We start from the raw sequence: 144,179 nt of genomic DNA on the forward strand, positions 1-144,179 counted from the left end.
GTAAAATCAGTCAAGGTGATTTTACTTACTTATTTACATAACTGCTTGGAGGTTGGCATTGTTGGGATCACGACTGTCATTCGATACTGTATTTTTGGGGGAGAGGAAAGCAAAGCAGGGTATTTGAACTTTTTGTCATTCCCAAATCCGAATCCTTTTTCAGTAATTCACAAAGAGGTTGGTGTGTGTGTGGGCCCGGTTCACTCATGAAGGCTAGGATTCTTGTGTTTTGCCATAAACTTTATAATAATTTCTCCTGCGCAGTCATTATCATGCAGTACCCGATTCATCTTTGCCGTGCCCTTACGCTGATCTGTCACTGTTTCTTTATTTTGCTTCTTGTCTTTTTTTTTCTTTTTTCTTTTCAAGAATTCAAAATTTTAAAAAATAAACTGTCTAAAGGTTCATAGGATGAATGGGAAAGTATTTTTGAGATAATTATATTTTGCTGGAAAACAATATTTAAGTACTTTGTCTAAAAACGATATCCTTTTTGTAAAATGAAATGTTATTGCATGCTTTTTGATGAGATGTTTACATTGTATTTAAAAAGAAAAAAAGGGAAACTTGTGCCTTTTTATCTCACCTGATTTACAGTTTTACAGTATATATTGTAAATAATACAGCAAGTCCTTATGTTGAGTGTAGTATAAAACATTTCTACTTTAACCATCTTGTTGGAATATTCGAGAAAAAAAATGACAAAAACAAACAAACAAAAAAAAATTAATGTGTGTTTCCCACTCGCCATGTCCTGTGTGTCGGATCACAGAGGAGAATTTCAAGAAAGGGGTTGGCACCAGGCAAAGGGCCAAACAGAGAAATGAATGTATCATACATCGTGAGAGACTTATGGAACTTACTACCTGAATGTTAGAGAGAGAACATTTATTATCTTCTTATTAAGTAAAATTATTTGATTCTGCATCTTTTTTCTGTTTTTTACTTTTTGCATTGTTGTTCCCCGACTCATAGAGAAAAAACAAACAAACCACGATTTAAAAAAAGGATTTATTTTGTAACGAGATGTATGAAGTGATGGATCCTTGTTGCTGTTGAAATGATTTCCTAATCCGTGGCGGTAATTGTTGATGAGCACCACAATAAAAATCAAGAAGTCACAAACTATTGAAACTGCGGCTATGTGACAGAACATTATTTTTGGCTTTGTGCACACACTGAGAGAAGCTGCGGTTTACCCGACCATCCAGCCAATTTCAATTATGACCCCCCCCCCCCTTTTTTTTTTCTTCTGGACCTTCAAATTAAAAGTATCAAAAAATGCAAAGATGATGTTGTTATCAAGCTCCATCTCCTTTATCGTCCTCCAGATATATGAGCTGGCTATTTTTTAGATAAATACTTTTGGATATAGTTTAGTGGGACACGCACTTGTTCGCTTGCTTGCAGAGAGTTAGATAAGAAGATGAGCGTCACTCCAGTGTTGAAATCAGAAATCTGCTTAGGCTGAACATAAAGACTGGAAACAAGAGGAAATAGCAGGGAATGGTGTCGTTTGAGGCGCCGTCAGGCGGGGCTCAAGACCACAGTGTTTGAATATGAGCCACTGCTGGCATAATAGGAGAGGAGACAGACCTGGCACTCGCACAACGGCAAAGGTCACGGTAGAAGCATCATTTTTAGAGGTAAAACCTTTTTAAAATGTTATTTAGGGGCAGATTCTGCAATTCGTTTTAAATACTTATGGAGGTTTAATGTCCCAGTGAGCATTCAAATTCAAAATAACTGCCCGGATCAACGTGTGGAGGCATTTGTTGAAGGGCTTTGGCGCCATCAGTGGTGGAGTTGCATTGTGGCTGATGTGAGAGTGTCTACAGTCAGTCTGGTAAATTTTGGGGAAATTGAATTCTAAAACAGCCGACTGAGAGCGGTATCAAAACATCTCATCTCCTAACTCTCCGCTAAAAGGGACTGTAAGTGTGTTTCCCCCAAGTGTCGAGGCAATGCTTCGGAGGAGCAAGATTAATGTATTGTTTACTTAATGGTCATCAATCACCGCCCACTGCAAACAATAAAATCAACCCTTACCCCCGTACTTGGGGGAGCGGCTCTATCTTCAAAGCTGTCCTAAATGAACTCCCTCCCTGTCGGCTCGGGATAACTCGGGATATTTGTCTGGTTTTTTTTTTCTTTCTAACTGCAGTGTCACAGTACACTTTGGTGGAGTCACTGTACGTGGAGTCCCATCATCACCATTCTCTGTTCACAATAATGATTCGGGTGTAGAGAGACTAAGCCATATCTCCACAGCCATGGCAGTGCATTTTCTTATAAATATATACAACATTTTTTTTCCTGTTTTTTTAGTTTCTTTCTTTTTCCAATTTGAAAATTGACTTTTTTACTCAGATGCTTTGTATAATAATTCTCAGCAAACATACAGTAGACAACCCTCACTATAAACCAATAAAACATCTTCGAAAGCAGTTACTACTGTATATCTTGATGCAGATATTGCCATACTTGTGTTTGCAAACTATTGCAAGATTCTAATAAAAAAAACATTAAATTGAAGCATTTGTTGTAATTTATGGGTTGTGTGCAACTGTGTGCGTGTGTGTGTTTTAAAGGCGTGTGCGATGAAATCTGTACCAATGAGAAGAAGCTAGAAAACTCGTTTACATCATGGGATGCATATAGCCCACTTTGATCTTAAGTGGGCCGGACCATTGAAATTCACTCTTTCTGTTAATATATAGTTGAACTGAAATTGTAAGTAAATAAATGTGCAACATAACATAAAAAGCTCTGGCTTGTAGTTGCCTGTCCTGTGATTAAACTACATTTTTACTCTGGACCAACAAGAAGAAAAAATGAAAAATGACCAAGGGGAAGATCTTTATTAGGAGGAAAAGGTCTGTGCCGGACCGATTCTGCCCCCCTGGGTCTTGTATTTGATACCCCTGCCCCAAACTATAAGAGTTGATGGATGTATTTGAAACAGCTGCATTTGGTGGGCGGTGATATTAATAAGGTAAAGAAAACAAAACAGAGAGAAGCATCAGCAGGTACGCCATTCACTAGGAGAGGAGATGAAGAGAAACAGAAAGAGGGAAGAGTGAATAATGACAAAAAGGCAGCGGGCAAGCGTGAGCCTTTTACAGTAAAACGACGCCCGTGGAGAAAAATCACCATTAACCTTGTTAAAGGCTGATCTGAAAACACGCCTGCTTTGCCAGACTGTAGAGCAGACAGTATTACTTTTTTTTTTTTTTTTGCTCATTTTCCTCCTTCTCCCTCTCTCTCTCTGTGAATCCACAGCCCTCTCCAAATCTCCCCCAGATTTCCAATTGCTTTCACTTGTAGTCGTGCCAGATAAACAGAATCTATTGGATCAGGCTGATTTCACGGCTGCACCCGCACACATGGCGGCTTCTGTGGCCCACTTTCTCAGCTGAGGAGTCCCCCCCCCCACCCCCTTTCCGCACACACACGAAAACACACTCTTTCCTTTATGTTTGAAATTCACTTTCCTCCAAATTCCCACTCAGTTTTCAGCCCCGGTAATACACCGAGTCTACGAGTGTGAAGCGTGATGGAGACAGGAAAGTATTAAGGCAGTTGTGCCATTTTCTCACGGTTGTAGGTAAACTGCTGCGCTGCTTTGATCTGGGCTGAGTCACGGCACGGTGTGTGTGTGTGTGTGTTTTTTGGGGGCTGAAGGACACTGCGTCATGGGAGGTAGAGGACAGCTGGCACACAGCCGGTGGGGGGCTGGGATGTGAGAAATGAACACATCTATCTGGATTTTTTTACTCACACACATCAAGTAAGTCGACATGGTGACACTGATGTATACATCACCCCAGTCTGATGCACACTAATGAATAATGCATGCACAGGTAGGCTGACCTCAATCTTAAGTGGCAGTGGAGGGCAGCTCAACAAGCCTCAAATATGAAAAGCCCAACGCTGTTCCTATTCAACAATTTCACACAATGACGAGAACTAATAAATGAATGGAGCTTAATTGATTTTGAAACTACTAGAGCCTCAGTGAATCACTGGCTGAGGCAGCAGGGAGCAGAGATGAGCCTAAATACTACTGAGAGAGAGATAGGTAGGCAGATCGTTGCAGCATGGCATGCTTTCTGACTGACAGTCCAAAGAGTGTGAGAGGCAGGCAGGGCGCACGTCTATGATTCAGCAGTATTCTGCTGGAGGGAAGATGATGAAGAGCCATAGGAGTGGGTGGCAGTGGTGGTGGCGGTAGTGGTAGTTGAGGGATTATTGTGCCCATCTCATTAGCTATGCCTCATTTCATAATGTTAATGTTACAGTTGCTTCAGGGGGGCTGGTGGACATGTGTCACCCACTAAAACCACTAAAAACCTTTCTTTAAATGGACAAAGCCTGCATGTGTTTACGCTGCTAAACAGCGCATCAGCCCGTTCACTGGAGGCCTGAGTGTAGCAGGGGGTGCACTGATGGTGATTATGTAACAGAGGCCGAAGCTCTGGGTCTGGAGGCCATTTGGTGTGTTAATTACACAGATGTAGTCTAAGAATTAACATGCGTGAGGCTGAGATGTTAATGGATCAGGGAATGGTGAGGAGGGTGGATTAGTGTGTTTTTCCTCCATAAAAGATTAACATCTATTTTTAATCCCTTTATGGAAAGTTTTTTTGGAAGTAGCTTTTAGTCGGAGGGGCCCAGCACAGGTCAATATAAAGAGGAAGGATTACATTACACCACAGGGTTCAGTGTATGTGAAGTGGCTGCAGGATGAATCCGCATTTCATCATTTTATTCTTAGACTCTGTGGGAAACTGGGAGCCTTTTCAGTGACACAATGGATGAATCAGCAAAAAAAACCACACACGTTCCACATTAATAAAGCTGCACATTTCCCAGACAAAGATCTAAACGGCAAACTTTCGTTATAACTCTCAGTCGGCACAATACGGCCATGAAATGTGTGTCGTTTAATAGGCTGTTGTGAGATTAGTCCAATAATTAAAGAAACTGTTAAAGACCTTAATTTGTAAAAAAAAAAATAAAAATTAAATAAATCATTTATCGTATTTTTTCATGACAAGAATATGCAATGCAGTGAAAGAACAAAAATAGATATCTTTATTTGTTTAACATTGATCAAGAAGTTACCCAAAGGTAAATTTTAAAAAAGAGAGAGAGAAAAGCCAAGAACCTTTACAAACGTCATAAATCATTGTCTTAAATTATTGTAACCTCAGCTGCAAACACAAACAATCAGCTGAACCAAAGCTCTCAGACAAATGAAAGTGTTTCGCTGAACAGCTGAAGGATAAAATATATTATGGTGTGCGCACATGCTAAAACCAAATCTAAATGACAACCTAAAAAAACCCATCCATTACTTAGCGCAGTAAATATACTTGGTTGTAACTCTTTAGGGCTTTGTACACTCGATGGATGCGAAACGGTACAAATATTTCAAAGTACTGCATTTCGTGGTCTCGCTCACAATAAAACACACATTTCCGATAAGTTAATAAAGAACTAATAAAAGTCAAAATTCAGACTTTCTGGGAGTGTCTCATTCCTTTGCTCTGAAGAACCTGAGTAACGTTGAACTCGAAAAACAACAAACCAGACGGAGGATTTGAGAAGAAAAACACTTGGTTTCGATCACCTGCTGAAATCGACTGCGGCTGATTGTCAGGTGTTAGTGTTTAACCCAACAGGTTCCATCGGGTGGCTAAGAGGCGTTTCTGAAAAAGTTCGGCAGCAACGATACGGCACTGTAAATTAAAATGAGAAAAAAAAAGAAGAACAAAACAAAACGTGCAATCAATGCGCCAATTACACAAAATACAATTACATCAGCAGTGTGCCTCCTTTTGCATGTCTAGCTATTCTCAAAAGAACAGAACATCGCAAAAGCGTATAAATGAAAAGTTCGCCCGATCGTTTTCATACATACCCGTACGCATGTTTACACCGGGTGCTTTGACTGTGAAGGCACAAAGGGTATCTCAAACAAATTTGCGTGGATCAATGTCAAGGGCTGTGGCGGGTTGTGAGGGGGTCAATGTTACAGTGGTTTTGAGTGCTGTCATTCTACTTTGTGGTTTCTGAAGATCACCCTTTGACTTTGAGCTCATGGATACCATGTATAACAGGGCAGAGGGCGCTTAGAGAGACGCTTCTCCTCTGGTTCTGCTAAGTTCCTTGGATAGAGGCTACAGCATCTTCATATACAGCAGAGCACTGGAAGTGCAATCCCATTTTGCAATTACAATTGTCAAAAATCAGGTGAACACTTGGCTAAAATGAACAAACACATAAACATGCTTGCAAATGCATTGTAAAGTCTACTTGCCAGCAACAAACAAACAAACAAAAATGCACCAATAACATCATATGGTGTTGTCATTACTGATTGAGAAAATTCAGGGCTTCGATTGAACGAGGCTATCGAGGCACGTGCATCTTCCCATACTTCCCTCGGCGAACGTGATGAAATGTCCATAAATATTTCCTTTTGGTTCTACAGCATCTCCACATAGTTTTCAGGGATGAGGCCCCTCTTCCCCTCCAGCTCCCCCTCCAGCCAGCCCGGCTCCCTCGACTGGGTCACTGCAAGAGAGGACACAGTGTCACTGACGGGGGGGAACAACAGCATGGGAGGGGATGAGGGTGGGAGAGAGACAGAGGACACTGGGCCTCCAGTGAGTACACTGTTAAGAGAGTGTGGAGGGCAGAGGTTTAAAGGAGGATACAGCGATTATTCAGTTACAATAAACTACACTGTGACCCTGTTAGCAGGACAGATATGTCAGAAAGCAAATCCCAGGCTGCAAAAAAGACCATACAAATTTACTTTAAATCCAGTGGTCATTTTGTTTTCTTTCGGCCCTTTCAGTTTAGTCATTTTACTCAAAACTGAAAGAAATAAGAACTTAAAAAACAAAAAAACCTTTCATATGGGTATAGACAAGTTAAGTCATTTCAAAACCTCAAAGCAAAACAGCCCGCTTTTAGAAGGCTTGCTAAATTGAAATAGAAACTAATATCTCACTTTTTCCTGAACAGAATGGGAATTTCAAAGACAATTGTTGCGATCTCTGTGACATCTAGTATCTGACGTCACCTCACCATATACGTTTTATCTGTTGAGTTGTGGTGGCATTAAATGAAGTGCATAATGAGTGGTGTAACAGTTAGTTGTGAAAAGGGAAGCAAATGCAGAGGAGCTTTAAATCTATGTTTGTTAAACCAGCGGTCCCCAATCCCCGGGCCACGGACCGTGAGTCGTTTGGTACTGGGCAGCGAGAGTTGAGGCTCAGGTATGAAATTCATGGTTTTCGGGGTTTTTAGTGTTATTTTTTAATCATTTTTATCGTTAATTTGGTTTCCCTGTGTCTTTTCTCATGTGTTATGAATAAATCTTCTGTTTTTTGGTAACAGTACTGGTTCTATTTTGTTGTATTTATCCGTGACACCTTAAAGGCTGGGCTGTGAAAATATTGTCAGACATGAACCGGTCCGTGGCGCAAAAAAGGTTGGGGACCGATGAGTTGAACGACCAGCAGGGGGCGACAGCTGCGGCTAGAAAAAAAAAAAGCCCAGCTAAATAAAAGTCCATGAAAACATGCCTCTCAGGTCTCTTACTCTGTGACTTGAGTGAGCATTTTCCTGATGAGGTTATGGACCCAATCCCTCATGTCAGCTCTTGTAAAAAACAACATGACATTCATTTTTAAATCATAGCACCACTTCAAACTGAGCGCATTGGAAAAAAGTGACAAGAAATTCAAAATTTTCCAGATGCAGACTTGCTGTGTAACATATACACTTTAAACACCTTGCATTTTTTCCAGAAAATTAGTTTTTAAAAAATGCACCGTGAAAAAAATTAAGCTGACATTAAGTGATGATGAGCTGGTCCTGATGTTTCTGCACAAGAAGAGGAAGAAACTAAGATTCTGGGCTTATTTCTTCATTTTTCAGGAGAAGACACCAGGGAGAGTTGAAGCTGTATGACGGAAGACGAAGCTTGAATGTGTATTATATATATATAAAAGACACACTGAACCTCTAACCAGTTCACAAGTGGTTTCTGGCAGCTGTTTACCAACACTTGATGGAATCAATTGCAAGGAAGGTGTTGCACCAAAAACCTGCTTGTGATCGTGTTAGTCTCTAGCAGATTGTTGCCCTTAGTGTGCTTGGTAGGCTAAGGTAGGTAACTACTAGCAAAGTCGCAGTAAAACTTGGAAAAAGTGCAATACAAACTGGAAACAGAAAATGTTGCCTCCAAAATAGAAGCAGAAAGTAGTTGCAGATAAGCTGGGCATGTTCCATGCAAGCCACCAGCCACCACAGCAATCTGTTAGCAACTAACACAATCGCAAGGAAGTGGAGGCAACACACATTTTCCACTCACAATCGTCGGTTGCCAGATGGTCATGGACTGATCTCTAGATCTGTGTGACTGGGGCCTTGTTTACTTGACCGTACATTGTGACACGTCCAAAATGTCAGATAAGTTAATGTCACGTGTTTAGCAGTCGCGTGACTGAAAAACTACAATAAAACTCATAGGATGAGAACAATTTCAATCGTACTCATGCTTTTAAAATAATGCTAAAATGTGTTCAAAATATGGAAACGTGGAACACAGAGAAAAGTTCTGCAAAAACTTTCTGCTGGAAAGATAAAACAAACTGGACATAACTCCAGTTCTTTTTAGTGTGAATGTAGCCCCCCCCCTTCACCACCACTGACTGCGTGGGTTGGCTAGAGGGGGGTCAAGACTTCAGGCTTTCATTGCCAAAGCCACCCCATGTCTCCGCCCCTGGGACCTGTCTTCCAGTGCAAGGACTGTTGTTAAAGGGCTGTTTGCATCCACTATGTTTTGAACTGTTATATATTGTATAGTATAATGGAACAACAACAAAAAACTTTAGGTCTCTAAGGTGGCTAAGAATCGAAGAGAATAAATTATAAGCAAATAAGAAATGCAGATATGTTCTGCTAATTTTAAGGGTTAGGAAACATCAATATATGTCAACTTTGTCTTCACACATATACACAGACTTGGTAAAGAGTCAGACCTCTTGACCTTCTGCACATCTGCTATGCTCCAGCTGACTTAAGACCACAAATACATTTAGAAATAGAAGTGCAGCAAAATGTCAAGGGTTTTGAAGACACAGCAAGTAGATGTTTAGTTGATTAAAACCTCGGCACGTAACATTTATGTAACAATGTCAGTCGCCTCCTTTGAAGCCAGATTAAGTGCTGAAGGACACACAGATAGTAAACAAAGCTGTACAGAATGTGCCCAAACTTTCTTAACAGGATCACTGGAGATTTATGTTAAAATCCAAAAGAAACAACTTCAACAAGATAGTTATTTAAAACGTGAGAAAAATAAAACAGAGGATGGTTTAATCTGACTTTTAAAATATTATTTTCTTAATACTTATAAATCCACTTTCTAATAAATTAAGTGTTGTTACTGTAATCATGTTTTGAATGGCATGTACTCCTCACACCAACACTAAAATACAGTTGCACCCATTTCAAACAGTGCAAAAATGTAAAGCTACGTGATCACAACAACCAATAAATTCTTAGGTCATATCAAAAGCATCTCCACAAGCAGGTTTGCTTGTACATAATTCAGTATATACACTTTATACTATCTGTGTCTCATAAAGGAGGGTTCTCACAAAAATATAAAAAATAGGGACTCGAAAAATCCTCATTTCCTCTATGAGTGATTAAAGCTCAGTTGAGCTTCGACTCAGAGACACCACAGACCAAATCTGTGTCTCATGCGCAGCCCTCCCTGTTCTCCCCCCTCCTTGTCTCATCTCTCCGTTCAATTGAAGATCAGATTGGCTGTTCGGTTTTCCTCCAAATCCAATATGCCAGGGCTGGTTCTGAGTGAGCGACTGGTGTAGGCGATAACACTTACCACCGTTGAATATGTCGCCGACGTGGAAGGAGAGCTCAGAGTCGTGCTCAGCCTCACATGGGTACACTGCCCTGGCTTTCCTGCTGGTGACACTGAAAAATGAAGGCAATCAGTGAGCTGGCGGAGCTTTGGGAAGGATTACCGCACAGTTCAATCTGGGCCCGGGGCCTGCTTGTTCATTCACTCACTAGCCTGAAACAGCAGAAATGGGCCAGGTTGGAAAATAAGAAAAAAAGTACTGAGAGAGGAGCTGGGCCACTACACAGCCTTGTCTTGCCCTATCTCTAGTCTAGACAGTCCAAGGAGCGAGTCAAAACACAGCTACAAGCACATGTGCGTGTGTGTGTGCTCAGACACAATGGGATGCAGCACTGTTTGCAGCAGATTTTGTACAGCCAAAAAGGAAAGCACACATCAGGTCTGCGCAGCAGACAACCATCTATGGTGAGATAATTAAAAAGTAGCAGGGGGATTCTAAAGTAGGTTTGCACACAAACACAGGTAGAAAAGAAATCTCCCTCCGCAGCGCTTCGGCTTTTAAATTCCCATTTGTGAGCTCAGAAGCTGCATTTTAAATCAGCCCGATGTAAAAGAGCGCCGTCAAAGAAACCATATTCATCGCACCGCAAAGGTTAGTAAAAAGACGTATTTATGCCATTCGGTTGGCAAAAACATAAAAACCGTCTCCACAGAAAGCTTGTTTTGCCCACCATTGCAAAGTGTTATCTCGAACGCCAGCAACATTACCATGTAGAAATTGTGCCTTCAACGCACGATGCCCTGATAAATATTTCATATTCTTTCTGCAGAGAGGCAACAATGTAGGATGAGAAAGGAGAAAGAAGATATACAAACTGAAAAAAGTTTGTGGTCACAGAGTTGTCAATACAACAATGCTCAGCCAAGTTCCTGAATTCAGAAGAATTTTGGAAGAATGCACTCATGTGGAACCGCATTTGGAAAAACGAAGACTTTTATTTCGATGAAAACAACATTGATGGATTGCCCATAGAATTACCACGCTGTTTGCATACTCCTCAGCAACATCTGAAGGCACCGAGAATGAACTGAGCATTTATTTGGAGGCAGGCAGGGCAATTGATCAGTGCAATGGGCTGACTGCGTGCACAGTCCCATCCACTTCTCTCAAGGTACCATTTGAGGCTTGACAAAGGAGAAGGTTGCTGCTATGGCCAATGCTTGTGTGGCATTCAATTCATCAAAGGTAACCAAATCACACAAAGAGTGAACAACATTAAAAAGAAAAAGAAGGAAAATATTGATGTGAAAAGCTGCGCTGATGCTAGACGATTGAGACACGCAAGATAAGAGCAGCGAGTTAGTAACGGAGGAAGTGATTTAAAACAGGAAAAGAGAGCGAAAGAATTTTTCCGCATGACATTCAAACATGATGCGAGCGTGATAGTGAACAATTCAGACAAAACAGCACGGAAGAGAGGCCAACTGCAATTACGAAATTAGAGAAGAAACTAGCAAAGAGCCCTGTCTTACCTTTCCTCTTGCCTTTCTTTGTCAGAAGTAGCTTTGGTAGCAGCAGTTTGACGCTCTCCTGACGATCCAGGAGCAGAGCAGGAGGCTGCTGCTGTGGCAGATCTGCAAATAAAACAGAGCAGCTTAGTCACCACAGATTCCATAGTGTCGTCTGCTGACTGAAATTATGGTCAGCATTATGTAATCCATCGGTTTCCCGCTTTGGATTTTTGGATTTTTAGCCGCTGACGACTTGTTTTTTGAACACTATGAGAAAGGGGCGTCTCTGACTGGAATATTGCACAATTTATAGTTTATTTAATTCTTAATTCAACCATAAAGAACAAAACGAAACATTTAGACTTAGAATTTGCGTTTAGTGAGGTCATAAATCAAAAGAGAAGTAGGCTCATGTAACCACAGGCTTCTGTACAATCACTTGGTTTTGCAACTAGAAGAGTCACCCCCTGCTGGCCATCAAAAAGAATGCAGATTAAGGCTAAGGACATCTTATACATACAGTAATGTTGGCATACTACACTATAGCACGGAGTCACATTTCCATGAAAACAACACGATACCAGCATTAATGTTCTTGTTCACGCAGCATTATAATATAAATGCAATTGAAATATATGAACTCAAAGGTTTATTTACTCAAATGTGATTTTTTTGTGAGGAAAATGTGCTTGGTGTAAACTAAACATATACCGATCAATTTTATTTTATTTCACCAGATTCCATTAAATATAACATTTAGATATACAATATAGCAAAATCAGAAGGAAAACTTTAATTAGTTAACGTCACCATCTTGAGCTGATTTTTGTGTGTGTACCCCGTGAAGAGGTTCTCAAGCCATTATGCGTTTCTTTTCTTGGTAAAACCTGTACCTACAGTAGTGAGCGCAGGTTCTGCACAGTCACACGTTGACTGTAGTTTTATCTGTTGCAGTAGTAGCTGTGCTTTACACTCGTTGTCAGGGCCAACAAGTCTATGGCCGACCTGAAGGACTGAGGTAGGGGTCCTGATAAAGGGAGAGTGCAGCAGAGGAGAGCAGGAGTCTCAGCCAGGCATCCCTCTGTGCTCCATGCCTGCCCCAGGGCCAGTGCTAATACAGCACATAATGAGCAAATTGCTCCTAGCTGCCGCTCCCATAGAGACGTTAATAAAGGCAATTAGAGGGAGCAGCTGGGGAGGGGCTGGAGGTTGAGAGGATGTTGTGAATAGTGGTTACGTTGGCACTAGTAGACGTGGGGGGAGAGATAGCCTTAAGGGAGAACATGGCTGGGGATGTTATGTGGACATAGGTGGAGGTGAACACAGCGCTGTGCTCACGTTTTCGTCCCACGCCACCCCCTCGCCTCCCGTAGTTGCTTTCTTCCCTCATTTCTTCCGCTGCTTCTCTCAGTGCTCTTGTCCATCCCCAGCGGTGGCTGTTCTGTTTGGGCCTGGCCTGACTGTGGGTGATTTATAGCTCTGCAGCAGTGTGGGGCCACTGTGGTGCTCAGCTGCTCCACATCAGCATGGGGGACAGTGCGCTGCAGTGCAGCAAATCCACTCATTAACCTGGTCCCAGGCACAACCACTGTCCGCCTGGGTCGAAGCCAAAAGAGAGGAGAGCCGAGGAGCGCCAACACTTGACCCACCAGCAGGTGAACTCACTCACATACACGCCATATCCAAAATTAGATGATATTGAAAGGAGAAAATGTCAACATCCACATATTTCAGAAAAGTTAAATGATCTGTCTGACTGTTTCTCACAGCTGGGAAGAGGATTATGCAGCTCTGTGAAGATCTTTAAAATAAACAGATATCTAAATAATAATAACAGAATAAACAGTTAGGGAAATCAGGGAACGCCACATGGTTGCCCTAGAAACTTGTTAAATACATCAGAGGTAAATGGATTTATCCAAAAATTGCTTTCACAATTACAGCTAAGCCAAAGCGAGGGAAATCGTTTACCGTTTCTCTTCAGCAAAAATAGCATCGAGCATGAATTGCTCTTCGTTGTTTTTTACCCGTCACAGGCCTAGCTAAGCCTTTTCTGTAAAGATGATTAAATACAGTAAATAGGGACTTGAAAATGCAGTGCATGAAAGGCCTGGATGAAAATCCCCTTTCAGATGCCGGTAATATTTATCACAAGAGTTTTCTTTAAGAGTATTAAGTTGTGAGGATGTGTATGTATATTATATTGAGCAGAGGGCATATTGTAAAAACTAAAGGGCATCATTATATCAAACTCAAACAATATTGCAAACACGGAATTTCAAAGTGAACAGCACCTGGAGGTCTTCTGGTTTATCGTTATAAACATTGGGGTTATCACACGTTATCACGCATTGCACAGCAGAGGGCTGCTGCTTCTCATTACTGCAGGAATTTCAGCCTGGAGGATCCAAGCCTTGTTGATCCTGGCGTGGAGCTAACATGGGGATGAGCGGGGCTATCGACCGTCTTTCTACCAAAGGACGAAAGGCAGCGGTGGGATTTAGTACTGTTTCTAGTAGAAAGTGGGATCAGACCTATAGCCGAGCTGCTCGCCCAGCAATCTCCAGTTTGGGTGGGCAGGAAATAAGCTCTGATCCACCATTTTATGATCCACAGCTGTCTGCCAGTGGGAGGCTTGGAGGGCTGGAGGTGGGGCAGCAGCACAGAGATAGAAGGAGGCCAAAAAAACAAAACAAAAAAAAAGGCCAGAAAATGTAACCTCATTGGGCAGCACTTCGGGCAACTGAGCCGCTGGGAGAAGCTGTGAGTGAATTCAGGGAGAAGAGGAGAAATGAGGCAAGACATGGAAGTAGACAGAGAAGATAAATCGTGCAAATACCCACAAAGAGTTACTGTATGATACAGTGAGTCAGGATGCATTTTTTTTGTATGACCATGCAGATTTTTGCCATTCTGCAGGACAGAGACTAAAATATGTTGCTTTCCAGGTGCGCCTTTGAGCACGCCAGAGAGCAGATAACACATTTCTGAGAGTGGCTGGAAGTAATGCAGCAATTGCCATCCCTACTGCTCTTTTTGGCTACGACTCACGCCGAATCCCTGGGTTCCACGCCAGAGAGCTGCTGTGCTAACAGGTCTCTACCATCTCACATGCTAAGATTTATGAGCGAACAAAGCCAGGGCGACACCCTGTGACATATGGCGCAAGTCTTCATAAAGGGACAGGGGCTGCGGCTATAAGGGTAAACAAGATGAATATCTCCCCAATGTCAATACGATTTACACGGCCAACGCACGGCCACCTGTCTCCCAAACAAATAAGAGCCGAGATTTACGACCTCCTCCTGGTTGCTCCTTCCGTCCTCCAATATGATGCCACATATGTGGGAAAGCACAAAAAAATAAATAAATAAAATACCCACAGGGGAAAAAAATAGAGTTGGTTACATAAGGGCTATAGAGCCTTGTCCGTCTAATCCTGCAACTTAGAAAAAAAACTAAACATGCCTACACTCACAGGCGGGCAGGCACCCACAGAGGTCACAGAGAGAAGAATCACATTGTCCTCTGTCAAGGTGTGAGGAGGATTTGTTTTTATTTTACAACTCTTTTCAGCTGATGGAAAAGGAGAGAGGGACAGTGAATGAGGGAAAAAAAGACAAGTCTATTCCAAGGTGACTGTGTAGACATGACACAGCAGAGAGTCTAACATCTGCAGCATAACCCAATAATTCATCTCTCACATCAGCATTCAAGACAAGTCATAGGCTGAAAACAACAAAAAGGACCAAGGACTTAGCAGTGAGGACAGAAAGGAGAAGCCAGCGAGGGAGAGAGAGGGAGAGAGGCATGGCAATGCATTCCAGCTATTAATGCATTTCCCATCTAGTACAAAAGAGTAATAGCAAGAACAATGGGGCTGACACTCCAATAATTAATTCCACTTTACCTTGAATAATCTGTTATTTAATTAAACTCAAAAATGGCAACTGCGTAATGTGCATTACAGGTTAGCAAACGCGTGATTCACACGAGAACTGAGATGCTCGTTTTCCACGATTCACAATGTTCAAAAATAGGTAAGTGTGCATTATTAATAATGATTGTTTTATCTTGCCAAGTATGCTTTTTGCCCAGAGTTGTAAAGAGGGAGCTGAGATGCAGCTGCTAAGTGCAGAAAAGTGCAACTGCTTCCCATGATGAATGAAACCCAAAGTGTTTACATGAATTTCCTTTTTAATAATGTCCACAGGAAGAAGTTGCTGGACGAGGGGAGCATCGAATCCCCGATGGTCTGATTAAACTACACCGGTTTGAACTGGAAGACAAAAAACCTAAAATCCAATTGATTTAATGGAAGATTTCTGCTCCAAAAACACTAACAAGAGACTAAAAAGAATATGAATATACATAAGAACAGGTTCTCACAGAATCACAGTAACCACGTCAATACAAAATGCAAGTGAATAAAAAGCCTACAATTAAAATAATGTCCTTCTCTCTTATTTGGAGTTTGCCTTTTCCTCTGAATCATCCCCTACACTTCTGAGAAGTTCAACGATTCATATGTTAAATGAATCAATACATTAAGTGAGAGGAAATTGGCCCAAAGACTGATTACCAGACTAACAGCTGTGCTTTGGAAGCAAAGACCAGTTAATTAGAAAACACTCTAATCAAACATTAGTTATTAAAAACAGAGTTTACCTTTGAGAATGGGATAACTTGATGTGAAGCACTACTAATTTGAAATCATTTTCATTTGTGGCCTGATAGCTGAAGATCTCACCTCACAAACATGCATTCTGAGCGCCCGCATGCGACATATCGATTTGAGACTTAGTGAAGAACTCACCCGGAGTTGCTGCCTGAGGAGAGGCTGGCATTAAGAGGGGCGTGGTCACTCTTCTCCATATTCACCTCTGAGGCCGAGGCTGATGATGACTGCGATGACACAGATTCATTGCTGCCCATTGATGTCTCATCTGGAGCTGGGCTGGAACTGTCTCCCACTGTTGACACTGGGATAAACAATTAACATGTGTTTGTTTGAGTTAATTACATCTTTTTAAATAATTTTAGTCAATGGTAAAAGGTTCAGTCTGCTCAAGCTCGCCGACGATAAAACAGATGAATAATTTATCAACACATGAAAACAATCCTGCATCAACAAGGGACTTTGTAAATCAAACTGCTGTCAAAGCAGGCGAGACTTACAACCAAGTTTGTGTTGTTCGTTACACTTGTGAAGTCATAGACAGGAACCTAAGAAACAGCTGGGAGAGCCGAGCTCTTGTTTTTCACTTTTACTGTGACGTAAAGATTGTGCTTTTAGGAGATGAGGGAGGCACAAAAGGATAAATGTAAAAAAACAAAAAAAACAAAACCACAAAATACAACATTTATCTCTCCCCCGATAAATACATCAATTATGAAAATGTCTAAGAACTGGCTTTGTGTACAGTACAGTGATAAACTCTTGAGCCACCCTCATTTCTTTATATTTTGCTAATAAAATAGGAAATGTGTGCAGTGATTTATTGAAACATGTGCAAACATACATGGAAGTACAATATATAGGCCAAAAACAGAGTTTGTACATTTCTAATGAACTTGAAAGTCAATATTTGTTATGAACACAGCCTGATCTTTCTTAGGCAGCTGCTTCAGGAATAGTTCTCCAGGCTTCTTGAAGGACATTCAAAGCTCTTCTTTGGATGTTGGCTGCTGGCACTATTCTCTCAAGATGATCCCACACTGCGTCAATAATATTGAGGCCCGAGCTCTGGGGAGGCCAATCGATGACCAACAGTGTTACACTGTGAGTTTTTCTATCCAAGTATGCTTTTACTGCGCCGGCAGTCTGTTTGGGATCATTGTCATGGTGAAAAATGAAGCAGTTGTTGTTACAACTTGCTTCTTATACGCAGCACTAGATGTGAGCAGAATATTGTTGCTAGCCTACTGTTCAAGTCTTTTGTTTAGAGGTGGAAACCCACCAAAAGAAAGTTTGCATTTTTTTGTAAAGTGCTCTAAGAAAAAGATCACATCTGATGAAATAAATATTAAAAAAGCAAAACACACCCAACAGTAATAAACTGGCAGCTAAATCTTTAGCACCTTTTACATTTTAATTAAATCAGTAACAAACATGCAAGTGATCTGTAATCATCTTGAGAATAAGAGCCTTGTAAACCACAGTTGTTGGAAAGCTTCCTGACACAAATACTCTGATTAAAGCACCTCTCTACGCATAGCGTGCCGTCACATCTGCGAGGATATCAGACACCCAGCACGGCACGTAGAATCATAAGAAGAGTCACACGCATACATAAACACTGCTCTCTCTTACCCACTTCAGCATTCTTAAATTGCTTTTACTCTTATTATGTGGGACCCATATAAAAGACACAAAGGTTAAAAAAGGATTATGCCTTTCATCCCTGATATTAAAATACCCCACAGTAAAAGCTAGCACAAGGGAGACAAAGAGAGGCAATCTGGTAAGCAGATTTAGACTCCTTTGGTATTGTGTGTGTGTGTGTGTGTGTGTGTGGGGGGGGGTGGATTTAACTGGCTGTGGATCAGAAACTGCTAGAGTTAGAGTGTTTGGGTCAGTGGGTCAGGTGACCAGCTCTCCTGATGTACCAGAGTGGGACTCTCTTATGCTGCAGTCTCCCAGTCAATCTTTAGAGAAAGTAAATTTTTAAGTAAACAAAAACACAGAAAAGACCCAGATGCAAATCCCTTCAAACAGTATTAGAGAAAGAAGGTGATTAAGTTTAGTGTGTCATCTGTAGACACTGTTATTCTGCATAGCACTCATAAGGGAACAGACAGAGTGAGTGATTTAGAGCTCAGCAGGGATCAGCGGTAAATACACTTAGTTGCCAGTTTATTTGTTACACCCACCTCAAACTAATGGATACTAATATTGTTGCCTGAATGCATCCGACAGTGATAATGTTTAGTTTTTGTTTAAACCGCCCATTAGAAAGATGCTGATTCGACTTCATGATAATTCTGGATATTTTGACTTTGTGTTTCTGTTCAACAACACTGTATTACATAAAGCCTAACCTCCTTGGTGCACCTCACAACCTGGCAACACTCTATTATGATAATTAATGCACAAAATATGTTAGAGTATGAGTGTACAAATTAGCACTAAAATAAATTAGCACTAAAGTTTTCCCTTTTCAGGTTCTTTAAGACAATACATGTTGGATTTTAAATTGCCCCTCAACAGAATCTCAACTGGCAGCTTCCTTGTGTAGACCTAGAACCAGCGTAGACCCCCCTTTTCCTTCAGAACTGTCTTAATTTTTTGCTGCATAGATTCAACAAAGTGCTGAAAACATTCCTCAGGGGTTTTGGTCCATATTGACATGATAGCGTCACAAATTTGCAGAAAATTCTTTTGGCTGCAAATTGGCGGCTCTATTGAACTGAGATCTAGTGACTGTAGAGTAGAGCAGGGCAATATGACCAAAAATATTTATCACGATATACATTTGAAAATTTGCAATAACGATATAACTGACAATATAATTAACACTAGACAAAATACTTTACAACTCCACACCTTTGTTAGTGCAAAAAAACCCCCCCAAACATCAATATATTTTCACTTAAACAAGCAGCTGTTTTTTTATGTGCATTAAAGTTATCTAAAAATGTAACAGTGCAAATTCCTTGCTGACAGTTTAACCAAAAGGCATTTCCAGTGGAAATTGGCCGACATATCCTCAGCATAACCATGCATAATATCCACAAAACTTAAAAAGAGGTTATACACACACAATACGGTAATATTATGTTGAAGTACGTATCACTCCGCGAGGCGTCTGCCTACGATAGCCGTAATGCTCCAACAATCCATCAAGCGGTGCGGCTTTGTAGCTTAGCAAAGTCGTACTCAAACATTTGATAGATTTTCGAGCGCCGTGTACGACATAAAATCGTTTCGAGGTCAGTAAACACAACCGGAATTCATACATAAGGCACACGGGATTATAAGGGGCACTGTCTATTTTCAGAAAAATCAAAGGATTGATTTTAAGTGTGCCGTGTTTTCCAAAAAAACACGGTAATAACGACGGCCCGCTAGCATGCTCTACCAAAAATAGTGCTTTGTTGTGTATCTGACGGACGAAAGCTAAACCAGTTCCACGCCACTGAAGTTGCCTCATTTTTACAAACCAATTCTGGTTCATCCGTTTCATTCAACGATCCGCTTTCGACCTTCTCATTTTCCGTCATGTGCGTATGAAAACAAAGGCACTGCGCATGCGCGTTTTACCCATAATCTATCGCGATATTTCATTTTCTTATCGTTGCCCAACATTATACCGGTATTACCGTGAACGGTATGATATGGCCCAGCCCTACTGTAGAGGCCATTTGGGTACAGTGAACTCATCGTCATGTAAAAGAAATCAGTTTGAGACGATTTGAGCTTTGTGGCGTGGTGCGTTATCCTCCTGGAAGCAGCCATCAGAAGATGGGCATGCTGTGGTCATAAAGGCATAGACACAGTCAGCAGCCATACTAAGCTAAACAGTGGCTTTTTGAATGATGGTCAGTTGGTACTAGTTGGCCCAAAATGTGTCAAGAAAATATTTTCTGCACCACTGCACTACTACCAGTTCGAACCACTGATACAAGCCAGGCCAGCTCTATGCTTTCATGTTGTTTGCACTAAATTCTGGCCCTGTTATCTGAATACTGCAACAGAAATCGAGACTCATCAGACCAGGCAAAGTCTATATAGTTTTCCATTTTGGTCCAGCAGCAGCCTTGGTTTCCTGTTCGTAGCTTAGGACCGACATCCAGCGTGGTCTTTTGCTGCTGCAGGCCATCTGCTTCATGACTTACTGAGTTGTGCATTCCGAGATGCTCTTCTGCGTACCTTGGTTGTAACCAGTAGTTACTGTTGCCTTCCTCTCAGCTTGAAACAGTATGGCTATTCTCCATTGACATCAACAATACATTTTTACCCTCACTGTATAGTTTCTTTCTTGTTTCATCTCTGTAATCTCTAGAGATGACTGTGTGGGGAAAATCCCAGTAGATCAGCAGTTTCTGAAATACTTTGCTATATTCTATAGACCAGCCTGTCTGGCACCGACAACCGTGCGACGATCAAAGTTATCGGTTTGAGCTTCAGCAGGTCATCTTCACCATATCTACATGCCTAAATGTATTGAGTTGCTGTGTGGTGTATCCACATATCCGCACATGGAAATGGAAGTAAAATAATATTTTCCAACATAACAGATTTATGTTCAGTTCATTTGCACTTACTAAAAGTCTCAGGGCAGGTATTACTCACTTGTTGCCACTTAAGACCTCTTGGGCCCTACAAATGAATAAATGCTAAGTGAGATGCTTGCTGAATCACTATAGTGCTTTACAGCTAAAGTGAGGAGCATTTGAACTTCTAGAGCAAAAAAATAAATAAATTCCTAAACACATTCACAACACCTTTTATTTAACACACCGAGAAATGTGAAAATATACAGGTACAAACTTGTACATCTCTTACCATTCTGAATGTCAAGGGCTTGCGGATTGTAGACAGCCAAAGGCCGATTCTGTCGACTCATTTTCTTGGACTGCCTCGTGGGAGCACAGAGCACTGGGGCAGCAGGTGAGAGAGGGCATGACTCGGGAGCATCTGTAAAGATCTGAATACACATGTGAATAAGTCTGTAGCAAAACACAGCATACACAATGCAGATACTCCTAGACTGTTGAGCTGCAGCATGTCCTCAACTGAACCAATGTGTTTTGAAAAACTCACACTCTTTATGTAGTTGTGGATGGAAAAAGATATTTGCAGCAGCAGCAAGTTCTCCTAGGAAAAGTTGAGCTGCTCATTGATTGGACCCTAAAAACTGCATGTGAACAGATTCGTGTGTGTGTGTGTGCGCATGTGTGTGTGTGTGTGTGTGTGTGTGTGTGTGGCCAAAAAATTAAAAAATAACTAAATAAATAAATAATCACTTCCCCATCTAGAAATCCAGGGCTAAGTTAAGGTGACGTTTTTCCTCCGAAAAAAATTGACCCAAAGTCAAATAAACAAGGTTTGGACTTGAGGAGGACTGGCCAACTGGCAAAGCCTGTTTACACCGGGCCCGTGTTTACATATAAACTTCAGATGTGGAGTTAAAAGAGAATAGGGCTGCAGAGAAGAGGAAGTCTCAGCAGAGCCTCAGAAAGGATCACAGATGAGGAGAGGAGGGAGGTAGGGAAGGGAGAGGAGAGAGAGAGAAAGTGAGCGAGAGTGTGAACGGAGAGGCAGATAGAGGAGGGGGAGGGGGGGTGGGGGCATGAGAGATAAAGTTTGTAGGAGAGAGGCAGATAGAAAAAGTGAGAAATCTGATATGGCTGAGAGTTTGTGCTGCCTCTCTCTTCCCCTCTCGCCTCTCTCTGCAGATGGAGGTGAATGTAAAGCAGAGTCTACTGTTGGTATCTGGGGGTATCAACAGTCTGGAGTGGGACTCAGCTGTGAGGGAAGTTAATGCCCGTCTGTCTGTCTGCTCAACTTTTCCCCTGCTCAAACATGCTGTACTTTCTAAAATGCTCTTGCTGCATTCTAACACTACATCTTTTATCACCCGGCCAGTGCTGGATACCTCTAGGTAGTCTAAGGACACTAGCGGTGCGCGCGGGGCTGGCTGGTGTTGTTTTTGCTGGTGTTGTTTTTTCTGTATTTTCTCACACCCCGTTTTAGATTTGTGAGTTTGGGTGGAGACATTATTCGCAACACGCCTCTTCTTCATTTTAATGAAGCTTGGAAGGAAAATAAACACGACGAGCTCCCGGTTTCATCTGATTCTATGCAGCGAGTGCAGCTCTGCTCCAAACAGATTAGAAAACTAATCTCAAACCTTTTTCTCTTCTGACACGGAGAATTATCCCCGTTTGAGGATTGACACCGATTAATGACATTCTGGGGGAGATTATATGATCCTGTGAACTACAGGTTATGAAACAACTCACAACCAAAATAAATGCATTCAGACAGGCCTTTCTGAATGTAATAAAATGTGTGCAACAATCTACGGAGTAATCAAAAGGCTGAAATTGAAGAGAAAACCATGTGTTTGATTCTGGTAGAAGCACTTAGGGCTCCCCCTATTGGAGAGCCACACAAAAATATGTAAATTAAACTAACATCGAGCTTCTCTGCGCCTCAATAACTGGGTGAAGGGTATTCTGTCCGAGCATGTTTCATTATCTGAGCTCTATGTCAACTCGGAAAAGCTTCCAATAGCCACAAATTACCCCATCATCTAGTATGATGCATGTTTTTGCCAGAACACTTACTCAAGAAAGCAAAAAAAGGTTTTCAATGCACACGTATAAACCACCCTCACCAAAAACAAGAATACCTGCAGAAGAAAAGAGCATCACATCTCCCCTAATTGAGACTCTTATTCGATCCAGATGAAACTCTTCTGTCAGACATAGTACAGTACGTGCACTTCTGTTCCAGCAGAGAAGTACCAAATAATAATTTAGGAAGCGAAACACAAAACCTCTAACAGTAATAAAGCGCCCCGTTCCAAAAAAGACTCGCAAACACATTTTTTGCTGCACTAGCACATTTCGAGTAATTATGCACCACATAGGTAGGTAAACAACAAGGTGCTGTGAGCAGCTTACTGATGTCATGTCACCTCAGATTTCATTTCGTGCTGTCACTTGTTACCTGGCGCTGCCTACAGTGCTTAGGTTTTAGTGAATATAGTTGTGGACTGCGAATTGCAAAACAGTTGTATAGAAAATGTTGCACTCGCAGGATGAATCCAATGTGAAGAGTCAACGCAGTTAACGTGTGTACAATCAAAAAAAGTCAATAGAATACAATAGAAGGATATTCCCATAAACACTTATACAGTCTATAGAGTGCACTCCACTAGGCATATGATAGATTATAAAGTCTGTGTGTTACCTTTTCATGGTGTTCAATGAGGATTTCCACCACAATGTTTTGGAACTTAAGGTCCATGATGGCGGCGACAGTCTCCTCCTGTGGCCTCATTAATGTGGGTCCAAACACCACGCCCAGGTTGGCCACGGTCATCAGATTCTGCTTGCTGTGTGCCGCCACGCTGGGGAAAATAACCACTCACATTATAGCCGCAAAATTTCAACTAAACAACTTAACTTCACAAAGACAGGGTAGTCCAAGAATAAAAAAGGGCAGAGCTCCAGTAGCGTAACTGTAATGGGTCATTATTTCCCCCTCCCCCAAAAAAAGTTACATAAGCAGATGAGAAAGGGAATCCAAAAATAATGTTAAATAAAGGCTTAGTCGCTGGCTGAAAAACAGCCCTTGAACACAAGACAAGTTTTTTCTACCCTTCAAAACTGGAGGTGGTAAACCACCCAGATCTGGATGCACTCATCTTCCAGCTCATTAAATTAGTAGATGGTGGCCTATGCAACAGCTAGTTCAAAGACATTTTTAAACCCAATGTAAAATAATGAATTTGATGCCAGCAACAAATCCCAAAAAGTTAGGACAGGGCCAATGCTTATTGCTGCACTCCAGCATCTCTCCTGTGACTGGTAACTGAGGAGACCAACTGCTGTAGTTTTAAAAGCCAAACGTTTCTCGCTTGAGATAGGGTTTCAGCTGCGGGGCCTCCTTTGTTATTTGTATTTGTATTTGTAATTTCATTATGACGCCAATCGGCCCTTTCAGACATGCACTCCTTCCCATTAATCTGATGGTGTTTGAACTTGTCAGCTTCGTGTTTGTATGAGCGCCCTGGCCACAGTTGCGATTGCAATCTTACCAACTTGGCGTGTGTGACTTTTACTTATTTTCTCTACAACACAAGTCTAAACTGCATGCAGTCACATTAGCAGATAGAAACACACGATTAAGACTGCAAATCTTGTTCAGCTCACTGAAAGGTTTGAATGTTTGCTGTTGTCATCTAGAATCGCCATTCCTTATTCAGTAAAGGGGCAGCTGAAGCACACACAGGCCCGAAAACACAGGGACACTGCTTCTAGTGACAGTGACAGATGGAACTAAAGAGTGAAGTTACACTACTCTAGTGTCACTGTTGACAATGCTTGTGGGCACAAGGGCAACAAGTCTTGAAGCACATTATGCACAGTATGCATGCGTATGCTGTCTCTTTTTGTCATTCTTACATTTCTCAATTAACCCAGGGGGAATACTAATGCAAACATGACCCAGTATCCATGTACTGTACAATGTTTTCCATGTCAGGAAAGGACTCATGGATGACTCGTCAATGTAGGATTGTAGGTAGAACCAGTTTAGCATCCTTTCATTTTGGACTATGCCACAGAGTGTGGTTTAGCAAAATCTGTGCACATCTTTTTAATAATTATGGTGCCTTCACAGATGAAAATCACCCTTGCTATATGCATTAATGTAACCCCATGCCATTACAGATTCTGGTTGTGACTCCTAAAAGTAATTACTAATTTCAGATGCCCAAATTCTCTGCAATTTTAGTTTGAGAATTTTTAAAACTGCTGCCGAAATATTTGCTCCTGTAGTCTTTCAGAGCATAGCAGCGGTTAACACATTCACCTTACATCCAAAAGACCCCTGGTTTGAGATGGGCAAGAGACACGAAGCTAGTCTAAAAGAAGGGTGGCTTGTTCATGAACTCCTAGTGCTGGTAAATGTGAGGATAAGGGTATTTCATGTAAAATGTGTGCCAAATCAAATATGCAGATACATTTGCTGTGCTGATCCTTTGGGAGCAGAAATAAGGGAGCAGCTGAAAGTACCGCGGAGTCTTTTCCTCTGACTCAGTGGCATTCACAATCACATTACTGATCAGTTCTGTTTGTTTGTTTTTTAACTTTAAACAACATCCCTTTTATTGTTTTGTCACTTGTTGATGGCATTAGAGTCAAGCATATATTTTTTTAAAAATCACACTTTCGAGTTTTACTTTTACTTTAGTAATTGTGAAAGACATTAGCCAAACTGACACCTTGCAGCACTGTATGATGCTTTGTGTCATATGAAATGTATATAAAACGCTTAAAAAACACTACAATTAAGTTTAATTACTATGAACTTTCTATTAATATTTTTGTTCACATATAATTATTCTGGGGGATTTTTTTCAGATTTTCTTTTCAAAAGCACACAACATGGCCATTGATTAAGCTTTCTCTTTGTGTTCTGAATGTATTAATCTCTTCATCATATTGCCAACGCTGACATGTAAAGAGGCCAGGGGATGGATCCACCTTACCAAAGGATATTTACATTGAGGAAAGACTGGAGTTTTATTTAATGTCACCTACATCCATTCCAAAACTGGGAGTTCAATAGGTACAACTATATTAAGTGGTCAAGAAAAAGAAAAGTTGAAAAAACCTTTATTTGAAGAAAAAGTTATACGGACAGGTGAAGAGATTTCATACTCCAAATATGATGATATGCAGTGCAGCTGCAGAGAGACAGTTTAAATAGCTTCAAAGGATGCCTTTGAAGACAAAAACATTGGTGACAACTCACATTTATAACATCTCTGAAACCATTTCAGATAGGAGTGTGAAATTCTGGCTTTGCTTCCTTCCCCTGCAGGACATGCACACACGCCAACTTCAGAAAAATATTCGAGTCTCTCCAGTCTGGAGAATTTCACGCTGGATAATCCAAATTCAATTTCAATAGCGCTGCCTTTTTACCACAGCCTGATTCTGCAGCGGGTTTCTATGAAATAAGATCCACCAGACTTTCACTGCCTCAGGGAAGAGGGATTATTTACTTATCTTCAATTTGCTCATATTTAGTTTATAAAAAGCTTGCTGAGGTAAAACCTTGTAATGTTAGCTAACATTATTTCTTAAAATCTTTCTTCCTATCTAATCTCGCAAATGGAATGATGCACAATAGTGGTCCGTCCAGGGGTGTATACAGTAATCTCAAGAGAGGGCTTAATTTGAGTGGTCTATTTCATTTCGTTTCGCCCGTGGGCTGCAAAACAGCATGATGAACAGGTACGGCAGGCTACTCAATCCTCCCTCGACAACTTTAAATATACAACAAAATGACCTTAGAAAAAGAAAAAGAAAAGAAAAAAGAATCGAGACGCTAGTGGCATCAATTTTCTTACCCAGCAGTCACTGAGTAGACAGAGAAGAGATGGAGTGACAGCAGGGAAGGGGGAGTGAAAAGAGTGGGAGTGAGGGAGAGAGAGAGAGAAAAAGCATGTGGAGTGAGAATAAGGAGACAGACAGGAAGAGCAGAAAGAGAGAACTGAGAGAGAGAGAGAGAGAGAGAGAGAGAGAGAGGGGGTGGAGATTGGCTGAACTATGACCAAGGAACTATGAACACTCACTTGGCCAGATGCTTCATAAGCAGCCCGAGGACTTGTCGATTCCTCTCCGGTAGTTTGTGGACCAGGCAGTGGACGGCTTGGATGCGAGACTCGGGACTACCGCCCTCTGTTCAAATGCAGAAACAGCCGTGTACTCATATTAAACTACAAGGAATTCTCTGTGCTCCTCGCATGGCAAGGAGCCAGCACAGCTCAGATGGTACACTGTACAGTAGGAAATTTAAATAGATGATGAAAAATTCGAGCTCTATGTTACTTCAAAAAGGCCTAAAAGTATTTATCGGAAGTCTGGGAATGTTTTAAAATGAGCAAAAGTTGGTGGACCTTTAAGCGTGCAACAATCAGAGGCTATCCCTCTCAAGTGTATGGGATTAAGCATTAGAGGAAAATACATCCCAGTTCAAATAAATGAAGAAGAGGTGTGATGGTGATATACGGTCTGAAGCCTCCCAGAATTTGGCAGCAGGGACCACTATGCTGGCGGAGAAGATAGCTTTACGTTACTGTCGCTACCGTATAAAGGGTTGTGTTAAAACCCCCAAGATCATCTCTTAAACACTTCCTCACACATGGGCATCTGACCGCCCACACGCTAACACACACAGGCACACAAAATATCATTACTATGGGAACGACAAGGATTTAAACATGGCAAAAGCTTCTTATGGATGCTGTCATCCATCAAAAAAAATATTCATTGCTAATCCATTTTCCCCCCTCGTTATGAGGGCATTGCGAGCGCCTGATAAAAATGTCAACCTGATCCAATTATAGCACTTGTTGTAATAAGATTCAAGTTTGGCTTGATTTAAAACATTTCATACAGAAATTATGTTATGTGGGCAGAAAAAAAACCCTATTTTTTCCCTTCTTTTTTTTTCCTCTTCAAGGTCACTGGATGATTTTGATCCAGGATCTTTAATGGCTTTTTTGGCCACAAATTTAGTCCCATGTTAAACAGGTAGCGATTATATGGAGATTGGAATAAGCTCATCTGCAATGAAAAGACAAATGCAACTAAGCCAAAGGGAGCTGAAAGCCTCTTTGGTAGGGTTAGAATCAAGAACAAATGCACTGAGTGCTGCGAGTAACACACTGATACCACGCAGGAAGACATAAAAAGGCGATAATTAGCAATCAAGACACGCACACACCACACAATAGCTTTCAGACATAAGAAAGGTGACCACTGTTGCCCAACTTCCCTTAAAAGCACAAAGTTTAAACAAAGTTAGTAAAATTTAATTTAAAAGTGTTTTTACTGTGTCTCACTTCACTGCTCCTTTTCAATAACCCCCCGAAGAAGAACTAAGTAATGAACTCAGCTGCTTCAATTGATAAAATGCCCATTTCGCACTGATACGGCACATACATACACTTCTGTTTGCGTATGGTCTGCGCTCAGATGAAGAGCTGGTACATGAGGCGGTAGAACTTACTTGCGGGGCTAATGAACTCTTTGTAAAGTTCATAGGTCATCAGCGGCTCAGGAAGGCTCCTTCGCAGAGATAGTGAGAGAAAGAGAGACGGGTTGGGGGGCGGTGGGAGGGAGAAGGAGAGTTAAAGTGAGCAAGAGGGACAGAAATAGCTGGCACACTGTTTTATAGGGTCTGCACACAGCAATGATTAATGTGGCCAGGCCAGGAGATGGAATTAGACGGTGCACGCGTTGAGATAACCAAGTTCATCTGAAGGTACTTTCACACTGCAGCTGGACAGTGGCCAAAGCTACTTAGCCTCAGAGGAAACTGAGGAGATTGAGGCCGTTTTACTTCAGCAGGTCATGGAAGTAAAAGACAAATTAGAAAAACACTGTGTTGATTTAATATAGCACGTCAATAATGATAAGGGTACGGTAACTAAAATGCTGAGGTAAAACTTCTCAACTAAGTAATGTCCCAGAGTCCACAGTCCTCTCCATCAGTCTGCTTTTTGGAAGTGGTCAGTCCACACAAGTTTAACCCCCCTGACTAGGTTCATCATTTACATCCTAATTACATAGCAGTGACTGTTTGAAGACCTCCATAGTGACAAAATAAAACAAGTAATCGAAACCCCCCACCCCAAAAAACGGTATTAGTTTCTTTTTAGTATTTTTAATATGCATAAAAGAAAGCAGGCAAATTCCCAACTTTAAATGCAAATTTTCCTCCAATCAAGCAACAAGCAAAGCCAACTCAATTTGTTGCAACAGCATGTCGACAAAATCAGATTGGCATTTAAAATTATACCGCTTCATCTTCTTGCAGCCAAACTACATTTTTAATCTCTGAACTTCACCCACACTCGCTGCCAACCTGGAAGGAGTTATTGACTGTGGAACATGCATATCATGAGCATTATGAGTTCGCAAGGAGTTAATTATACAAAGGCACTCTGCATAATTAAATCTGTAGCCATTTTATAAAATAAAGCATCGACGCTGGATGCAGTGTTTCGCATTCAAGCAAGCGGAAAGGACCGCATTCATCAAAGGAGTTGTCGTGGGGGTCAGAAATAGACTTGCTTGGATGCACAACAGCACAGTTTGACGGTTTATAAGATGAAAAAATATAATTACCTACTAAGGTGTGTGCGTGTCTTTCACATTAAAACATCACACTAATCCTTACCTCAGATAAAGCTTCAGTGCACTTGTTATTGTCTTAACATCCCAGTCTTCGCTGGCTGACAAATCCACTTCGTCGCTCTTCTCATCTATAAGAATCACAAACTTAGCATCACTGCAATTACTCACTGACTGAGGTATTCGCACCGAGGCGCCAATTAACTACCCTGTTCATATTATGCACAACAAATATGTGATTTAAATATGTAACTTGTAATTAGCCATATGAGGATAAAAAGCATTCCTGCTAGCCTTCGGGGGTCGCGTTTCGCCCCAGAGGATATGGAAGGAAGTTGCAGCATCTGTAGAGGGCTGCTGGCTTTATACTCATTACAAGTTTAATTAATCCCTTACTACTTCACTGACTCCACAGGGACTCCAAGGGTGTGTTGTGCTGAAAATTTGCGGGGGTGGGGTAGGGGGGGCTTTAGTCACACCGTAAGTAGCCTCTGATGAACTACAGAGGAAGTGCAATGTGTCAGTGAAGTGTTTGGAGTCTGACACATGTACAGCTTAGGGTCTTAGCCACCACACAGACTTTAGCTTCACGGGTGTTAGGTGGTCTGTTAATAGGAAATCTATTTATTTTTTATTTGATCTATCCACTGCAGGCAAGAGGACCGCGTGTCTCTCCGTCTGCATAATCCACAAAATTGCCTGTCCAGTGTCAACTTCTGAAAGCAAACGTTTTTAGGAAGCATGTGTAGCCAGGTGTGTCTCCACATGTGAGACTGATGGAGTTTGCAGAGGTGCTGTAGTCTTGCAAAAACAGGCCTGATTTGGCCAGGTCGGTGTATGCACAAACACAGCTGGAGCAGTTGGAGGAGCACTGATTGCAAAACTGTTAACGACACAGCATCCACCGAGGTTCAGTTCTATATTATTTTCTTTTGTGTTAGCAACAATAAAGACTAGGCAACCAACACCGTGCTGTGTGGGGACTTAATAAGCACAGCGGCAGAGTGACATAACACCAGCAGAAAAACTTTTCATCATACAGAAAATATTAAGAAGGGAAAAGTTTGTTAAATAAAAATAGGGAATTTACTCTCCTTCCCAGACTTTCAAATTTGAGGATAAGCTGATTGAAAGCCTGGACCAGTATGAAAGTAAGCCTATTCATGAGATAAGTAAATACCACATCCTGACCCAAACCCGAACAAACAAGTGATGTGCAGAAATTGGAAATGAAGCGATGGTTGTGTGACGTATGTGCTGTAAGGATGTTCAGTGGCACTAAAATGTAAAGACTAAGATGTGCAACTGATGCCAACTGGAAAAAGAAGAAGGGAGGAAGCAAATGCTGTTCAGGATTAAGATGAAGCAACAACCACATGCAGCACCTGTCAGTGTTTGCTTCCTGCGTGACTGATTTGTTCTTTTATTCTCAAACAACCAGCTCACAGGTAATTCTTCCAAAGTGCCTGACCCACGGTTAACCACTTACCCGTAACTCTATCTCGGTCGATTTAGGAAACGCCTATATCCCCACCTTTCCTGAAAGGTCTCAAACCAAAAATAGCCGACATTCAAACTAGAAAGGAGTCGTAGGTTATAATTTTTCTCTCAAGATTTTTCATTTATTAATTTTCTATAAATTATACAGTCAAAAAAGCACCTCATTAGCCTCACATTTTAATAACAGTTCCTTCTTACTTCAGGTGTGGCTATTCAGAGCAGCTATTGCATGAGTTTATTTTTGCGCTGTGCACACTCACACTGCAAAATGTCCTAACCGCCTGCTTGGTTCATCTAGTGACAGATGACTCTTCTTTATCATCTGGGTTTTTTGGGCACAAAGAGGCCACAGTGTGCCTGGCGGGTCAGTATTCAAGCGATACCATTTAACCAATGAAGGTGCACCATAAACCTTTTCAGCATCTGTTCAGGTCTAATTCAGTGTTTAACAACTTTTGCTTTGAACTGTAAAATATTAAATGCCTGACTTTGCTCCTTGGAAATGTGCATTCATTAAATTTACCTATGCAATTACATCTGGAGGACCAAAACCTCCAATTCAGCAGCTATTATGACCATATCGCCACCGACACCACACGCTGCCCTGCCCGTTCTGTCTGAACCACAGACAGGTCAGAGAGGGAACGGAGCTCACTTTTACAGGTTTCTTCCTGTTATATTGTTGTCTGTCATTCAATAGGTGCCGCTCTCTTTGTTTGTACTGTAATATGATGGGAGAATTTTGTATCACTTTGTCCTCTCAGATTGGACCGTGGCCATGTTGGTGGGTGAGAGATGAAAAGGAGGAGGTGTGGGAGGATCCAAAGTCTTTCTTCAGGGTTTAAAGCTTGTTTCACCCACTCACTGTGAACTGTTGTATGCAAGAAATGTTTGTGAATGTGTCTGTGGAGAAGTAACACACAACTGCTGTCATACATATTAGTCATTTCAGGGATAAAATACGAGTTGCGTTTAGATAGAAATATTTAGGCACAGATTAAATCGTTATTTTTCTTTAAATGAGTAACATGCAGATTCTCAAGACTAGTGATGGAAGTTTTCTATACTTTAAGGCTTTAAAGAAACTTCCGTAGCAGAGCATTAATGGAGTCTACCGCATGAGTCGGCGGGCTGGAAGGCTGCAAGGTTTTGGAGAGGAAGCTGAGACAGGCTGGCGGCTGCCTGAGTTTGTTGTCATTCTGAACACAGAGCTGAAAGTGAGCTGGTGTCTGCTGGAGACAGCAGGAAACCAGAGAGCAGACAGGGAGCAATGGAAAGGACAGAGGACAAGTTCTATAGAAAGGGAGTTGAGTGAAAGGGATTCGAGACGAGTAAGAGGCATAAAGGTAATTGAGAAAGGCAACTGACAGACTAAGCCATCTGCGAGCACACAAGAGGCCATCCTACTGGCGTGTTAATGAAGGAAAAGCCAAAAAGCAGAAGAATGTGAATAGGATGGACCTCGTTGGGTTGTCTCGGGGGGCTTAAAACTGAATGAAAGCGAAGCCAAGCTACACACTGGCACTTGTTGCACTTCAGAGAGCCACGGGTACCAGTGGGCTGAGTCACGGGATGATTTCCAATCGCTATCTTTTTAATATCACCCCTAACAGACACATCCAGACACATCCATTACATCAGCATATTCAACTAACTAGGGGCGACCTAATTTCACAGAGATAGTGCGGTGGCATTAAATTAAAATTTGTAACTTTATTCAGTCCTTACTTAAAAAACTAAAAATCTATGTGAGAAAAAGAAGAGAATGAAGAACTTACCAATCATTAATGAGAGGAGCTTCTGGACCTTGGAGCTTACCCCCACAACCCTATACAGGCCTTGGTCATTAATGCCTAGAATATAACAATAATAAAAATAATACACCTCTACTTGCATATTACTTACAATACAATAATGACAATTATTGAAATAATATATTTGCAGCATGATTTCAATTTTAACCAAGTTCATTATGAGGTAACAACATGCATAAAAATATCAGTTTTTAGAGGATCTTTTTATGAAGAGGTGGCCAGATAAGAGCAAATAAGTAAGAATAATGCCGTGAAAAGGCAGTTGCATGTCTTCAGTACAAGGTGCCTGCAGGTGATGCTGGGAAGTCTTTTGCCTTTTCAATACTGGAGAAAGTCTGCCCCCTTGTGTACAGATAAAGGCTTGCATGCATGTTACCTACTATTATTACTATCCACCAACACTGAAATTTATCCTGCAATTTTCCATATGCTAGCATCAGATATTTACATTATTAAATATATTTATAGCTCACCTCTTTTCTCTATTGCACTGATGGAATTCTTCACAAAACTGAAACCAACGTCATCCAACTGAGCGTCGACTACAGGTAGGGAAAAAATGAAGACGAAAAAAAACACCGATGCTTATAAAATTGTGATATCACATAATTTTACAGATTCAGTGTCTGGCACAGCTGGATCCTTACTTCCACGTTCTTTAGAATAAGTCCTCATAAGATAATGTCCGACCTGTTAAAGTAACAACCACAAAACACAGACGTAGAGTTTTAAAGTTTACGCAATATATTTTTGGGGAGTTCTAAGTATATGTTGGTGTAAAGCTACATGTATTTGCTCTCTACAAGATGGCAGTTAAAGAGAATGTATTAAAACTCCATGAGTGAGTGGTAGATGATGACATTGTGAAAGCTGACTCACAGGCTCCTTCCCACCCATGGCTTGCATCCAAAACTTGTGGTCATCCTCAGACAGAGCCTGCACTGTAAGCACCGTTCCTGGCCTGGGAGAGAGCCATACCACACTTGTATTAGGAAAAGCATCAGAGGTATAGTTTTGTAAAATATTAAGGAGTGCATGAAATGTATTTGCAAAAAAGCAAAAAAAAAAACCACCCTCTGCCACATACATCTTAGATTGGTTGTACTACAAAGAAGAGGCCAGCTGGTTTTATGACACTTCCAATCATGTAGGAACAAATGGGTATCAAGTTACTCATTACAGGGCGAACAGATGTGTGCACTGACATTTCCATTCTAAATTTAAGGTATTGCTCTTCTATTAATACTACAGAAAAGGGGCGGCGCAGGGTTAAGTTCTGTGACAAAACGGGATATATATTACAGCATGATGCGTGAGGGCGGTCCTCCAAAACAACCCCTGCAGTGCTGCCCTCGGCTATCCAAAACATAGCAACAAACACCAAGTGTGTGTGTGGAGCTAAGCCCTTTAGCAAAACAGATCTATGTGCTCTGTGAACAGTCTGTGGACAACATTTACATTGTGTTCAAGCAAAAGTCATCCAGCAGGCAATAACAAATAATGTGTCACCAGTAATCCAAATTAAACGACAAGTTTAATACAAGCAAGATTTTATCACAGTGTGTTTGAGAACATAGTAAGTGACAATATACCGATCTGTTATATCGAGGTCTAAACAGAACCTCCGGTCCAACACATCTGTCGTTTTCCGGACACAGGATTTGAGTGTGATGGACTCTGTTTCCCCCTGGAACAAAAAAACATCAAAATATGGTTGGTTATTTAAAAAAGAAAATGCATGACAAAATGAACGTTGTAATGGAAAGTAAAAGACTGAACAGAGTCTGATTTTTTTTTAGTGTGCGGCACTTCCACTCACAATCTTTCCTCCTGATCGGTGGTCAAAAGTCACCATGTGCAGGATCTTTTGCTCTTTAACAAATGTGCAGTAACGCTTGACCCAACTTGAACCAAAAGGAGGTGGCCCTAGATGAAACACAAATATTAACAACATACTGTAAACATTTCATGTGGTTTAAGTCATAACAAGCCCTTTTGGGCTCTGCTGCAACACGCTAACACACAATTGACAGTTCCAGTGTGGTTCTCCCCGGATAACGCTCGCAGTTTTCGCAATGTCCTTTTTAGCGAGCGAGTGACAAAAAAATACGCAGCAGTAAGCAAATTCAGTTAAAACATCTACAGTGTCAGCAACAAGTGCAACTTCAGGAACTTATCCTGTGTTTCAACTTTCTGTGTCACGCTACAGCAACGTTGCTGCTGATTTACATAAAAATATCTGATATATCACCTCCATTTACACATTTGATTAGCAGCAACAACAAAAAATCCCCTTCTAATAAGGAAGAGTTATATTTGTGCTTTTTTTTGTCGCTCAGAGTTTGGCTGCCTGCTGCGCTTTATTAACTAAAATGTTATACACATACTATTACATGATCACAAACAAGTCTTACGTTTTTCTTGTACATAGAGGTAGCCTTCAAAACTGATGGGACTCGTCTGTCTGTACTCTTGCGGTGCCTCTCTGATCCTCTTCATCAGCTCGTTTACTTCCGACCGAGTGCCCTCAAATCGATTCCTTGTCTAAGAGGGAGAGGAAGCAAGCGCACACTCCAGGAAGTCACTTTCGGCCGCTTGGTAGGGATGGCCTCCAGAGGCCTCATTAAGTCACAGCTTGTATTTTTATGGCTTCCATAAAACACCTTCAACTTTTTGAAATTAGCTGCTAATTTACAGTATATAAATGTAAAGGTAAGAATGAAACTGTGTCCTGCAGGATAGGAGAAATCGAAACAACAGAGGTGTGACCTGAAGCGGTAAAGAAAACAAAACATATTTTTCTCAGGAGTTGATGGCCAAATGAAGATAAACAGACAAGTAAATACTAGATCGGAACATGAAGAGGCCTTTTTCCCTATTTAGTGACCAAAAAGTTAAAATTTAATCTTCTGTTTTCTACACTTAAGACCTTTCTTCTGTTCCTCTCAAAGTGCAAGGGAAATGACATATATAAACATTTGCTATCATGGTAACAATTAGGCAAAAAAAAGTATTATTTACATTTTGAATATTAATCTGCAGCTCTCGTTTATAATGGTCAAAGTCCTTGGCGAGCTCAAAGCCCTGGTGATAAAAGGTGAAGACTGTCTGAAAGAAGGCCAGCATCTACAAGGAAAACACATGAGACGAAGAAAAAGACCAGAGATAAAAGGTCAGCAAGTAAAAGAGAAACTTGCAAACTATATCCACATAATGACAGGATACGATGGAATTGTTTAGTAACTTTTAGTCAGGCAAAAACTTGTGACGGTGTAGGACTTCACATATTGCCTTTTTGTTTTAATACGGAAGGGGTTTGGGATTTCTGTCATAAAGCAATACTGTTATGACCATCTGTATCTGACATTAAGTGTCGGGATCTGTAATTTTCCATAGTGGTTTTAGCTGTAACAAATCTACTAATCTGAGTCAGTATTAAAGTTACAGATTTCGTTTCCCAAGAAAGTAGATCCTTACTTACAAATATTTTCACATCTATTAGAAGGTAGGCACAGTTTGTACAAGGGGAAATTTCAAAGACACCAACTCGATTTAGTGTGGGGTTGTTGAAAATGCACCCCTAGAAATAGAGCTCTACCTTTTAATCCATCATTTCTTACTGTAAATCAGGCTAATCCCATGTACTGTATACACTAGCACATCGGTTTTGTTTTAAGACATTCATTGTGGTATGAATGAAACACCGCGCCAGTGCTTTTATGCCATTTTAGGTCAGTTACTCACCGGTTCCACACACTCAAACTTCTTTCTCTCTTGGATCTCCTGCAGTTTACACACGTAGTCCAGCGACTCCTCCTGAAAGTGCCTCCTCATGATTTCCACCTGCGTGTCTGCCTGGAGAGGTGGAGAACACACCCCATCATAATTATAGTTACAGGCAGAAGCGCGGAAGCAAAGAAGAAACATCACAATTTTAGTTTTTTTGGTGCAATTTGGGACATTGAGGTCTACCTTGGTATGGCTTTAAATTGGTATAGAAGACATACTGAAGTTAGTAAATCAAAATCTGACACCAATGTTTAGCTAATTTCTACCACCCCCACCAAAAAAAACAGGTTTGCTGTGTGATCAACCTCCATTTCTTGTCTCTTTGGACAAAGAAAAGCCACACACGCTAAAACTTTGACAGGAAAGAGACGAAAACTGAAAGAAGTGCAGGGATCCGTCTTCAAGGACGGCAAAAGCAGTACAAGTCAAAGCGAACTTAAATGTCATTCAGACCATACAAAGACTGCACAGGACACCACGGCTTCCTTCCTTGTAGCTTAATGTGCAAACTGTTGATAAAGTGAGAAACACAATCTTTCTGATATCTATCTATCTGGCCATTATCACTGCTTCTTGTGCTTTGCAAGCCAGAGCTAACCCCACTGACTGATGGTGAGAAAAGACACACCAGTATTCACATCTACGGAACAAGGGGCGACACTGAACTCTAACCTACCAGTAGGGAATTTGAACAAAGAAAAGATCTACTTATTTCATTTCTGTGATTATTAGTATTTGAAAAATGCCCAGAAGTATCATAACCATCCAGGAACTACAAAGCAGCAAGGCTTGAATACTAGAAATACATTTTAAGTGCCATAGAGTATGCATATTTTCACACTACAGCAAGTTTGTTTCAATATTGTCAAGTAAACATCCAGCTCTGATTACTACAGATACCAAAGTTCTCACTTGTAGTTCACACACCAGGTTTATATTTAGTATAAACTGTTCACTGAGTTGTCCTAACAGCTGATGGAGTTCATGACCCTTGTAGCAAGGAATGAAATATGGGGTCTATTTATACAAGTCTGCTAAAAATCAGTATTGGTGCCACAGACTCTTGTCTTATAAGAGTCCCAAAGAATACAAAACCCCGCAGTCGTGATGTTAACAGTTCTAACCACCCCCTGGTTGGTGGATCTAACGTACGGGCAAGCTTTACAGGGTTTCATCACAAAACACAAAAAAACATTGTTTTGTAAAAGGTGGCTCAGTTCGTCGTAACTCAAAAAATGTCAGCTTGTGGTAGTGCAGCGGGGATTGATCCACAAACTGCAGCAGCCACGGTCAACCTCAGAGGTGCAGTACAAAAGAGCACACATTTCCTTTTCAAACAAGCCAGGAAAACTATTGCTGCAAGGCATGCCAGTGGAAACCCAAAGCAGTCGACCAGGTTTTGCAGCCTCATGGCACCGAACGATAAAGCCAGAACCGGAATTCAGACACTAAACAAAACATCTGCTTGAATAATCTTACTGTCATAATAAATTCATATCATGTACGTCACACAGAGCGGTCAGGCAATGATAAAGATACCTCTTGCAGTTGCGGCTCTTTCTTCTTTGATGACATATTTAGAAGCTTTTCCAAAGAACTGTAGTATTTCTCTGTTTCCTTTTCATATCTCTTTCTTTCCGCCTTAACAAAATACAGGGGGGAAAAAAGCAGTAAAATTAAAGGAGAAGAAATACTTCCTTATTTTTGGGAATTAAAGTAAGAAGCTGTATGTGTAGTAAAATCCATTAAACATTAACTACAGAAACTACAAATGCATTTTTTTATAGTTATTAAGGGCATCAAGCCTACAAAAACCAGACTGTTTAAGGGAAATAGATTTTGGAATGAGAGGCCCTTACCCTTAATGCACCAAGCTGCTCTTTCCTGAACTTCTCCAGAGGTTTCATTAAGGTTTCTGTGATGTTCCTCATCTACGGAGAATAAATGCCTTCATTAGTGCTCATTTCAGTGACATGCTTCATTAATAAAACTTTTACTTACTTACTTACTCACGACATTCAAAACTTTCCAGTCTTAACGAACGAGCGGCTCTCTGTAGTTACTTGCCACTACTCTTGCCACTTGTACCATGTTGCATAATCCATCCTTTCATTTTAATAATGCTGCCATGCTTTTCAGACATTTGCACATTGCAAAACAATGACAAGAACATGTGCAATTTTTATCTGTTACTGTCCTTCCTTGGTGACACATTATCTGGCCCATATTTACATACTTGAACTGCCACATGAAAAAACTGTGGACTACCACCTGGAGCATATTTGGCTTTGCACCAGTTGTTGTCTATTAGCATGCCAGCAAGGTAAACAGACAAAGTATAAGGCCACACTCGGCAGCTTCTCTGCTCAATGGTAAATGGCCTGCATTTGTATAGCGCTTTTCTAGTCCATAGGACCCCAAAGCGCTTTACACTACATTCAGTCATTCACCCATTCACACACTGGCGATAGCAAGCTACATTGTAGCCACAGCTGCCCTGGGGCACACTGACAGAGGCGAGGCTGCCGGACACAGGCGCCACCGGGCCCTCTGACCACCACCAGTAGGCAAACACAGGGTTAGTATCTTGCCCAAGGATATTTGGCATGCAGCCAGGAGGCAGCCTGGGATCGAACCACCGACCTTCTGATTAGTGGCTGACCTGCTCTGCCACCTGAGCTACAGCCACCCCATCTCAAAGTGAGTCAAGATCACATTGAACTGTAAGTGTAAACATTGGGACTTCATTCCCAGCTCATCCTCTGCCAATCCTCCCCCCAAAAAAACCCAACCCAAAACATAAATAAGTATTAAAAAAAAAAACTGTACTGCAATCATTCTCAGCCAAGATGGCTGTAACTTTATATAAACAGTATCAATAGAATCTTTGTGGAGATTTAAAGCTGAAGCTCCATTGTGGCTTCTTAAAAGTTGATAATATGCCAACATTTGAGCGGCTCAATGTTTCGTTTTTTACCTCTAAACAATACTAATTACTAAAAAAAAACTTTTGTCTTCCAGTAGTGCATTATTAAAGTTACTGTACGTAACGTCTTTACTCCAGAGTTTCTTCTGTGCTGAGAACAAAGCATGTCTGTACTTGTTTGGCCATAGTACTTTTCCTTACGCTGCATGGTGATGTCATCGCACTTTACTCTGAGGATTCCTGCGCTAAGTCTGTGCTTACGGTCTGAGCATGATGCTGTAATAGGCATCTCCGCAAGCTACTGATGATGGGTTCACTCCCTAACCCCAGACAGGCATTACAAGAAGATGGCTGGAAAGTCTGCATCTGCATTGTAAGAATGCTTCAAACGAGTAGCACTGACAAGTGTATCAATTCACTATTAGATGGGATTTTTGTGGTTATACTGGCAGCTATAATATTGCTACCTGTGGCAGAATAGCTTTATGGCAATATACGGTCATAAACACTTGCATTGTTGTGGATCTTGTTGGTGGTAGCGCTTTATTTGATCTGGCTTGGTACTTAAAGTTTGGGTGTGTGATGAGTGTTGTGCGTAATGTAGTTATGGACTCTTGCTCTCTCTGTAGCCACGCCCAGGCGTGTCTAAGGGCATGTGACAGTGACCCTTAGACAGCCAGAAGGGGAGGATATGTGCAAACGCTAACAATATTGCAACAACAGCTGGAGAATATGCTACAAGTATCCTACATTATGAGCACTAGACAGACACACACACACACACACACACACACACACACACACACAAAAGGTACAGCGGGCTTTCAATTAGGTTCTAACGGGTCACTCTCACCATCAGCTCTCTTTGGTCTTCAAGGTTTTTGAGGAATGCTGAGAACTCTTGCAAAGACTCATCTGAAGAAAAAACAAAAAATAACACATACAGGGTTAAAGATATTAGAATTATCAGTTGCACTCGTCTAACAGCACGTGTTGGCAAAAAACATATGGTTAGCGCCTTCAATATGAGGTGGTTAGCCCACACTTACCAATACATTTCTCATCATCGGTCTTTGCATCGCCAATGTACTCAAACTGAAACTCTCCCAGGCACTGGGCGAACTTGCGCTGTGCCATCCCAAGCTCTACAAGGAAATGTCAAAAACATAGTAAACATCAGCCTCATTGTATTAAAAAGGGATTTTACAATATAAATCATAACACACTACAACTGTGTGTCATCCTGGGCACCACCTGTGGAAAAGTGACATAATAAAGATAGTCTTGAAAAGTAGGTCTGCTGCACTTAGCTGTTAACCACAGTGCAAACATCCTGTCTGTCTACATCCTGTTGCACATCAAACCCTCGTGCACCAGCAGTGCAGGTACCACTGCTTCACATTTGCCACAAAACAGGGCAAACTATATTTAGCAAGTCACACAATACACGAGTAAATGCTTTGATGCTAACAATGTGATGCTTAAAAGCTAGACAGCTGTGAAGCCAATACATCTAAATTAATATACACAAATTACAATATCGATTTCCCAAATGCAATGCAGTATTATATTTTCCTTTCCTAAATAATAACATTACATGAACCCCAAAACTTGGAAAATAAAATAAAATGTTTGGTTTCTACAGCACTTTGGCAATGCTTTTTACTGCCTGACTAAAGGCAGGTGACTAGATTACTGGAAACTTAAAATCATCACACATACAACAGGACAGCACAGCAGTTAACACTACTGCATCACAGTGAGTGCAAAGGAAGCAAAATTGGCCAGAGGTGTGAATGTCAGCATGAATGGCTGTCTTTCTTCCTGTGTTAGCACTGCAATGGACTGGCAACTGTTCCAGGGTGTAACTTGCTTCTCACCCTAAGACAGCTGGGATGGGTTCCAATTAGGGCTGCTCAATTAATCGAATTTTAATCACGATTACGATCTGGGCTTTCAACGATCATTAAAAATGACTGAGCCGATTATTAGCCCCTCCCTAATTTATCCGCGACACCTTAAAGGCCGGTCCGTGAAAATATTGTCGGGCATAAACCGGTCCGTGGCGCAAAAAAGGTTGGAGACCGCTGATTAAGAGGACCCGAGGGAAGCTCGGAAAGCTAAGCAGAAGTTATTTGGAGAGTGACTGCCGTTGGTTGAAAAGAGAGTTTAAAAAAAAAACTTCAGTGGTGTTGCACACTATTTTATATTATTTTTTTAAAGTCATTGTTAACCCTTTAAAGCCGGTCAGAGCAGCACGCTCCGTTTTGCGTAACTATTTTTAAATCCCTGTAGAACCTGAACCGTGTAAGCTAGCGCAATAATTTGTTTTGCATATGAAACCGGAGGAGTTGTACTTACATCTGATGCCATCAGCTTGTCCTCGGTCACGGTTTCGTTCCACATATAGCTTTGCAAAAATTGCATAAAAAGCGCTTGCATGAACAAAAACATAATATTCCAGAAACACGCTTTGCCGTTCCTATCAGCTGTTCGTAACACTTCCCACAGTGAAATGATGCACATGCTGTTTTCTTTGCAAATTTGCATCATAGGATTGTTTTTTGTTTTTCCTGCAGTATATAAAAATTGCTGTATCTCCAAAATAAAACTATGAAGACACTCAAAATAAATTTCCTGTGGTGGGAAACTATTTTTTGCAACTTTGTGGTATTTAAAGTTTTGAGGGATAAGCCTCTTAAATTTCTCCAAGTAGAAATATATGTAAACAAAACAAAAGCGATTTTCAATTTTTTTTTGTAGTTTATTGCACTTTTTTGCAATTTATGTAATTACTATGCACTTAATGCATACATATTATTAAAATATGGGCTATAACAGTTGTATTGATGTATAGCAACTTGAAATGCTCCCACAAATGGCACTACAGCATGTAAAAAAAATAATATAAGCTCTGGTGGACTTGGTTCTATAGTAGGTCTTAAAGGGTTAAATAAATATCGTCAAATAATCGTGATCTCAATTTCAGTGAAAATAATCGTGATTATCATTTTTGCCATAATCGAGCAGCCCTAGTTCCAATATGGATGGAAGGACGGATGGATAGTAATCTGCCCCAACATACCCTAAAAACATCATGAAGCATTCCTCAATCAACACCAAACTTAAGCAATGCAGATAACTTAAAAAAAAAAAAAAAAAAAAAGTCTTTCACACTGTTATTTGGATTCCTGGCTTGCTTGTGGCTCAGCTATTAAAAGGTTAACACTTTCAACCTCGACTTTATTCGTTTTCTTTATCTGAAACCCACTGCTGGTCACTCTACACTCTAAAGGTGTTAAATCTGTACCGTCCCAAAGCACACGAGGCACATTAAAACCAAAACACCTGTGGTTTGGGTCCTCTGGCCAGTTGACGTGGAACTAGGGGAAGTTTAAAGGATCTTCCAGACAATGGGGCAGCTTCTTATTATAGTATTGTTTTTGCTCTAAGTAGTTTTTCATATAGCATTTGGAGGAAATGCTTTATTTTCTTGTGAGATCATTGTTGATGTAAGAGAAAAGTATAAACAGAAAGTGAAGCATCTAAAATGCATACAAGCAGAACTTGCACAATCACTTTATTCCTCTTTAGCAAAAATACTATAATAAAAATAAATAAAACAAGGATTCATGACTTGTTTGTGGCAAATGACAGATCATTGCCTGACCCCTGAACAACTGCAAGACACAGAACAGAATAACGTCACACCGTGAAGATTGAAGTGAGCTTTAGGCTACGTTCACACTGCAGGCGAAAGCGCATCAAATCCAATTTTTTTGACCCTATGCGACCCATATGCGATCATGGTATGACATCCGATATTTTCAAATCCGATCTGGGTCACTTTCATATGTGGCACTGAATCCGATACATATCCGATGTTTTAAAAACATCGGATATGTATCGGATATATAAAACAGCAATAAGGATAATTATTAGGTTATTTACATTATTATGTAAATAAAATAACTTAAAGCAAAAATTGGGAAACGTAAAGTCCGAAGTCTTTATATTAAGGGCCATCAGTCAAACAATATTGTTTGCTCTGGGTCTAAACAGAGCGCGTTGTGTGTGACGTCTTCTTTTGCGCATGCCGGCCGCTTTGAGGGTTCACACTAGAGCGCCTTTGCTGTCGCATTTTATTTGTAGTGTGAACAAGCAGACAAAAAAATTGGATTTGATCAAAAAAAATCGGAATTGAGCATTAAGACCTGCAGTCATCCTTTTCTGTATATATAAATAGGACACTGCACAAGTTTCATTAAGAGATGCAAACACAGAACAGCGGTGGAGTATCAAAGACTGACTCCTCTTTAAAGGTTGTAGTCTTTTATTTTATAAAGCCAGAAGAAACGAGAGGGAGGTGTGCTCGGGATTCCTTATTATTGTCAGGAAAGAATCACTCAAGTTTCTGTAAGACTTTATTAGGCAAATATTCATAGAAGACAAATGATGTCATAAACTTGCTTGAATCACACCAAATACACGTGCAGCTCATTTTCCTAATGTGCTTGTACTATAATGAAAACTTCATTCTGTCTCAGAGGTGACTTCTACCTGAAGGAAACACATCCTGGTGAATGATGTGTGTGAGTGCTCTAAATATGGGTTAAAAAAGGTATTATTTTCAAAATAAAGGTATAGCAAATATAAGCCTACCAGGTCATTATTTTGGAAGCAAACACATCTAAGCTATAGGTTGGAATTATTTTTATTTTTTTTTGAAGGGACCGTAAATCTAGCAGGAATCTAAACCACACCGACAGCAAGAATTCAGCTCAGCAAGTCCATAAAAGGTGACTCTGGTCAGCCTGCTCTCATCCTTAATTGGCAGAACATGGAATGACTACAAGCAACAGAGGCAGGACATATTTGCTACCCACTTTGATAATAGATAATTTATTGAGTAATACACAGTACTGCATAACATCCAATGCTTCTCTTTGGATCTGGCCTCTTGTAAACCTTACGCAATATCTTCTGATGTGAAGACCTGGCACTGCTGTTTAGTCAGTCCACGAGAGGGACAGTGAGATTCAGCTGCGTAACCAATTAGTCAGAAATTTCCCCCAAATGCTATTGAGGAGTCCTTCACCGTAATGCTGTACATGCTAAATGTGATTTGTCGTTGGCGTGCTGAAATCAGCAAGGCCTTCGGTGAAAACGGCATCTTCTGAACTGCAGCATATATAGATGTAAAAAATTATTTCATATACATCATTACAGGGCCCAGACGAGGTTTCCAGATCTTTCGTGTAAAGATTTTGATTTCACATGGTGGAGTTTTAACTTTTTGCAGATGGTTGGAAGATGGGCTCAACATGAAATACATTTCTGGAAAGTTTAGCTAACTAGTGAGCAACTTGGAGTGAGGATACCAATTGATACTGCACCATGGTCACGTACTCTGCAGACAGTCCTGAAAGTACTGAAAGCAGAAAGTGTTCACAGATTCTTAGTTACAAGCATCTTTTCTGCCTCATTTTTTTGTGAAAAGGTTCTCATATTAATGTGTAACAGTAAATCTAAATGCTGATATAGCTGTGAGATTTCCCAGATTTATTGAAACTTCTTAATAATGAGATACACTTACTATTACTTAATTATTGTAATTTCTAAACTGTTTAACCAGAATGAAGCAGTCCCTCACCACAGACAGACCACACAACATCAAGTTGATGCAACTGGCTGCATCGTAGGGTTACAAGGCATCTAAATCACACCTAAGTGGATGGGTGTTTCCTCCGTTTTCTAATGTCTTTAAGTTACCTTTTTTGAATGGAGCCGTTACCAGAAAACAGTTTTATCAGCATGGAAACCCTTTAAAAGATAACCCCCGTCCCAATGCATTTATCCCCATTTGATGACTTCAACAAAATGTTTGCAATATGAGTCTCTGTGCTTTGAAGCAGCCGTGCTGAAGGAACACAAGGAAAACAAGTATTGCCAATTAAATCCTTGCTCAAAACCTTTTATAGAAAAGCAGTGTTATTGGAGTGCATTGCTTCTTTTCATTCCCAAAGTTGTGCTTTTTATTGCTCACTCCCCTCTGTTGCTTTTGGCATTGCTTGTTTGTTATCAATGTTCGACATAACTTTCCCCCCCATATTTTAAACTTACAAAGTTTGTGTTGGTCAGTGTTATATGCTGTCATCTTTAGTAGTAGTATTAGAATGTAAGGTTTTAAAAGCATAGCTCATTACCAACCTTTCATTAAGGTATTTACTTGATAGGTAATGAGTGACCTTTATGGAGTCCTTGGTCACCTGCAGGTCTCAACTTATCCAGAAACATATAAATGTAGAGTGGAAAGTTCAACTCCTGAATGACACAGTAAAAAGATGTTGTGACAACATTACACTGAACACTGCCACACCTTAAAGCCTCAACACACTACATTGTACCTGACGTAAGGTCAGAATCACATGTCACTAAAAATCAATGCCATTCAAGCAATTACTGTTATACTGCAGAGTGTAATGTGCATGCTGTAATACACAGGTTTTCTACAGAGTTTTTTTTGTGTGCAGTGTTTAAGTTGCCTCAGGGATTCAGTTCTCAGTGAGGCACTCGCTTCTCTGCTTTTCCAGATTTAAACAACTTACACAATAAGTTTCCAACAGAGTTGGGATGATTCATAATTACAAAACTAATGATGTATAAAATACAAAAACAGGGTGCAGTAATTTTAAAAAAAAAAATTACAAAGACTTTCTGTTCTTGAAAGTTACATTTAGCCTAAAAACAGACAAAAAGCTGTTTGCAACTTTTTATGCCCACAACTTTTTTAGAAATTCAATATCTTCTTGTTGTACTATTTACAGGGTGAAAGGTGAAATTACAGAGTTCCAGATGTTTTGGGTTGTAGCCTGTTTTTGTACTGTTAGAGAAAGATCATGGGGGGAAAAAGACACAGGTCTTTTGTATTTTACTTTATTAGGATATGAAACATCTTTTGTGTATTAAAAAAAAAGGTAATACAGGGCTAACAACACTGTGGATAATTAATATGCACTCCAGAACACTGATGTCAACAGACAGATTTGCATGGTTTTTATTAGAGCCACATGTGCAGTGCAGGTCGCACCCATCTGCAATCTGATTACATAGGCTGCAAGCATGTTTAACACACTTCAGGGTGGACAGTTCAGGCCAAGCTGTGGACTTCATTACATAAAACACAAAGAATGAATGTTATCCAGTTACATGAAGCTCCAGCAATAATCAACACCAGGCAACACTCAAATAAGGGGAAAAAGCAAAAAAAAAAAAAAAAACCGGCATTGTTTTCCTGTACAGTTTCAACAGCATAGATTAATTGGATACAATCATTCCAGTGATAAACAACGTGTCAGATGAAAGGTCTGCAGAAGAGATTGAAACGATATTTCTTTCCTTCAGGACAGCAACTATCACATACCACACACACTAGGGCATGCAAGAGTCCAAGGCAAAAGCTTCGTCTGCTTTTTGCCTTTTAAAGCAAGGCATTTCAGAGCAAACCTGGGAACTGTCAAACTTGGCTAGTTTCTCCGCAGAACACCAGAGACCCTACTCTTCTGGATTTACAGTGAGAGTCATACAGACCCCACCTTACTTGTATCTGATATCACAGGCTATGCTGTTCTATAAGCGGAAAGCAAAGGAAAATAAGTGGCCAGCTATGTGACATTAGCACTGGCATGCCCATTCAGGAAGAAAAGACAAACAAAATGTGAAGGGTAGTGAATTAAAGGACTCTGGTTATTGTAGAGTGTCACCGATCAAAGGGCAAGACTACTTAAAAAAAGAAAAAGAAAGAAAGAAAGAGCAAAACGAGTGAAGAATCTTTAATAGAAACCTCTGGAAAAAATATTTTAAAGCCAAAGATGGTGGTTGTCCTGTAACACCCACTAAAAAGCCAATCATCTGCTTTATATCAGCCGAACTAAAAAAAACATAAGCCCATTGTGCTGTTGCACATAGCGTAGAATGTTGTTGCACTGCATGGCATTTGTTTAGTGCTCTGATGGGATAAACCAGAGACCTTGCTTGACTTGGTGCTCTGGATTAAAGCATAAATGATGGAGTAATGCTTTGATATGCTGCTCTTGCATACTTAAAAAAAAATCTTTTTTAAGTTCATACTTAAAAAAAAAAAAAATTTAATCAGATTTGACTGTTGAGTCTACGCATACAGTTTTTATGCCTCAGTCTCACTGAATCAGAGTTTTGACTTTCTCTCTATTCATGTTTCTAGTGTCTTGAATTGTCAGCCCAAAATGATGCTTAAGCATTACCTAGATGGCTGCTGTGTGGCTAGACTTGTGATAAGTACTATGCATAACTGCCAATCAACCCTATTGCCACTTCTCCCAGGAAACATCTGTAATCTGCATGTCCCTCAAGCTTTATAATTAATAATTGAAATACATGTTACCCAACTTACCACACGGTCTATGAAACAGTGTATGTACACAACCCACATACTAAATAAAATTTCAACACATCTGTCAGCGCAACCTGGCAACCCACAACCTTATTCAAGGGTGTGTGCTTACTGTGCAAGCAGAACATTTAGATGCTGTATGCATTAGCTCATCACTTTAACTTTAGGCTTGCCATTCCACCAAAGATATAGTAAACAGCAAGACTTTAAAGACACAAGACAATAAATAATGTTTATTCTTGCCTCTGAGGAAGGTCTGAGGAAAAATATAAGGACCATTGATTTGAGCATGACTAAAGTGTTGTTAAAAAAACAAAAAACCCTCCTTCCAACTGTGAACAAGTTGGAAGCTGGGCCACAAAGCACTCATCTCTATAGAGCCAGCTATGCATCAACTTTGTTGGGACCAAGTAAAAAGTGAAACACTGGAAAACGCCAGAAAAAGTCCAATACTACAAAAATATATACAATTTACACAGTGAAGTATCACCAAAATCACACATTGCTGATCTCCTGTTAGTTCGGCAATAAAGGGAGCTTTATTTTAAATATATTTGATAACTTTGATGTTGTACTGTGCTGTAAAACTCACTTCAGACAAAGGTCTGGTGGACAATAGTAATATTAAGTTCCCTAACTGCCTGGTCCTTCACCAAAAATCACTGATTAATCCATTTAATTTCTCAAACACTGTATTAATATCAGGTGCTTTAAGAACTGGCATTCACAAGAACAAAAGCAAAAAAAAATAAAGTCAATGACAATAATGAATCTAACACCAGGAAAAAAACAACAACTTGGAGTCATTGTACTGTCAAGATATTTGATTAATCTACAAAATGGTCTGTTGTTACAGTGCAAACAGCTTCGTTAATGGAGCCTGATTGCTTAAAGCACTGTGTTGTAACATATATTAATAAACTGTTCAGAGCAACCTATCCATTGGAAAATACTGGCACTTACAAGTTGAATATTAATGAAACTGATTGTAGAGTTACTGGTTGCACGCTCACCAGTGCTCTTTATAAAAAAATGGCCTCATGTTTTCTGTTACACTGGGCTTTACAGATTAACATCACTGATAGTCAACAACAGTTAGCCCAAATCCTTTTTAACTTGCTGAGGGTTTTAAAGCAGAACGTTTAACATGCATGTTGGGACTGCAGTAGCTAAGGTTTTCTCCATAACAGACTATAAAATGTAAGTCCATGTCAAAGGTCAGTTGCAGAAGAAGTCCACAGTGTATTTATTGGCATCTGTTGGAAAGTTGCTTGTTATGATTTCTATAGTCTCACCAGATGTGCCACTTAGGTCAGGAGTTGCCTAATGCAAGCCCACAGTGTTTACGTGCCGCGCCTTTCCACAGTCTTTCCTGTTCCACTCTCCCATCTTTTCCAGGCTGTATCCCAGCTCTACTTGCCTTCCACCTTTGCCCTCCCCAGAGCCAGCTCACCCGACCCCTCCCGCAGCTCCCTGACCAGAAAGCATGCATTACTTCATTTACGTATCCCTGAACCTCAAAACAAGTGTGCTGGGTGAGGCTACGCTGTCAGTAACAGCCAAGAGGCTGATCACAATATTTCAGTGTCTGAGGTATTCTTCCCCCCTCAGACACCAAAAATGCTTTTCTTTCATTATGCAGTGAAAGGTGTCCTCACCAAAAAAGGAGCCCTTGAAACACTGCAATGTAATATACTTTTATAGTAGACCTCTTCCTTGGAGAGAGAGATAAGGAGCGTTCCTCCCACATGACTTCACGTCTTGTGCTAATGCGATTTTAATGAAAGATTGTGATGTGGCTCTTTGGCAGAATCAGTAATGTGATTACAGAGATGAGCAGTGAGCCAAAGCACACTATGGCAGGCTACTCTTAAACCTGTCTGCCAGACAGAAAGAGACCTTCACATCGCTGGGCTTTCAATGTGGAACCAAAAGTGAAACTACAAAAAAAATTACACTTATGGAATTGTTTTTCTGAACTGTTTGGTCAATTTACCTGAGCAAGTCCAGCTGTGGAAGAGACAGGCCTGATCTTGCTGCAACTTTGTCTAACTTCAGTTTTCCAGATTATTACAACACGAAAACACAATTTGCAAGGGGCAGTGGAGAAGTGAGCAGTGACAAGACTGCCCAAATAACAAGATCTTCAGAAACTGAGAACTCAAAACTTCCTGGGGGAGCAAAGAAGGTTTACTAAAGACAACAGTGACGTGTAGCTGAGAGGGTACAGACAGGACACAGTTCCTGTGGAGGAAACCCTCTGAAACAGAAGCACATCTGCATGCTGCTCCTCTAATGGGCACTTCCATGTCATGCCTCTCTGGCCCAAGGCCCCGCTTCAAAGTTTCCTCCCAGAACCAAGGACTTTCCATACTGGCACATCCTCCCAGCTGTAGCAGCCAAGGGAGTTACTGAAAGGCTGAGAACTGAATGGATTTCTAGAACAACAACTGTGCTTTGAACTGCCCAAACAACTGAGCCTTCTGAGGGCAACACTAAAGGAAAAAAGAATTATCATGAAACTAAAAAATCTATACCTAAATTGCATTCAAGATTAAATATGTTAGTGTTCACTGCAGACCTCTAAATAACACATCTGTACAATACTGTCGAGTGTTGCAGCTTATTGTGAAGCGGATAGTGGCCTGCAGATTAAACAGCTTAGCGGCCTCAAATCATGTCTACACATCAAGAAAAAGCACACAATCTTGCATCTAGATATGTGGCCCTTTTAACTTCAAAGTTGCAAACTACAAAAAGCATACTCAGAAGAAAACTTCTGATTGTTTGTAGGATTCTCTCTAAAAAGACTAACCAAACACAGTGTCTCATGAGACTGTAACCCTATTATCAGAGTGTATCCACCTAAACAGAGCTAGACTGTGATTGAGCTCCACCCTACGAATGTACATTAACAACGCTGTACCTTACTTAAACTTTAGGTATAGCCCAAAATACTATAAACTTAGTAATACCCCTGTGCTTAGAGAAAGGCCCTGTTCACACCCAGCATTAACTTGGGTGGTCTTGCAATAAGTGGACAGCTTCACAGTACAGATGTAAAGACACTTAGGATGCATTCAGCCATAGCCGTTTTGTTTCCTGTGTACTGGACTACACTAAAGGACCGCCTAAACAACTGGCATGTAGATCCATGAAGGACCTCTGCAAACAAATCAGGAGCGGTAAAAGGCAGATTTTGTCACTTTGAAAACATCTAAAGACTTTTCTACTGCCCACTGAAAACTGATGTACTTTGATCAAATCACCCAAGAAATAGCTATGCCAGCTATGAACAGGATCAAAAGTTTAGAGCAGCGCGACAGACTTTAAATCTATTATTCTATTTTAAGAATCAGAATATTTGTAGAAAATTATCTGTAGAGCTTTCAATCCATTTTAGGCCATCAAACTCTACTACCTTCAGTTATTGAGCTGACAGTTCTGACATTACAATAACAACCCATTAAATTACAATTAATTGCAATAATTTATTTTATTTTTTCAGTTATACTAAACAGACACATACTTACAGTTTGACAGAAACCGGAAAGGACTATATGAATTGTGAGGTTTACTTAAAACTCATTAAATTGTAATATATCTATATCATGGCTAAAGCACTTCTGGATGGATGCAAACTGCATTTCGTTGCCCTGTGCATGTGCAATGACAATAAAGTTGAATTCTATTCTATTCTAAATGTTATGAGTTTAGCTTGTACAACCATCCTTGACAACAATATCTTGAAGTAACCATTTTCTGTATGGCCATCTAGGGCTGCCACAAACGATTATTTTGATAGTCGACTAGTCACCGATTATTTATGCGATTAGTCGACTAATCAGATCATCATCCACTGGACGTAAAACTACAGCTTATTGCACCAGCAGCATCTGCTCTTATATAACTATCATTAGCTTACAGCTTTAAGCTTTTAAGGTGCTAACTAAAAATAAAGACAAGATGATAGTTTATTCAATTTTAATGAAATTTGCAAATTGTTTCGGTAAAGTTTAATAAACTCCTTGCTATCTAAAATATAACAGGACACCGGAGTATATTCTCCAGCATCTCACACTTCTGATAATCAGCTGTCTGCTTGACATTTATTCAGCTGTGTAAAAACTATAACTTTAATCTCAGCCAAACCGATTTACTCAGGAACAAATAAAATACAAAAAAAAAAAAAAAAGCCAAACAACAACATTTTTAATTTATCTAAGTGACTCATATATATTTAACCTGAGTCGTGAAAGACGGCGGTGGGTTTGAAAACAATTTGCCGGGAGTCCGGTGTTCTCACGGCGCTAGTGACCTAGCCCCCGGCTAGCTATCGAGCTAGTGGGTAACAGACGTCTCCGAAAACGTCGGAGCGCTTTTGAAAATATGTGGTGTCCTGATAAACTGAGCCGATATTTGAGGTTTACACAGCTACATTCTCGCCTGAAAATATGTTAAACGTTTATTTTGTGACCCAGAAAGAATAATAAGAGTAATATTAAAACTAACTAGCTACCGCCATTGTTGGAAACTAAGCTGGGCCGCGCTATGAATTCTGGGACACAGCTGCTTCTTCTTCTTCGGGGTTTAACGGCAGCTGGCATCCTTGTACATGCTGTGCTGCCATCTTCTGTTTCAGTCCGTTATTACACTCTTAAATCCTGCTATTATTCCTGTGTCTTTTGCGATCTTACAAAGCTTCAAACGACACGTCGACTATTAAATCAGTCGTCGACGATTTTGATAGTCGACGTAATCGTGACTAGTCGACAAATCGTCGCAGCCCTATGGCCATCAGTCTCTTACATCATTGTAAGATAGACTTTTAAGACTGTGCACATTAAGGTTTGTGGACATTTGTAAATGCACATCTCTCTTAATGTCCCACCACACCATTTCATTCAAGTTCAGGTGTAGGACTTGGCCATTGCAACAATCTGATTTTCTTCTTTTTCAGCCATTCTGTTGCAGATTAACCATTGTGCTTGGCATAACCCAATTTGAATCAACCTTGAAATGAAATGAGGCCATCTGTTTGACAGCTAAATTTGGACCAACCTTTAGCTGTCATACAGATGGCCTCATTTCATTCTGCAATACTTTGGTATACAGAGGAGTTTGTAGTCAACTCAGTGACTGCAAGGTGCCCAGGCCCAAATCAATACCCCTCTACCACCGTGCTTGACAGTTGGTATGAGGTGTTTGTACTGACATGGTGTGCTTGGTTTCCATCAAACATTGTGTTGTATCTTACAGCCAAACATTTCTACTTAGGTCTCATCTGTCTAACGGACATTGTTCCAGAAGTCTTAGGGTTTGTTCAGATGCCTCTTTGCAAATCTAAGAAAACACTTTCTCCAGCCAACTCTCCCAAACAAGCCAAATGTGTTCATGTTTTTCCTAATTGTATTGCCATGAACTTTAACATGCTGCAGAGTAGGGCTGTGTGATATGACCAAAATCTCATATCCCGATATAAGATATAAGACATCTATCGTCCCGATAACGATATAAATCACAAAACTTGAACATTTTCTGTAAATTCTGTGAATCTCGGGCAGCTCGACTTGCGGGAAGTGTTTCCAGCTGGGCATCGTGTACGTGGAGTCGAGTGTTTTAACCGATGCATGAAACTATACATTTTTAGACACAAGTTGTAACGGCCGCTGTTTTCTTTATGAGTATTTATTACACGGCGTGCTGCGGGGAAAAGCCTGTTCTAACGTTTGAGTCTAAGGTTTATTTTTTAGCACCTGTCAGCTCTTTTTTGCTTCTCATCCGTAAACACTCTGCATACTCTTTCACGTGATTCAGTTTATTTTGAAAAGTCTCTACAGGATCTTCAGCTTTATTGTGAAAGGTTTATGTGGAAAATAAACAAGCGGACACGCGATGGTTTTACTGTCGCTGTTGCTAACGACAACGCATAAAAACAGGCGCTTGTTGTTGTTTTTTTTTATCCTAACAACAAAAATATTCTTTTGCTTAAGACAAAAAAGAAAAAAAGAACTACAACCATCAAACTTGAGGCAATGATAAATTATTGAAATTGATGACGCTTAATTTGATCATCTGTTGTTCACCAATAGAAGAAAGCCTACTCCACCCTGGACAGACTAGCTTTGTTTTAAATTAACCTTCAGCACAGCACAAAGAACAGCCTAAAATAGAAATAGAAATCAAAAAGTTCTGCTTTAAGTCTAGATAACATCTAAAGCAATCAAGCCATGTCTAACAATCTGCTGCAGTAGCTCTATAATGTTTAAATTGCTCTATTGCTGCCACTACCAAATAGTGTAAATGGCTCCTGATTAGAATGATAAAAATACACCAAAAACAGTTTTGTTGACAAAATAGTTTCCATTAAAGGCTTCAGCACAGGCCAAGTGAATTAGGCTGAGCAAACTTCATTAATGTCAAAACATAACCATCACTTCCTTCCTGAAACAGATTTTGCAATAGTCCCATTGGGAGAGCATGACCAGGGTTTCCTATTTCTTGTCATTTTCTAAAAACACCAACACAGACTTAGTGAAAGCAGTGATATGCTACCATCCTGACTCTACTTTAAATCAAAGCAAAAAAACTACAGTCAAATACGATGCTAAATACAAGATACCACATGCCATACTGAAACTAGACACTATGTCACTGTGCCAGTTTATACCAACACAGCAGTGCACCAACATCACATCAACTGCCAGTGAGTCACCACAACACTGCGGAGGCTATTCAAATTTTTTGTTGGTGCAAGTAAAATAATAATACTACCAACATTTCACCTTGAGCATCTGCAAAGGTCTGAGGCATAATGTGACTGTATTGACATCTGCACACCCTCAACTGTAATGACACCAGCTATGGACCCATTTTCCAAGAGGATTGAAAAGTAGCATTGTAAAAATCCTAGCTGAGGGGTCCGTGTACATGTCCACAGTTTACCATAACTCTGGCCTAAGGCATGAGAAAGTCACAAAAATTATAGCAGGCATTATTAAACGTACATAACATAAGGACAGTTTCCTCATGTTCAATCAATGTGACAGTTGTATAGATGAAACATGTTTAGACAACTTTAACCAAAATGTCCTTTTAGAGGGTACACAACTATCCTCCTAAGATCTTTACTCAGATTGAAAGAATTTAAGTTTATATGTTAAGTTTTAAAGTTTAAGTGTCAAGGGAGTCACTATGATGAGGGGGGTCAGAGTAGCAAAGAGCTCCAATGAGACCATGGAAACATTCAAAAAGGCAAAGAAACAGGCCGACAATCCCGGCTGTGCACAAAAAAGCAGCCAAGTAATGACACAATCAAGAAAAACATTTTTAAAAATGGACTTTCCAACATGAAACTTTACTATCTGCAAATATTTCTCAAAACTGTGTCCAAAAATGTAATTTATCGAATAGTTTCTGATACATAAAGTGCAAATAATGCACTATTGTGCGCGGAGCCCTTGTCCAGCAAACCTCTCAGTTGTGAGGGGAAAAACTCACGCTCAATGCAGCCACACATGGCTTAGGGCGCGGCCCGCCCAGTCAGAAAGCAAAATATGGTGACTTCTGTGCCTTTAATGTATGCATTTAATAGCTTGCTAAAGGTCCTATTTACGTATTTGGATCATTACTAAACCACAAACAATTCAAGTTAAAAAAAATTTAAAAACTAAAAAGAAATGAAAATTGTTTTGTTGCATGTAAATCTACAAGTTTTTTAAATTTCTGTGGGAAAAGAAAGGGAAATTATGAACTGCAGATTTTAAGTCCATGTAGAATACACATCTATAACATGAACAACTTGATGTGATACATATTTTTGAGTCACACATATTTTTTCTAATTAAAGCACATTTAAGTGACCTAATGAACAAACAAGCACACACCACATAACAACCAGTTAATATGCACCTTTGTAACCAAAAGAAAAGATTTTAAAAAATGCACCACCTCAACTTTATGTTAAAGCAACGTAATTAAAATAAAAAGACAATCGATACGCATTTAAAAATACATAAAAGGTTAAAATATTTTAAGCGCCAAAGGCTTTTTTGTAAGCTAGAGTGTGGCTAAGACTGAATCTCAAGACGAGATGCAAAGATAACTTTAACGCCACAAACTGTTTGCATCAAGAGTACAGTTTTCATGTACATGCAAGAAAACTTAAGTATCTCACATACCACACACCTTGTCCTTCCAATTAAAAAAAGCTTAGGATATAAATAGAAACATCAAGCTCAAAATCAGTGAGCCAGTTTTGAAAATCAGTCAAAATATTTTGTTGCTGTAGGAAACACTAAACCAAACTCATATACTTATAATCTTATGTTTGTGACACGCTAATACTTTACAATATTAACCCTTTGCCTCAAAGTCTGCTCATGCAGTGCTTGTGCACTGTGTAGTCAGCATGAAAAAACAACTAGTAAATGTGAGCTTTGGGAGACTTTAGGCTTTTCTAGAAGCAAGTATGAAAATCATACCTGACACTAACCAGCAGCACAGACAGACAATAAAGCAAGCCTGAGGGTAAATTTTAGCCCCCCATCAGCATAAAAAAGTTCACTAAAATAGGATTGGTATTATTTTAAACCTTTCAGATACAGTGTTTCAGAAACTAGAAATGATTCATGGCATTTCCAGCAAGGCAAAGCAGTCTGTTTTATAAGTGTTTAAGTCCTGGCGTTAAGCACAGGGCAACCTACAGACAAGCCCAGCCCATGAGATTAGAGTTCAAGGAGATAATGTAATCATTTTTAACCCAGCTGAGGTGTGTGACTGAACAAATAGTGTAAGGTGTTATTAAAAAAAAATCCAGAGCACTGGTTCACACCGACTCAAAACTTTCCCCATAAAATAAAACAAAAACTTACATTTGTTTCCCCCACATTATCTCGTCTTACAATAACCCTTCAGCTACTAACGAGCGCCTCATAAACAGAGACGCTACAAGCTCTGCAGTTTCTTATTAGGTTTTCGTTTTTCACTTCTCTTGTATTTCAGGTGCTTTCCCCGAGTGTCTTTGCTTATTTCTCAGCTTTATTCGTCTCATCGCTCATTTTTATCTTTTTTTTTTTCCTGTTTGTTTAATTAGCATTATTTTTAAAACACGGGCGATATGTCTGGAGCAAACTTTGATGAATTAAAACACAAACGTTACACTCTGCGAAGGGAGTGGACTCTCAGTCATGTACACATCCCCAAGTTTAAGGATATTTGCACTGAAGCCCGGCACTGCAAAGTGTTGACAAATTGAGCCAAACTGACAGACCAGATCTAAAAACGTTTTTCCTCTACATGTCCATTATATTCCTCACACCTAGCTTCAATTAACCTCAACAGCCTCGCTCATAACATAATCAGTGCTGAGTGCTCGATTTGTCTGTGACTCACTGATTTTCTTGCACCATTTGAATATTAAAAACGTCAAACTTACGCTTGGTTGCATTGATGAGGTTCTTCCCATCTTTGTACAGCTCTTTGATAAACCTGTTAGTTTTGTCCAGCTCTGCTTCGTGTGACTTTATTTTGTCCCTGAAGCTCGGGCTGTCCAGATAGCACTCACTAAATTCCAGCGGGTGTAGTCCCATTGCTGTGACAGATTGATAGCTTCGTTTTCAAACAACGGAAAACTCACACACGGGAAAAAAAAAAGAAGCACAACAAATCCAGGTTCAGTTTGCAATTCGAGCAAATAAATAGTCGCTGCTGTTAAATGACGGGTCGTTTTTTAGGAGTCTTCGAGTCGGGCTGAGAAAGCATAGCTACGTGAAGAAGTAGCAGCAGCAGCTAACGTTGTTTAGCATGGTAACTTCTGACAAGGGCTCATGGGTGTAGTTCCACGGCTGTCAAATAAAACCAGAATGACTAGCAAGTGTAACGGTTAAGAAGTGATAAAGATACGATATCGCCTGAAGCATTCATCGGAAGTCGGTTGACACCAGTGGTCAAAAAGTCAGAGTGTGCTGTGTCCAATTTTTTCCTTCCTCCATCAAATGTACTCCACCTAGCTAAAGTGACAGATTGAGAAACTCCGCTACTGACATCTGCGTGCGTGTTGCAAACTTCTGCCAGCAGAGTTTTGCGCCAGATAGCTTAGTCAGGATACTTCCGCCGTCGTTTCTTCGCGTGCCCAATGACCGTTGTTTTCGTTTTGTGGTGGGAACAATGGGGGTAATTGCAGGTTTTATTTAACTGAAAGGAATAGTAGTATACTATAACGTGGCTGAAAGGTTGTTTTGCGCTGGAGAATCAGGCGGTGCTAACTTTACAGGTTTTTCTTTGGAAAATCAAAGCTCCCCTCTGGTCCTGTGTGGGCTGAGGATTGAAGGATTGCCATCCTTACTGTAATTTCTTTATGGTTTGATTCTAAGGGGACACATTTTCTCTTATTTATTGATTTATTTTTTGCTGGTTTTATGCCATAGGTCTGCAGGTTTTTTCAAGTTTTTTCACTGCAGTCCTTGTACCTGACCATTTTCAGAAAATATTTTTTAAGCCATTCAAGAGTGACCTGAGTCATTCAAGCCTATAAAAGACATCTAACACAAGGGATCAAAAGGTGTTGTGTCTGCACAAATATAACAAAGGCCCACTTTCAGTTTGTATCTATAGGATCTTTGTTACTAGCAACCCATTACAAACAAAACGAAAATGTTCTCGGGGCAGCCATAGGAAACAGCTTGACTGGGAGTAAAGTGTTTTTGCACCAATGTACTTACAATAAAAAATTTAAAAGAAAATGTGCAAGTGGATGACAGAAGGAGACGTGGAAGGCTTTAAAAAAAGAGCTATTGTAAATTATCAATATATGAAAGCCATGACCTTAATGAGTGTGTGTGTGTGTGTGTGGGGGGGGGGGGGGGGGGGGGGGAGATCCATCAGAGACTTGACATCTGGCCATTTAGTTGATCCATTTACTGTTTACTATAATGGTATCAGTGGCAGAAGATTTTCTTAAGGAAGAACCAAGGTATGCTAAATTACACAAAGACTCGACTGAAGATCAGCAGCAACAGGTCTGGTCATGAATCCAAATTTGAACAGGTCATCAATATGTGTAGAAAAGGTCAGGAGAGGTCTAGAGGCATCTTTAGGATAAAACACGGTGGGGACTCTGTAATGGTTTGGGGCTGCATTTCTGCCAGTGGTTTTGGGGATCCTGTAAAAACTGATGGAATTATGAACACAGTAAAGTAGAGTCAGATTTTGATTTACTATGTAATACCATGTGGAAAACATCTAATTGGCAACAGCTCAATTTCTCATACTAATGCTGTGAGACATCTAAATAGAAAAACACACAGGAACACTATCAGTCATGGTCTGGCCTCCCCAGAGCCGTACCTTGATATTATTGAATAGGTTTGGGATCATCCTGACAGAGAACAGAACAAAGGGCAGCCAACATCCAAAGAAGAGTTTTGAATGTCCTTTAACAAGCCTGGAGAACTATTCCTTACAAGACTAACTATAAGAATACTTGCCTAAGAGAGTTTAAGCTGTGTTGAAGAATAAATGTGGTCATACCAAACACTGACTTTCAACCTGGTTGGAATTTTACAAACTCTGTTTTTGCCTCATATACTGTGTTTTTGTGTATGTCTGCACGTGTTTCAATAAATTCTTGCACCCAGCAAAATATGAAGAAATGAGGAGTGGTTTTTACACAGTACTGTATAGGCTTTGTATTTCGGTCGGAAATGTGTAAGTTTAATACATTTGAAAAAAAAAACACACAAAAGATAGTGTGGTCTAACCCCAAACCACATAGATAATTGTGACTAAAGCCCTGACTAAAGTTTGTACTACCCGATTCTGGTTTAAAACAATAACTATATTTTTTCCCCGTATTGTAAAAGAAAACGTTTCAGTTGGGTTAATTCACCGAAATCGCCAAATTACAGAAAGACCCAAAGAGGGAACTTCCATAGGGATTTTCCTGGCTGGGAATTATCTTGATTTGTCACGGTCTTTGATTTTACCTTAAAATCCGCCCGTGACGAGTTCCGCGGGAATAAAGTACGAGGCAATCGCGCTTTTTGTACGTCGGTCTGCAAATAAACTGATTAAAAAATTCACTACGTTTTTTGCAGTGCGTTTGTCCTCTTCACAATTTCAAATCAAATTAAACGAGTGTATCGGCTGCACTTTCGGAACCTTGGTCTAGTTGGCGACATGTTTCCTTCGGGGCTATTCAGCGCGCGGACACTTGTCTTGTTGAACGGTAGATGCACGATTTATAGCAGAAATGTAATTTGGCGTTTGAATAAGCAAACACGGAGCCTGAATATGAGATTATGCCCATTTTTTGCGGATAATTTTTGTTAGCAACTTTTAGAATATCTTCAGGGTGCTGCTGGGAGACGGACTGTCAAACAAACATGCTAACGACTGTGTTGGATGTGAATTCAATGTTAACGTTTGTGTGTTTGCCAAATTAACAGCACCACTTAAACATCCCGGTAGCTTATTTCTAAACATCAGCCTGTGGACAAAACCAGCATACAGTAAGTGAACGTTAGTGATGCAAGTTAAAGAGCATTTTTAAATAGCTGTTATAAAGCCGATATTATGTTGGCAATAATAATGATAACCTGGCATGCCTATTTCGAGAAAAAAAAAATGAAGATCTGAAAAGTGTCACTAAATGAAAGGTACGATATACAATCATTAAAGAAAGTTTTCACAGGTCTGCACCTTCGGATTCAGGAGCAAAAACCTGGAGTAATGGTTTCTGTATCATTCAGACTCGCATTGTCGAGGAACTTTATAAAGTTGCCCTAGTTCATTGAGGTTGGAAGGCTTTCGTTTATGCACACCTCTCTAAAGGTCCAGCCACAGAGTTTTAGCCGGTGTTGTGCCAAAAACTGATTTCCGATGTTTCTGTGTAACATCTTTACGTATGTCGGTAAATAGACAGCGTTTACAAAGGGGTTATATATATATATATATATATATATAAAATTAAAAAATTATCTGTTTTTTTAACCATCTTTACTACTCTGTGTTATTGTACTTACATTATAACCAATCCGGTCCTTTATCCCCACGTAAAATATTTTTACAGACCTATTGTAATATTTGCTGCCACTTCTGCTGTCCTCTTGGCCAACTTACTCTTACAAAAGACATTTTTAGTGTTAATGAGATTTTATTTTAACTACATAAATAAAGGTTACCGTATGTAAAAGTCACTGCCAAAAACTGATTGCAGCTTCTACCTTGTTACACAAATGTTGTTTGTGGCTCAATAGGACTTTGTCATCCATGAGGGATGCATTTGACATATGTTTCACATATTATAGCCCAACAAGTTACTTATAGCAGTTTAAATACGAGCAATCAGTTTTTGGCAAATACCGAAAATCAGTTTTTGGCAGGCAATCACTTTTTGGCACAACACCGGCTTGAAATCTGGGCTTTGATTGAAATAGCAACGACTTGATTCTTTTTCTGTTGTAGACTTGCTGCTGTGCTTGGCATCATTGTCCTGTTCCATGACCCACATTGCACCAAGCCTTAGCAGCTGGATTAAGGTCCTTACATTTGAGTGTAGAATGCTGTGGTATATGGAGTTCATGGTTGACTCACTGTACTGGGGCCTTGTGGCTGCAAATCAAACCCAATTTTTCACCCTTCCACCACCATGCTTGACAGTTGGTTTGAGGTGTTTGTATTGATATGCTGTGTTTGGCTTCCACCAAACAGCTGCACTTTAATCTTGTCTTTCCAGAGGACATTGCTCCATCAGTCTTGTGGTTTGTTCACAAACGTCTTTGCAAAGCTAAGCATTGTTCTTTTTTAGAGAGAAGAGGCTTTCTCCTGACAACATTTCTAAAAAAAAAAGCCACACTTGTTAAAGCTTTTTCCAAATTGCACTTGCACTTTTATGAACTTTAACATGCTAACTGAGGCCTGTAGAGTCTGAGTGCCCCCCCGACACACACACACACCCCACCCCTTCTATGACCTTTGGATGAAATCTTACTGGGAAGATTGGCGTCTGTCTTTAATGTTTTCCACTTGCGAATAATCTCTCTCACTGTAGAAGGATTGACTTCAAATTGTTTGGAAATGGCTTTGTAATCCTTCCCAGACTGGTAGGCACCAACAGTTGCTTCTCTGAGCTCATTGTTGACGCTTTTCTTCCCTGGCACTGTATTAACACACACCTGAATGCTCCAGATCAGCACACTGCCAACACCTCTGCTTTCATAGAGGTGCTCACACTTGCTGATGATCAGTTAATCAAATGTATTTAGTTAGCTGTACCTGGCTGCTACTTATGCTCTTAATTCCTGCGAAAATTGTAAAGATGCACAAGTTTTTTTTACAGGATTGCGTAGAGTTCTGTTAAAGCTTTCTTTTTCATATGGCTGATTAAATATATAGCATTTTAATTTGTGTTTTTTTTTATGCAGTATTTATCTTCTGCATTTATCTTCTATTTCACGACATAGAAAAGCTCCTTTGTTTTGTTTTTTTTCTTTTCTGGGTGTAGTGCTTTGGGCGGGGTGGCTTGAAAGTGGCTTCAGATTGTACATATGGCATCATGATTATCTTTCTTAAAGAATTTCCATTTATTGCTCTTAATTTGAGGGATGCCTAACACCAGCACACGGCAGAAGCACGGCAGGAGGACTCGAAGGCGCCGCCGAGCCGATCCTGCCAGGAACGAGCTGGTCTCCAGTTCTCTGGAAAGTGCCCAGCAGTGCTTGTTCAACCAAGATTATGGAACTGCGTTTGCACACTACCTCCTGGTGCTCAACCTCGCACCTGTGTTTAAGGACTTTGCAAGGGTAATTACTGTTTACACTATGCTGAAAACCAGTCCGTCAGCACTCGGTGTCAAACGCTGTCCACAGATAACCAGTCACAATTATACACGCAGAGGTCAAATTTTACAGCAAGCGAGCAGGATTTCCTGATACACTGCTTTTCTGAAATGAGGATCACAAAAAACTCAGTTATTAAAAGCAATATGAAAGAAAAACAAAAGAAAAAAGTGTAAAAAACATGAATTAAAATACCCTAATCAGTGCATACAACCAGACTTGGAAAGTATGGTGTCACTGGGACAGACAGTGAGTGAGTGAAGTGAAGATGAAGGAATTTAGGTGCACATGTTGCTCATAAGAATGAGAAATTTGATGCTGAGCAGAGAGCCTGCGAAGAGACATAAATAGAAGTGTGATGTGAAACCATCTGCGTGGTCTAGTAAGTCATCAGTTTCATGTAATGTTAAAGCACATCACAGGTCATCTACTTGAAGTCAAGCAAAACAAAATATGGGTGTCAGTGACAAAGACTAATTAGAATTATCCCAGACAATAGATAAAGACTGGGACTGATCCTTGACGAGCACTGAGCACTGAAATTTAGCAAAATCTGGTTTCAGATAACAAAAGGCAGATGTATTTCAGAGAAAAAAAATCTGAATATGATCTGTGGATATATGGTATTTATGCTTTAGCTGCGAGCACTTAGAGAGTAATAGGGGTGCTAGAACCAAACCCTACACAAGCCCCAGAAGACTGCAGTGGAAATTAGACCTCGAGGACTGTTACAGAGATGGTGAAACTTTTGTTTAAGGGATAAGCTCTAATCTAATGGTGTGCCAGAAGTACTGACCTAGTCACATGACCTCTATGGATATAATGATCTACAGTGTCACAGAACCAATGTCATTCAAAGACGAATTGAAGCTTTAGAATTGCAGTCTGAGTTGAGATCTTTTGGTGAAACCCAAACTGGAGCTTGTTTTTATACTGTGCTTCTTTAATGCGTACAAAATGTTTGACAAATAAGTGAGTTTGGATATAGATGCATAGTTCCTGAGCACAGGAGGTTCTAAGTTAGGTTTCTCTGAAAAGTGAGCTGGAAGGGAGCATGCTTAAAATACAAAGGGATACAGCCTGTGGGCAAGTAAGAAACCATAGCTACTACAGGAGGGGAAACGTTCAGCTGCTTTTATCAGTGAAGAGGATCATATTACAACCGAAGAGCTAGAGAATGGTTTAACTTTTCCCTTTAAAGGCTATAAAAAAGAGGAAGAAATGATTACTGGGCCTAACAGCAATGATCTTCTCAATAAATAAATAAATCCAAAGATATTCATTGAAATCTCTCTCTCTTTAGGAGTCTTTCAGGTTCACTCTCTTCAAATGGGCAGAAGAACTGGACTCTCTGGGCCGCATTCAGTATCTTTTTGATTGCTATGAACAAGCTCTGGAACTTTTCCCTGATGACGAGGTGATCCTAAACAGCATGGGCGAACACCTGTTCAGGTACTCTACTCTGCAAACTCACAGATACAGTCAGTGTATGTATGTATGTGTATGTATATATATATATATATATATATATATATATATATATATATATATATATATATATATATATATATAAGGGGTGCAACGATACACAAAATTCACGGTTTGGTTCGGTTCGATATTTTCGATACAAAAAAAATGTTCATGCCTTTTTAATTTGTCATTTATTAAACTTATAAATATATATTTTAACTCAAAAGTACAGTTTTTAAATTTAATGTTGCTGAAACAAAAGTAATTAAAAAAATTAATCTGATTGAGGAATCACTCATCTTTGGAAAAGAGAGTTTATTACAGAGAAATGGCTCTTTCCAAAATAAAAGCAATACTATACACTTCTTCTGGGCTATATTCTCAGCAGCATATTGTAGCGGGTCAGGGCTGTTCGGGGTTCTGTTTATAGTTATGTTTTGTTTATGTTGCCATAGTGACGGGTGACGCCCTCTCGCTGCGACGGTGTGTCCTTCCGGGGTCAGAGGGCGCCCTGTGTGTTGTTGTTGTTGTTGCTGTGCGGTTGCCCCGCTGAGCAGTTAGCTAGCGGCAGTGTTCTTCTGCAGATGTCAATAAACGGCTGTGCTCCCTGGCTAGCTCACGGGAAGCAAGACCAAACGACACCTCCGTCTCCTCCTTGTCTGTGCTCGCCACATTGGTGTCAGAAGTGGGATCATGGTGGCATCCCATGTTCTGACCCGAGTGACTTTTCCCCCGCCGGTCGTGACCGGCCGGTGCGCCAAAAGAAGGCACCTGGACATTTGCAGGACTTTGTGTGGGGTAATGGGGTCGTCGGGGACGACTGACCCCTTAGGTGGGGGCTATGTAGCGGGTCAGGGCTGTTCGGGGTTCTGTTTGTACAGTTATGTTTTGTTTATGTTGCCATAGTGACGGGTGACGCCCTCTCGCTGCGACGGTGTGTCCTTCCGCGGTCAGAGGGCGCCCTGTGTGTTGTTGTTGTTGTTGTTGTTGTTGCTGTGCGGTTGCCGCGCCGAGCAGTTAGCTAGCGGCAGTGTTCTTCTGCAGATGTCAATAAACGGCTGTGCTCCCTGGCTAGCTCACGGGAAGCAAGACCAAACGACACCTCCGTCTCCTCCTTGTCTGTGCTCGCCACATTGGTGTCAGAAGTGGGATGATGGTGGCATCCCATGTTCTGACCCGAGTGACTTTCTCCCCGCCGGTCGTGACCGGCCGGTGCGCCAAAAGAAGGCACCTGGACATTTGCAGGACTTTGTGTGGGGTAATGGGGTCGTCGGGGACGACTGACCCCTTAGGTGGGGGCTATGTAGAGGGTCAGGGCTGTTCGGGGTTCTGTTTGTACAGTTATGTTTTGTTTGTGTTGCCATAGTGACGGGTGACGCCCTCTCGCTGCGACGGTGTGTCCTTCCGGGGTCAGAGGGCGCCCTGTGTGTTGTTGTTGTTGCTGTGCGGTTGCGCCGCTGAGCAGTTAGCTAGCGGCAGTGTTCTTCGGCAGATGTCAATAAACGGCTGTGCTCCCTGGCTAGCTCACGGGAAGCAAGACCAAACGACACCTCCGTCTCCTCCTTGTCTGAGCTCGCCACAATATTAAACATATCAGGTCCCCATAAGGAGAATCATGTGCTAACGGCTGTCTAAATGACTCGGGTAAAGTTTGTAGCATGCATGCTTGTTGTTTTTGTCTGCTTCCACTTGTCTTTGCACTAGGATGATGTCGGCATAAATGTGCAGTCATATTCGTTGTGTTCCCACTAGTGCTGTCAGCGTTAATCTCGTTGAAATGACGTTAACGCCACAACACGGCAAATCTCCGTTAACGAGCTACCCCTGATCGCCCCGTGCGTGGGGCTAGACGGCCAACACCTTAACGAGCTAACTGCGCTAACACACTAGTTCCCACCCATGTAATTGAGCATTGCGTGGCACATCCAACATACTGTTTTACCTTAGTCCATGACGCGCTTACCTTCAGGGTCATACGTCACATGAAAACCAAAATAATAGTCAAACGCAGATTCACTGAACGCTCAACACAGACAGCATTGTCAGAAGGAAAGTTGATAAAATAAATTACAAATTTTGTATTGTTTGATACATATGCATACCGAACCGAAAGCACTGTATCGAACGGTTCAATATCGATACGAGTATCGTTGCATCCCTAATATATATATATGTGTGTGTGTGTGTGTGTGTGTGTGTAAAAGAACAAGATCGCAGATACTGATGGCAGAAATGAGTTTAGTCATTCCTCAGGGTAGCGGTCTAGCTCTCTTAGAGCTAAGGTGATGAGCTCTGTCATTTGGGAGCAGGCTAGAGTAGAGCTGCTGCTACTAAACATCTAAATTAACCAGCTCAATGGTTCAGGATGCCTCCTGGGTGCCTCTTAGGTGAGGTGTGTTGGGTGTGCCCTACCAGGAAGTGGCCTCAGTGCAGACCCGGGACACATGGGAGAGATTACATCTCTGGGCTGGCTTGGGAATGCCTTAGCGTCCCACCCTGAAAAGCTGGAGAAGGTAGTGGAGGAGAGTGAGATCTGGATATCTGTGCTTAGACTGCTGACCTCACAGCCTGGACTCGAATAAGTGGAAGAAAATGGATTAAAAAAAATTCTATTATATTACTTTGCTTGTAGTATATTATACTATAGGATTTGTGTTTTAAGCACTTGAGTTTCTTAGTTCTGTAGCATTTTACATTCTCTCAATAAATTATATTTTTATGCTTTTTCCCCCCTTTACCATCCAGAATGGGATTTAGAGATGAAGCTGCAGGTTATTTTCACAAAGCTCTAAAGATGAGACCAGACTACCCAGAGGCCAGAGAGAACTTCTACCGTGTGGCCAACTGGCTGGTGGAGCGCTGGCATTTCTTCATGCTCAATGACCACGGGAGAAACCAGAAGTACCAGCAAGCCATTCAGAAGGCTGTTCAGAAGGGCTGCAACACTGTACTTGACATAGGTACTGGCACTGGAATCCTTGGGTGAGACATTTTCCATTGGAATTTGAAACCTGTTCATTTGCTTAAGTTATCCAGTGTGATTTGAAAGTTAAATTTGGACTCTTTGATACAAACTCCAGAGTTAGTGGTGGATTTATGCTTCTTATTGTGGCTTCAAAGGTGAATTCTTGTCCTGATTTCCTGTTTCTCTCTGTGAAGTATGTGTGCTAAGAAGGCAGGGGCTGCTGAGGTGTACGCCTGTGAGCTGTCAAAGACCATGTATGAGCTGGCCTGTGAGGTGGTGAGTGCTAATGGAATGGACGGCAGCATCAAGATCCTCCATATGAAGTCCCTAGAGATGGAAGTGCCAAAGGACATACCGCACAGGTGCACTTTGTACCTAAAATACTTTTTAATCACCCTCCAGGTGTTGTAGTTTAGCCAGTCTCAGTGTGTAGTGGTGTAATGATCCTTGTTTTATGAAGTCTTTTAAAAAATAAGGTTTTTCCATAAATGCTTTTATTCTTCCTGCAAAGAGTATCACTGGTGGTGACAGAGACAGTAGATGCAGGATTGTTTGGAGAGGGCATCATAGAGAGTCTGATTCACGCTTGGCACCACCTCCTGCTGCCGCCCAAGGTAACTCCTAATCATTAAACACAAAGATGAGTCTGTAAACACGGCAGTCCTTCATAAACTAGTAAATAAACTGCAGATGTCTAGCTGCAATCATTAATGCATTCATGCACTTACAGAGGGATGACACTGGGTTTGGGTGAAGTTCAGTTTCTCCAATCTTCAAGTGAAGTACTTTAATAGATTATTTGAAAAAACACACAATTGAGCGCTCAGTACTTAAAGTTAATACTTATCTTACACAACAAAACAAACTGAACCATGGTTGGGGCTTTGGTCTGAGATCAGATTTAAAAAATAACGACTGAATGTACGAAAGAAGCAATGTTTGTAGCTCAAAAATCCCACATAAATAAATAAAACATTTGGACAGTTTTGCACATGAGCCATGTGGATAAAACGGATGTAATTAATTTGAAAAAAATCACATAAATTCAGAAGACATATGTAGGTAGGTGAAAACGGAGATAGAAAAGGTTTCAAAAGTCTTCTAGTGAGTAACACTTCCTATTGAACTGATGGGACAAGCATCAAGAAAGCGATCACGTGTTTTAGCCCAAAAAAGAAGTTCTGACATAATCTCTGCGTCACAACTCAGCGTTACCAGTTTGTAGGGTACAGGCATAAAACCAGTTGTTGTTGGTTTAGCAAAGTTATTTATTGCTTTGCAAAAAACAAAAGGTGCAATAAAACTGCAAGTAGGAGAGGACCGGTCAAATCTGCGAAAGGAATAAAAAGACAGAAGCGGGCTAACAAAGTAACAGTGACTTATTCAGTAATAAAAGGAAAATGAAAGCAACACTCAGAATATAACTATGTCTAAGAAGTGACCATTTGAAACGTCTCGCTGTGGTGTTTATGTGTTTGTGTGTGTATCTGTGTGAATGAGAGAGCTCAGCCTGACCCAGCCCACAACCAGTAAAAGAAATACCTCAGAAATGCAGATAAACTGCACTTATTGCATGCTTATGGCATGCTCAGCCTGAGTCAGTTAAGCTTATAAGAAGTTTGTCAGTGGCGTAGACCAAAAGGTGCAGTGGTGGGCTGCAAAAAATGCAATTCTAGTCACCTGGTATTGACCTGAAGTGCTTAAATAAGGCAACAAAAGCAGGTCGAGCTTGCCGATTGGTTGGCAGAGTAAGAGGAACTACAGAACAGGATCCGCCTATGACAAAAGCACAGAAAAGCTACATGCTTGCCTGGGTGGTAACACAGTGTCAGCACAAGCATCTGTTAATGTATAGCCAAGGAGCAGCCTGTTAAGTGTCAGAATAACACATGCAAAATCGGAGTTCATAGTGGGAGATGTGACAGTTCAGCACATCCAGTAACTTACAAGTAGTTTTACCCTGCTGTTAAAGCCAAATGCATCCAGTCGACTTTCATGTGAAGTGTTAACAATATTAATAGGATTAAATGCTCAGTAGCATTAGCCACAAATATGCCTTTTCCCCACAGAGGGGTGAGAATGAATTTGGGGAGCAGTCTGCCACAGGACGGGTCATCCCCGCAGGAGCCACTGTCTTTGGTATGGCTGTCGAGTGCAGCGAGATCCGCCGGCATCACAGGTAGACCCGGGAGCGACCTTAAAAGGAACACTTGTGTTCACTAGCTGTCTGCATCAATCAGCTGACTGTGTGTCTTTTTTTTCTTTTTATGCAGGCTGTGTGTGACAAAGGTGGGCGGTCTCTCCATGGCTGCAGCTGGAGAGCTCCACAGCCCAGTGAGCTGCAGCTCCGAACCAGATGACTCCATGGAGCCGTACACTACAGAAAGACTCAGCAGACTGCCAGGAGGATATAAACCTCTCACAGAGCCATTCACAGCCCTCAACATAGATTTCAACAATGTGCAGGTGATGAGGGCTGACGCATATTCAGAAATAGCCAGTATGATATTAGTTTGTTTTGACTTTACTTTTGCGTGGCCTTTGTCTGCCATAGCAATGACCAGAATAATTTAATAATGAGAAAAGAATTATCTGACCTCGTTACAGGCAAAGGATATTTATTCATACACGTGTAGTAAGCGGGCTGTCGCCTCGATGCAACGCTGCCACTTTAGCAGATAAGTGATACTTAGATTTATGCTGAAACGTGCAGCTGGTGTCTTGAAAACTATAGAAAGTGAAACTTTTCCAGCTGCACTTTGTTCTTTAACATTTGGAAGGTGTTCCTTTAAGAACCTCTTGCGTATGAGATTACGATTATTATGTGTAGAACCGGACCGATATATCGATAGGGTGATAGATTGGCTGATAGATTGTTATTGGCATTTATATTGGCTGATAAATTACATTAAAAAAAAAAGAAGCGATGAGAGGAACACCCTTCAGCTGTGTTTGAGTGTTGATGTTGCAGAGTTTATCCACTAGAGGGAACTCTGCTAATTCCCATTCAAATCCACCTTTTCATAGATATGAGTGCAACTTGGAAATGTATTTTTCTAGTGTTAGCATTCAAATTTTGAACTATTTTAACATATCCACTGGCATGCTTGCACTGAAGTAAATATTGTTATTTTAAGTTGGAATTGAACCATCTCAGATGATGTTTGCTGTATTGCATACTACACTGCTCTTTGCGATAGATGAAAATGGACTGGTACTAATGTAGTGCTTTTCTACTCAATTTGAGGAGAAAGTGCTCATTACTACAAGCCTCATTCATGCATTCATATCAGTGCTTTTTTAATTCTTAAATGCCTTTGTCTAACATACACATACACACATGATTAGAGATTAGAGGAACCAGTTATTGAACCACTGACCATCCGATTAGCAGACAACCCGCTTTATGTCATAATCTGTAACCGCCTCACTGCAACTCTCAGTGCGTGCCAGCAGCATGAGAGGAGAGATTTAATAGCAAAACAGTGGTAATGGTCTTGGAGACTTGAAATTTCTGAAAGTGCCGGACAACATCTGCTAATTGTTCAGTCTAACAAGCAGATTGTCTTTGAATTACTTTAAAAGCAGCAACATCTGTCAAATTGATCAGCCCTTCCGAGTATAAGCTTGAATTGAGTTTTGACTTTAGCTCCTTCAGAGATGTGTTGCTTCCGCTTTAAGTGTGACTTGTTTTGTAACCTGTAGGAGCTGGAAGGTCTGAGCTCCAGGGAGGTTCAAGAGATCCGGCTGCCCGTCATTCAGCAGGGAGAGCTGGATGCTTTGGCAGTGTGGTTCCAGCTCCACCTGGATGAGGAGAACAGTCTGTCTACTGGACCCCAGGAGGACACTTGCTGGGAACAAGCCATCTACCCCTTCCACAGTGCCAAGGGTAAGATAGGTGGAGACTTCGTCACTTATTGTAGTTTACATACATTGCTTTTGTTAGCCTTGTCTTAAGGTAAATTTTAAGCACATAACCAGTCCACTTCTTCATTCTCATGAATTGAGCATGTTTAAATGAAACATCTGATCTGCTTGTGTTTGCTTCTCGTTTATCTTGCATTTCTGTGTTACGTCAGATGAGGGCAGTGTGTGTTAAAGTCTTCTCTGTTTAATAATGTGTGGATTACTTTAAGAAGCATTTTAGCTGCTAATAATAATTTCTGTGTTGTTATTTTCTGGGAATTTTCCACTACAACATGTAATTTAGTGACACTGTAAAAATCACCTTTAGTGAAATTGTAAGACTCATTTAAGAAATATGGTATCAGCTCAAATAAAAATAGCACACGTCTCTGTATTTTTAAGGCTCACAGTAAGGCTATTAAAGTAGCATAAAATGGATACTATGAAACATTAAAACTGTCAAGACTTTTAAAAAGTTTTAATTGCTTTCTGAGCTTTAAATTAACTTTGGCAAATGTACCTAAGGGCACTGCATACTCTTTACTTTGCTACCATCCCAGGCCAGCGTGAACTTAATAGCCACCGACATTAGGTGACATGTTCCGGTTGGCATCGCAGTACATCATCTTTGAGACAGGCCTCTACAGCATTTCACTGCAGCGCTAATTGGCGAAGGCAGCCTCAAGGGTGCTGCCACCTTTCCCGGTGATCGCCAACATCCGTTTCCCCGCTGCCGTGACACGTGCGCCCTGATCGCCTGTGACACTCTTTAGTGTTCATGAAATTCTTATAGGCAATAAATATGCATTTTCCTCAAACGCCTGTGACGAGCCGCGTGTTGACGCGAAGACACGAGCAGATGTTATTCCTGTAGGAATCCTCTCGCTGCCTGGTCCCTTGAATTATAATTTCTCTGCTGGGTTCCTTTCGTCTCCTCTGTGCTCTTTTTGTTTTCCATCCTGCGTGCCCATTTCTCACATTTCAGCAGACATCTAAATAGTGTTCAGTATATTTTTAAGATGTTTTTAACTATATTTTTTACTGTGTCTATAAATCATGTTTATGTGTACTTATTTTAAAATAATGGTTTTGACACAAGTGACGTTTGTTGCTAACACAAAAGATTGAGAAGGAATAGACGAAGCATGTAAAAGCAGACGTTTCCTTATCTGGAAGGATGCAAGTACTGAATAGTATGCAGTCAGAAAATAGATCCTTTTTTAGTTCCAATCAGAGTGTTACAAAAACAAAACGTGGTGCTATTTATTTAATAAAATGTAAATAAATAAAAATGATTCAGTAGCTTGTAGAAGCAGCTTCAACAGCATGAACTTGGAGTGATCTTGATTTTGTGTAGGACTTTATCAGTGTCCCTCATTATTGTAAATGAATGACAGACAGATGACCTTATATTTACTTTAGAATACTTTGGTACACAGGGGTGTTCATGGTCGTTTGAGAAGCCATACACAAACACGAACCAATAAAAATGATCAAAAACAGGCAAAAAAAATGCATAATTACGTGTTATTTAAGAGTAATGCATCTTTAGTAAGGCCTAATGGTTACACTGAATTTTCAGTATAATTTTATTTCTTGAGTCTCTTGATCATTTTCCTTCATTGAATTTTTTTTTCTCAGGTTTTGTCCTGAAGCCACGAGATGAGCTGATTGTTGAAGTCTCCTGCCGAGATGCCTACCTGAGGCTCTGCAGTGTTGCTGTGCTGAGAGACGGCCATAAAATCAGTTTAGACAAACTAATGGATTCTCAGTATCCTGTTTCAAACCCAAACCCAGAGGCAGAACTGTGCAGTGCATTAGCATGTCTTCAGACTGATCAGAGTCAAGCGAGAGACTTCTGCATGCTGGAATGTTCGGAAATTGCGCTCCTGAACAATCAGGATTACCATCAGAGTTTTTGCACTGCGTTAGCCAAACTCATCTCCCAGCTGAAGGTTAAGTGCCAAAACCAAGAGCGAGGGTCGGCTTTTCAGCCCGGCCCCGCTGTGGCCACACGCTGCGCGAGCCCGTTTTATGTGCTTGACGTGTCGGAAGGCTTCTCTCTGCTCTCCCTAATCGCTGCCAGCCAGGGTCACGTGAAAGCCTTCAGCTCGGTGGAAAAGAAGAAGCAACAGGAAGTGCTTAAGAGACTGGCTCGCTCCAATAGTGTCTCGGAACAGCATTTGGAGTTCTGGCTAAACAACACGGAGGATGAGCAGGGGATGCTGCAAAGGCCTTCCAGGGAGAAGCTGTGGAGTGCCATCATCCTGGACTGTGTAGAAACCTGCGGCCTCATACGGCAGAAGCTGATGGAGAAAGCGTCACTGGCCAGGTAGGAGTGTGCAACTGATAAAGTATTTTGCTTTTGCATGTTTTGATTCAGTTTTTAGTGCTTTGCTTTTAGACGTGTCAGCTCAATTTCTATCAATTATCCCAGATGTCTGCTGGAGGAAGGAGGACGTATTTTCCCGGGAAAGATTGTGGTGTATGGTATGCTGGTGGAGTCTGAGACTTTGCTACTGGAAAGCGCTGTCCAGGGTCAGGAGCCCACACTTGGATTCAATATTGCTCCTTTTATCAACCAGTTCACTGTAAGTATGACTGCAAAATCTACCAGAACACTTTATTATGGTATTTTATTTTGCATGTAAATGACTCTGTGTGTGTGTGTGTGTGTGTGTGTGTGTGTGTGTGTGTGTGTGTGTGTGTGTGTGTGTGTGTGTGTCTTAAATTGGTAAATACGTGTTTTTTTGCATAAATATCGTTAGGTTCTAAAAATATGCCTTTGATTACGATCCCTCCTAATGTTAGTTTCTATAAATTTGTCACCTTTAACATGGATTTCTAAGCTGTGTACAGAGCACCATGTAGTAGTGCAAAGTTCAAACAACTGTTTGATCAGAATCAAACAAAAGTGCCCCGGTTAAAGTTTGTAGCTCCATCGTTCGGGACAGCTGTGGCTCAGGTCAGAGTCAGAAGGTCAGTGGATCAATCCCTGGCTCCTGTAGTCCATGTGCTGAAGTATCCTTGGGCAAGCTTCTGAACCTGGAGTTTTGTGTGAATGTTAGAAAAAGGGCTTGGGGGACATAAAAGCACTATGACTGTGTATAGGGTGAATGAGACTTGGTAGTAATAGAAGGTGCTTTGAGTGTTGAGTAGAATGGCGCTATGTAAGTACCAGACAATTTACCATAATTTCCATGTACTGTGGGTGAAAATTATACTTATTTCCATGTAGTTTAGAGTGGTTTTTAGGTTAAAAAAAAATCCTTATTTATCTTACACTGGGTGTTGATGCCAGCCTTCAGTTCATTCACCTTTGCACAGACTCAGTTTCAGCTTTTGTCTTTTTAAAACCACCTTCCCTAAAACCACTTTCTTTGATTTGCCTCCAGCTGGCTTGTGTGCACCATCTTTTCCACTTGCTGGTGTGGAGGTTGTTTAAAAAAAAAAATGGCAGCGTCTCAGATCCATCTGTACATTGAATCCAATCTGGAATATGGACATTGTGAACATCCACAGGGGAAAAAAATACCACAGTTTGATAAAAATTATTACCTGTGAAAGGACAAACCCACTGGCAATTAGTATCGACTGTTGTTTGAAAAGTAGATTTGACTTGCTTTTTTGTTTTTAATTAGCCACCAAAACATTTGCAACCTGCAACGTATGGCTAAACTCTCTGAGTCGGATGGAGCAGGTGTGCATGCTACGCTTAGCCTGATACTTCTGGTTTTGCCTGAGAATGACCATATAAGGAAATCCCCTCTTGCTGACACCAGCCAGACCCAGTAATAGAAGAAAAAATTAGGACAGTCTGAAGCTTGAGCTTTTAGCTTACAGCGATTACTTGTATATAATTTTTTAAAACTTTTATACCTTCCAAGGTATGCAGAAGAGCGTCAGTGAGGAGACATGTCAGCTAATAACGACACTGAAGCTTAGGGCTGCCACAAACGATTATTTTGATAGTCGACTAGTCACCGATTATTTTTGCGATTAGTCGACTAATCAGATCATCATCCATTAGACGTAAAACTACAGCTTATTGCACCAGCAGCATCTGCTCTTATATAACTATCATTAGCTTACAGCTTTAAGTGTTTAAGGTCTGTGCTAACTAAAAATAAAGACAAGATGATAGTTTATTGAATTTTAATGAAATTTGCAGATTGTTTCGGTGAAGATTAATAAACTCCTTGCTATCTAAAATATAACAGGACACTGGAGTATATTCTGGAGCATCTCACACTTCTGATAATCAGCTGTCTGCTTGACATTTATTCAGCTGTGTAAAAACTATAACTTTAATCTCAGACAAACTGATTTACTCAGGAACAAATAAAATACTAAAAAAAAAAAGCCAAACAATAACATTTTAAGTTATCTAAGTGACTCATATATATTTAACCTGAGTAGCGAAAGACAGCGGTGGGTTTGAAAACGATTTGCGGGGAGTCCGGTGTTCTCACGGCGCTAGTGAGCCTAGCCCCCGGCTCGCTAACGAGCTAGTGGGTAACAGATGTCTCCGAAAACGTCGGAGCGCTTTTGAAAATATGTGGTGTCCTGATAAACTGAGCAGATATTTGAGGTTTACACAGCTACATTCTCGCCTGAAAATATGTTAAACGTTTATTTTGTGACCCAGAAAGAATAATAAGAGTAACATTAAAACTAACTAGCTGCCGCCATTGTTGGAAACTGCGCTGGGCCGCGCTATGAATTCTGGGACACAGCTGCTTCTTCTTCTTCTTCTTCTTCGGGGTTTAACGGTAGCTGACATCCTTGTACATGCAATGCTGCCATCTTCTGTTTCAGTCCGTTATTACACTCTTAAATCCTGCCACTTATTCCTGCGTCTTTTGTGATCGTACAAAGTTTCAAACGACGCGTCGACTATTAAATCAGTCGTCGACGATTTTGATAGTCGACGTAATCGTGACTAGTCGACAAATCGTGGCAGCCCTACTGAAGCTACAGTTTGCACAGGCTCACAGGAGTATTGTTGCTGACCATGTCCACCCTCTTCACTCCATGTCACAAAGATCAAATCATCCCAAACTGGTTTCTTGAATATCACAATGAGTTCACTGTACTCAGATGACTTCCACAGTCACTAGTTCTCAAGCCAGTATTTATGCCATGAAGAATTGGTCCGTTATTCCATAACCATATTTGTTCCTTCTTGGAAAACCCCCCCACCATTTCCATCAGTACTCAAACATGCTCCAAAACTTTTGTTTTTGTATTATTTCTTCATTCATGCTTAAGCAGACCAGATTCCTTGTCTATATTAGCATTTTAAATTAAGCGACTTATATTCTTCTCAGTGTGGATGGCACAAATATTTTTCAAGACTTAATTTCTAAACAGGAGGATGACATGAGTTGTTTTACTTATAACAGTTTAATAATTTCAGCTACAAAGCGTCTTCTTACGATCTATAGTGGTTTTAAATTAGGTCAAAGAAATTACAGGGAATCACAATCAAATCAGATTGTAAAGCCAAGACTTTTTCAGTTTTCATAAAACAGTTTTTACTTTGCTTTTGTACTTCTCTGGCTGCTTGTATCTGATATTCTGTCTCATGTTCATGATGCAATAACAGTCAATATTGACAGTTTTCGCATACAGTATGCCATGTTTGTAAGCCCGCATCATTTACAAAGATCGTACAAAAGGGTTATTTTAAATAGGACTGACACTTGGTGCGGTGTTATTAAAGTATAAGAAAAAATATCTCCGATCGAATGTGACGTGCCAGAGATAATCAGGCGGATTGGTAGAAAACACACAAGTACTTCATTTGGAATACCAAGGTCCAGGATTTTGTTTTCTGTGCTCTTCTTTTGAAGTGTGTCTCTGTGTGAAACAAGCTGTGAATTTCCTTTGAATTTCTTCTTCTTTATTTGGTCTGGAAATATTTTTTCTTTCCCTAGCATGATGTTTGCGCTCTAATTTTGCAGGCCTCTCTCGGGACGGTCGTTTGTTTTAACAGATGTTGTCTTTGAAGCCCTCGGCGGAGGGCACTTCCTAACACAACTGTCACACAAGACACAACACATAGCTTGGCCCTAAGACATTCCTACCTGCATACATCAGTGCACATTACATCAGGCACATCAAACAGTGGGCTCTGAGGTCTACACAACTGCGACAGGGAGGAGAAAAGCTTCTTTTGTTCTGTAGTCAAGGAAACTATGGCAGTTTCTGTGCTGCCACTTTCTGGCAGGTTTTTAGGTCTGCTGCGGCCCATCTGGATGAGGTGGAAGATGTGTTTTTGAGCTAACCCGTGAGGGAGTGAGGTCCCTGCTGAAAATAACATTGTGTGGTTAAAAACTAATTTTTGAGACCAACAACAGTGAGTCAATTTAGCTGTTCCTTTATTCTTTTTAATCTTAGCCTGCTATTAAATTTTAAAATAATCTGTACCTTTAGCAGAAGTAAACAGTTTTTTTCTTCTTTTAAGAAATAATAAGAAAGATTCAACAAGAGCTCCTTTTTTAATCTTCTGCCTGAAGCTTACTTACACGTGTTTATGTCAGAGGTTCTCAATTTTTTCTTAAAAGTTTGGTGACTGAGTGCCAATTTCAGAGCCAGTGCATGAGTGAGATTCACACAAGATTAGAGCTTATATACTTACCAGCCACTTTATTTTTAGTTTTAAGTGCTTATGAAAGCAAATATTTAATCAGCGAATCACATGGCAGCTCCTTGTTGCATTTAGGCATGTCGACACGGTGGAGACGACCTGCTGAAGTTCAAACTGAGCATCAGAATGGGGAAGACGGGTGATTTAAATGAATGTGGCATGGTTGTTGGTGACAGACAGAAACTGCTGATCTGGTGGGATTTTCCCACATAACCATCACTAGGGTTTCTAGAAAATGGTCCTAATAAGAGAAAATATCCAGTGAGCAGCAGTTCTCTGGGTGAAAATGCCTCATTGATGCTGGAGGTCAGCCGATGGGAAGGTGACTGTACTTCAAAAAATTACTTGTTCTGAATACATAACATGTTAATGGGCTACAGCAGCAGAAGACCACAATGCATGCCAGTAAAGGAAAACGGGTCCAACCTGGTACTTGCAGGAAGTACCTGGTAAAGTGGCGTTTATGTGACATTTTCAAAGCATAAATGCCTGTTCTGGGCCATACTGGGTAATAGTATTTATGGGTAAGTATTTAGAGTACCTATAAGTATTTATAGTAGTTATGGCATTTGTTGACACGATCAGTATTTATTAATGTTAAGAAGGCTTTTTTTCAGTTGTGGGTGAATGAAATGCAACATAATTGTTCCCTTTCCTTTATTATGTTTTTTAGGTACCGGTCCATGTGTTTCTGGACTTTTCCACACTGGAGTGCAGACACCTCAGTGAATCTGTAGAGCTCTTTGTTCTCAACCTCATGGATGCCAACGCAAACTACATTAACAGAGAAGTCAAGGTTAGTTGTGCATCAATACTTTCAGTGATCGCATCATGTATTAAAATTTTTTTTTAAAGTAAATAAATTGAAAAAGAAATGTCACCTGTGATAGAACAGGGCCGAAGTGCTGAAAATTAATTTACACATTAAATCTGCTGATTAAAATTCACAAGCATGAAAAAAGAAGTAGAAATGAGTCAGACCTGTATTTGTCTCCCCCCACAAACTTTTAACCTCACTTAACTTTCTGACTTTGCTTCTTTGGTTCTGAATGAACAGGTCCAGGCTACATCTACAGGCAGAATAACTGCAATTCCCTTCTGGTATCACATCTACCTGGACGAAGAGATCAGCGTGAGCACCCTCGGCCAGGCTGCTCACTGGAAGCAGGCCGCTGTCGTTCTGCAGCAGCCCCTGGAGGTGCGAGCAGGAGAGTGGGTCCGCCTCGCCGTGAAGCTTCACAAAAGCACCATCTCCATTTTGGCCCATATAGAAAGCACACCTCAGCAGATGGAGTGATAATCGCTCACATTTTAGCTTATTTGTAATACATTTCAGCCCACCGTTGTATCGGCTGACTGATAACAAAGACAGTATTGGTCTGTCAGATGTATCAGAGTCGGTGTACTTGTTGTCTGATGGCCATTTTTGTTGTTACAGATCATACTGCAGAAAAAGATGCTTGCGGTAAATTGCATGTAGAAATTGTGTCATCATGTTTGCCCAGCAGTTCACAGCCTGCTGTTTACAATATTCTCAGCACTGTCTGCAGAATACGTATGAGAGTATATTTCAAAGAACACTGCTGCTAATATTACATTCCTAGTATTTTTAATGCCCTTTCTCTATTGACATTTTTCATGTAGTACTAGTCTCAAAACATTGGGATCACAGTTTAGCAACTCCCTGCATGAAAAAACCCTTGTTAGAAGTTTAAGTAAAAAGCCTGCTGTATAAGGAAAATCGGTCCACAAGGACTTGTACTTACATCTGTAAGTAGATAATAAAAACATTAGCCCTTAATTACTGACTCAATTGTTTTTTGTAAACATCATTCACTTGACCCATAAATGTTGCATTTTTATAATAAAGGCAAGAAAAACGAAGTCATATTTCATTTGATTTATTGAGGATATCTGAGATGGAATTAAATCAAAATGTAGAACGACGGATCTGATGCAATTGCGTCAGTCATATTTTAAAAGAAAAAGAAAATCCCATAAGGCAGTGCGACATACCAGAGTCAGGCATGATGCCAGTTACCCCTCGCTGTGCCACACACTGATATCCCAAAACTGTACATTAACGATGGCAATATCCCTGAACAAATCTGTGAATTCACAAAGAAGGATCCTTTAAAAACCTATGGAAAAACAAATGGCTTTAGTGCAACAGGTGCAAAATTATTTCAGTTTACAAGAGACAGAAAACATCTCACCAAATAATAAATGATCCCAGATTGAAAAATAAAATAAAACACATTCTACATGGATGTGTAAACAGACTAGTTACACAGCACACAGAACAAGGCATCTGCGAAGACTAGCGGATTTTATTAACTGTCGAGTAAGCTGTACGCATTAAAGCATAGATAAGAGCCAACCAGAAGGTGCTGATTGTACTTTTTAAAACTGAATTGTGATTTTAATAATACTAGGATTGTTTAATTGTATATATTCGTACTCTTCTGAAATGGAGTATACTACATTTATACTGATACTGTGTGATATTGTCAGTTATGACCCCTCTAGTGATGTACACATCATTGTACCACAGTTAACTGTGGTACAAGATCGTGTTGCTCTTTTCTCCCCTCTGAATGGACTAGTTAGAACAAAACGACTGCAGATATCTGTAGTTATAGTAGTGCAGGTTTTCAGTTTTTCAAAAACCAGTAAAAGCATGATATTCAATTTAAAAGGTTGCATATTTCCCTCTTCGTCACATCTGAGATTACGGCATGAATGACACGTAAAATTGTATAGTTTCATTTTTGGAAAACATTTCTCCATATTTCACTTATTCTTCGGTGAGAGCCATGTTTTGTCTGATCTTATGTCTTTCCTGGGTAAAACCAATTCTAGCTTAGCCTACTCTCTAATAAAACATAAAACAGCAAAATGACATTTCTTACTAGTCTTTTAGTGCCATTAAATCACCAAACATTCTTGAAGCTGTCACTGGAAGTGGACTTTGACTACTACATGGTCATTGTGCCCTTTTAAATGAGTTTGTCTTGTTTGCATCAGTGACGTTTGAAAAAATGTGGCAAGGCTATAATTGGGCCCTGCCCAACCATGTCTGGCAGAGTTCGTTTGCGACACCTAAGCTAGGTGATCACAATGAGATCTGCCTCTGTCGGGTCTTTGGTTTGGTTGGTAGTTTCTTCATCCTGGGTTTCTTCAGGTCGAGCCTCACACCCTTCCTCCCACAGGGCTGAGCCGAGCCCAGCGGGTGCTGACAAAGAGTGTGGAGCGGGGGTTCTGCCCAGGCCCTGATAGTGACCCTTAGGAGAAACTGGATTACAAGCTGCTTCGGTGATGGCATCTTGAGATGCAGAAGAGAGCAGGCCGGATCGCTCACCATCACTTTGCGCCTCATTGAAGTAGGACTTTCTCGGACGACCCATAACTGTTCTTCCTGCAAATGTGGACAAAGAGAAACTATTAAATATTTTTTAGAGAGGATGCAGTAAAGATCATGTTATGATGGCTCACACCAGTAACAATGCTATTCATGTAGCAGTGTGTAGTAGTCAGTTCTAGATTATCACAGGTACATCTACAGTACAGATGGTTTTGGTAGGTGTTTTTGCTCTGAGTTTTTTCTGTTTTGCTTGGATGGGATCACAACCATCACGTGGTCATTGCCATTACCATTTTGTACAGTCAGAAAACTGCACAGGACTTAGTACAATCAGTGACTACTGAGTAAAGGGAACCTAAAATAAAGAAGCCAAGCAAGTACCGACTCCAACATGCACCTTTTCCACAATCTTTTAAATTCTGAATGTTGTTCTAACTACACATTTTAAATTGTGTTTAAAAATCGCTGCTGAGGCACTCCCTTCTCAGTATAGCCTGTTATACATAAGTAACGAGCAATCATCTTGCAGACAATATTTATTGTTGAACTGGCTCCTCATTTTTGATCTCAACTCTAGCATTGCAGTCACAAAACCATACAAACAGTCGGAAAAATAGCTTAAATAATCAACGATACCAACTAGCTTATGGTACTATAGCACTTATAGAACAGCAGGAACACGTACCAACATTGCGGACTTGTTCAGAAATATCTGCTCTGACATCGGAGATGTCCCACATTGCCATGAAAGAGTCAAAACAAGACACTTCTTCGGCCTCCTGCACGTAAGGTTTGTAGGTGAAGCTAAAGTGATGGGCAATGGCTGCGAGAAACATCTCCACACATATGATGAAATCCTAAAGAAAAAAAGTGGACAGCTTCATTGTGTTGCACTATTAGGTCCCATAGGATATATTAGTTCTGTTGACCTTGGTCAGAATGTTTAAACTATACTCACATACCTGTAAGCCAGTAGCTACAGCTTCCACACTTTGCCAGTCCCATGTGCGCTTCTCTGAGATAATGCCCACTTTAACCAGCAAAGCAATGACCACAGCTTGCCTAAAACGATTTACAGCAATCACAGTTTCATTAGCCTTGTTTTAAATGACTTTTTCAGAAATATTTGGGTCATGTCATGAAGTTTTAACACACTGAGATTTACCAGAAAGAGACGAACACCACCATTTTCACACACAGGAATTTGCCGACTGGTTTGATTGGATTCAGCTCCTCTCTCAAAGCCTTGTAGAAGAGCACCAGGCAGTACATGGCAAACTAGATCAAAAGAAGACATATAAAGGAATGGGAATGAAGGAAGGGAATGCTTGTAACAATTTTTAGTCCAACTTTTAACAGGATTTAGATCCACCATTACCAGCTGTGACATATTGTTGAAGATCACCAGGTATGTCCAGGCGTTTTTGAAACTGAAGTTGCCTTCATCGTACACTCGACACAGCTGACAGATTCTAGAAAGGAAGAGAAACACACAGCTGAGATCAACAGACACCAAACAAAATGTGACTACAGTTAAAGAATAAAGCATGTAACAACCAGAGGGTACTCACAAAGCAATGATTGTGGTGACAGGTCTTACTACTGTGTACTGCAACACTCCCAGCTTACATCTCAACAGCAGAACCCTGCAGAGGAATTTGATCATCTGAATTAGAAGTGAATTGGTCTGAAATTCCAAGCAAAAGCCCAAGACTGGTGAGCAGAAGTATCTCAGGATCACTTGGGCAGAAGCCCGAGACCGGCTTGATGATAACAGTTAACACTGAACTTAGTTTGTGTCGTCCTCAACACAAACTAAGTTATGGCCCATTTTAGCCACATTGTATTTGTATTCCTATTTAAACAATGAGGTTGCTGATGCTGGCCATTAGTACTTCTTTTTATACATCTACACCAGTCTCTTATATACAAAGGTCACCCGAATAAATCTGGGCTAAATTAACAACACACTTGACCAATTGTCAATTACAGATGTTGTGTGATTGAGGCTAATTTGAAGCTTGTGACTTTCACTGACTTGTTTGCTTTGAGGAAAAAAAAAAAGATTTGAGCTCCAAGAGTTTAGTACATTAAGATGAACCCGTTTCATTTCATTCATCCGTTTAAATTTACAAAACCTCTCTGAAATGAAAATACATCGAAAGAGAAAACATTGTGCAAGAAGACCGATGCAGATTAAATCTCTAAATTGTGGCCATTTCATTGATACAGTAAGGAAACATGACTATGGCCAATAATTCCAGTAAAACGTCAGTAGATTGTCCATAAAACTAACATTTTTGGGTCAAAGTATAAACAGATGGTAATGTTTAACTAATATCGTTTTTACAGCAAAGGTATGACCAACACTTGAGCGCAGCTAAACTCTGGGTCAGTGAATTTAACCTGCTGACAGCTACAGTTTGACATAAGAGGAAAAAGTTTAAAGGGAACTCACTCTCCCATTGGCCATGGTGGGCAGCAGCAGAGAGGAGGCAGGTGTTTCTGCTGCTCCTGAGCCTCCAGCATCAACACCAGGTTGGGGTACTGGTTTTCCAGGTAGTTAAGCAAGAACGTCATGAAGTTGTAAATGACATACGCCTCGTAGCACTCCCTGCATGTGTCAAAATATATTGCTATACTGGGGTATTTCAGTGCAATCCACTGGAAACAAAAAAAGATGAAAAGGGAACAATAACAGGAAAAGCTATGAGGATATATAAACTCATAAACCGGTGTGCAATGGCTTTCATTAAAAAAAATACATAACTCACACTGTCCAAGCTGTAGATTGGAACCATCCACAATATCCTTTAAATAGAAAACACAAAAGCGTTAAACATCTGTTCTGGGCTCCTATTTGTGGCTAAAATGACTGTTAAGATCTTTACCTGATGATAGGTTTTTGAAGCTCTGGCTGAGTATAATGCACTAGATGCTGGAGGATGCCCCATAATGATATGGGTATGGTCATGAAGACAAAAATCCCAGCGATGAACCATGCTTTGTTATGAGTGCCAACCTGTCGGGACATGGAAAGGAACAGTCAACATCATTTAAGTCATTTAGCCATTGGAGTCTTGGAGGGTATCATTTAATATAAAGTCAATGGTGAAAGCAGTATTCAGATTCTGAAGTACAGAAACATTACAACCATGTAAAAACACTTAATTTCAAGTCCCGTATAAAGGGGACGTGTTTAACTAAATTGCAGTGCAGTGTGATGACTTGGATAAAGATAGTTTTTAAAGAAAGTACAATTAAGGAAAGACTGTTTTAGTTGAACACACCAGAAGAACAATGAAGATGGTAGTTATTTAAAAAAATAAAAAAGGTTATCTATATTACTCTAGCAGATTTTATGACTTTTGAAAAAATAAAACAAGACTTCAAAGTCTGTCATTGACTAGTTTCTTGTTAATATGTAAAACATCAGCAATCTTAACAGTTATAAAACCTATATAATAATACCTTATTTAGCGTTTAGCATTACTCCCTCAACGTCCTTAATATAGATTCCTATGAAAAAGTATTTGCCCCCTTCCTGTTTTTTTTTTTTTTTTGCATGTTTGTCACACTTACATGATTCAGATCATCAAGCAAATTTCCATACTGGATAAAGATATTCTGAGTAAATAAAAAAAGCAGTTTTTAAACGACAAGCTCTTTAATTCAGGGGGAAAAAAGTTATCCAAACCTACCTGACTCTACGTGAAAATGTAATTGCTCCCCAAAGCAAATAACTGGTTGTGACACCCTTGGCAGTAAGAACTGCAGTGAAGCATTTGTGATAACTGGCAATAAATCTTTCACATCGCTGTGCAGGAATTTTGGGCGAACCTTTTCTTTGCTGAATTGTTTTAATGTCAATGCACTCTTATTATTTTAGTGGGCTGAAAGCTCTTGGGGACGTTCACTACGGCTCCAAGGATTCTCTATTTTTGGATAATTATCCTCAGCTGTTTTGAGTTTCTTTAGATCGAGCTATGATGCTATGAAGCAGGCTAAAAGGTGAGATTTTTAGCCTGCTACGCTGATAGGTGTAATTTATATGATTTCTTGATTTAACAGGTCGGTTAAATTGAACTCAGCGTTCCAAAAAAATAAAAAAAAATAAAAAATGGGGTTAATCACAGTTAATTCAAGATTTAACAAAGGGGAGAAAGTTACTGTTTCACAGTGTGCCAGATCGATCTGGATAGTTTTGCCCTTAATAAATTAAATTATCACTGAAAAACTGTATTTGGTATTTACTTGGTTTAACTTTGTCTAATATTAAAATTTGTTTGACGACCTGAAACACGTACGTGGGGATGTAAACAGGAAGGTGGGACGTACTTTTTCACAGCACTGTGCTATTACTGCACAAACTGGTAGGTTTGCAAATGCATTAATAAGTGCTTAATAATGAAGAGCTCACCGGCTGCTATTGTACATGATAACAAGTAGCCAGTTGATGGTGAACATGTTTGTCTTTATACACAGTTGTACTCAAAATAACACAACGCCACATAACTACTGTAACAACTCACAACTGTATTCAAGTGCAGTATTTGAGAACCAGTGTTATCTCTGTGTTAAACCAACAGATCTCCCCAGAAAGAAGCATGAGCAAAACTGCACTGACCTTTGACTTCTGCAGTTCCCAGATGCACAACGGCAGGACCACTAAGAGCAACAAGATGTACAACACAACGACCAATGGCCGGATCCATCTTCTCCAGTTCCCACAGGAACACGGCATCTTTCACAGAGACACTGCAGGGCACCCCTTTCTTTTACTAAAGACCTGAACCAACGTCTTCAACACTTTGCGCACTTTACGTTAGCTTAGCATACTGTTACCCTCCTATCGGTTAACCGCGACTCTAAAACAATCCTTTACTAATGTGTAAGCGTATGTCGACTCTTTCTCTAACGTAGCGATTCATTCATGAGGATAAAGCTACTTGATAACAACCAGCTCATATGACTCCAATTTTAAAAGCTAGGCTGCTAACATTAGCTTGTCAGCTGATTCACCATGTAAACAAACGGTGCTGGAATAGTTCCATACTGCCAGGACACCAGGCTCCACAAATCATTAAATTATAATTCACACTAAATCAAGAGAATTGTTAAAAAAATATAAATATAAAAAGTTACAGCCGGGAGAGGTTTAGAGATTAAAAAAGTTTCCAAACTGCTGTTATTGTTGTGTGAACTTCCTGTTTTTTGCTTCAACTAAGAGCTCCACCTAAACCCTTCAACCTGATTGGTGGAATCGTGGATAGTTTGGTTGAGCTATAGCTTCATGGCCGTATGATGTGTGGTTTCGCCAGCAGATGGCAATGTGAATTAACAATTATCAGGATCCCGGCTCATTTGCTATATGTAGGGTATCAGACGTGAAACAGATTCAAAACATTGATGCTGAGATAGTAAATATGTCACTTTTAGGACATACAGAGCTTGAGTATATGTGGCATTTTTTTTCACATAATTTTTGTCTGGCCTATTTAAGAAACGTTTGGGTTATTGGTGTCAGTGAAATGGCAAATGGGATTTATTCCCATTTCCACTGGATACAGAGGCCTGTATGTAGAACAGTAAAGAGTTTATTTTGTTTGACTCCCAAATGAGGCTGTGCAGAAAGGATCCAGAGCAACACTAAGAACAAAACTATTGGTTTATTTCTGTTCCTATTTTAAACAATTTCTATCTAAATTCATAGAAATGCACTGTCTATATTTGGGCAGGATTACAACATATCAGAGGACTAAACAAAGCTTTAAATTGGGATTATTTATTGTCTCTTGTTTATTCCATTTACTTTCAAAACCAAGTGGAAGTTGCTTTATGGGTATTATTTTCTTTAAATAATAAAAGTTTAAAAGGAGCTCTTTTCTTTTTATCCTGTCTTCTTTGTTTGTATTTGTATGTGCAGACGTATGAGTGTGTTTCTCTGTAAAAATGAGGGGAGGCAGAACTTTCCTTTCTGTCGCACCATGTCTACACTGCCCCACAGTCACAGAAATCACTGGCTGTTGGAGGACAGATTGTTCATGAATTTTGTATCGATCCTTTTGGCTTTTATGAATTAGAAATAGTCTTTACCACAAGTAGCGCATGCGAGTGCCATGGTGGGTAGCTTGGAGGGATTGCCATGCAAAGTGGCATACAGGGTAGCGCCATGTAAGGGCAGGGTAGATAAACATATGCCGTGTTCGATCAAACCCAAAAACATACTTTAGCATAAAGGATGTGGCGTCCATCAAGTCAAAGTGAATCGCAGCCATAAGTGCAGTATCTCGTACGGTATAAATGGCAAATGAGATGAACAGAATGGATGGGTCTGCGGAATGATAATAATAATAATACAGAAAGAAGGAGACATACTGTCTGGTTGCTGATGCATCAGCCAAAGTGCACCTCCTTTGTCAAAGAAATACGTAAGACTGCAGCAGTTCAACAATTACTTATTTATCTTAATATGTCTGCCAAAGGCCTTTGTGTCAGGAAATGTTTAGACTCACTCTCACTCTCACCACTTATATTATTGTTCAGGAACAGAAACACAGAGAGGAGGGAATCAAACACGTTCTTTCAAGTCACACAACACCCATCTATCTATCTATCTATCTATCTATCTATCTATCTATCTATCTATCTATCTATCTATCTATCTATCTATCTATCTATCTATCTATCTGTGTGTGTCTGTGTGTGTGTTCCTACATGACCAAAAACAAGTTAATTTTTATTCATTTCCATGTACTACATTGCTGTGAGTTCTCTGTATTTTTATTTGTTTGCATTTTTGATTGATTTTTATGAAAATAAATTCAACTTATAATTCAACATTGCTCTTCTGGAGTTGTTTGCTTGTTTAGTAATCCAACCTTGGTCTCAAGCTTTAAGAAACTCTGTTCTAATACAACCAGTCGGCTTATGTTTGGAGTCTTACATTGGATGTAGTTATTGTTGGATCTTGTAGTTAAAGTTATTTTAAAACAGATTTCACTTACCGTAAATAGATCCCATAAGCCAATAAATAAATAAAATGATAAAATAAATATCTGTGAAAGTAACTAATTCCTCTTCTTATTTTTTATTAAGAAAATATTATCAATAGAACCAATAAAAGCAACTATATATATAATTTTTTAAAAAAATTATTAATCACACGTATTGTAAAACATATTTTAAAAATATCCACATGTTAAAATAAGAAACAGATTAGGACACAGTAATGGTAAAAAGGAAGTACGCCTTGTTCCAATTCTAAAGTTGTCGTGTCAGGATATAAAAACAATAATCTGATTCTTAGCAGATCTTTAAATTAGGAAAACCTGAGATGAACAGCAAAAGATGATATGACACCATTTTATGATTTATTTAAAAAAAAAAAAAAAAACGAGCCAAAATGTGAATTGTGTATGAAAAACTAAATACAACCTTACTGCTTCCATAGGAATTAAGAGGCTAAGTAGCAGGCAGGTGCTGATAATCATAATGATTGATAATCAAATGTGTGTGAGTACATATGATCAGCAGATGTTTTGCCAGTTTTCTAGCCTGAAGTCTTTTAGGTGTGTGTGTGTGTGTGTGTGTGTGTTAACACAAGGCCAAGGATGAAAAATATCAGCAATGATCTCAAAGAACCAATTGTTGCTGCCCATGAATCTGGGAAGGGTTAAAAGGCCATTTGCAAATGATTTAAAGTCCATCACTCTACAGAGAGAAAGATTATTCACAAATGGAAAATATTCAACGTGGTTCTTCCCAGGAGTGAATGTCCCAGGAAATTCAACTCAAGGTCAAAGCAAAGATAAAAAGAAGATAAATCTCAGACTCTATAGGCCTCAGTTAGCATGTTGAATGTTAGAGTTCATAACAGTACAATTAAAAAAAAAGACTTAGGTTTTGGACAAACAAGACCAGAGTGGAGCTGTTTGGAAATGTTTGACAACACTGTGTTTGGCAAAAATCAAACATAACATATCAGCACAAACACCTCATACCAACTGTCAAGCATGGTGGGGGAGTGGTGATTATTTGGACTTGGTTTGCATCCATGGAACCTGAGTACTGTGCAGTCACTGATGACTGAACGCCTCTGTATACCAAAGTAGTCTAAAGTCAAATGTAAAGTCTGTTTGACAGCTTAAGCTTGGGCCAAATTTGGTCGCGTAACAAGACAATGATCCCAAGCACAGCAGAAAATCTACACGAAAAAGAAAAAGGATCAAGTTGCAATGGCTGAGTCAAAACCAAAGCCGGATTCTAGTGCTGTGGTGGGACCTTTAGAGAGCTGTGCATAAATGAAAGCCTGCAAAATTTAATGAACTGATGTTGTAAAGAAGACCACAAGAATGTGAGAGACTGATGAAGACAATAATTCTTGATACAAACGGTGTTCCTGGATTTTCGTTTTCACACATTGATTGCATTTCGGTTTATTTTTGTTAATGACACAATGACAGGGTGTAAAGCTGTGTTTTGCAGTTCACCTGAGGTATTATTTACTTAAGTTTAACACCTGCCAATGACCAGATTTTAAAAAGTTCTTTTGTGATCTGTAAAACCTTAGGACTGAAAGAGCATGTGCATTTCTTTCTACCATGACTAGGATATGACTGCTTCACAGACTTGACACTAAAACTCTTGGGTCTTTCCAAATTAAAAGAAAATGATATTGTTTGTGTCATCCTGTCTAAGAAAAAATCTTTCAAAAATAGGAATTTCTTTAGATTATATGAAAGGGTCTTGATAACACGTAGCCATCACATATATTTGCCTTGAACATCGACTAGTTTTTAACATATTTTTACTGTATCCACCAAATCAGAGTTAAGCTCTGCTTGGAAAGCACTCTGGATCTTTCAGATCCTCTATTTGTTTTCAGGCTTTATTTAATTCACTGCTGGCAGAAGACAAGATTCCCACCAAATTCTCTCCTGGCTTATTATTTATTTATTTATTTATTTTTGTCTCCACTTCATTGAACTGTAACATATGACATTTTAGTGACTGCAGTTTTGAGGAATTTCTTCCGAGTTACAGGAAACCAGTTGTGATATAATGCAAGGAATATGAAACTATGTCATAAAGTTCATGACCAGGCTGAGATTTATCGCCAATAGCTGAAACATAAACCAGACCAATGTCTGATAAACCGTGACTGCTACAATGGCCTGTTGGTCTTGGATGATTTTGACTTTGTATATAGAGCTACACAGTTCTGGTAACTGTCTGCTGTTGAGTGTGATGGAGTGTAATCTTGGGTTATTGACACATTTGCTCACAGCCAAATTGTCAAAAAAAATACAGATTTAGGGAAGCAGTGCTTAGATGCATTTAGACAATTAAAGCCATGCTAAAGACAGACTAAAACGAGGACTGCACAACTATGCAAACTATGCCGCTAATGGTCAAACTTTTCAGTCCTCTGCCCTACCCTCTGAGAGAGTGAATTATAAGTATCACATTCCCACCATCCAAGCCGTTCCACATCCTCTCTCCTGACATTCGCAACCCTTAGGGCTTGAGTGCCAAGCAGGTCAGTGTGTTTCAAATCACTCCCAGACGCCTCTTTCTCACAGTTGCAGATGAGAAACAGGAGGGGAGGGGGGACCTTGACTTCTTAGAGCAACACAATGGCTGAGTAAACGTCCTTGTTTCCTACGATGGAAATTGATTTATTGGTATAAGCAGCAGCATTAACATGAGGTTAACACGTTAAATCAGCGACAACAAACATATACGAAATCCATTTTTCTACAGATTATTATGAATAGCTTTTGAGTAGTGGTAAAATAACACCGTACAGATATAAACTGATCTATACATAAGTGTGCAAAACACTCCAACTAAAGACGTGCTAGTATTTGCAGACACAGCACACACTCACACACACAATAGTGCACATTCAAAGTCACACAGGTTTACGGGTATCTCTCATAGATGTAGAACATCAGAAAGGTGCTATTCTGTCCTGTCTCCTTCAATTCAAATTCAATTTAATAAAACTTTATTGATCCTGAAGGTTGACCCCGAATGAAATTGGGTCCTTAGCATATCGCTGCCATCTTACTGGTGGCTCCATGACAGAAAAAAATATTATGTTGATATTCACATAATGGGGAGCCTACCAGCTGCAACACTTGTTTGTGACTTCTGTTGCATTGCATACTAACCCGTGAGTAAGACGGCAGAGAGTTTACAGCTTATTGCTCAGTCTTTGGGTCCTTCTAGATCAATGGTGTTCACACATCAAATAGAATAAGGCATCATAGTTGTTTTGTGGTGGGACACGGGTTCCACATACAGTACTTGATCATCATTTTGGGAAATGCTCCTCTTTACTCTTCTGGCATGGTTGAGTTGAAAAGAGATACAGTACAAAGCTTAAGCCATCAGTTTGTAAATGTAACGGATGTAAACACAGGAAGAAACTAGCAGCGATTCAGATTTCTGGGAATATGAATGGAATTTTGCAAACTAATCTCAGCTTTGGCACCAGTGATCGGCAGTGGGATCAGTGAGGTGATCAGCAGTGGGGGCTAGGATTTCTGTTTCTTGACACATGATTGGAAAATATACAAAAAGGCTTACACATGCAACAAGTGCTTTGGTTGTCCACTAGAGGCCCATTGTGAGTAAGCCCATAAAGCAATGGGCTCGTAGCCTCTAAGCTCTAGGTTAGGTTAGTTCATCTAAATAAAATAAATAAATCTAGGAAATAACTGCACACAGTTGAGAAACAGTCCTGATTTGAACAAGAATGTTCTTTACATAATTAGCTATTACATACAGGCTAACATGGCTAAACTTGATACATGATTCAGTTTATTTTTCAGTCGTTAGCTTCAGTAAAAATGCTTTTGAAAATATCTGAAGCCAGTGTAGCCACACCTCTTATTTTCTTTCGATACCACTTATAAAAGTAAAACAGACAGTATGATTTAACAAGAAGTCAAAATATGTTTTGGAGATATAGAGGTATTATTAGCTAGCTTAATGTTCTTTTCTGTGACCCCTTTGAGTTAGTCTTGTTCTACCAGTGAAGCATGTAAGTATACATGGATGTGTTATATAAATGGCAAAATGTGTTAAAATGGAGGTGGACCTTTGGTTTTGGACCAAGTCAGGCCCCCTGTTTTCCCTTGTTTCCTGTCTTTACGCTAAACTGAGCTAACTGTGTGCTGGCTGTAGCTTCACACAGTAACGGGCAAAAACAAGTACAGTGGCCCCTCGTTTATCGCGGGAGTTACGTTCTAAAAATAACCTGCAATAAGTTAAAACCGCAAAGTAGCTAACTTTATTTTTTACAATTATTATAGATGTTTTAAGGCTGTAAAACCCCTCACTACACACTTTATACACTTTTCTCAGACAGGCATGAACATTTTTACACTTTTTTCTGTTGTTTAAACACTCTCAAATTTCAAACCTTGTAGAAAAATAAGTGCAGTATTATAGAATGAAACAAAAGGCATCTGCAGCACACTGCTAGCGATAGAAGATTTATGTAAATTTGACAAGCTGAACGTATTCTGTATTGTGCAGGAGACACAGCACGAGATCGATTGACAATAGTCTACAGGACGCAGAACACAATGTGCTGTAAAAACAACAACCAACCAACCAAACAAACAAAAAGCACGCAAATTTGCCCAGACAAAAATCCGTGAAACAGCAAAAGGTGAACCGCGTTATCGCGAGCGACCACTGTAAACACATTTCCCAAAATGCGAACCCAACTCTAAATGTGGAGTGTCTATCATCTCACAAAACATTCTTTACCTATGTCATTATAAAGGTAAGATAGGCTGAGTAAAAATATTGTTACTGCAGTCTAACACTTTATAAAATTGGTCATTACATGAGTATATATTTGCATTGGGTTATAAAGCAGAGATGTCAAGAAAACTGTTGTATTTGTATGTTGAAATTCACAGTGTTGTAGGAATCTGTTTTTTTCGATGGTCACACTTGTGGTTACTCTTTAATCTACCGCATGTTAGTCATTTGTATGACGTGTGTTAAAATACATTGTTGCACATTAACTGTTTGCTCTAAAACCTGCAACCCTATGTTTCCTGATGTGTCAGCTGCTTTAACAGAGGACCTGACTTTTTGTGAAGTCTACTGTGCAGTATTCTCACTAGAAACTAGGAAAAAAAATTGTGTTTTTGTCAGTGATTTTGTTCAGATACGTCCAGAGTGCACCCCTTTCTTGATAACTCAAAAAAAGCAGTGGGACTTAAACATCAGGCGAATAAACTTTAAAGTCATCCTCTAGTTTATACCACGTAGTAGCTCAGGGAATAATAAGTATGAGCCAAATATACTGTACAACAACTGTCACTAGCATGCTTTCCTGTTTTTCATTATCAGTAAGTAGCAAACTCCAGGGGACTCATCACTCGTCATCCCCTCTGACGGAGAACAGTCAGCTTTTTCCTTCCTGCAGCATCCTTCCCAGTGGTGCTGCCCTTTACAGGAATAGCACACTTGGCTCCTGATAGAGAGCAATTTATAGTGAGGCTCAGCTGCTTCCCTTTAAAAGTTCTCCTCCTGCTTTCCTCCTCCTTCTTCTTACAAGCTAGAGTCACTGTCCGTGGGTGTGGGAACAGAAGGAGTTTGTTGGAGGAAGTTTAGTCTGCTGAGAGACTCAGGAAACACCAGCGTATTGAAGTTCCCCAATCCATTTTCATCCCTTTTATTCCAGTTCCTAATGCATGCCTGCCATATTCATGTTTTGCTTCTGCAGTCCTCACGTAGATTATTGTCTGAATGTGTACATTTTTTTGATTTATGTATTATAATATGAGTATTTGTCACATTTTAAGTGCTTGATGGGGATACAGAAAAGCTTCAAAGACACTCCTCAGCCGGGAACTCAGTTGCTGTACTTTCTGGTACCGCGGTCAGTGTGGAAGTTGTTGGGCTCTGGACTTTTACACTGAATACTGGTGCCATTCATGGGTCCGGTGCTGTTCAGCTGATTGTCGGAGTAACACCAGCAGCACAAACACGACTTGGAGAACATGTGAAGAGAGGAAAGGGAACATTTAAACATGGCAGCGTTTGCAGACAGGATTTTTCACTCGTGTAGATCACATTTCTCGTTTGCTCCTGCAACTCCTTTCACATGCAAGCTTGAAACATGGTTAATCTCAGTCTCTGTCCCTTCGTGACCTCGGCCAGTAAAATTAGTACATAAATCATCAGGCTGCTTTTACATTTTGGTTACCAAAAGTCATCACAAGCTAAGCGTTGTTTGCTCTCCCAGCCTGACCAAAAACATTAGAAGAAGTGTGGGTGTGTGGAATTAAAAAAAGAGTGATTTTGCATGCATGCCACATGTGTATATATCCATGCCTACTATACCTTGAAGCAATTTTTGAACTTCTTGCTGACAAAGTAGAGGATAATGGGATTTATGCAGGAGTTGATTGTTGCAAGGTTGATGCCAAAGTAGTCCAGGATCAACAGGAAACTGAAAACAGAGAACAGGAGAAATATTGAAGGAATAATTTTCAAACATTTTTGGAAGCCCAGCTTCCAAAGAAGCTAGTGACACCCTGAGTTAAATTGGCCCGTGCGCTCCCATACTCTTCTTCCCAGTAGATTTTTGAGGACCTTGTTTGTCAGAAGTCTATTCTTCTAGAAACTCACTTGAGCAGCTCACATCGCATTTTCTCTGTCTGGTTGTAAATCATCTTCTTAAGAATCCTGCTGAGGTGCAGTGGGAACCAGCAGAGGGCAAAGATGAGGACGAGGGAAAAGACAGCTTTGGCCACCTCTCTCCTCTGCAGAGGGAAACAACAGATTACTGTGTAGTCTGAAGATGATGTTTAGGTAATGAAATGTCAAATGTTAAAGCAATGGAATAAACACTGGGATTATATTTAGAGAGAAAAGGCGATTTAGAAATGTTGTTGAACCTGTTTGAGGTGCTCACTGAGAGCGATCCGGAGGCTGCCATTCCTGCGGTTGAGCATCTCGCAGGTCATGAGAGTGTAGAAGATAGCTGTGCAAATCAGTGGTACGCAAAAGTAGAAGCCAAACAGCCACCAGTCCTTTGCATCTCTGTAGAACTAGAGAGCGACAAACACAGTGACGCGGTTAGTTATGAAAAACTGCAATAAATTCATGTTTTACTGTGACCTGGGAGTTTGAGACTAGGGAGTTGAAGGTTTATGACCTACTGGGACTCCAGACCGCTGAGCTCCACACATTTCCCATACATACATATTTATTAATGCCCCTTAAGCTTATCCTTGCACATACAATAATGTGAAAAAGTACTTTTTCACATGATTACATACAGTCCTGTGAAAACACCCCCACGATTCAATAGCCTGTTGAACTACTGTTAGCAGCAATAACTTGAGGTAATGATTTTCTGGAAGACTATCAGTCTCTCACATCGTTGGAGGAATTTTGGCTCACTCTTCTTTACAATGTTGCTTCAGTTCATTGAGGTCTGTGCGAATTTGTTGATGCACAGTTCTCTTAAAATCCCACCGCAGCATTTATTTTTACTGCTTTTTCTGGTATGTTTGGGATCATTGTCCTGTTGTATGACTGAATTTTCCGACAGATGGCTTGACATTTGACTCTAGAATACTTTGGCATACAGAGGAGTTCAGTGCTGACCTCAATGACTGCCAGGTGCCCAGATCCTGTGGTTTCAAAAAAAGCCCAAGTCCTCACCACTCCACCATTGTGCTGACAACTGGTATGAGGTGTTTGTGCTGATATCACGTGTTTGGTTTTTGCCAAACATGGCATTGTCAAACATGGTCAAACTTTCCACTTTGGTCTCGTTTGATCAAAGGACATTGTTCCAGATGTCCTGTGGTTAGTTCAGATGCAACTTTGCAAACCTAAACTGTGCTGCAGTGTTCTTTTTAGAGAGAAGAGACTTTCTCCTTTCTCCACTTCCTTTCTCTTTCCAAACAAGCCATCCTTGTCCAGTCTTTTCCCAATCGTACTGTCGTGAACTTTAACATTTAACATGCTAACGGAGGCCTGTAGCTCCTGGGGTTTTGGCAGCCTCTCTGAGCCTTGCATGATCTGACCTTTGGGTGAATTTGCTGGCATGTCCACTCCTGGGAACACTGGAAACTGTCTTAAATGTTTTCCACTTCTAAATAATCTTTCTCTCTGGTGAATGAAGGACTTGAGATTCTTTGAGAAATAGCCTTCCCAGAGTAATGAGCAGCAACAATTTGCCTCTCTGACACTGTGTACTCCTTGGCATGGCGTTAAAACACATCTGAATGCTCCAGACCAGCAAACTGCTGAAATTTCTGCTTTTATAGAGGTGCTCACATTTGCTGAGGATCAGTTAATCAAGTCTCCTCTTAATTCCTATGGAAGACTTTTTTTTAACCCTTTAAAACCAAGTGTATCAGATTTGATACATGTGTTTTTGTGAGTTTTTGAGACTTCTACATCATCAGCGTGACTTTTTTTTTTACCCTCAAAAAATCATATAAATTGCATGACAAATTTTGACTAAATTGCAAAAATATTGTACATAAGCACAATTTAGCAAATGTGATACAAATTCAACCTCATATATGCAGATTCAAGTTTTTGTCTAAAGGTTTGACAAACACTCCATTATCAAAAAATGAAAGATTTCTGGTGGTTATTTCATGGTTCAGGTTTTAAAGGGTTTAGGACTTTATGCAGTTTCTGCACTATAATCTATAGTTCCATTTCATCAGCTATTCACATGGCCCTAACATTAATAAAAATCCTAAATAAGATGTCATATGTGGTGTTGGGCTATGGAAGTAAACTGAAAATCATTAAACTGGACTTCATGCTATAGTAGAATCTATGCTTTTGTAACCGAAGCAGTTCTCCTCACACCACTACCAGCCTCCCCCTGTACTCCAGTGTTAATGAAGTCCATGTGAATGCTGCTCTGTACACAGACTGTGTAGCAAGTCTGAAATCAAGCCGTTCTAATTACACTGTGTATAATAAGAGCCTCTGGTTTTCTGTGGTTCTAAAAAATATGCTAAATATGCACTGTTTCAAAACCCTACAAACCAGACCAAACCTTATTACACCAAGTTTTTCTGGACTCTTCGTAGAACCACTTCAGGTTTTGGTATCTTGTGCTTTATGGACAAAATAGAATTAGGTGTCTTTCAAAAATATCCTATTTCATTGCTATTAAACAATGGCACAGACTTTAGCACTGTATTGATATCTGGGAGAGATTACCTCAAGGGTATGCACATGTGGCCTGAGCCTGAGGCCCCAGGTCTGTGTAATTGCACTTGGCCTGCAATCAATTACGTGGTCCAAAATTGTGAAACAGGGCATAATCACTAAGAAAGACTAAGCCGGCCAGGTCTATTCCTTTAATATTCACTGGAGCGGATTCATGGCTGTATTCTAGTTTTCTTAAGGTCTAAACATGCTTTACTGGGGCACCGATGCTTTAAAAACATGCGCCCATATATAATGAAAATAGCACACCAGTGCACCAGCTGTCCATTAGAACCACTTACCGACTCCAAACGAACAATACGATGCTTTTAAGATGATGGCAGTGATCACGATGGAACTATTATGCTGATCTTACACTCTGAGTAGTTCTCCCACGTGTGTGTGTCCCATGTCAGCAGTCATGTCAGCAGATCATTTTGTCTCTACATTACAGAATTCAACAATTCTTTTGCACATCCTGGCTTTAGCGCAGTCTAAAAAGTTGGGCACAAAATGCAATTTCTTTAAAGGGATGGCAAAGTGGTAACAGCGCACCTCCATGAAGGCACTCCGGGGTCTAAGCATGCAAGTGCGCATGGTTTTGTTGGCATAGTCGAAGGTGATTATGTCGAAACCGACGGCCTCCGGCACTGCCAGGATGAGTGAAAGCACCCAGATGGACACGATCTCAATGACGGTGATCAGAGGGATGCCCACGCCCTGCACTCTGCTCCACGATGCCACAGCCCGGTATCTGTGACACAGCGGGACACAAAGTTATCACCTGGCATATGGCTATTTATGCCATAACTGTTACACACAATGAGCAGCTTAGATTAAAGCACCGGCTGATTTTAAGTTACTGCAGTAATGACTGTAATTACTGCAGTTATCCTTACAGCACCCTAGGATACAAATAATGTAAGACGAATATAAAGTGTCAGTTTAATGTTTAAAACAGGTCAGCAAGAGTTCAGCTGTGCGATAGAAATGTAATATTAAAGTAAAGTCATCACTTTCTTCATCTCTCCTGATTGACAAAGCTAACAAGAGCTTCCTTATGCATGGCAGCACACCAAGCACAACAAACTGCTCAGTCAGCAAACACTATCAAAATGTTAAGAATTCATGAGCAGAGATGATCAATTGTTTATTTTAAATATCTAATATTTATATTTTTGTGAAGCCTCCAAACAGACTGGCCCATGTTGGCAGAGGGGTCTGTGTGTTGGCTTGTGTTTCCCGTGCACTGAATACTTGTTTGCTTGTTTGTTTCATTAATGGAAACCACTTGTCGAAATGTTTTAGTAAAATCGGGCATCAAGATTTTATAGCAAAAACAATATATTTTTCATGACACATTTGAATTTCTCTGTTGAACAACATGGTGGCATTTATATTTTACTAAGTGGTAATGTATCCACCTTTTCCTCTTCCTCCAACATTGAAAAGATACAAAAGGGACTCGAGCACTTTCATAATACACACACACACACACACACACACACACACACACACACACACACACACACACACACACACACACACACACACACACACACACACAGATGAAGATATGCTACACATTTCCTGGAAACAAATGGAGAGCATCTGCACTTGAACTACAACGGTACAGAGCTGCAGCCTGGCTTTTCTCATAACAGAGGTCATTAATATTGTCTTCTTATAGCTGAGCCCCGGTGCTCCAGGCGAGCCTCTTATCTATAAAGTTGAGCGTAGTAGATCATATGAGATGACCGTGAGCTTCAGCACTTCATGATCATCAATTATTCATTAAGGAAATTCTATTAAGGTGCTAAGAACCTGTCAATATGCTTGCAATCAACATACTGCAGACTAATGTTAACATCAGAAGTGTGCAGCTTATATATAATATACAACTCCATAAAAGAAGTAAAGAGTCTCTTTTTTGAGGGGGTTGCAGTGAAGCAATAGAAAAGAAAGTAAAGGGATGACTCTTGAGTGATTATGCACAATCAGTACTGACGTAGTGTAGCAAGTTTCCTGGAACAGATGATCTTAGCATTCCTGCCATTACCCTGAAATCCAATCGAAATGTTCATACATTTTGCTGAAATTAATTCCAGCATCTCCTGTTTATGTTAGAAAAAAATATTTGCGAGCAACTAATCTAAAGCAATGTTCTCTTGTGCCGAGCACAATATGGATTAATTGGCACGGCTGGTCGGCCAAATCGAATTTGTTTAATTTTCTTTCCAGTTGTTTGGCTGCTGTTTTCAGCTTCTGCTTTTTCCATCTAAGAAAAGCGTACGGGGATGATCGTGCATGTTTATGCGCAGAGACCTGGCTGGGTGAAAGAATGTAAGCTCTGTGGGAAGCTGCTGCTTTTAATAATGGGGAAAAAGCAAAAACTGGTTCACTAGTTAATAAAACTGAAGTTCACACTTAAGCAAATACACGTACAGATGTCAGATGTACAGCGTGAGCTTTTTAAATGCCAGATCCTCATATAAGAGCTCTCTACTATGTGACTGAGCAGTGTGGCAATGTGGCAGCACTGACCTGTCGACGCTGAGGGCGCACAGGTTGAGCACTGTGATGCCCACAGATGCTTTCTGCAGGAAGGGAACAAACTTACAAAGGCACAGGCCCACAATGCTGTCATCGAATGGGAAGCGTGATGCCAGGAGCTGGAAAATATAGAAAAAAAGGAAAGGATTTAAATCCGATTTAATACGTATTCTTTACGCACATCAGCAAAACTCACACTTCCCTGATGTATCATTAAAAAGTAAATAATTTTCTTTGTCTTCACGTGCGTTTTACAAGCCTGCTGTTACTGTTGTTTTCCTGACTCAAATGGGTCCTTTTGCATATATAAGACCTTCCTAGTGGATTTTACTTTGAAGTCCGTCAGTGTCATCTTAACATCACTGTCAGTCTGCAGGGACCACTTCCAATATTGGAGAAATCTCAATATTGGCTTTCTACTTTTATCACTAGTGTCTAACAGTTGTTTTCTACTACTTCTTCCTTTGGTAAAATTAGTCAGGGTCACGTAAGCACTTGGACACTGAAGCGTTTTTCAGCAGCACAAAAGTTTTACAAAGCAAAACAAAAGACAGTGTTTCTGGAAACAATGTCTTTGCCCCGAGGAAGACAACAGGAGGTTTCAACATTGTAGATGTGGCTCTTTCTTTGTTTATGCATAAACTGCTCCCCCATGCAGAAGGATTGTTGTTTCCTCTTTGCACATGTGTTGCTCAGACTACAAAGTCACTCTGCCCTCAAAGTCCCAAGATAATTTTAACCAGGTGCTTTTTTTTCTTGGTTAAACCACATCCTATAATGAGCTCAAAGGATCAGGTTGACTGATCACTTCATTTTGCCATCATTCTTTATTATTGCAAAAAAACCATGACAGTGTTTACTGAAAGAAATCAAACGAAGGCAGGGGGCCTGTAATGATTTAACATAGTCATTCACATTCTGAAGAGGTCCCAGCGTAAACAAAAGGGTCGAGTCAAACCAAACTGAAACGAGCTGCAGTTGTGCTCTCGTGACAGTGTCTTTTAAAGATGCTGATAATCATTAAAAGACTGTTTAACATGTTTAACAGTTGCTTATTTGGGTAAAACTAATAATAATAATTATAATGCTCATAAGGACGAGAATAAAACCAGTCGATTTCAAACATGACCGACCGATAAGCTCTCATGCTCCTATTTCACCTCACTTTTATTTGGATGATAAAGTACAATAAGTACAAAAGTTATTTATCACTTGTGGAGCAGTGAGATTTGAGAACAAAACAAAAAAAACCCAAATTCCAGATAAGGGTTCATGACTAATGTCTCAGGTCAGCGCAAGGCCAGTGATGTGTGTGACTACAGCCTGATTCTTATGTTTAGTTATGTCAGCCATACCACTGCTTGTCTCATCGCCACACGAACACGATAACAACCTGACTGATTAGGCTTTGCCATCTATTTGTACACTCACTCAGGCCCTTTCCCACTCACCCCCCTCTCTCCTCTTCTCCAGTCTGCCTGTAATATTCCACTTTATCTGTGCATATCGCCTTTGCTGTCCCTGCATTTCATCATATTCACAACGAGACATGTCACTCAGCAGCCTTGACATGAAAATAAGAGTTTAGAGTAAGCAAAAAAAAAACTGTACCTTGTACACATTGATGGGTATATCAATGACAATGTAGATAAGGTCGCCCAGGGCCAGGCTGGCAATGAGGGCGTTGGGTCCATTCCTCATGCATTTGTGCTGGTATATAATCCTCAGCAGGGTGGCGTTGCCTACTATCCCGACTACAAAGACTATAATGGAAATGATTGTGTTGATGTACTTAAAATGCGCGTTGATTGAGGTATTTACAGTGCAATTAGGTGGTTTCTTTACTGCAGTTGCGTTGCCAGAGCCAGATACCACCGCTTGTGTCCGCTGGTGGATGCCGGACCCCGTGCTTGGGCTGACAGTGCTGTAGAGACCAGACTGGAGGGTGGAGTGGACGAGAAAGCTGGAGAGAGGGTCCTGGTCCGCTTCAGCTCTGTTTATCTGGCAGATTCCTCTGGCTGCCATACAGGCCATTAGCAAAAACATATGTCCAGCTGGAGAGCCCATTATGGGACGCATTGAGCGCTTTGATATCACTGACAGAAAGATGGTCCCAATGTATCACTGGTAAGAAGAGAAAACAAACAAAAGCAAGAAAGACGTGGTTATTTTTTCAGAAAGCTCACAGTAAATCTGAAAAGACGGGAGTGTAATGTTAGAAGTCAGAGATGACGAGAATGTTTGATGGCCTTAATGTCCCTTTCAAAAGCTATGAGGAAGTTCAGCAACATCTTTATGACTTCTAAAAGGTTTTGCCAAGGGGGCACAGATGGATGATGCCAGGAGTAGTTACAGTGAGGATGAGGCATCAACAGAACACGTCGGGGATCTGTTTTGCTCTCAGTCAGTCCTGGATGAAGCAGCACTTGGTTGTATCGATAATGTTGCAGCTGGACGTTGGGGTTTTATGTCAGCTTGTGCTGTTTTGACAACAAGCCCTTCATGTGAGTTTGATTTCCTATGTTCTTTATTCTCCATCTGTTTCTAATTTCAAAAAGTTTAGACTTGTGGTACTGAGCTTTTTATAGACACGCTGGATTGACTTCTAGTTAGCTGAGTAATGCAAGAGCCCAGGTTAAAATAAAAACCAGATGAAGACCCAAACCCACAGAACTAAGAGGTAGTAGTAGTAGTTTATAACTTGAATCCCTCTTCTTATTAAAAGGAAAAAAACAACCCTACAACAACAACAACAACAAACTTTCTGGACAAAATCAGAGTAAGAGAGAAAGTTTTAAACTATCACATCCACAGTGAAGCCCTTTTCATCATGTCACAGTACCGGCAACTCTTATAGCCCAGAGTTCTTCCTGTTCAAAGTCCCAGCTGTCACCAAGTACACAAAGAACTATTTAGCAGCCAGCCCTTCAAGTAGCATCACAGTTTAGCATCAGCATGACACTGCTGGGATCTGTGACAGCACGCAAACTGATCTATCCATAAATAATAAATACATTTGGTTTTCACCTACCGCTTCTAAAATGTCTGCCTGGCCCCCTTGGAAAGCGTCAGGCAAACTTTCAGCTGAAGCCCCCAGACATCTGTATCACATCACATGAGTAATTAACGCACTATCAAAGCCGCAGCGTATCCCACTTGGTTTGAGCAATGCACCCGTCTGCTCTGAGGTGCCTTCGCATTATGGCTCAGAGTTTCCTGTGGAGAGTTTGCAGTACGTCTGAGTGTGTGCGTGCTCAGTCGTGTGAGTCTGAGGTTTTGTGTACTTCTACATGTGTATGTGTGTGGGTGTGTGTGTGTGCGTGTCAGAGCACCAGTGAGACACTTTGACTGGGTGGGATAGTAAATCTCCACCTCCCTTTGGTAACAGACTGGGCCCCCTTTGGAAACATCACCCTCCTCTCTTCTCTCTCCTCTCTCTCAGAGGCACCGCCTGCTGACAGTCATCTCCATGGCGCAGCAGCACCCACACACACACACACACACACACACACACACACACACACACACACACACACACACACACACACACACAAGGGCAGGGGCATCTGGGAGCCCAACGCCCCTCCAATCTGCCCCTTTCCTTAAATCCCTCCCACCTCCACTTTCAATCCCCTCTGACTCGCAATATGTCTTGTATACATTACATACAACTGTTTCCTCACACAAAAGGCAGCAGAGATTAGACTGGAAGGAGGAAGGCAAGAGGAAGTCAGTGTCCATGTTGTGATGTTGTGTTTGTTTCATCTAAGTGGGAAACGGAGACGGGAAGTGGGAGCTAACCATCAGCCAGCCTTTACATCAACATACTACGAGCTGTGTGGGTGGCCGAGCCACATCACACTTTCTTAACTTTCGATTTATTTAAGGTGTGAAAGATATATAATATCTGTTGAATAAGTTATAAGTTAGGGGAAAAGCATTAAACAAGCGTTCTGCTCCATTACCAGACTTCTAAATGAACAAATATTAAATCAACTGGAAATTTCTTTCAACTTTTTAAGGGGAAAAAACCCCAAAACAGAGGAAAAATAAACAAAATTCCCAAACTGAGTGCTATCTGAGATAACCAGACGCCTGAGATGGGAGAAGAAGCCATTTCGATGTCAAGCGAGAAGAGTGCTTGTGCATCAGTGTCCATTATGGATTTCAAAATAGTTTATGATGTGAGCTGAGAGCAGGAAGAAGGCTATTGAAGTCACCGCAATCTCTGTTTTGCAATACCAAAAAAGCTGACGCAGCAACTGCACAAAGAGGAAAACACCACTCAGTTGTATGCCATTCCTGATACAGAACCAGCTGCATATAAGCTAAAAATGAAAAACTGTCTTCTCAATAGATTAAATGGCAAAAAGGCGACAAGAAGTTGTGTTTTATGTTGATTCTGAGCATTTGTGGACTTTCCAAAGTTTTCTTTTGCATAGAAATAAGCCAAAAAATGCACTTTACGTCAAAGGTATTTTATTTATTGGGCACTATTGGAAAATTTAAACTGTATCTACGTTACAGCGACACATATACAGTGGGGCAAAAAAGTATTTAGTCAGCCACCGATTGTGCAAGTTCCCCCACCTAAAATGATGACAGAGGTCAGTAATTTGCACCAGAGGTACACTTCAACTGTGAGAGACAGAATGTGAAAAAAAAAAATCCATGAATCCACATGGTAGGATTTGTAAAGAATTTATTCGTAAATCAGGGTGGAAAATAAGTATTTGGTCAATAACAAAAATACAACTCAATACTTTGTAACATAACCTTTGTTGGCAATAACAGAGGTCGAACGTTTACTATAGGTCTTTACCAGGTTTGCACACACTGTAGCTGGTATTTTGGCCCATTCCTCCATGCAGATCTTCTCGAGAGCAGTGATGTTTTGGGGCTGTCGCCAGTCAACACAGACTTTCAACTCCCGCCACAGATTTTCTATGGGGTTGAGGTCTGGAGACTGGCTAGGCCACTCCAGGACTTTCAAATGCTTCTTACGGAGCCACTCCTTTGTTGCCCGGGTGGTGTGTTTTGGATCATTGTCATGTTGGAAGACCCAGCCTCGTTTCATCTTCAAAGTTCTCACTGATGGAAGGAGGTTTTGGCTCAAAATCTCACGATACATGGCCCCATTCATTCTGTCCTTAACACGGATCAGTCGTCCTGTCCCCTTGGCAGAAAAACAGCCCCATAGCATGATGTTTCCACCCCCATGCTTCACAGTAGGTATGGTGTTCTTGGGATGCAACTCAGTATTCTTCTTCCTCCAAACACGACGAGTTGAGTTTATATCAAAAAGTTCTACTTTGGTTTCATCTGACCACATGACATTCTCCCAATCCTCTGCTGTATCATCCATGTGCTCTCTGGCAAACTTCAGACGGGCCTGGACATGCACTGGCTTCAGCAGCGGAACACGTCTGGCACTGCGGGATTTGATTCCCTGCCGTTGTAGTGTGTTACTGATGGTGACCTTTGTTACTTTGGTCCCAGCTCTCTGCAGGTCATTCACCAGGTCCCCCCGTGTGGTTCTGGGATCTTTGCTCACCGTTCTCATGATCATTTTGACCCCACGGGATGAGATCTTGCGTGGAGCCCCAGATCGAGGGAGATTATCAGTGGTCTTGTATGTCTTCCATTTTCTGATGATTGCTCCCACAGTTGATTTTTTCACACCAAGCTGCTTGCCTATTGTAGATTCACTCTTCCCAGTCTGGTGCAGGTCTACAATACTTTTCCTGGTGTCCTTCGAAAGCTCTTTGGTCTTGGCCATGGCGGAGTTTGGAGTCTGACTGTTTGAGGCTGTGGACAGGTGTCTTTTATACAGATGATGAGTTCAAACAGGTGCCATTCATACAGGTAACGAGTGGGGGACAGAAAAGCTTCTTACAGAAGACGTTACAGGTCTGTGAGAGCCAGAGATTTTCCTTGTTTGAGGTGACCAAATACTTATTTTCCACCCTAATTTACGAATAAATTCTTTACAAATCCTACCATGTGAATTCATGGATTTTTTTTTCACATTCTGTCTCTCACAGTTAAAGTGTACCTCTGGTGCAAATTACTGACCTCTGTCATCATTTTAGGTGGGGGAACTTGCACAATCGGTGGCTGACTAAATACTTTTTTGCCCCACTGTATACGCAACTGTTAAGAAGCAGTAGAGAATAATTTTGCTGTAGAAATCATACATTTATTGTTGATCATGCACACACTATATGACGAAAGAGAAATCCGGATGAAACGTACACATACATGCACACATGGTATATGCAAGCACTCACTGACTGGCTGTGGCCCCGAGACCTTCGGTGTCAAAGGGCGCTGAGTGAACATCCACTAAGTCTCTATTGTTTAAATATGTTTTCTCCTGAGAATTTTAATTTCTCGTGTGAGGCTCCATGCCATAGGTTTGTACAAAGGCTTCCTTCTACCTCCGGTCATCCAAACTAATTGATGAATGACTTCTTTGCAAAAGTGATTAATCACTAATGTGTTATAGTTATGGGTTCACTAAAGGTTTTTTATTATTATGAGAAAGCACGTCACAAAATATTTTCTTGTTTGCATCATGTCACTATAAAATATTTGTCCTGATAACCTTAACTAATAAAAAAATATTCTATTTTCCAAGATGAGGTCAAATTTTTATATTATTGCTACCAAATACAAGTTAATTACAAATTAAAACTATGTGTTAAAATCATATATAGTTTAACAATAATATATATATTTTTTGTGAATAAAACTTTTATGCTTCCTCAGATAAAGTATAATTTCAGCACATATGGTTGATTTTCAGGTACTTTTCCTACAGTCAAATGTGACTTAATTGGGTAATGCCAATATTTACAGCCATCTGAAATTAAAGGGATCGTGTTTTCTTTAATTGTAGTCATGAATATATCATGGCTTCTGAATTAGTTATGGTCAGCAGTGGCGAATATTTAATTTATTGGAACGTGATTTGCTGACGGCATCTGATTTCGTACCCCTATTTTTTCCCCTTCCAAAGTCCCCTGATTGTTGGCAGCTTCTATGACATTTTAACTTTTTTTTTTGGAGGGGGGTGGGGGGGTAGAGTCTTTGTTAGTAAATCCATTAATATATAAATGATGAAACCTTTACCTGCTCCCAGTTGCTTTGGCTTTCATGTTGTTGTTGTGTTGTTGTTTGGATCGTAATCAGGTATTAATGCCATTCTGTCTGAACTCAAAGATGGCAGGCTGCCTGGTAATTCATATGCTTGTTCTCTGATGGCATCTGTCGAAGTGTGCTCTCTGCATATTGGTACATACCCTATGGGAAATTTCAATCCAGCCCCAGACTGAGTGGGATGTAAGCAATTTCTTAACTGGGACACTTGCGTGAAAACAGAAAGAACAGAGAGAGAGAGAGAGAGGGAGCGAGAGAGATACTGGGAGAGAGGGACCGAAGCAGTGAGGGAGGGAGAGAATAGGTTTGAGGCCAATCCTACAGTGACAAGCAGCGACAGAGTGAAGAGGGCTCAGTATACTGCCTGGCTTTATTAATTTGGGCCATATGGCTCACGCAAACAAAAAGTTACAGCACAAGAGCAAAAGAAATTTTGACTCTGGATGGAAGAAATTTTCATTGTAGTCTGATTAGTGCCAGCACTTGACTTCATCTGAAATTTATCAATATAATATTAACAGACTATTTTAATTAGAAGGAGGGAAGCTTTGTCAAAGCGGCGATGATGATGACGGCTGATGAAAAGAGCCTGTAGAAAAAATCTGTTCGTGAGAACTCGTCTGTTTTAAAGTTCATGAAACTTTCTACACTGTGGCCTTGAGGCAGTGGCAGTATGTTGTTTTTGTGCAACTTTGGCTATGCTAAATCTGCAGGAAAAACAAATTGTTGGGGTCTGGGAGCTCGTTATCTTTTGGAACTGCACATTTTCCTTAAAACAGTAATCTAAAATATGACAGTAATCCAGATTTTTTTGTCTGATTAGAGAAATAAGGTTAATAAAACTAAAAGCCAGTTTCTAGAAATATGTGTATTATTTCCGTACTTTGCTCACAGTACATCTTTACCCAGAGATGGCAGAAAGGAAAATAAAAGGAATACTTCAGATTAGCTCAGACAGCTTGCTGTGAAATGTGAGGTGGCAGCATGTTTTGCTCTTAAGGATATTGAAGCTTTGTTGATTCATGTCTCAGAAATACATTACTAGACATTGGCTTGGAAAGCCAAATGCTCTCCCACTCTGGCCTGATACTGCTGTGATTCATGCAGAATGTGGTTTGTCATTGTCTTGCTGAAATAAGCAAGTCTGTCTCTGAAAACGATGTCATTTGGCAGCACAGGTTGCTTAGAAACCTGAAGATATTGGTCAGAGCATTACAGCACATTTTTCTGCTTCGAGCTTGATTTTATACTGTAACGACTGTGGGTTTGGGGAGCTGACTGGCTAAACTGCTCACTAGCTAAACGGCTAGCGGGGCGCTAGCAGCTATCGCTAAACTTCGCAATGAATGGAGAGCGCTCGTGCCTCGTACACCGCATGACCCCGAGCGTCTCAGCAGCAGACTGGTAATCCCCGAATAATCCAGCAGGAGGCAGTAGTGGTTCACCACAGGCATTTATTCACCATCTTTTTCAACAATAACGTAACACTGCTGACACCGAACCCCTATCACGCTCCCACCACATAGAGTCGCGGTGTCAGCCAACCATGCCAATTCACCCCCCTCCACAGAACACACATCAACTTCACTGTGGCTTACATTAACATAACACTAACACAACATGCAAATCAAACACATATGAACTAGCAGAACGATAGAAAACACAGAGACAACACAATACCCAGAATGCACCTGGCTAACAACCCCAGCCAGGTCATTACACAGCCCCCTCCCAAAAAGGTTTAGTGTCCCCACAACCTTAACTGTCCACACTGTAGTCCAGCAAATGTACGGGCCGGCGTCGAGTACGCTTCGGCCTCGACTGGGAATCCATGGCGCCCCCATCCGGGCCGGGCGTAGGGGGCGAGGAGTCCCCAGGCTGCACACCAGCCTGCGGGTTGGGGGCAAGCGGATGGTATGGCGCCAGCCGGTCCTTGTGTAGCACCACCCGCCTTCCCCGCCCCGGCATCCGGACTCTGAAGACCACCTCCGACAGCTGTTCCAGGATCTCGCCCGGGCCTTGCCAGTGGCTCATGAGCTTGGGGGTCAGCCCCCGCTTCCTCTGGGGGCAGAACACCCAGACCCGATCTCCGGCCCCCAGCATAGGACCGTGCGCACGGGTATCATACGCCCGTTTCTGGCGGGCCCCGGCTCCCTCCAATGTCCGTCTTGCCAGTTGATGCACCGTGTGCAACCGCTCCCTGAGCCGCCGGAAGTAGTCCATCTCTGGTCCACCAGCAATCTCCGGCTCAGGGGGTGCTCCGAACACCAAGTCCACCGGGGTCCGGAGCTCCCTTCCGAACATCAACGCTGCAGGAGTACACTGACTTGACTCCTGCACTGCTGTTCGATATGCCCACAAAACAAGGGGCAGGTGTTGGTCCCAGTCCCTCTGATGTTGGCTGGTCAGGATGGCCAGCTGGGTGGCCAGCGTGCGGTTGAACCGCTCAACCAGACCATCGCTCTGAGGATGGAGGGGGGTGGTCCTCATTTTTCTCACCCCCAGCCTCCGACACACTTCTCCCAGCACCTGGCTCTCAAAGTTCCTCCCTTGGTCGCTATGGAGCTCCTCCGGTACACCAAACCGCGTGAACATCTCATCCACCAGAGTCCGCGCCATCGTCACCGCACTCTGATCCGGCACCGCGTACGCCTCTGGCCACTTTGAGAAATAATCCATCGCGACCAGGACATACCGGTTGCCGGCATCAGTAACAGGGAATGGACCCAGGATATCCACTCCGATCCGCTCCATTGGCGCCCCAACTAGGTATTGCTGCAATGGGGCATGGGAGCGCTGGCTGGGACCTTTCTGCGCCGTGCAGTCGTCACAGCAGTGGACGTGGATCTCCACGTCCTGACGACACCCCGGCCAGTAGAACCGCCGTCTCAGCCGTCGCAACGTCTTGCCATTCCCAAAATGGCCAGTACCTGCAGCCCCATGGACCCAGCGGAGGACCTCAGGCCGCAAGGCCCGGGGAACCAGGAGCTGGAGTATGTCGCCTCCCCCGTCTGGCGCTCGCCACCGCCGGTAGATTACACCGCCATGGAGCTCCAGGCTGTTCCACTGGGAGTACAGCGACTTTGTCTCGGGCCCTTGGGAAGACACGGCGGACCAGTCTGGCCGTGTCCCTGCCTCCATCCAGTCCCTCACCATCTCCAGCGCTGGATCGCTCACCTGGTGCTGCTGTAGCTCCGCCGCGGTGAAAGGTTCCTGCCCTTCATCCACACCCTCAGGTTCTGCTGCTGCCGATGTCGGACCCCGGTCCAGCTCCTCCAGGCGCCTGCAGTACCGGCACTCATCCGCAGAACAGGGGCGCCTGGACAGGGCGTCAGCGTTGGCGTGTTGCCGCCCTGGTCGGTGCTGGGCCTCAAAGTCGTACTCTTGTAGTATTTCCAGCCACCGGGCCACCTGACCCTCTGGCTGGCGAAAGTTCAGCATCCAGGTTAGGCTGGCGTGGTCTGTCCTGAGCAGGAACTTAGTGCCCAGGAGGTAAGGTCGGAAGTGACGAACCGCCAGGACCACAGCCAACAGCTCACGCCGGGTAACACAGTAATTCCTCTCGGCCCGGCTGAGGCTGCAGCTGTAGTATGCCACCACTCGCTCCTCAGCCTCTCCCCTCTGGGAGAGCACCGCTCCGACCCCCACGTTGCTGGCGTCGGTGTCCAAAAGGAAAGGCTGGCTGGGGTCAGGATACGCCAAGACCAGGGCACTCACAAGGGCAGTTTTCAGCTGCTCGAAAGCCGTTGCACAGCCCTCCGTCCAACCAAACCGCTGACCCTTGTTTGTCAACTGATGCAAGGGGCTAGCGACGGTGGCAAAGTCTTTTACAAACCTCCTGTAATAGGAGGCCAGCCCCAGGAAGCTTCGTAGCTCGGCGACGTTCGATGGGGTAGGCCAGTCCCCCACAGCAACCACCTTCTCGGGGTCAGTAGCCACCCCCTGTTCGCTCACCACATGTCCCAGGAACTTCACCTGGCGAGCAAGAAGGTTGCACTTGGCCGGGTTCAGCTTTAGTCCGGCCCCGCGGATGGCAGTCAGAACCTCTCGTAGGTTGGCCACGGCCTGTTCAAAGTCCTTAGCATGAGTCAGCAAGTCATCCAAATAGACCACGCAGCGGGCACGGGGAATGTCTTTGAGGACCCTTTCCATTAACCTTTCGAACGTGGCTGGTGCATTGCATAGTCCAAAAGGCATCACCTTAAACTGCCACAGTCCTTGCCCTATGGTGAATGCAGTCTTGGGCCGCGCCTCGGCAGCGAGCTCCACCTGCCAGTACCCACTGCGGAGGTCTAGCGAGCTGAACCAACTGGACCCAGCGATGTAATCCAGTGCGTCATCGATGCGAGGTAACGGGTAAGAGTCCTTGCGGGTGACCGCGTTCAGACGCCTGTAGTCCACACAAGGGCGCCACCCCCCTGTTTTCTTCCGCACCATAACCATAGGTGCGGCCCATGGACTATCCGAGGGTTCAATGACGCCATTAGCTGCCATCTCTTTTATCAGTCCCTCAGCAGCTTGGCGTTTGGCGAGGGGCAGGCGGTGGGGCCGCAGCCGGATTGGAGCAGCTGCTCCGGTGTCTATAGTGTGTTGCACCAGGCCCGTCCTTGTGCAGTCCTCTTCCCTGGCGGCAAAAGTGTCCATAAACTCTGCCAAGAGGCTCTGCAACTGCTGCTGCTGTGTCGCACTGAGGTGCACCCCACTTCGCCGCCCAAGCTCCTCTACTGCCGCGACAGTCTCAGGTGACAGGGAGACTGCCGAGCTAGGCGGCGACTCTGGCTGCGGGATGTTGGCCCTGCTTACGTCCACCCCCTGGGTCCTCCTCCGCACCCTTGCCGCCCTCGGCCCCTGGCTGTGGCATGGAGCTGCGGGGCGTAAGGGCTTTGGGGGTGCTGGTGGGGTGGGGGTCTGTCCCTGGCTACCGCGGCCCACTTGAAGCTGCACGGTCTCAGCACCAAGGTGGATGGCAACTCCCGGTACATCGACCCGTGCCCCCCAGTGGGCCAGCAAGTCCAGTCCAACAATGTCTGTTATGTCGGCAAGCCAGAACTCATGGTTCACACTGTTCGTTCCCACCACCACCTGCAGAGTCTTTTTCCCCGGCATCACAGTCTTTTCTCCTGTGACAGTGTACAACGCTGTGTGAGTAGGGGTCCAGTCTTTTGGCAATGAGCCACCCGTCTCCGGGAGCACCCCCCTTCGCAGCAAGCAGATGGTGGACCCCGTGTCTACCAGGGCCCGGCAAGACCGTCCATCAACTATACAGTCCAGGTACAGTCCACGGGTGGACCCACAGCGGCCCACCACGGGATGAGTGTCATGGAGAGGGTTTAACGATTGGGGTGGGGGTTCCCTCACTGTCCCACCCCGTGGCCGTTTCCCGTCGGTGATGTCACTCGGCTCCGAGGACTAGGTGCGGGACAGTTCCGGGCGAGGTGACCAGGTTCCCCGCACCGATAACAGCAGTCCGTCCGGCGCCTCCGACGTGGAACTGCCTCTGATTGGGCTCGTCTGGCCTCCTCCTCCTCATCCCGACTGGGACGCGTTCATCTCTCGCTCGACCATCCTGGCCGATCGTCGGGTCCCTGGCTCGCCCCGCAGCACCTCCTCAGCCCGCTCAGCCTCCCTCAGTGCCTCCTCCAGGTCTCGGGGGGATGACAGCCGGACATGCTGTCGCAGCCTCTCCGGTGTGAGGCCCCTCAGGAAGGCGTGGAGACCCAGCTCCTCTCGTGCCGCTCCTGGGAATGTCGGGTAGCCCCGTCGGGCATAGAGGCGGACGTCCGCAGCAAAGGACCCCAGGCTCTCTCCCTCGCGTCGGCGTCGGCAAGCCAGCTCCTCCCTGCTCTGTTCGGCTGGTGGTCTCTGTCCAAACCGTCTGCCGAGCACCGTGGTCAAGGCCCGGAGGTCGCGCTGCTCCTTTGGGGGCAGGTCCAGCAGAACCTGGAGCGCTGGGCCCTCCAGTGCAAGCGCCAGGTGGGTGGCAGTCTCTTCTTGACCCCACCCGTTGTGAGTGGCAGCCAGCGTGACTTGGGCCAGATACGGCTCCAGCTGCGTCGCCCCAGTGTAGTGCTGTAGCTTAGCAGCCGTCCTGCCAGGAAGCTGTGGTGCGGCCCCAGGAATCCCCTCCCGTCGCAGGGAGAGCAGGGGGTGGCTGTTCCGGGGCGCGCTGTGGCCCTCTGGCCGCCCCAGCTCGGGTCTTCTCCGCTGGGTCTCGGCAGCCATGCTTTCCAGAAGCGAGCTGTTGTCTCGGATTACACGCTCTAATTCGCCTATGGTCGGCTCCATAGTGTCTGCTAGACACTCATGAATCCCACTTCTGACACCAATTGTAACGACTGTGGGTTTGGGGAGCTGACTGGCTAAACTGCTCACTAGCTAAACGGCTAGCGGGGCGCTAGCAGCTATCGCTAAACTTCGCAATGAATGGAGAGCGCTCGTGCCTCGTACACCGCATGACCCCGAGCGTCTCAGCAGCAGACTGGTAATCCCCGAATAATCCAGCAGGAGGCAGTAGTGGTTCACCACAGGCATTTATTCACCATCTTTTTCAACAACAACGTAACACTGCTGACACCGAACCCCTATCACGCTCCCACCACATAGAGTCGCGGTGTCAGCCAACCATGCCAATTCACCCCCCTCCACAGAACACACATCAACTTCACTGTGGCTTACATTAACATAACACTAACACAACATGCAAATCAAACACATATGAACTAGCAGAACGATAGAAAACACAGAGACAACACAATACCCAGAATGCACCTGGCTAACAACCCCAGCCAGGTCATTACAATACGTTTTATTTTTTATATGGCAGAGTTATAAGTTATGCGGCAAAAAACTGCTCTAAGTGAAACTAAGGCTACGTTCACACTGCAGGTCTTAATGCTCAATTCCGATTTTTTGATCAAATCCGATTTTTTTGTCTCCTCGTTCACACTACAAATAAAATGCGACAGCAAACGCGCTCTAGTGTGAACGCTCAAAGCGGCCCGCATGCGCAAAAGAAGATGTCACACACAACGCGCTCTGTTTAGACCAAGAACAAACAGTATTGTTTGACTGATGGCCGTTAATATAAAGACTTCGGACTTTACGTTTCCCAATTTTTGCTTTAAGTTATTTTGTTATTTACATAATAATGTAAATAACCCAATAATGATCCTTATTGCTGTTTAAGAGAGGAGCGGTGCTTCAAAGGATAGCTGCAGATTTCTGTCAGAATCTGCAGATTATACAGTACAAATAAAATGTTTACGTTGTCTTCCCAACAGTTTCACTGACATCTACACTGGATGGCTAGGAAGCGTTCGCGATGTCTTCTCGGGCGCTGATAATTGGCTTCAGTCTTGTGTCGGTGACGTAAAAGGCGGATTTAATGCGACTTGACCGTTCAAACAGCAGTCGCTTTCTAAAACATCGGATATGTATCGGATTCAGTACCACATATGAAAGTGACCCAGATCGGATTTGAAAATATCGGATTTGCGCCGTTCACACTGTCATAGCATGATCGGATATGGGTCGCATAGGGTCAAAAAAATCGGATTTGATGCGCTTTCGCCTGCAGTGTGAACGTAGCCTAAGTGTCCACAAACACACATTTTTATTTTATTTTTTTTACAATTAATCAAATCTGTCTTTTTTTATTCTTATATTTTATATAATGCAGAACACCAAGGTTACAGCCATGCAGTGTTGTTTTTTGGCCTTGTGTTTTTGCATACAGAGATTTCACTTTTTTTCTTATGTATTAGTTTTTGTTCAGGACATCTTTAGGACAGTGTGATTGTGTGCGTGTGTATGGGTGTGTGTGTCTAGACATCAGCAGCTTATCTGCATGGGCGGCTGTAGTAATGGTGGAGTCCTCAGTATTTACATAGTGCGCTGTTATTAGCAGCTAACTGGCGTTGTCCAGGGTGTAACCCACTTTTTACTCTATGTTAGCAGAGACAAACTCCAGCAAACCTGTGACTCTAAGCTAAACATGCGGTTAAATGGGTTGATTAAGTTGCATTTTTATGTATTTGACAATTGTTCCTTTACAAGTGACACAAAATCCCCTTAGCAAACCAACTTCTTTGGCGAGAGCATCCAGACTAAATCACGACCTCTTATAAATGTACCTCGGATCTACTCTGCAAGCACTTCTTTTCCGAAAGGTGTTTGCTTTCCAAACTTTCTAAAAATCAATCTGGAAACAAGTTGGATATGTCAAGAGTTTAGGCTGGTATTTTGAACAAGACTTTTCATTTGCTATAAATTTTCAAAACTATCATCACGCCATGCAAACCCAGTGCTGATGACTAAACATAGAGCTCTCAGACAACATGGTAACTGATAGTGGAGTCTCTCACAGGGCAGCCTAGACACATTCCTGTTTATAATCTGGCACTTGTTGGACAGAGGCTCAAAGCACTGATAAACTCAGTCTCTGCCCATCTCACTTTGCTTTCCCCTATCAGAAAACCCATGAGCGCATGCTCAAAATTTCTAGGAATAATTATAACTCCATTACACTCTGACCAGTAAACACTTCAGAGAATAAAAATTGACTATTAGATATTTTCTTTTTGGTATTCTTTTAAATTATTGATTTCTTGTGTATGTTCTCTGTAAATCTTCACATTTGCCTAGAGCTGTGGTGCTACTGCGCTGCAAGTCTCACCAAAATGCAGTATAAACAGCCACTGAAGCCGCGATCAACAGTTTGCTGCCTATACTTCAGTTAGGTTACATTTGAAAAACATCTGCGGACAATTTGAACATGGCACGCTACTGGTAAACACAGCTGTAAAGATCAAGTGGCCAAACAGAAGATAACAAACCTCCGTTAAGAAAGACTGATGGGATTTACTTGTTGAATTTCCAGATGTTGCTCCGGTCAGTTACCTGATAATGATCTAATATTAGACGACAATTTCAGCTTCTTTTTAGGAAACTATTCTGGCTCTCAGAAAAATGAAATGGCTGTGCGTTTAGCTACAGGTGGTTGAGCCTAAAATGGTTTACTTCTGTCTGAAACACCGACTAGTAAGTTTACATATGTAAGTGACGGCAGTCTGTCAAGAGCTGCCCTCCTGTCTGCCAAACCTGTGCGTGTGTTTCTTCCAATCAGTTCCCAACTGCCTATTATATATACAGTTGCTATTTCAATCAGACAAACCTCCTGCCTTGCCCTCCGTCTCTCTCCAGAACACTTAATCCCTCCACTCATTTCCCTTGATTGCTAGCAGTGTTGCTTTCTGCTTTGATGTAGGGCACTGGGCCCATTTGTATTCCTCTGTTATACTGCCTTATGAAACTAGTGAAGGGGATTTTTTGTGTGTGAATGCTTAACATTTATAGATGGTTTTTAGATGGATTTGTGAGTTAAAGGTTGTTGTGGTGCAAACTACTACAAACACCAGTTTAACATAAAAATAAGTCAATAATGGCGACTCAATCCCAAAAATGATTTCAGTTTTTTTTCCTTTATTAGAAACAATATGAGTTTTTTGTTTATTACTGGTTAAAAGTGGCACCATGTTTTTTGATTGTATTGAGTTAAAGTTAGAACCGCTTGATCTTCTTCTCTTCATCGTCTTTGTGGATCACACACACACACACACACACACACACACACACACACACACACACACACACACACACACACACACACACACACACACACACACACACACACAACAACAAAACAAAAAGCAAGAAAATAAAACAAAATAAAACTGCCCATTGGATTTTTAAGCAATAAATTACAAAAATGCTGAAATGTACCAAATATGATGTAAATTAAAACGTATATATACAAATGAATATTTAATTAATTTTTTTAAAATTAGCATTTAAAAAAAAGAATTTTATGGTTTAGACTTTAAAGAGTTAAACATGAACTCCTTTAAGAAAAGTCCTTTTAAATCACTGACCATTGAGTAGTGCACTACTCGATTATTAGCCATTTTCAGCATTTTAGCCTATGTAACTGATTTCACAGCAGCAACATCAGCTCTTATTGTGCATATAAAAATGCAGTGTAGTCCCATACCCGACTCAATGCTGCTTTCCTTTTCCTCAGAAGTTGGGTGTTGGGAGGTACATCACTTCAGAGTTGCGATACCGTTTCCATTTTTTGTGCAAAAACACCACAGCATGTTCACAAGGGAGTGCCTGGTCAGTGGTCTGTGCATGGTTTACTTAGCAAGTCACAAATACAGCAGCAGTAAACATCCCAAGTTTTACAGTTTTACTAATGGCACTGCTACCACCTTTGATTTTGAACTTGAGGTTGGTGGACCATCTCCAATTTTCTAAATTTGAAATCTGATTTGAGGGCTTGAGGGGTTGCGGACCGCTGAACTAAGGGGCTTAGCTCGACTTCCAAAAAACGACCCGTACACCATAATCCCCTCTACACAAACGACCAAACCCAGACTTGTCCATCGGATTTCCAGATGGAGGAGATTAATTAGAGAACACGCCTCCACTGCTCTAGAGTAAAGTGGTGGCGTGCTTTACACCACTGCATCTGATGTTTTGCATCATGCTTGGTGTTGGAAACCCATCCATGAAACTCTCTACACTGTTCTTGGGCTAATCTGAAGGCCATATGAAGTTTGGAAGTAATTGACTCTAAAGAAAGTTGGCGACACCTGCACACTATGCAACTCAGCATCCATCAGGTGCTTGATTTTACACACCCGTGGCCATGGAAATGATTGGAGCACCTGAATTCAATGATTTGGATGGGTGGGTGAATACATTTGGCAATACAATGTAAATATGCTTTATGTTTTTCAAACCTTTTGTGTGGCAGTGAAACCCAGTGAAATTATACCCCACAGATGAATACATTTAAAGGGAAAAGCTGATGAGATTTTGCGTGTGTGTGTTTATGTGTTTTTCCACTGTTAACAAGCAGCCAATGTCTGATGTACCTCGTTTCTGCGTGCCAAAGATCTTCATAGTCTCTACATCAAACACAATAACCCCAGTGTTTTGGGTTATTTCCTTTCATTACAAAAACAAAAGAAAATAAAAACATATGGATGATGATTATACATTTGGTGTACTGCTGCAGGAAGCATCCAATACTGCACCACATTCACAAGTGAAAACAGTCCAAAACAAATGCATTATCTACTACAGGAAATGATTTCGTTCCACGCCGTGTCTGTTTTAAAGATTTCTTCAGCTGGAGCTAATGGGCCTGAGTGCCAAAGACAGGATAGAAAAAAAAATTAAGAACACGCTCGAATATTGTTAACGTTGATTTTTTCTTTTATCTGAAAGATCAGTATAAAAATGACCAGCTTCAACCTCCAAGCAGAAGTCTGTCTGTACTGTGTTTCACAGTGTTTCTAAATGTTTTTTGACGTTTCATGTCATCATGCTGCCAAACAGCTGCAGTGTTGCAGACTGCAGTTATCTCATAAGACCCTCTCACATTAATTCATTACCATTTGTGGTTATATTTTGTTTTTCCTTTCTGTTGATTAAGAGACCACAGGGATTTCCTGGCCTCATCTGGCACGTCATACCTTATGACCTCCTTCTGAGTTTTACTCCTCTGGCAACTCCCCGAATCTTGTCATTCTCCCTCGGGTGCATGTGTAAGGCACAGAGCGAGGGGGAGTCAAAGGTTAGTGCGGGGAGACAAGACCGACACCATCTGGCAGTGATTACGTCTCTGAAGAGAAGCCGAGATATCACTCTGTGCTGTGAATGTCTATTTGTGGTGTTTGTACTGAAAATGAAAAGCATGTTCGTCCTGTATTCTGATAACAAATAAAAGCCTGAGCTAAGATAGTCAGATTATTTATTTATTTATTCATTTTTGCTTTATTTACTGTTTGGAGCAAATTACTGTTTTAGCACTCTATCAAGCAGGAAGTGAAAAACTGTTGCGGTAAAATCTATTAAGAAATTATAAAACCTTTGTTGGCCTCTCGCTTTAAAATACAAGGATAATCACAATAATTGCTGTGATTCATTGAATATGCATATCTAAGCACTAGCCAAATCAATTAGCCTCAAGCATTAAACTGACCTTTGACTTCCATAATGGGGCCCCTATTCAGCCCTGAGGGTCAAAGGATACTTAGAGGCCCACCTGTGTAGACAATTAAAACCAGGAAGCTGCTTTTTAAACTGACACCCAGCACTGAGAAGATAATTTTAACATGCGGCTCATGTGCAGCATTTCAATATTTACTTACACGTTTCAGTGGAATTAGTTTACAATATAGCATATTGTAAAGGGTTTAATTGCTTCTCTGGTGAGTTGATTAGTTATTAATAACTAACTTGGAATACTTCACAGGTTCTCCATGAGGGGCTCAACACACAAATACAGACAATAAATGTGAATGAATGCCTCATTGTCTGCAAAGCACATATTAAATTGTATTAATATTTATAATTCCTTTAATATGTGTGATTTACAATCAAAACAAAATTAGATTGTTTCAGTAGTAATAACCATAACACTCAGCGTAGGCCTATAAAGCTGTCACGGCAAACATGTTAGCAATTTCCCATCTAGCAGCAGCATTAGCTTCAGTTTGGACTCGGCTTCAATACTCACGCTTTAGTTTTACCTTTAGCTTTACTTGCTTTACAAAACACTGCGGTGGCTGAAAGTGACACGTGATGATGGTAAATCAAAACAGCAAACTCACAACAGTGGAGCGCAAAAGTGGCAAGAAGCTAATACGATGGCGCTAGGCACAGTGCAATACAAGAAGTCTGTAAGAGGAAGACCGGGGCTGTCTACTAGGTGGAAGGTTAGTGGTTTGATCTCCGGTGTCACGCCAAAAAGATCAAATTTTTTCTGCCAGGAAAAAATGAGTTCTGGCATTTAAGCTGTCAAACATGTCTGTCATGAATGATATCAAGTGATTTTAAGCATAAAGGAAATTCCTGTCGTGATGCAGAAGCTGCAATTCGTTTTTAGCAAAGTGACTTTCCTATGTTTATCCATTTATCCAAATAAAACTGTCATTAATGTTAAACATGCCAAGATCTGGTCTAGAGGTGAATAGAAATTGCAACATAAATAACACATAACATATATCATAAAGACATTGTGGCCAAAAATGACTGGATTGATTAGAGTGTAGGACACAGAGCAGGTACAATAGAGCAGGGTCATAAAGATGCTTGCAAAACATGTAAGTTCTTTATTTTACATAAAACCCCTGTGTAACTCCCTGTCATTACAGGCTATTTACCAACGTAAATGAAGATATTAGACATAAAAAACACATCGAAACATCGGAAATCACTTTATGGCAGATGATTAGTTTTTTTTAATAAGAAAGTACTTAGAGTGAACTCAAATAAAGTAGAAAAGTCCTGCATAGTTACAAGTCCATCCTTAAGATAAACTGATGCACCCTACAGTAAGCGATAAGTGTTAAGAACCCAAATGTCACAACTTATGATTAATCTGTGTGTCATTCATAAAAAAATAAAGCAGAAAATCATTAACACATTTCAGTATGTCTAGCTTAAAAATTGTGTACTTTTGGACACATTTTTCTATGTGTTTTTTTGCCATGCAGTTATACTAGAGTCTCTTAATAGCTGCTTTCCGTCTTCTTTCCTTATCACTCATGCAATTAGTTTCAGTGTAGAAAGAGTTTTACTCACCCAGTCTTTCACACTGACTCATGTTTCCTGTGTGCCATGATCAAATGAGGGGAAATGGGCACTGCCTGGGCAGGGCTACCAAGTACCTTGCTGTATGTTTTGGAGATTTGGGTTATTAAGCACAGCCTTTATAACGCTACTGTGTGTTCATTTAGTTTCCAGGATTTCCCCGAGAGTCTTTTAGTAGTCGTGGTTGATAAAGATTGTTGATAGACAACATTTAAACACTTATTTTAAGAGAAAATTAAATAAAATGTTTTTTTTTAAAGTAATGAAATGAGAGATATAGGACCTGATTATTTAAAGGTATTATTATTCTAGTTTTCTAATAGCATTCATGGAAACCGGTGATGAAAGTGTAACTTTTTTTTCCTTACTGAGAGATTTGTTGACATGGTGAAACTGAATTATTTTCACCATAAAGGCAGACTGAATGTAGTATAAATACTGACTATTTAAGGCCCGAGAAGCAAGAAACTTTCAATTCCAACTATGAATATTCACACAAGAACAAGTGTTATCAGGGGGCCAGCGTGTCAACACCCTCATGATTCACAAAGGGCATAAACTCTGTCAAACTAGCCGAGTGCCAAAAATGAAATCCTGAAAAACTATGAGCGATCATCATCGTCATCACCATTTCCTGTACTTGTTTACACAGAACGTTCTTGCAGAAGACAGAGCTGCTGTGACTATCGGTAAATGTTAAAGACTTATCAAAAAAATGCCAGATAACAGCTCAGATTTAATACGTGACCGTGCCAAGACAAGCCTGGAGTGAAGCAGACCGTTTCCTTGGTTGCCCAGCAAGTTGAGTTAGTGTACACATAGAGTCATGTGGGCACCGTAGCCAAAAACTTCAGCCGGTAGTATCAACAAAGCATGCGCGGTAATTCTGGAACAAAAATTGTTAAGAACTTTGTTGTATAAGGCTTATCCAACTCATTCCTCCCTTTCTTTGTAAAACTGTGCAACAACTCTCCTTGTTGTGACAGCTGAACACATCTGTCAGGACAGATTTCACAGACACAGTATTAAACCTTCATCTTGCTGTTTCTTAGACTTACAGTGTACATGTTGTTTATTTATTTTGGACATTTTTTTTTTTTTGCCATTATTTGGTAGTGGAGCAGTGCAGATACACAGAAAGGGCTGCAGGTCAGATTCAAACCTGGACCACTGAACTGGCCGTGTTGCATACGGTTGGCTACTCACCTACTGAGCTAAACTAGCACCCCCAGACTTAGCTTTATTTTTTACTTTTTTGTTTTCATTTTTTTAAATTACCACCATAGGTACTTACCTACCTACATTTTGCCTGTAATTATTATCCCTTTAAAACCCGAACCATGAAATAACTGCCAGAAACCTTAAATTTTTTAATAATGGAGTGTTTGTTGAACCTTTAGACAAACTATATAAAAATATGTCAACTTTTAATCTGCATATATGAGTTTTAATTTGTATCACATTTTTCTACATAACCCATATTTATGTAATTTATTCATTAAAAATTTGTCATGCCATTTATATCATTTTTTGAGGTTAAAAAAAGATGATGTAGATGTCTCAAAACTCAGAAAAACACATGTATCAAATGCGATATGCTTGGCTTTAAAGGGTTATATACGTTTGTAAAATTTAGGCACTGGAATTGAGCACAGAATGAAAACAGGGGAAAAGACAAGGAAAAGTGCTAGAATTTAAGTGAAAGAAAAATTTCTTAATCTTTGATGTAAACTCCACATTTATTTTTTCAGTGCTTAGTAGTATTCCTCATGATCAATGCGCATCAGTCGATTTATGGTCATTTGTTGATGCACAGCTCTCTTAAGCTCCCAACACAGCATTTCATTCAGGCAGAGGTCTGTACTTCTACCTGGACCACTGCACCCTTTTTAATAGCTGTTGTAAATTAGCTGTTGTACTTTGGATTCGACACTACCTGAGCAGTCAAAGTGCTTTATGCCTATTTATATAAACACCTTTTACTATGCTTAAGTGCTTTCTATCTAACATTCACACTCTAACTGATGCATCACAGAGCAACCTGGGTTTAGGAAGTTTTGCTCAAGGATGGCATGCAGACTGGAGCAGGCAGGAACTGAACCACCAACCTTCTGATTAGTAGGGGTGGTGTGCTTTCTTTTTGCCCTGACTGCATGCACATACTGCATGTATAAATTTATTTCCACCTGTCAGCTTTGCTACAGAAGGAAATACTGGGATGAGAATGTGATCATTAGCAAAATGCTCTTGCTATACTCCTCTACGGGTGTCAGCCAAGCTAAAGCAACAACATTAAGAACACAATAAAAATAATAAATAATAATAAAAAATAATAAATAATAGATAATTATTATTTTTATATTACAGCTGCTAATAATAATACTAATAGTAATACATTAAATTAGAATCAAATTAAAATAACAATAATAAAATAGCACTGACAACAATTAGTCATTAAGCCAGCCACAGTAGTGGGCCCTCCTGAGCTGTCGGCAGCATCTGCTGTAACTGTTGTTTACAACTGAGATTGTACTTCTCAAAACTATTCTTTACCTCATAAATCTCTCATGTTACGCAGTCCAATTTGAGTTAATGTGATTATATCTATTTTTCTTGAACTATGAAAATAAATAAAAAAGAATCAATAGACCAACTCAAGTTACAGACACAACACAGACATCATAAACAACAGGAAGGCAAGCTGGATCAATGATTTAGAAATATTTTTATCACTTTTTCAGTGGCATGAAAAGTATAAGATAGATCTCATGGATGTATAGCTTTATTGGTGAAACTGGGTGGAACATGTTGTAAGGTGCGCTGAGGCCATGAGGCAGAGATCAGTAGAGCTGCATGAGAGGCTTCGTGTGGTTAGGGACCCTCAGAGGAGAATAGATTACATGTTTGGAAGTCTTGGATCACAGTGCAGCCTACAGCTATACCTCCACCTCCATCCACAGCAGTCAAGATAATGACCCAAGTCATGATCTCGGCTCAGATGGGCTTCAGTCATCAATATGTCTAACCTGAGGATGGACCTGACACTGCTTCTCAGCAGGAGGTCCACTGTTGCTGATGTCTATTTTTAGATAGTTTCTTACAACCTAGAGAATAAAATGTGGCGTTAGAGACCATGGAAGCGCAGTTTTTACAGGAATTTACTTCTCAAACATTAAACAGCAACAACACCTAAAAGCAAAGAAGAATTAGCATTTTAAAATGTATAAAGACTTCCTTAGGTATTTGTTTAAAGCTGTACCTGACTTAACTATTAGGGTGGAAGGTAGTTATATGAATTTCTTCACACTATGCTTCTGATTGACTGCAAGTAGCATTTCTTCAGTAACAGAAAGTGGCTAATTCACCCTGTCATGTGACTTTAGTTAGGGGTCAATGTAAACTTTCTTTATATTGTTTTGTCACATTATTTTACTAACCTAGCATCTTTTTTCTCTAAAACGCAACCACCAGCACCTCACAATGTCAATAACGAGGTGAAGCGGTTCTCACGCTGGGTATGAATTGTGAAACTTTAAATATTACTTCCTGAGGCTTAATGAATAATGGCGCCCTTTCACTTAATCTCAAACATGCTGGCTTTCACTGTAATGATCATTTGATTAAAAGGCCAATCTAGAGCCTTATAGTTAAGTAAAATGAAAAATAAAAAATGGTAAAGATATTCTTAATGTCTTCAATTGCTATCATGAGAAATGCTCTCCGAACAGGAACAAGCAAACCTGATGATATGAACTGTGAAAAATCACTAGTTAAGAAATAAGTCGAAAGACAAACTAAGAAAAATGCAAAAACTTTAATAACTCTTAATACCCCATGATTAATACTGAGAAATCCATAAAAAACAGTCTGAAAGTTTTAGGTTTGATTGAACTAAATGCATTATTTAGTAAATAATGTGGTGCTCATTAAATTTCAGTAAATAATGCTAAACTATACTTTTAATGGAGGGAAAATGAACTTTACTCAACCTAACAGTGACCTTCTTATGCCTACCAATGCTTGTTTTCATTGACAGAAAAACCCCAGTGAAAATGGATTACTTGTAACTTTGTAACATAGTACACTTGCTGTCCACTGACTGGCTTTCCAACTTCGATCCAAGCACTGACAAATTCAAGAACTCCTCACCGATTGTGTCCTGTAAAGACTGCAATCGTTAGTTCCTTAATAAATTATAAACAGAACCTGAGCAGACCTGACATGCCCTCTAGCATATTGTGAATGCAAGGCCACCCACTGGGAGGCTCTCCAATCAAAGATCTGAGTTGCTCTTGGTGTTAGGGTGCAAGACCGGGATGAGTCTGTTCTCAACATTTTTTTCTGATGTGTATGCTCCAGATCTCCACTGTTGTGCTTTTGTTCCTCCACAAAGGACCCGGTTCCCAGAGAGAACACAAGCACTCTCATGAAACTTGTCCAAGAAAAACAGCCACCCCTGCGACCTGCAGGGACTGTCAGTGTGGGCCTCCAAATCCTCCAGGGAGCTTCCATGGGCTGAGTATGGGGCGCTTTAATTACACTAGGAAAATAGTGTATATGCGTGTGTGTGTGTGTGTGTGTGTGTGTGTGTGTGTGTGTGTGTGTGTGTGTGTGTATAGCAATTTTGAAAGACTGTTTGAACCAAATGTTCTTTCGAATGTCTTACAATTTCCAAATAGTCCACCGGACTACATGAAGGATGCAGCAGTAAAATGTTTGGAGGGACTGTAGAAGGAAACAAAGGATACGTGTGAGTGGGTTTTGGTATGTGTGTGTGTGGAAAATTGGCCTGGGGTTTTGTGCAGAAGGCAGAACAACACTGTATTAAGGACAGAGAACCCAAATGAGATCAGAAAAGGTTAAATTGGTCAAAATACGGCCTGTTTCTACTCATTATCACTTCCTTACTGTAAAGAATTTCTGAAGGTTTCTCGGTATGGGTGTATCATCTAAGAAACAGTTCCTGTTTATCACTGAGATAAAGAAAAAATAAATTTTTTGTTGGAATCATATCATTCAGTTATAGACATGCCCATGCATCACACTAATATTTACAACAGATACCATTTTAAACCCTGCCAAAACAAACAAAATCCTTTAAATAACAGTAATTACAAACCAGGACCATAACGTATACACATTTAGGTTCGCTCCCTTTCCCTCGCTGCAAATGAGAACCAGCATATTTATTTCTCAGGCACAAGCAACATATTAAAAAGTTATATTTTGTAGTATCACCCACACTTGCGGTGGAGCAATCAGCAGTCCGCAGAGTGAGTAACACCATCGCCTTGTAAGCAGTCCCCAAAGTACACTTTAGTTCAAATGATCCTTTTTATAAACAAAACCTCTCAGTGCAAAACAATACACATTAAAACAACGAATGAGAAAAGATACTGTAAAACAGAGGGTAGAAAACATAGACAGGGCTGTGTATACTGACCAGTCAGACCAAAAAACCCCCCAAAAAACAGAGTGATTCCAGTGACTGTTATGATTTATTATATATATGGTGAGCCCTGGAGTTCATAAAAATGAAAACAAAACTACTATAGTGTGACTGACGTGGGTTGAAGAGTGCAGGTTCTGACAAACTATCATTTTATCTGAGAGATGCCAGTCAACAGATCTGTCAGCAAGCAGCCTCAGTATTTTTTTGCATCTCTGGAGAGAAGATTCATTGGCAATAAATCTTCCAGATTGGGAATTTCCACACAACTTTCCCATAGTTTTGCATTTCGTATCCCCTGTCAACAAAGTGCTGATTTAACTAAAGCCTAAATACCTCGATGGCTTTTAACAAACAGGCTTTAATACGGCTTTAAATGCTGCTTGACTTAACATATGGCAGCACTTAATTGGGAGAGACTTGATCTTGGTCGAAGGATTAAAGATGAAAGAACATACAAGTTTGGAGAAAAAAAAAAAACTACTAATGCAAACAAATAAGAAACACGACTACACTGCGTTTTCCTTGCTAGACTGAGCTGCATTTGTTTCAAAGATGTTTCAGATATCATGTAAAGGCTATGTGAAAAAGACAGCTGTAAAACGGTGACCTCAGTGGAAATGGGGAGACCTTCCTCTGATGTTGGAAATATTTATTTGGCTATTTAGCCTATCTGCTGATAAACCTTGTTAAGTACTTGTGATAGATGTTTACACTTTTTCTTTCATTTAGCTTACCGTTACTGATTTCCTCACTATGAAAAAAAGCAGTTTAACACCATAATTTGAAGCTGAATGAAGCTGGTTACCTCATTGTCTATAAGATAATGTTACATCAAAAGACCTTAAAGGAAAACAGAAAATCCACAGCAGGGTAAACTATCCACTGCCATGTGAAACAGATTTTCTTCTAACCTCTTTTGAAGATAGGGAATAAACGCGGTCAAATTCTAGCACATATCACTGAGCAGAGCCTGCTTTTGTGCTTCTCCTAAAATGGCACTAAATTAACAAAGGTGCCGAGACGGATTATATACAACTCTGAGCATATGTAAATATCCACAAATAGATGTAACTGCCTAAGATAGATTGATATTTGAACCCTTTCTTTGTGCACTTCATGAGCAGCTGATGCGTAATGACTCTACACGGGTGAAAGACATATGGCAGATCCACCAGCCGTCTCCACGCTAAAAGAAAAAGGTATATTTAGAAACATGGTTATCATCATCAGGTTTGTTAAAGTCAGCTGTGGCAGCCGATCACACTTTGGGTAATCCCTGCAGAACAACTCGTACCGCTCCAAACTGGGAACAGCAAGGCTGCGTGTATAATCTTTTGGAAATGATCTTGTGCTGCTTACTCTTATTGGCAATAAATTACCGAAGCGCAGACTTTGAGCGAAAGGCATGTTTGCAGACCAGCTACAAACATGCGTGAGAAATTTCTAACCTCTCTCAGGGTTCAGTGTGCTTTGGCTCGCTGCCTGGAGTCATCAAGCTGTGGCTGATGTTTTGGGCCTCCTGAATATTAAAAAACATATAAGAGGATAGTTTCTATAAAAAGTATATCAAATAAATGATGGAGTTGAAACAACCTTTCTGGATTTTGATTTGTTTTCATATATATATGAAGGAAAAACAACATTTAAAAATCTTGTTATAAATAAAGTTCAACATTTTACATATTCTACAACCTCTTGAGGACCTTGTTAGAAATGGTGGTCTAATGTTTAGGTAGTCAGATCACCTCTAGGAATTTTTTTTAAATGTATAATGCCTTTTTTGTTTTTTTAAGAAGAAGCTGGGAATGTGAGATTGTTGGTCAAGTTTTGCTTATTTGTGGGTATGAAGATAGTTTGTAAAACTGTGTTTTAAGGAAACGACCACTAGATGTCATAGTTGCTTGGTTTTCAGGGATGTCAAGCAGCGTGATTGCAAATCTATCCGCTCTACCCTGAGAAATCTGATCAGCTGGTTTGTTCTTTTGTTAGCAGGCTTGTAAAAATATAAACATTACTAATATTGCATTTTACATCATGTGTTGCCAAGAGTTACAGTTTTTCAGTTAGTGTTTTTGCTGGTTTACATAAGTGGGGCACAAATGTCATTTCAACACTAATGTAAATTTACACATCTGTAAATGTGAGTGTTGCTTTATGTGTTTTTTTTTTTTTTTTTTTTTTTTTTTTTTTTAAATGACATCAGAAACAGCAGTATGCGACATTACGTGATGGCAGAGCTTCAGTTCATCCTTTGTCATTTTTTTTTTTTTTTTTTTTTAAATAAATAGGACAGGGGGAATGAATGAGAGAAAGAGGGGGAGAGAAAGAAAGAAAACCAAAGGGGAGAAGAGACGGTGAGAAGGGGGGGGAAGAGAGAGAGAGAAAAAAAAAAAGAACTCCTGGGTCACCTGTATGGAGAAAAAACAAACAAACAAAAAAAACAAACAGAGGAGACAGCAAACAACAAAGAGCAACATAATAATAGAGAAAACAAAGCACCATCACAATAAACTAGCTAGCCATAGATATCAATATTTATGTGTTTTTAACACAAAAAATATATAAGGTTTATGAAGGGACTCTACAGGCCTTTAAAAAATTTGAACAGCGTCCACACCTGAACAGTAGTCAGAACCCCCCCCCCCCCCCCCCCCCCCCCACTAAAATCAATCATAAATACAATCTCCAACTAAAAGGTAATACAGCAAGGCGCTCACTTAAACTCATTTGCAAAACTCCAGCATTAATGCTAAAAAAAAATCGCTCTACCTTTAACATTTCACTTTCCTTCTTCACAGTTAGAACAAAAGCGGGGTATCTGCCCCCACATGGGCCACAAACCCCCCACCTCCCACCCCTCCCTATGCTTTCTTGCTTCTTCAATTTCTTCCCTCTATAAATTTCTCTCACTGTGCATCTCTCCATCTTTCCAATTCAAGTCAGACAGATGCCTCTCCGGAACTTCAGAGCTGTGGAGTGGAAGTGATGAAAGCCACAAGCCGGGTCCCACTGCAAGACCCCAGCTCCTCGTCTGCCAGCGCAAACTCCCTCATTTAGAAGCACATCCTGGAACTGGGGCTGCTTTTTAATTAAAGCCTTGGTGGATTGGGCGAGACCCAGTAGAGGTTGCGAGGGAAACTTTAAAGTTGCACTTGACAGGTATATTTAAGTTCACCAAGTTTGACCAGATGGAACATGTATATTGTATAAGTCTTTGAATATTGTGGTGGTGGTGGGGTGGAAAGAAATATATCAAACAAGCAAAAAGAAAAAAAAATAGATGGGAGGGGGAGGAAGCGTAGAAGAGTGGGTGCTAGTTGAGGGGATGCAGGCATGGGGGGGGGGGGGGGGGGGGGGGGTGGATGAGGGAGCCCAGAGCAACTAGCATGGAGCAAGCAGAGCACAGCCTTCTGGGTGAATCTTAGATGTTTCGGCAAGGAGCATCTCAGGCATTAATTCACTAAGAGCGGCAGTCTTTATCTGGCATCAGATAAAATGAGACATTTGAAAGACTTAATTGTTAATATTCATCAATATGTCTAATTATGCAGCGGAAAGTTGAAAAATGCATTGCAAGTTTCTCCTCAGATGAATGGACGCGTCCCTCGGAGAAGACACTTCTGACAAGTCTTTTTATGATTCATTAATCCACCTTCACTAATCAGCAGCATCCCAACATCGGACAAACAAACACCGCTAAGTCAACGGATCAAAAACAGCCCAGTGTGAAGTCCTGAAGCGCACGAGGCACAAACATCCTTCAGCTGTGCTTTGGAGGGAAAAAATCCCTCATTAACCCTTTGCTACTGGTGACTGTTCTTCATCCAAAATGAAAAGTTTTCAAACTGTCAGTTCGAGTGAATAAAAAAAGTACTGCACAGAAAAGCTGAGCATAGGAATATGCGAGGAGCATCAGGCCTTCTATAAAAATAGGATTAGAAAGATATTTAATCATTTCCTACTGAGTATTTAATTTTAATTAAAAACAAACCTAAAAACCCCAAAAGGATACAAACAGTCCATTCTTATCTTCTGAGTGGAGAAAGACTCAGGAGCTTTGTTTTTGCTCCCTCTAGTGAATCATTTTGGCAATGACAGACTGGACAGCTGATCATGAAATATCATGAATTGTTTGTGAATGAGAAGGAAAAAAAAGACAAGACTGTCTTGGATCTCTGCGTGTTTGTATTTTACGTGCTGTTTTCTTCATTAAGCTAAAATAAAATATTATCCTGTATTTTCTGGCAACTCCTTCCAAAAACTCCTTCAGTCAGAGAACATCTCAAATCCTGAGAGCTCAGCGGGTCAGCTCAGCTATTTCCCAACACCCAGCACTTCTTACCCTTTGGCCACAACCCAGCACCCCAGCACTTTCACTTTGATTTCATCATCATCCTGGATTTAGGTAATTGGGGAATGTCAAACTGTTAAACAAGCACTTTTAAAAAAGATTTCCAATACACATTTATATATATAGATAGAGAAATTCATAAAGTGTGCACAATTTAATCTTTCTTTGTTAAATAATTTATCTCCATTTTTTAAACTTTATGGTTAGGTGTATGTCATATATGAAAATATAATAAATCCAGCCTCTGTATAGTTTCCATTTTACGCCACTATTTTACAATAATGTAACAGAAGGAATATTTTAGTGGTTTTTTTTTTTTTGACAAAATCGCTGTAACATTAACAGCGACTCTGTTATATCCGCACGTGCTCACATTTGACACTTTCCCTATTGTGCATGTCAAAAAACATCTGATGTGAAACAAGGCCTGCCTGCCCATATCAAAGTCATGTATTTACCCACTGTAGGGTCCATCTAACCCATAGATGGTACTTCAGTGAGCAGTTAAGATTTAAAAGCGCTGTGCAAGTTCTCTTTTGCTTCTGTGAATTAATAATCAAAGAAAAAGGGAAGAAGGAGCGAGGCCTTCAAAAATCAATGGACCCATCAACAAGCCGTGGTGTTGTGTGTGCCTTCCTTCACCTGGGTGACTGAGTGTGTGCATGAACTTAGGTGTGTGTGCGTGCGCGCGGGCAGGCGCGTGTGTGTACTCACATGCTTATACCCATAACTGCAGTAGTATGTCAATGTCGGCAAAGCTGCACAAAGCGGAGCAACCGTTCCACCGGTTGTACATCTAAATCACTGGCAGAGAGTGGATTTAACTTGTGTAGAGCTGCAGCCCTTTTTTTGGGATTTACTCCGTCTAAACACGATGTCTCATCCAATCAGTGTGGTCGTGTTTGCATTATTGATACAGTACGGGGCCTGAAGGGCCCAGGCTGAGATGGTACACAGGCTCACATTTATTCTCCCGTGTGTCTGCAAAGGGTTTGACTCTTTTGAGAGTTTAGAAGCAGGTTTGGACAAAACTAAAATTACGGGTTAGGAAGAAGTATTAGTCGGGGATCACGTCAGCTACCTGTACAGGAAGAGGGTGAGAGGGACCATGCAGAAAACGAATATAGGTTACAAGATGAAGAGGAATCAATATTTTGATTCAAAGTCTTTCTTTCAATCCTCCCTGATAATCACTTAATAATACATAGGACCCATCAATGCTGTCATATAGAACAGTTTTAGCACTAGTATTATCCCCTAATCGCATACTGAAGGAAATAATTACTCTTAATTATTAGAAACGTCGTCGTGGATTACGTGAGACATCTTTAATGAGCAGTTAAAAGACAAATTACATTTTTAAGCCTAAAATGATCCAATTTTAGCTTTTTAAACACATTTCATAAATTAAAAAAAAAAACTGAGAAATTTTGAATCATTCATAATAACAATTAGTTACACCATCAATAATTAATTTTACAATATCATGTACAGAAGTGACACGAGTGATTGATATAATGACCGACAAAAAGTTCACAACTTAATTTTTTTCCTTTCGTTATTGGACTCCCGCAGCAACCGTACTAATTTTATTCAGCAAACATTTAACATTAGAAAGTCAACTGATGAAAACAAATTTTTTAAAAACTTCTTTTCACAGCATTCCAGCCTCACAAGGCTACATTTTTAATTGAAGCATAGTTTAGTGAAACCCTGTAACAATTAGCTGTAACACAAGTGATTGGTTAAATGCTTCTGCAGCAGAGCAGGGCACACTTCTTACTTACTGGGCTAATGTGATTTCGTGTGACTGTGATTGGCTAGATGAGGCTTAATTTGGAATCTTCTTTTAGCTTGAAAGGATAAATTTAAACTAAAATTTAAATAGAATTTCACATTTAATTTGATAGCATGCACAGGCAGGAAGTTTTTAAATGAGGGGCTATTAAATAAATAGGAATTCAGTTTTTCTTTAAAAAAACAATTTGTTTTTTTACTGTTATTGACTTATAGTGATTTGATATGACTAATACTGATCTGGCAACACATAAAAGGATTAATTCAAGAATGAATGCATTATTTTAACAGTAATATTCACTGTTATTGTAAGAAAAAACCTTCACAAATGACAACATTTTCCCTGAACATCTAATTATCTTTAACAAGATTCTCGAATGAATCTATTACATCTGTGGGCTCAGCTGAATACGTTTTCCACACTTCTAATGAATATAAATCACAAATCTATCTGGAACATAAAGACCTAATCAAAGCTGGTGTCAAAATACAAAACAGCTCGTGATGACCGTAACGCCGTGTTTATGCAAGCCAAGTTTAGATTTTAATATTTTAAGTTACAGGGCAATATTTATTTTCATCTGTCATAAAGGAATTGGGGATGTGGTTTACCTTGATGTGTTTTGATTTATTCTGCAGGCCCTCAGGTTATACCCGTGAATTAGAGCACATCAATAAGGAAAGACCATCTCCCCTATCCCAAAAGTGATAATTACCAACATCACTATTGATCTGACTATTGATGCATTGCTAATTGTTTCTTGCAGTTTATTTATTTAATTCCATCTCTTACCACGTGAATGTGTTGACCTTGTGCAGCAGGAAATATAAGGGATGTTGAGTAGAGAAAGAAACCCCACACGTTAAGATTCGACTTAAAACCTTAAAAGAGCAAGGACTTTTCCCTTTTTTCCCCCATCCTAAGGAGAGAAGTTGGATCTCACGAGGCTGACGAGCACAAGCTGAATGGCAATTTGAGTTGAGCATCAGAGGATATGTTAGTTTCACTCCAGCGCAGCCTTGATGATCTTCCAGAAAGCCTCCGTGGACATTACCGATGGTTCAAGATGGCATCATATTGATCAACTACAACACCGCATTATCAGAGATATAGAATAATGATGAAGATTATTCCTCATTAAGGCAGTATTGGATTTAACGCATCAAAAATGTATTCATAGCTCCTAAATTAGTTTCTCTACACGTTGGCTGTAACAGAAACTCAAGGTCTGGCTTCATGTATATGTAATTATAGCTGGGATAAATAATAAAACAGGAGAATAGTTTTAGAATTTAATCTTTGTTTTTGTGGCCAAAATCCATCACGTAAGTTTAAAGACTATATAAACACGTTTAGTCTACACATTTACATGAAAAACTTATTTTCTATCGATTATTTTCACTGAAAAATGCCGACCATGTAATGAGACTCGATTAGTTATCAATGTTTTACATGTTTGCAAGGATATTTTAACCATCAGAAACTATGAGAAAACTTTTTTTGGACTGTGACATGGTAGTTGACCAGAATGTAGGAGTAGCCTATAAGATTTAATTTACTTTTAACATTTTAGCATAAAAGTTGGGGCGATTTTACTATAACACTATAAAATACTACATAACTGCAACACAATAGGTCAAGTCCACTGTGAGGAAAAACCACTAAAAAAACGTAATATGTATGAGAAAAATAACATTTAAGTTATGAATATAATTATAAAGAAAATATGCAAAACTCTTTTTGTATTGTTGCATTTTTCTTACATTTTTTTTCTTTATTATGTATCTGTAACAGTATATTGAGGATGAAAGTCATTAAATTGGTCTGCAATTATATCACAAGCTGTGGCATGTAATACAGAACAAACCCCTTGAAATCAAACGACTGACTTCCAGCAGGATTGTCTTTGCACGCAGGGATGAATGAACTGTCTGCATCCCGTGTCTCCAAAATATATTTGCGCTGTTACATGAAGGTAGGTGTTTGCAGCAGGGAGTTAGAGAGATAGCGCACACTGATGTGGGCAATCCACTTACTGTGTGTCAGACCACAGGTGATTTGGGCTGCATAGGATCCGCATCATAGCCAAACGCAACGTGTGCGCACATGTGGGTGAGCGGCTGTGTGTATGTGCAGTAGTGTGTACGTGGGGGTGGGGGGAGTTGTCATCCACGGAGACAGTTGGCCCTTGCCAAGACATCTGGTACCCGTCACACACTTTGCGGGTGCATGAGCTCTTCATTGGCGTGACCTGCCCAGTTGTGCCCACCCATCAGGTACCTGTTTAGACCTTTAGTCAGAGCTGTAACAGAACATCAGCTAGGGCCATGTAGGTGTGTAATGCAAGGAGTGTGTTAGGCTTGTGTCCCAGCATGATGCTAGGAAGTCCTTGAAGAGGAGTCTCTTCAATCGTCACACATTGAGGGTTTTTGGATTTTGTCCAAGAGTGAGGTGATTATCTAAGTAGATACGACATCACTGGCCTGAGGATCAGCCTGCCTGACTGCTGACCTCGGTATCTCCATGCGTAACCCGTCTGAGTCTCATCTAATGAACTATTGTTTTGACACAATGGAAGGTGATGGCTTTTGCTGCCATATGAACACATACACACATGCACATATTTACAATGGATGTCAGTAGGTGATGATTTGAAGATAATTACAGTGTATTTATTTTCTCCTGCTCTTCCCTCTTTCTCTCCCTTCGACTCCCGCCCCTCCAGATTGTGAAGCCAAGCCTCTAGCAGTGTAGTGCTGAAGGTGTGTTTGTGCTGTTATGCCCTCTGGCTTGGCTGCCAGCTTACTCCCACTGATCTGAGCCAGAAGGCAGACTGCCGAGGAATACCGATCACCTTGCCCAGACCGAATCCTTTGAGCTCTCTCTGGCATCTTTCCCCTTTCTGCCAGTTTCCTCCTCTGCTCCTCTCTCCCCCCTTCTGAAGTTGACAACAAAGACATCCTCGGGGTCCTCCTTGATGTGAGACCCACTCTTGATCTTTTTTCCCTATGTTTTTGTACCTTATAGTTGCACTACTTTCATATTCTGCTAGCACAATATTTACACACTAGAGGACAAAGAAACAGGGGTCTTTTCATGTAGGAACCCCTGCCAACATGTTAATCACCCAAAGACCTGAAGTGGTCATGTTGGCCCGGCAGAGGCAGGACGGACATTAGCGAGACACTTCTCACATTGCTTTGTATTTGACCAAATCCTTAAGATTATCCATCTATCTGTCTATGCTTCACTTCGTACACCTGTCAGTACAACAACTAGTGCACCGTCATCTGAGCCATCCTATCCAAAAGGACTCATCACTCCTCTTCGCATCATTCTGCTGCTTCTTTCCTTACCCCACCCCACTCCGCCCGTCAAGCCCCCAACACCCCACCACCAACCCCCTACTTCCATGAAGAGAAATCTCTGAAGAGCTAATTAGTGGTGGAATGGAGTCCAGGAGCAGCCAACAGAGCTGAAGAACGGAGACTGGCGCTCGTGGTAGTTTTATCGGTCAGGGCCTGACAGAGGGGTGACAATGAGTGGAGGCAAACCACCAGCTCACGACTGACAGAGACAATAAAGTGAGCCTCTGAGACAGAGGCAAAGAGAGTGACAGATAGGCAGGTGATGTGAATGCTTGCTTCTTCTAGGGGCTTTTCCTGTGACCTATGCAAGCTGCATAGCCACAGCCACCATCCCATCTCATATTGATAGAGAGACGGGATAGAAAGTTGAGATATCTTGGACCCATTACAATTTCAAAACATGTGCTTGATCTCAAATAATAACATGCCACCATTAGTGCTACATAAACATTAATACATGTGTTCTTTAAACTACACTTCACGTATTTAAAACCCTTTATATCCGATCCCATTAATGTATCCGGTGGATGAGGAGGAAAATTTTATACAAAACATTAGTAAAAACATATCCTTTTTTTTTTTTTAACATGCATTAGTTTCACACTTAAACCACTTAAATCAGCTCATGGCAACAATAACCAGAAAGTATTAGTACTCAGAATAAAAACATTATTTAAATATAAAAACAAATTGTGGTCTGGTCATGTGAGCAACTAAAAGTTATTCTGTAAATTCTTATTTAAGGTTTTGTTTGTTTGTTTTTTAAAAACTGTGTATTTTTAACTGAATTAGCTTGGGTGTAATGTATCAGAGTACATGGGGTATTTTACATATTGAAGAAATTATTATTGTAGATATACTCTTCATTGTTTATGTGTGTATTTGTTATCATAACTGTATGTAAATGCATTACAGATAAAATTAGAAAAAATGCTACTAATAGCAAAGCTGTTAGAGCCCTAGCAACAGGTCTTGTGCGAAATGGATGGATGGTAAAATAAGGGGGTTCATTCTTACAGAAGAAACAAACAGAACTACTGCCGATATGAAATCAATGCCTTACTTTAGATCACTGCCTTGAAGAAGTTAATGCTGGTCCTGATGATTTAATAATGCCACAACTTGTGGAAAGCTGTAAGGCTCCAGGAGTTTCTTTTGACTTTTGAAAATTTGGAAAACCTTTTGAAAACTGCTTTTACCTGTGCCAGTAAATATGCTCTGGGCTGCGAGCTGAAGATAACTGGGTACTGAGAAAAAATAATTGTGTTAGCTGAACTTACCTAGAATTTACATCAGTGGCTAGTAGGCATTTTTTGTCCACATGTTGTAGGGATCAGGTTACTTGAGTAGCCTACATTAGTTTCTCAAGGACTGAATGTTAAATTTATGATTTTAATACATTTTGAGAGAACATTTAAAAATAAAGGGGAAAAAAGTCAGTTTTAAAAACTTTGTATCAAATTAAAAAATGGTTGTAAAAAAGTAATGAAACACTATTGGTCTCACGGTTAATAATCAGTCAAGACAATTGAAGTGTTAAGCTGGGCCAAAATCCAATCTGGTTCTTCCACCCTCCCTCCCGCTCCGTGATGAGTATGAATCTGTGTTAAGTCACGATTGTGGTGGGTATCCTAATTAAGAGTTAATGGAGAAATTATTATATATTAAGCTATATTAAGATCACATCCCTCACCTGTTTTCATGGCACAGACAAAAACTTTCTCCCCCTAAAATGATCCCACTGTCTTCATCAATTCTCTCTTTTTTTTAATCATTTACTATTACCATTTATATCAAGGACCTCTATTCTGGCCATAAAACTGGTGCTGTGCTTGCCCGGAGTGGTTATCAAGCCCTCATCAATGTAGACTTGTGTGTTGAAGGCCTTTATAAAACTATATATACTAATGTTAGCTTTGCGCTAACAAACTTACATTACTCATTACTCACAGGATTCTAATGGACCACATCCCACTGTCAACATCTTTTAACTTATCTAACAGAAATATAGATTTTAATAACCAGCACTGGGTGTTTTAATCACATTACAGTGCTCTGTAATGGAGTAATTATCTTACAGTATTACAGTAATGCATTACTGCAATGTAATAATTCAAAAATCATATTACAGTTGCATTTATGCCTTTACTTACATTGCAAAGGGCCGACATTTATCTGTGTGATGGGCAGACAGAAGGAATTTTTTCTGATCAAATGTGTCTTTTTTCTGTACACTTGCATTTCAGTCAGACAATTTTGGTTTGTGTGGAAAGGGGGGTTAAAAATTGTTGAGTGATCTACAGCTTTTGTGGAGTGGAAATATGGACATGGCTTTTATTTTCATGGCGCAAGAAAGACAACTGTCATGGTCCTGGGCCGTGTTGGCCCAGTATTCTTAGTTCTCTTGTATTTTTGTATTCAGTTCCCTGTTTAGGTTCTGTTTCCTGAGTTGCCCTGTTATGTGGTTCCCTGTGTGCTTTCCCTTTGTGACTCTCACCCCCTGTGTGCCCCTCTATGTATTCATGAGCCCTTGTCCCCTTTCGTGTTTTATTCCATGTTTTCCCCAGCCTGTTATGTCTGTGTTCTCCCCGTGCTCTCTCCTCCTGTCTGAACCTCTGTACTTCCTGTTTTACTTTGACAGTCTCTCGTCAGTATGCGTCATGTTGTGTTCACTCCTGCCCTGTCTCGTTATGATTATCTGTGTCAGCTGTGTTCCCCGTGTGCTCCCACTTCCCTCGTTAACCCTCTGTGTATTTATGTCTGCGTCTCCCTCAGTTCTGTGTCGTAGTCTCCCTCATAGCTGCGTGGATTTCCCTGTGTCTCTCTGCAAGTATTAGTTATTGTTCCCGGTTTAAGTTTTGTATTTCTTGTGATCTGCCTTCCAGCATTAAAGCTGTGATTTTGAGTTTATCCCCTGAGTCCGTGAGTTTGCATTTTGGGTCCTCATCCTGCCTGCCACACAGCTATCATGACAGGAGACTACGACCAGTAATGGACCCAGCAAACTCCGTTCGGAACCGGCAGCGTGCAAACTCCGCCTTCCCTAACGAGAGGAGAAGGCAGGAGGCTCGGCACGCCCGGGAGCACGAGTCTGCCTTTCATGGGACTCTATGGGCGCTAGGTGGGCCGCGCAGCGTCCAAATGGCAAAGGCTGCTGCTTTTTCCCCACACCGCCCCACGGTAAGAAGAGTTGGAGGAGTCAGCCTATCGCCTGCCACAACTCCTCCGGCATTTTCGACTTCTGGTTCGCCTCTCCGGTCGCCACCCACGTCCCGCGCAAAGAAGAGGGTTACTCGGCGGTCGGGGAGTGGTTTCGAGCCGACGACAAACGGCCTTACCCCGCTGCAGGCTTTTGCGCTCTACCTGGGACTTCCGCGCTCAGAGCTGCACAAGCTCCCTGTCTCTCCGCTGGGGGTTCAGGGGAACCCGTCCAGCCGCTCCTCGTCTCCGCTGGGGGTTCAGGGGAACCCCTCCAGCCGCTCCTCGTCTCCGCTGGGGGTTCAGGGGAACCTCTCCAGCCGCTCCTCGTCTCCGCTGGCGGCTCAGGTCAGCCCGGCCAGCACCTCCTCGTCTCCGCTGGGGGTTCAGGAGAACCCCTCCAGCCGCTCCTCGTCTCCGCTGGGGGTTCAGGGGAACCTCTCCAGCCGCTCCTCGTCTCCGCTGGCGGCTCAGGTCAGCCCGGCCAGCACCTCCTTGTCTCCGCTGGAGGGTCCGAGGGGCCCGTTCGGACGTGGTCTGGTCCGGCCTCTGCATCAGCTGCACCCACGCCCGGTCCGGCCTCTGCATCAGCTGCACCCACGCCCGGTCCGGCCTCTGCATCGCCTTCAACGTCGCCCGGTCCGGCTTCGGTCTCTGCTTCTGCTCTGCCTGCTGCGGCTCCGGCCTGTGCTTCGCCTGGTCCGGCCCCGTCATCGCCTGGTCCTGCCTCGTCTGGTCCTGCCTCGTCTGGTCCTGTGCCCACCAGGCCATGGCCAGCATGCCTAACACTGGAGAGCCGCCGCTGCATTCCATGCAGCCGGCCCCCTGAACGGCTCCGTCTCCTTCGCCCCTCCAGCCGCTCCTCGTCTCCGCTGGGGGTTCAGGGGAACCTCTCCAGCCGCTCCTCGTCTCCGCTGGCGGCTCAGGTCAGCCCGGCCAGCACCTCCTCGTCTCCGCTGGAGGGTCCGAGGGGCCCGTTCGGACGTGGTCTGGTCCGGCCTCTGCATCAGCTGCACCCACGCCCGGTCCGGCCTCTGCATCAGCTGCACCCACGCCCGGTCCGGCCTCTGCATCGCCTTCAACGTCGCCCGGTCCGGCTTCGGTCTCTGCTTCTGCTCTGCCTGCTGCGGCTCCGGCCTGTGCTTCGCCTGGTCCGGCCCCGTCATCGCCTGGTCCTGCCTCGTCTGGTCCTGCCTCGTCTGGTCCTGTGCCCACCAGGCCATGGCCAGCATGCCTAACACTGGAGAGCCTCCTGAACTGCTCCGTCGTCTCCTTCGCCGCCGCCGCTGCCTTCCGCGCGGCCGGCCTCCTGAACTGCTCCGTCGTCTCCTTCGCCGCCGCTGCCTTCCGCGCGGCCGGCCTCCTGAACTGCTCCGTCGTCTCCTTCGCCGCCGCCGCCGCTGCCTTCCGCGCGGCCGGCCCCCTGAACTGTTTCCACGTCGTCGCCGTTGCCTTCCGCACGGCCGGCCCCCTGAACTGTTTCCACGTCTCCACCGTTCCCGTCCGCATGGTCGGCCCCCTGAACTGCACTGTGTTTTGGGTTGTTTTTCTTGGGCTCCGGTGTTTGCTGTGCTCCTTTGTTTTCTGTTCCGTGCCCTCCGTCCTGGGCCCCCGCCGCCCGCCCTGGGTCGTTTTCTGTTTGGTTTTTTGTTTTCCTGTGTTTGGGCTGTCTGGAGCCAGCCCTTAAGGGGGGGGTGGTGTCATGGTCCTGGGCCGTGTTGGCCCAGTATTCTTAGTTCTCTTGTATTTTTGTATTCAGTTCCCTGTTTAGGTTCTGTTTCCTGAGTTGCCCTGTTATGTGGTTCCCTGTGTGCTTTCCCTTTGTGACTCTCACCCCCTGTGTGCCCCTCTATGTATTCATGAGCCCTTGTCCCCTTTCGTGTTTTATTCCATGTTTTCCCCAGCCTGTTATGTCTGTGTTCTCCCCGTGCTCTCTCCTCCTGTCTGAACCTCTGTACTTCCTGTTTTACTTTGACAGTCTCTCGTCAGTATGCGTCATGTTGTGTTCACTCCTGCCCTGTCTCGTTATGATTATCTGTGTCAGCTGTGTTCCCCGTGTGCTCCCACTTCCCTCGTTAACCCTCTGTGTATTTATGTCTGCGTCTCCCTCAGTTCTGTGTCGTAGTCTCCCTCATAGCTGCGTGGATTTCCCTGTGTCTCTCTGCAAGTATTAGTTATTGTTCCCGGTTTAAGTTTTGTATTTCTTGTGATCTGCCTTCCAGCATTAAAGCTGTGATTTTGAGTTTATCCCCTGAGTCCGTGAGTTTGCATTTTGGGTCCTCATCCTGCCTGCCACACAGCTATCATGACAACAACAATGTGATGGTAAAGCACAAATGCCAGAAATGACTGCTGATAACACAACACTGACTGTGCAAACAAATACAATGCAAAGCCAACAAGCTAACATAAAGGTCTGATCTTCAACAGGTAACAGAACCAGAGATGAGGAGCTACACTTGTGGCTTTGTAGCCTCAGTTTTTGCTCATCTTTGTTTCTTTGAATGAATGGCAATCACTGTGAAGTGCTCTTTGGGCTGTCTTTGTGTTTCTTTCTTCTTTCTCACTCTCTTTTAAAGTGTGCTGTCAGCTTTGTGTTTGCACTTAGGAGGAGCAAACTAGTTTTTTGCGTGGGTCTGTAGCCAAAGGCTCCTATTGTTAACTGGAAGTTATATGATAATGGATCCCAGGCCACGTTATGGAGTAAAGATAAGTGTAGTGTAACAAATAGTAGTATGTAACACAAATTTTTTGCAGCATCACAGGCATACTAAATGTTATGATCCTACATTTTCTCCATCTTCTTGCTTTTAGCACTTCACATCCTTTGGCCACATTCTGCCATTTTCTCATTAAATGCTCACTTTTTTTTTTTAATTTGCAAAAAACACAAACATAATTCTGGGTTCCTTCCTGTTGGAAGTTCATCCCAGCGCAAAGATTTTATTTTATTTTATTTTATTTTTTTATTTTATTTTTTTTTTATTTTGGAAGTGACATCAGAAACAGCAGCATGTGACATCACGTGATGGCGGAGCTTCAGTTCATCCTTTGTCATCCTTTTTTTTTTTTTTTTTTTTTTAATAGGACAGGGGGAAAGAATGAAAGAAAGAGGGGGAGAGGAAGAAAGAAAACCAAAGGGGAGAAGAGACGGTGAGAAGGGGGGGAAGAGAGAAAAAAACAAAACAAAAAAAAAACAACTCCTGGGTCACCTGTATGGAGAGAAAGAAAAACAAAAAAAACAGGGGAGACAGCAAACAACAAAGAGCAACATAATAATAAAAAAAAAAAAAAGCACCATCACAATAAACTAGCTAGTCATAGATATCAATAGTTACTAAATAATAAACGATATTGTGCAGCACGCAAGATAGACAGCGCACAGTGTGCTTTGAGGCAGCAGCCAAGAAAGCTGTAGTCCGCATCTGTGAATACCCATGTGTACACCTGTGTGCATACCTGTGTGGATCAGCATGCTTGCATTCCAAAGGTTTCTCCATGTAATGATCTGCTAGAGAGTGTGGGGAGCCACAGCCCTGTCCTCTATGGTATCAAGCAGGTATGGAGGAGATCAAAACTCCAGACATCCAGAGGCACCCAGAACACAAGAGACCAAGGAAGACCCACAGAGGGGCAGCCGCGCCACTGTCCCAGTAAGAGCTAAGGAGAGTCCCAGATGAGAGCTCATTCAGCAGCCGCGGAGCAGAAGCCAGGGGGAGTTGCAGTGACGCGCCCGTGAGCTCCGCCGGCAGCCAGCTGTGCCTGAGTGACCGAGCCCCAGGCCGAGAGGCCGGGGGCACCCCACCTCCAAAGTGGCCCGAGCGAGCCCCAATAAGCGGCCGCCAAGGAGTGAGCCGGTGTGTACCCGGACACCCACCCCCAGATACAAAGAACCACCAACGCACCGATACCTGAGGGAGTCCGCCACCGGCAGGGGAAGTGGTGGTGGGTGGAGATAGGCCTCCAAACCTTGGAGGGCCCGAGATGTCCCCAGAGAGGTGGCGTCTGATACCCAACCTGACATATAGACACAGACATACAGGCACACACAGACACAAACATCCATTCCCACCCTCATGCTCTCATATGTACTTCACACTCAACCGACGTGGAGACAGACATAAAGGGACGCTGTATACACGATCACACTCCCCAAGCGTACTCTACTAACCGGGTCTAGGTACCCTTGCCCCTGGAGGGGGGAACTGCACCCAGACCCAGGTGGTGTTACCCTTTTCCCTGCGGTGGGGAGAGGCAGACCGCCCCGACTCCGCAGCAGCAGGGAGGCCCCAGACCGCAGTCGGATGGCCCACTCCTCCTAGCCCCCCCGCTCCAGTAGGCCGCAGAGAATGGGGGTGAGAGAAGACTCCAAACCTCCCTCCACCCGCTCATTGTAGTGTTGATGCATGTGTGTTCTAAGGTGCAATTAAAACCCAGGAGGGCATAGAGCTACCTGCCAGAGAGCAGCAGGTAAGCGCATAGTCCCTCCTGCTAGCCCTCAATGTCTACATGTATTTAAAATTGAGAGGTGGGCAACGACGCCAGGGGTGAGGCGTACACCCTGATGGTAACTTGGACTCCGTGTATCGTGCCCACCCCCAAGATCCTATATGTATGTGTAATGAGGGTGTGAGTAATGTGAATGTCTAAGTTGTGGGATAAAATTGAGGCAGAGGCAGCCAGAAGGGGACAGGGGGGGGTAGCCTCCTCTGCATCCTGGTGACATACCCCTACTCCAAGGCCCTGCATGTGTGGGTGGTTGTGGTGGAGCAGGAGGAGGGAGGCAGCTGGAGATGGGGAGGGAAGGAAGGGAGGGGCAGGTGACCCCTCCCTGGGGCCAGCTCCCCCGCTGACCCCAGTAGGCACTCCCACACTCCGCGACCCGCCAGGGAAAGGGGGGCCCAGGCCCATCCAGACCGGGGCCCAGCGCAGCAGCGCCCCCCGGCCCCACAGAGCCCGGGACAGTCCACCCAACCCCACCACAGAGAAAACTGCACCCACCCCACCATCCACTCGTCTTCCAGACTACATGAGACAATAGACGCCCAGGCTGAGATCTTCCTCCACCTCTCCTGTATCTCCCCCTCCTGCAGAGAGTTCCTGAGGGGAAGAAAGCTCCTGCAAGGTGTAACAATCTCCCCCACCGGTTGAAGAGCCCCACAGGCGACTCGACACGCCGGCGGCACCCTGCGCCAGGGATGGGCTCCCATGCACCCACCCGCCCACAACCCCGGCAACACACAAACCAGGACCCAAGGCCCCGAGGCCCAGCCAGGGCCCCGGCCCAGAGATGGAGCGCCCCCAGACCCTCACGCCCATCCCGGACCCACCCAGGGGCAGACAGGCTACCAGGTCAGTAACCCACGTCCATCACCACAGACCCTCCCCTAGCCCCGCTGCACGCAGCCACGAGGAAATGGTCAGAAAAAGGCCCCCAACCGGACATGACC

General features: G+C 41.5%; 4 protein-coding genes across 5 annotated transcripts; 1 reads left to right on the plus strand and 3 right to left on the minus strand.

Moving 5' to 3' along the window:
- Positions 1-5,188: 5,188 nt before the first annotated feature.
- arhgap10 (Rho GTPase activating protein 10) lies at positions 5,189-57,800 on the minus strand. Of its 2 annotated transcripts, XM_085356884.1 has the most exons (23): positions 57,205-57,800; positions 40,387-40,482; positions 40,191-40,252; positions 38,271-38,342; positions 37,951-38,052; positions 36,367-36,477; positions 35,644-35,748; positions 35,037-35,166; positions 34,442-34,548; positions 34,215-34,309; positions 33,502-33,583; positions 33,270-33,312; positions 33,096-33,164; positions 32,587-32,661; positions 29,355-29,439; positions 28,182-28,240; positions 26,743-26,848; positions 23,346-23,505; positions 20,931-21,072; positions 16,239-16,404; positions 11,444-11,545; positions 9,932-10,023; positions 5,189-6,582 (listed from the first exon to the last, which is right to left on the minus strand). In XM_085356884.1, the coding sequence occupies exons 1-23, from the start codon at positions 57,356-57,358 to the stop codon at positions 6,494-6,496; spliced, it is 2,304 nt and encodes a 767-aa protein (XP_085213010.1). In that variant the 5' UTR covers positions 57,359-57,800; the 3' UTR covers positions 5,189-6,493. The 2 variants fall into 2 exon arrangements, with proteins under 2 accessions (XP_085213010.1, XP_085213011.1); XM_085356885.1 differs by lacking the exon at positions 9,932-10,023.
- A 2,315-nt stretch (positions 57,801-60,115) lies between these two features.
- Positions 60,116-79,388, plus strand: prmt9 (protein arginine methyltransferase 9). The gene is made up of 13 exons (XM_085355801.1): positions 60,116-60,277; positions 62,370-62,569; positions 63,909-64,057; positions 66,821-67,057; positions 67,235-67,402; positions 67,552-67,654; positions 69,110-69,219; positions 69,314-69,506; positions 70,746-70,929; positions 72,588-73,278; positions 73,384-73,537; positions 78,272-78,394; positions 78,656-79,388. Exons 2-13 carry the CDS (start codon positions 62,372-62,374, stop codon positions 78,893-78,895), a joined length of 2,550 nt encoding a protein of 849 aa, XP_085211927.1. The 5' UTR covers positions 60,116-60,277; positions 62,370-62,371; the 3' UTR covers positions 78,896-79,388.
- A 138-nt stretch (positions 79,389-79,526) lies between these two features.
- Positions 79,527-86,161, minus strand: tmem184c (transmembrane protein 184C). Its single transcript, XM_085355800.1, has 10 exons — positions 85,590-86,161; positions 83,854-83,984; positions 83,737-83,773; positions 83,421-83,626; positions 82,534-82,608; positions 82,341-82,434; positions 82,128-82,240; positions 81,925-82,024; positions 81,648-81,819; positions 79,527-81,016 (listed from the first exon to the last, which is right to left on the minus strand). The coding sequence occupies exons 1-10, from the start codon at positions 85,704-85,706 to the stop codon at positions 80,706-80,708; spliced, it is 1,356 nt and encodes a 451-aa protein (XP_085211926.1). The 5' UTR covers positions 85,707-86,161; the 3' UTR covers positions 79,527-80,705.
- A 4,418-nt stretch (positions 86,162-90,579) lies between these two features.
- Positions 90,580-102,984, minus strand: ednraa (endothelin receptor type Aa). Its single transcript, XM_085356886.1, has 8 exons — positions 102,771-102,984; positions 101,351-101,863; positions 99,731-99,858; positions 97,742-97,940; positions 94,897-95,049; positions 94,628-94,761; positions 94,340-94,448; positions 90,580-93,986 (listed from the first exon to the last, which is right to left on the minus strand). Exons 2-8 carry the CDS (start codon positions 101,816-101,818, stop codon positions 93,849-93,851), a joined length of 1,329 nt encoding a protein of 442 aa, XP_085213012.1. The 5' UTR covers positions 101,819-101,863; positions 102,771-102,984; the 3' UTR covers positions 90,580-93,848.
- Positions 102,985-144,179: the final 41,195 nt, after the last annotated feature.

Source organism: Diplotaxodon limnothrissa, linkage group LG6 (genome assembly GCF_057381915.1).
Source record: "Diplotaxodon limnothrissa isolate DT_005_m linkage group LG6, D_limnothrissa_male_GT1.1, whole genome shotgun sequence".
NCBI classification, from domain to species: domain Eukaryota; kingdom Metazoa; phylum Chordata; class Actinopteri; order Cichliformes; family Cichlidae; genus Diplotaxodon; species Diplotaxodon limnothrissa.

Excerpts from the sequence above, each read along its gene's own strand:
- arhgap10 (XM_085356884.1), bottom strand. The coding sequence starts at position 57,358 with ATGGGACTACACCCGCTGGAATTTAGTGAGTGCTATCTGGACAGCCCG. Across the intron at positions 40,253-40,386 it reads CGATGATGAGAAATGTATTG|ATGAGTCTTTGCAAGAGTTC; the intron begins GTAAGTGTGGGC and ends TTTTTTCTTCAG. Across the intron at positions 29,440-32,586 it reads GCTCCTCTCATTAATGATTG|ATGAGAAGAGCGACGAAGTG; the intron begins GTAAGTTCTTCA and ends TGATTCTTATAG.
- ednraa (XM_085356886.1), bottom strand. The coding sequence starts at position 101,818 with ATGCGTCCCATAATGGGCTCTCCAGCTGGACATATGTTTTTGCTAATG. Across the intron at positions 95,050-97,741 it reads CCCGGAGTGCCTTCATGGAG|TTCTACAGAGATGCAAAGGA; the intron begins GTGCGCTGTTAC and ends GTCGCTCTCTAG. Across the intron at positions 93,987-94,339 it reads AGTTCAAAAATTGCTTCAAG|TCGTGTTTGTGCTGCTGGTG; the intron begins GTATAGTAGGCA and ends ATGTTCTCCAAG.
- prmt9 (XM_085355801.1), top strand. The coding sequence starts at position 62,372 with ATGCCTAACACCAGCACACGGCAGAAGCACGGCAGGAGGACTCGAAGG. Across the intron at positions 67,403-67,551 it reads CCAAAGGACATACCGCACAG|AGTATCACTGGTGGTGACAG; the intron begins GTGCACTTTGTA and ends CTTCCTGCAAAG. Across the intron at positions 67,655-69,109 it reads ACCTCCTGCTGCCGCCCAAG|AGGGGTGAGAATGAATTTGG; the intron begins GTAACTCCTAAT and ends TTTTCCCCACAG.
- tmem184c (XM_085355800.1), bottom strand. The coding sequence starts at position 85,706 with ATGCCGTGTTCCTGTGGGAACTGGAGAAGATGGATCCGGCCATTGGTC. Across the intron at positions 82,609-83,420 it reads CCACCATGGCCAATGGGAGA|GGTTCTGCTGTTGAGATGTA; the intron begins GTGAGTTCCCTT and ends ATTCCTCTGCAG. Across the intron at positions 82,241-82,340 it reads TCAACAATATGTCACAGCTG|TTTGCCATGTACTGCCTGGT; the intron begins GTAATGGTGGAT and ends CTTTTGATCTAG.